We start from the raw sequence: 144,179 nt of genomic DNA on the forward strand, positions 1-144,179 counted from the left end.
GACAGTGCCAAATTCGAATGCCAAGTGTGGCACTGAGAGATAGCAACTAATCTTTTAAAACAGAAAAAAACCTATCACACTTTAAAATCTCCCTGCAGTGCCCCTCATCGAAGATCTTGTTTACTGACTGGGTTTTGATGCTTCCAAAAAAATTTAAAAGCCTTTTTTCTTCAACAACTTGAGTCAAACTAATCTGATAGGAAAGTGATTGGTCACGGGGTAGAGCACACGTGGTCCTATGTGTTGAGTAGTTGATATAAAGGACAGAAAGAGAGAGAGAGAGAAAGAGGACCATTGCATTTGGCGTTTATTATGATGAGGGGGATCATTTTTGCACTGGCCTTCGCTCTTGTGGGTAAGTTTATAATTCTTCATGTATCAGGCCTTGCAGAGAATCTTCATTCAAACAATACCAGGGACTACAGTTACAAGGGCAGAACAGAGGAACTGAGGTTGTTCTGCTTAGATTTAAGGGAAGGTTTAACGGAGGTGTCCAAAATTATGAAGGGGCTTCTGGTCGAGTAATTATGGAGAAACTGTTTCCTCCAATGACCTGGGTTCAATTCCGACCTCAGGTCACTATCTGTGTGGAGTTTGCACAATCTCCCTATGTCTGCGTGGGTTTTCTCCGGGTTCTCCTGTTTCCTTCCACAGTCTAAAGATGTGTAGGTTGGGTGGATTAGCCATGCTAAATTGTCTCTTCACATCAGGGGAATTAGAAGGATAAATATGTGGAGTTATGGGGATAGGACCTGGATGGGATTGTTCTCAATGCAGGCTCGATGGGCTGAATGGCCTCCTTCCATATTGTAAGGATTCTATGATTCTATGTTTTGAAGTTTCAAAGTTTATTTGTTAGCATCTCAAGCAGGCTGACATTAACACTGCAATAAAGTTGCTGTGAAAATCTCCTAGCCACCACACTCTGGCCCCTGTTTGGATACACTGAGGGAGAATTTAGCATGGCCAATGCACCTAACCAGCATGACTTTTGACTGTGAGAAGAAACCGGAGTACCCAAAGGAAACCCACGCAGACACAGAGGAGAATGCAAACTCCACACAGACAATGATCCAAGCTGGGAATTGAACCTGGGACCCTGACACTGTGAGGCAGCAGTGTTAACCTCTGTGCCACCATGCCGCCGTATGATTTTATGATGGGAGGTTTGGCAAGTTGAGGACACAGATTTAATATAATTGACAAAAGAACCAGGTTGCAGATGAGGAGGTTTTTTTTAATACAATGTGTTGTGGGGATCCGGAAAGCACTACTGGAACTGAACATAGAACATAGAACACTACAGCACAAACAGGCCCTTCGGCCCACAAGTTGTGCCGATCACATCCATACGTACCAAGCCAGAGAACTATCTGTAACTCCCACACCCATTAGATCCCATATGCTCATCCAGAAGTCTTTTAAAAGACCCCAGCGAGTTCGCCTCTACCACCACCGACAGCAGCCGATTCCACTCACTCACCACCCTCTGAGTGAAAAACTTACCCCTAACATCTCCTCTGTACTTGCTTCCCAGCACCTTAAACCTGTGTGAAGGTGGAAGTTACTTCAACAGTAACTTTCAAAAGAAATCAAACAAAAATTCGAAAAGGAATGAAAATTGTGGAGCTTTGGAGAAATTGTAGGGTTGTAGAACTAATTGGTTAGCTCTTTCAAAGAGCTAGTATGGGTGTGATGGGCTGAATGTCCTCCTGCTGTGCTGTAGGCTTCTAATTCTATAATCATTTTCAATGTAATTACTTATTCATGCAAGCAAACGAAAAGTAAAATTTTAAAATGACTTTATGAATGATGCACTCTTTTTGATTTTGTGTTCTTTATTTTCCCACAGGGAGCCAGCAATATGGTAAGGATATTTCTCTTCTGGATTTCAAGCAGCTGACAAATGTCATTTTTGGGGTTACTACTGACCATATCCATTCTTAATCTATCACTAACTACCCTTCCTCACAGAGCCGTCTTTCAGTCGCAGCAAGACCTACGTCTACCAGTATGAAGGAATCGTTCTGACCGGCCTACCCGAAACTGGCTTGGCGAAGGGAGGTCTCAAAATAACCAGCAAAGTTCAGATTAGTTTAATCGATCAGAGGAAGCATCTCCTGAAGGTAAGGAATATCTGAACAATGGAAGAATGGTTGGCTGGCATGGCTTAAATTGTACCCACATTTGTACTAAAAGACTAGATTCAGAAAGAATGTTCCCGGTGGTGGGGGAATCCAGAACTAGGGGTCATAGAACATAGAACACTACAGCACAAACAGGCCCTTCGGCCCACAAGCTGCGCTGATCATTTCCATACCTACCAGGCCATATAACTATCTGTAACTCCCAATCCCATTAAATCCAATGGACTCATCTTTTAAAAGACCCCAGCGAGTTCGCCTCTACCACCACCGGTGGCAACCAATTCCACTCACTCACCACCTTCTGAGTGAAAAACGTACCCCTGGCATCTCCTCTGTACTTGCTTCCCAGCACCTTAAGCCTGTGTCCACTCGTAGCGACCATTTCAGCCCTGGGAAATAGCCTCCGAGAATCCACCCTGTCTATTCCTCTCAACATTTTATAAACCTCTATCAGGTCGCCCCTCAACCTTCGTCACTCCAGGGAGAAGAAGCCTAGCTCCCTCAACCTATCTTCTTAAGGCATGCCTCCCAATCCAGGCAACACCCTTGTAAATCTCCTCTGCACCCTCTCAATAGCTTCCACATCCTTCCTATAGTGAGGCGACCAGAATTGCGCACAGTACTCCAAGTGGGGTCTGACAAGGGTCTTATAAAGTTGTAGCGTTACCTCCTAACTCCTAACCTCAATCCCTCAATTAATGAAGGCCAGTACACCACCCGCCTTCTTGACCACATCCTCCACCTGTGATGCCAATTTATGCCGATCAAAGCAGCCAGCATAATTAAGGATCCCACGCACCCCAGACATTCTCTCTTCCACCTTCTTCCATTGGGAAAATGATACAAAAGTCTGAGGTCACATACCAACTTACTCAAGAACAGCTTCTTCCCTGCTGCCACCAGACTTCTGAATGGACCTACCTCGCACTTAGTTGATCTTTCTCTACACCCTAGCTATGACTGTAACACTACATTCTGTACTATCTCCTCACATTCTCTATGAATGGTATCCTTTGTCCTTACAGCATGCAAGAAACAATAGTTGTCACTGTATAACAATCGTAAATAAATAATAAATCAAATCAAATTAAATCAAAAACTCAGTATTTCATAGATGCTGCACATACCCGATGACATCTAATTTATAAGCACCCAAAGTAATACCTCCTAAAAATATAGATTGGTTCCCAAAAGTCATGAATGCTTCTTTTGAAGACTAATTCTGTTCCCTTCCATCCCCAAGATCACCTCACCTCAAATTCAAGAGTACAGCGGGATATGGCCAAATGCTCAATATTTCCCAGCTCGGAAGCTGACTCGGAAGCTGAGTGCACAGCTGAGCAAGCCCGTCGAGTTCGAGTATAGCCGTGGCCGAGTGGGGAACCTATACGCTGAACCAGACCTGTCTGAAAACATCCTCAACATCTACCGAGGCATCCTGAATATGCTGCAGATCAGTATCAAAAAGTCGCAGAATATTTATGAGTTGCAAGAGGTATGTCAATTTTTTTTTTAAATGGCATCCGTGCTTGAGGTGTGGATATCCTATTCTGGGCCTGTATTTACTGCCCTTCCCTTGTCACCCTTAAAAAGATGGGTGTGAGCTTGGAAGGCACGGTGGCACAGCGGTTAGCACTGCTGCCTCACAGCACCAGGGACCTGGGTTCAATTCCCAGCTTGGGTCACTGTCCGTGTGGAGTTTGCATTTTCTCCCCATGTCTGTGTGTGTTTCCTCCGGGAGCTCCGGTTTCTTCCCATAGTCTGAAAGACGTACTAGTTAGGTGGATTGGCCATGCTAAATTCACCCTCAGTGCCACCAAACAGGCACAAGAGTGTGGTGATTAGGGGATTCCACAGTAACCTCATTGCAGTGTTAATCTAAACCTGCTTGTGACTAATAAATAAAAAAAATTAACCTTTAAAACTTCTTGAACCAATACAGTCCATGTGGCCAATTTGCTTTCGCAATGGTACTTGGTGATGGGGTCCAGGATTTTGACCCTGAAACAATGAAGGAATGTCCCCATTTGGGATCAGTGTGGGATTTGTAAGGTAGGATTTTACAGCCTTGCTTGGGCAAGACCAGAAATTCCCGCCCAAGTTCAATGGAGATTTCCGTTGTTGGACCCTCACCCGCGCCAAATCCATGGCGGGCGAGCTGGCAGGTTTCCAGCCAGAGAGTTAGCTGGAGGTGACAGTGCTCCCAGCTATCGTCCTTCTGGATCCTGGAGCTTACAGGATTAGAAGGTGCTGCTGATGAAGCCTTGGCAAGTTGCTGTGGTTCATCCAGTTATTAGTATGCGTTGTAGCCACAGTGTGCCGGTGGTGGAGAGAGTGAATGTGTAATGTATTCTTTGGCTGACAAATAGGCAGCTTGCTGTATCCCAGATGGTAGCAAGTTGCATGAGTGTTGCTGGAGCTGCCTTCATCCAGGCAAGTGGGAAGAATGGCATCACATTTTTGACTTACACCTTGTAGATAGGTACAAAGGCTTTGGGAGTCACGAGGTGAGTTGGCCACTGTGGAATGCCTGACCTTAGCACTTCTCTAGTCACCATTGAGAAGGTAGCAGTAGTGCCTTCTTGCCCTCTGATAGTCTGTGTGGTGTAGATAGTCCCATACTGTTACTAGAAAGGAAGTTCCAGGATTTGGACCCTGCAACAGTGCAGGAGTGGTGATGTGATTCCAAGTTCTGCGGAATTCCCTGCCCAGTGAAGCATTTGAGGCTACCTCGTTGAATATTTTTAAGGCAAGACCGGATAAATTTTTGAACAGTAAAGGAATGAAGGGTTATGGTGAGCGGGCGGGTAAGTGGAGCTGAGCCCATGAAACGATCAGCCATGATCTTATTGAATGGCAGAGGGGCCAGATGTTCTACTCCTGCTCCTAATTCTTACGTTCTTATGAGTTAGGATTGGTGTGGCTTTTGAAGACAAACTTAGAGGTGATGGTGTTCCCAGGTTAACCTTCTCCTTCCAGGGGAGGTTTGCTGATTATGTAATGTGACAGAATGTTTGTGGTATTTTCTTCCATGTTGTACTGTACATGCACTGATCAAGTCTGCACTTATACCTAGAATGGGGTGGAAGGAATCTGCCACACGAGCTATGTAATTCAGGAAAACAAGAAGAGTGGGATTGTTACTGTGACAAAATCCAAGGATCTGAACAAGTGCCAGGAGAAAATCTCAGAGAACAAGGGTTCTGCTTATACTCAGCTATGTGAAACTTGCCAGCTGGTAAATACGCAGATTACATTTCTAGTTGCAAAATATTGGATAAGCCAAGAAATTGGATAAATATTTACAACATTTAAATGATCATTGGTAATAGCTCGATGGGAAACCCCTCTCACCTCCTGAGTCAGGTGGTTGTATATTCAAATCCCATTCCAAAGACTTTTTGTCAATTTATTCAAGGACCATAGTCTTCATTGGATAGACCAGCATTCAATGTCCATCCCACTGGCACAGTGGTTAGCTGTGCTGCTTCACAGTGCCAGGAACCCAGGTTCTAGTTTAATAATATCCTTTCTAAATAGGGTGACCAGAAGTGTACACAGTATTCCAAGTGTGGCCTTACCAATGCCTTGTACAACTTCAACAACATGTCCCAACTCCAGTATTCAATGTTCTGACCAATGAAACCAAGCATGCTGAATGCCTTCTTCACAATTCTGTCCACCTGCGACTCTACTTTCAAGGAGCTATGAACGCATACCCCTAGATCTCTGTTCTGTAACTCTCCCCAGTGCTCTACCATTAACTGAGTAAGTTGTGCCCTGTTTCAATCTACCAAAATGCATCACCTCACATTTATTTAAATTAAACTCCGTCTGCCATTCATCAGCCCACTGGCCCAATTGATCAGGATCCTGTTGCAATGCGATATAGCCTTCTTCACTGTCCACTATGCCACCAATCTTGGTGTCGTCTGCAAACTTACTAACCATGCCTCCTATATTCTCATCCAAATCATTAACATAAATGACAAATAACAGTGGGCCCAGCACCGATTCCTGAGGCACACCACTGGTCACAGGTCTCCAGTTTGAAAAACAACTCTCTACAACCATCCTCTGTCTTCTGTCAGCAAGCCAATTTTATATCCATTTAGTTACCTCACCCTGGATCCTGTGAGATTTAACCTTATGCAACAACTTACCATGTGGTACCTTGCCAAAGGCCTTGCTAAAGTCCATGTAGACAACATCAACTACACTGCCCTCACCTACCTTCTTGGTTACCCCTTCAAAAAACTCAATCAAATTTGTGAGACATGATTTTCCACTCACAAAGCCATGCTGACTGTCCCTAATCAGTCCTCGGGATGGGCAATGAATGCTGGCCAGTCAGCAACTCCCATATCCCACAAATGAATAATGAAACATGGTGGAGGGTGTAATAAAAATGTAGGTTCCCTTGAAACAGGATTTGAAATTCCTCATGTCCCTTAGTCTCCCTTTTCTTCAAAAATCTCCAGCAATTAAACCCATGTTTAGCATCATCTAAACACATATCTCTGTTTGATGTACCTCTCCTCTTAAACAATGTGGCCTCCTGCACTATGAGTACTGATCTCTTTCCCCTTGGTATATAGGAAAATAGTCAAGTATGTCACACCTCTTAGCATGGCTGCTTCACAGTGCCAGGGACCCAGGTTGAACGTTGGCCTCGGGTTTAGTGTGGAGTTTGCACAGTTTCCCGATGTCTGCGTGCATTTCCTCCCAAACTCCAAAGATAGTTTAGATATAGCATCACAGAATCATAGAATCACAGAAACCCTACAATGCAGCAGGAGGGCATTCGGCCCATAGAGCCTGCCAGGAACTATCCCCACAACCCTAAATGTATTTACCCTAATTCCCCTAACACTAAGAGGCAATTCAACATGGCCAGTCAACCTAACCTGCACATCTAAGCTGGATTGACTAAATTGCTCTTTAGTGACAGGAAGATTAGCAGAATAAATATATGGGGTTACGGGGATAGGTCCTGGGTTATCGATGGTGCAGAATCGATGGGCTGAATGGTCTCCTGCACTGTAGGAGTTCTATGATTCTATGCCTAAACACTTTCAATGAACTGGACCTTTCTTCCTGCATTCTCATCACCCTCTGGAATAACAATGAAAGTGATCCTTTCTGCATGAAATTCATTGGTTGGGTTTGATGGTTTAAAACAGGTGATCAGGAATAGGCAGCCCATGTTACTCCCCCGATTTTTTTAACTCACGTTGAAGCCCATGTAAATACACTTTACGGAATCGCATCAAGTCAGAATTTAGTCATGGCCATAGTTTACTTTTTCAAAGGTTTTTCTGTAGTCTTCAGGTTAACTTCGAGTCACTGAGGCAATGGACAATGGAGGCAAATAATTGCTACATGTAAGGGTTTCCAATATGATTTCTACTTCCCAGTTAGACTTGTGTTGATGGAAAGAGACTTAAGAAAAGGCAACAATATTCAGACAGCTTCTGTTTTCTTCTGACGCAGAAAGGTAAGAATCTGCGCAGTTTCTCCACCTACTCGTACGCCATCAAACTTATAGAAAATGAGCCGGTCATTATCGAAGTGGTCAATAAAGAGACTCATCAGTTCACACCGTTCAATGAACTTGATGGTGCAGCCAGCACGGAATCCAGGTTAGTGCTCTTCTCGAATGTGCACCTATCTACATACAGTTCCAAATCTTGCCTGAGTATAATCAATTCTTTCCCTGCAGGTTATGGTTGCCTGGGATGGAGTATTTAAGCTGTAAGGAGAGGTTGGATAGGCTTGGATTGTTTTCTGTAGAGCAGACAAGGCTGGGGGGAGGACATGATTGAGGTCTACAAGATTCTGAGGGGTATGGACATTGGGAATAGGAAGCAGCTGTTCCCCTTAGTCGAGGAGGTCAATCACAAGGGGGCACAGTTTTAGAGTGAGAGGCAGGAGATCCAGAGGGGACCTGAGAAAGAAATTCTCTCAAAGGGTGTTGGGAATCTGGAATGCACTGCCCGGGAAGGTTGGAAACCTTATAACCTTTAAAGAGGCAAATTTCCTGGATTAACCTCATCAAAACAACCAAAAATAAATAATGATCAGGTCATTCAAGTGACTGCCTTTTGTGAGCATTTGCTATTCACCAACTGGCATTTCTGTTTTCCTATTTTATACTTTGTCAACATGACGAAAGGAATCCATTGATGTTAAGACCCGGGTTCGATTCCAGCCTTGGGTCACTGTCTGTGTGGAGTTTGCACGTTCTCTCCGTGTCTGCGTGGGTTTCCTCTGGGTGCCCTGGCTTCCTCCCACAGTCCAAAGATGTGTGGGTTGGGTTGATTGGCCATACTGAATTGGCCCTTGGTGTCAGGGGATTGAGCAGGGTAAATTCATGGGGTTACAGGGGTAGGGGCTAGATGGGATCGTCGTTGGTACAGACTCAATGGGCCAAATGGCCTCTTTTTGCACTGTAAGGATTCTATGATCCATGATGAAGATGCAATGGGGGAAAGGTCTTGATGAAAAGTGCAATAAAAATGTAGACTTCTGTGAAACAGAACCTGAAATTCTTCATGTCCCTTGGTCTCTCAGTGACGACATCAACTCAATGCTTCCTATCTATTTGTGCACATGTTGGACTGTTGAGTTGGCTGATCAGCCATGATAGTGAATGGTGTGGAGTTGCCGTCGTTGGACTGGGGTAGACACAGTAAGTAGTCTCACAACACCAGGTTAAAGCCCAATAGGTTTATTTGGTGTTGTGAGACTACTTACTATGATAGTGAATGGTGGAGCAGGCTCGAAGGGCCAAATGGCCTGCTCCTATTCTCTATGTTTCTAGGTTTAATGGTCTGTGTCTTTTGTTTTGGAAATTAGGCAGCACCTTGTCTTCTTGGAGAGCAAAAGTCAGTCGTCATCGAGTCCAACCGATCGTCTGGATAGGCGGGGAACGCTGAAATACCAGTTTTCCAATGAGCTGCTGCAGATCCCAATGCAACTGATCAAACCTTCAAGTAATGACACTAGTAAGGTACATCAGACTCTCAGCCTTGCGTCAACGTAGGACATTTGTACTTTTATCATAGGTGAGATGGAATCCCTTGTGCGATGTCAGAATCCAAGGACGTTTTCACTCCACACATGTTTGCTGCAGGTTTAGCTGAATTAGTTTCACAAAAACTCTTTTTCATCTGTAAGTCTGCGATCCACATCCCAACAAGCTCCAAGACCCATTGCCTGCTGTGCTTGCTGCACTTCACTCTTCTCTAGTCCCCCAACAGCAACTAGGGATGGGCAATAAATGCTGGCCAGCCCTTGTCCGACAAATTAATTTAAAAAATGCAGCAATGTGTCTCCCTCTTCAGCAATATTCAAGTTCTATATTACTAAGCCATGTCAAAATGAATGAGCAGAAAAAATTCAAAGAATCATTACAATGCAGAGGGAGACCATTCGGCCCTTTATGTCTACACTGGCTCTCCAAATGAGCATCATGACTTAGTGCCATTCCCCTGCCCTTTCGCTGTACCCGTACACATTGTTTCGATTCAAATAATCACCTAACGCCCTCTTGAATGCCTTGATTGAACCTGCCTCCACCATACTTCCAGGCAGCGCGTTCCAGACGCCAACCACTCGCTGTGTGAAAAAGGTGCTTTCTCACATCGCATTTGTTCCTTTTTAAATCACTTTAAATCTATGCCCTCTCGCTCTTGATCCTTTTACAAGTGGGGTAAGTTTCTCTCTGCCTTCTCTGTCAGTCCTTTCATGATTTTGAACACCTGTGTCAAATCTTCTCTTAGCCTTTTTTGCTCCAAGAGTAACAGACCCACCTTCTCCATAGCTGAACTTTTTCTTCCCTGGAACCAATCTTCTGCACTCTCCCCAGTGTGTTCACATCCATCCTATAATATGGTGCCCATGTACATCTATTAATGAAGCCCAGATTACTTTATGCTTGATTAAATGCTCTTTCCAACTGTCCTGCCACTTTCAATGATCTCTGCACATATACACCCAGGTCCCTCTGCTCCTAGACCCACTTTAGAATTTTAACCTTTCTTTTCTATTGTCTCTCTATGTTCATCTCACCAAAATGCATCATCTGACACTTCTCTACATTGAACTTCACATCATGCCACATATGTGCCTCCTCCACCAACTTTACTTAGTCCTTTTGAAGTTTTACACTGTCCTCTTCACAGTTGACAATGAATAAAGAACAAAGAAAATTACAGCACAGGAACAGGCCCTTTTACCCTCCAAGCCTGCACAGACCATGTTGCCCAACTTAACTAAAACCTCCTACCCTTCCAGGGACCATATCCTCTTTTCCCATCCTATTCATGTATTTGTCAAGACACCCCCTTAAAACTCACTATCATATCCACTTCTACTACCTCCCCCAGCAGCAAGTTCCAGGCACACACCACCCTCTGTGTAAAATACTTGTCTCATCCATCTCCTTTAAACCTTACCCTCACATCTTAAACCTATGCCACTTAGTAATTGACTCTTCCATCCTGGGAAAATGCTTCTATCCACTTTGTCTATGTCCTTCCTAACTTTGTAGACTCCTATCAGGACACCTTCTCAACCTCTGTCATTCCAGTGAGAACAAACCAAGTTTCCCCAGCCTCTCCTCAAGCTAATGCCCTCCATAACCAGGCAATATCTTGGTAAATCTTTTCTGTACCCTCTCCAAAGCCTCCAAATCCTTCTGGTAGTGAGGCGGCCAGAATTGAACACTATTTTTGAAGTGCTTCCAAATTCTGTGTAATCTGCAATTCTTGAAATTTCTCCCTGCACATCAAAATCTAGATCATTGATATATAATTTAGTAAAAGATTTAAAGTAGTTGGTAACTTCTTTATCTACACAATGACAACAGCTTGCATTCATGTAGTGTCTTTAATATAGATTAAGGTGTCTGGTAGCTTGCCTATTGTTAGATTATTCCGTTTGATAGATTGAGAGGGGTGATATAACAATGCAAAAGTAGAGGGTAGTCCATCTCTGGATTGTGTTGCCAACTGATGTTACTGGTTCAGAATCGCTGAATCCCTTAAAGAGGGATCTGAAGGTTATAGACCAGGATTTTCCAGCCACACTCGCCCAAAGGCTGGAAAATCCCACCGGAGGTCAACAGACATTTGCATGATCCGTGTCCCGCCTGACGATTCCCATGGTGGACGGGACAGGAAAATTCTGCCCCAGGTCTTTGAACATATCGTATAGAAGACTTTACAGAGATTACAAGGCCCGTCTGATCTCTTGGGCTGCTTTTGACTTTGAGAGGGTGCTCATAGAAACATATCCATACCAGTTGTTGCCTTATCAACTCAGGTTTCTGTTTGCCTGTGGGAACAGTGGACTAAAGATATGGGTTAAGTGTCTGGACATTTATAATTCAGGTATGTGAGTGTGGGGCAGGCTTGATGGAGTCGTTGCTGTTGTTCTAGCTATCGTTCCATCCACCTGTTTGTTCATCTGTCTTGTAAAGAGTCAACAGAAGGATGCAGGCAGGTTAAGTGAGAGGGCAGAAAAATGAGCAGACGGAGTATAATAGAAGTAGGGCAGGCAGCACCGTAGCATAGTGATTAGCGCTGCTGCTTCACAGCTCCAGGGACCTGGGCTCGATTCCCGGCTCCGGTCACTGTCTGTGTGGAGTTTGCACATTCTCCTTGTGTCTGTGTGGGTTTCCTCCGGTTTCCTCCCATGGTCCAAAGATGTGCAGGTTAGGTTGATTGGCCATGCTAAAATTGCCCCTTAATGTCCTGAGATGCTTAGGTTAGAGGGATTAGTGGGTAAAATATGTAAGGATATGGGGGTAGGGCCTGGGTGGGATTGTGCTTGGTGCAGACTCGATAGGCCAGAGGGCCTCTTTCTGCACTGTAGGATTCTATGATGTAAACACTTCTATGATTTATAATGTGGGAAGATATGAACTTCTCCACATTGGCAGGAAGAATAGAAAAGTAGAATATTCTTTAAATGGAGAGGGATTACTGAGCGCAGTGGTACACAGGGATCAGAGTGTCCTAACACATGAACCACTTGCTGCAAATGTGGTAGAAAAGAGGGACTAGGATTAGGAAGACAAGTAGAATGTTGCCATTTATTGCAAGAGGAATGGAATATAAAAGTAGGAATGCTTTGCTGCAGCTGTACAGGACATTGATGTGATTATATCTGTCTATAGTTTTGTTCTCCACATTTGAATAAGGATATAGAATCACAGGATACTACAGTGCAGAAAAAGCCTTTTGGCCCATCGAGCCTGCATCAATGTATGAAAGGCCCTGACCTGCCCACCTAAACACACTCGCCAGCACTTGGCCCATAGTCTTCAGAGTTAAAGCGTGCCATGTCATTGAGTTAGAAGCAGATCAGAAAAGGTCCATTCATCTCCTTGTTGGGATAAAGGGCCTATCTGATCAAGAAAGATTGAATAGGTGGGCTTATTATACCTATTGGAGTTTAGAAGAATGAAAGGTGACCCCATTGAAACATTTAAAATCTTGAGGGGACTCGATAAAGTTCATTTATTAGCGTCACAGTTGACTTACATTAACACTGCAATGAAGTTATTGTGAAAATCCCCTAGTCACCACACTCTGGCACCTGTTTGGGTACACATGAGGGTGAATTTAGCATGGCCAATGCACCTAACCAGCACGTCTTTTGGACTGAGGGAAGAAACCGGAGCACTCAGAAGAAGCCCACGCAGACACGGGGAGAACATGTAGACTCTGCACAGAAAGCCGGGAATCGAACTCAAGTCACTGGCGCTGAGCAGAAGCAGTGCTAAGCATTGTGCCACTGAGCTGCCCATAAGGTGGACCCTGAACTAAGGGACACAGTTTAAGAATGAGAGGTCCTTTTGGCTGAGACAAAGCACTGGATGGAGTGTATGCTTTATTTTATCAGCTTGAATCATGTCTGTCTCTCTTTTGGGGACCTTGAATTGGATTCATTTGAAGTCTAGAGCAAGCAAGGAATGGATCTGTGTTTGCCCTCAGCATTGGCTTTGTAATGTTAAGGATGAAGTAAAAAAAACAATTAAAAAAAAAGTCTCCCCATTAAGGCAGATTGGAGGAGACAAAAGTTGACATCCTCTGACCTTGCCACAGCTGGAATTCTCTGATCCCTTTGCAGTGGATGGAGTTGTGGCTGTGTACAGGGAGAACGTGCAAACCCCTCACCCAAGGCTGGAATCAAACCGGGTCCCTGGCGCTGTGAGGCATCAGTGCAACCACTGTGCCACTGAAGTTCCTACTCATCTCAGCTTTAAATCTACCACCTCGCAACCTATACCTGTGACTTCTTGTTCTAGAGTGCCCCATAAGAACATAAGAACATTAGAAATAGGAGCAGGAGTAGGTCATCTAGCCCTTCGAGCCTGCCCCGCCATTCAATAAGATCATGGCCAATCTGTCGTGGCTCAGTTCCACATTCCCGCCCTCTCCCCATAACCCTTAATCCCCTCTCTTATCAAAAACCTATCTACCCGCGTCTTAACTATATTTAGCGAGGCAGCCTCCACCACTTCAACGGGCAGAGAATTCCAGAGATTCACCACCCTGTGAATGAAGAAGTTCCTCCTCAACTCCGTTCTAAACTGCCCCCCCTTTATCTTGAGGCTGTGCCCCCTAGTCCTACTGTCCTTTCTGAGCGGGAAGAGTCTCTCCACCTCTATCCTATCCATCCCATTCATCATCTTATATGTCTCAATGAGATCTCCCCTCATTCTTCTAAACTCTAATGAGTACAAGCCTAGTTTATTCAGCCTCTCCTCATAGTTCAAACCCCTCAACTCCGGTATCAGCCTAGTAAACCTCCTCTGCACTCCCTTCAAGGCCAAAATATCCTTGCATAAGTGTGGCGACCAAAACTGCACACATTTGGTCTACGTTTACTTTATCAATATCTGTTAAAGTTTTATATACGTCGATCAGATCCCCTCTCATCCCTCTAAACTCCAGCAGGTATAAACCGCTGGAGAGGGAGGCAGGAGGTGGAAGTGCCATCTGAGAAATCCTGCCCGTAAGGATTTATTTGCTACCAAAGTTTTTTTAACTTCAGAAAAGGGTTTCCAAACTCGATTTGATTTGATTTGATTTTGATTTGATTTATTGTTGTCACATGTATTAACATACAGTGAAAAGTATTGTTTCTTGTGCTATACACACAAAACATACAGTTTCATAGGGGAGGAAAGGAGAGAGTGCAGAATGTACTGTTACAGTCACAGCTAAGGTGCAGAAAAAGATAAACTTAGAGCGAGGTAGGTCCATTCAAAAATCTGACAGCAGCAGGGAAGAAGCTGTTCTTGTGTCGGTTGGTATGTGACGTCAGGCTTTTGTATCTTTTTCCCGATGGAGGAAGGCGGAAGAGAGAATGTCCGGGGTGCGTGAGGTCTTTAATTATGCTGGCTGCTTTGCCGAGGCAGCGGGAAGTGTAGATAGAGTCAATGGATGGGAGGGATGGGGAACTCAGCAACTCTGTGAAGGAGGTTTCTGTTCCAAAGGCTGCTGGCAAACTGCAGTCCAGTTAATCTCGCCATGCAAGAGGGAAGCTGGGAACTTTGGCAACAGTAAAGCTTCAGAGATTCCTGCCTCACAGTCTGCCTGAGGCCATGAACAGAAAAGTACAATAACCTCCAAATCCCAAAGGTTTAACATGAATTTGACATGTAATAGTAATGGCCAGAATAAAGGATTGACCACTGAGCAACAAACAACAGGATGACCAATGAGTTTCTGTTCAAAATGTAATTTCTGTATATTACATTACTTGCAGATGGATCAATACCTAAAATGAAAGAAATGATAAATATTGTACCTAAAATTAGTTTTCTAAAGATTGTTGACATGGGGAAATGATTTGTTCGGACTCCACAATTAAACACAGAGGGGGCAGTTTCCAACACATGGCAAATGACATCTTCCGATCCCAAATCCTGCACTTGTCCCATATCCTTGAATGTTAAGATATTTCAAGCACTCGTTCAAATATCTCTGATTAGTCTACATAAAGTTGAGCTTTCTGCGAGGTATCGTATATAGTCCGTTTCTCCCTGCACGCATTTGTTCACCACTGAATATCTGGTGTACCTGCATTTTGCTTCTTCCAGTCTTCAGTTGTCTCATAGATGGTTGTGCAGTCACCTCCAAGTCCCAACTTCCTGCCTGTATCAAAGGATAGTTTGGCAGGTCACAGCAAGAAAGTTTTCAGCTTAATTCCGAGGCACCCGAGCAGCAAATTCCACCGAACGTCTCAGATTATCCTCACACCACCTGCACGCCAAGAACGTGCAAACTCATGTCCTTGATTTGTCTCCACAGATTGTCACAATGTTGGAAAATCTGGTTCAGATGAACCAAATGAGGGCTCATCCTGACGCTCCACAGAAGTTCCTGCAGCTCATTCAGCTCCTACGCTCAGCAACTTTGGAAAACCTTCAAAGCATTTGGAAAACCAGTGCAACCACGTTAGATCACAGGTGATTCCGAAGGGTGGGGGTTGTGGGGAGTTTGCGGGGGAGTGGTTTGGGGCATTGGGAGCACTGGAGATCAATTAAACATCTTAATGCATCTTGGTTATTATTCAACATCCTTGCAGAAGCTTTCTCATGATTGTTTTCTTTCTTATTCCTTCTTGGGGTGTGAGCGTTGCTGACGGGGCCAGTATTTGTTGCCCATCCCTAACTTCCCTTGAACTAAGTGGCTTGCTGGGCCATTTCAGAAGGGCATATTTAATTACCAAGCCTCCACTGCTCTCTGGGGAAGTGAATTGCACAGATCAACAATCATAAGACCATAAGACCATAGGAGCAGAATTAGGCCATTCAGCCCATCAAGTCTGCTCCGCCATACAATCATGGCTGATATTTTTCTCATCCTCATTTTCTTGCCTTTTACCCTTAACCCCTAATCCCTTTATTAATCAAGAACCTATCTATCTCGGTCTTAAAGACATTCAATGACCTGGCCTCCACATCCTTCTGCGGCAAAGAGTTCCACAGATTCACCGTCCCCTGGCTGAAGAAATTCCTCCTCATTTCTGTTTTAAAGGATCGTCTGTTTAGCCTGAGGTTGTGCCCTCTGGTTCTAGTTTTTCCCACTAGTGGAAATATCCTCTCCACATCCATTTTATCCAGACCTCGCAGTATCCTGTAAGTTGCAATAAGATCCCCCCTCATCCTTGTAAACTCCAACGAGTACAGACCCAGACTTCTCAGCCATTCCTCATACGTCAGTCTCTTCATTCCAGGGATCATTCTTGTGAACCTCAGGAAGAAAATGGATATATAATGATCTGAGGGAGGACGCAACACAGATTTACCAGAACTTTAAAAGATGGTTGAATTATGAGGATATAGGAATTATGAGGATTTAGGAGTGGGAGGAAGTCATTCAGCTCTTTGAGCCCATTCTGCCATTTAACGTGATCATGGCTGACCTTATCCTGATCTCAATTCCACTTTCCTGCCTGCTCCTCACAGCCCTTTACCCCATTTTTCATCAGAAACATACCTATCTCTTTCTTGAATCTCTTGATTCATTCTACCTCCACCGGACTCTGGAGCAGTGAGTTCCACAGATTCACAACACTCTGAGAGAAGTAGTTTCTCCTCATCTAGTTTTGAACCTACTCCCTCTATATCAATAATCTCTTGCTCCAGACTATCCCATAAGGGGGAACATCTGCTCAACATCCACCTTATCAATCCCCTTTAGAATTTTACATACCTCAATCAGGTTCTCACTCATTCTTCTGAACTCCAGCGAATGCAAGCCCAAGCTATTCAACCTCTCTTTTACAGCAGCCTTTAAATCCCTGGAATCAATCTGGTGAACCTTCAGTGAACTGTCTCTAATGCCACCACGTCTTTTCTCAAATAAGGAGACCAAAACTGGACCCAGTACTCCAGGTGTGGTCTCACCAACGCATTATACAATTGCAATGGGTTGGACAGGTTGCATAGATCTGGTATGTATTGAAGTATAGAAGATTAAGTGGTGATCTGATTGAGATGTTGGACGTTGAGAGGATGGTTCCACTGGTAGGAAAAACTAGAACCAGAGGGCACAACCTCAGGCTAAAGGGACGATCCTTTAAAAAAAAGATGGGGAGGAATTTCTTCAACCAGAGAGTGATGAACCTGTGGAACTCTTTGCCACAGAAGGCTGTGGAGGCCAGGTCGTTGAGTGTCTTTAAGACAGAGATAGATAGGTTCTTGATTAATAAGGGGATTAAGGGTTAAGGGTAAAAGGCAGGAGAATGGGGATGAGAAAAATATCAGCCATGATTGAATGGCAGAGCAGACTCCTTGGGCCGAGTGGCTTAGAAACATAGAAACATAGAAAAACTACAGCACAAACAGGCCCTTCGGCCCACAAGTTGCGCCAAACATGTCCTTACCTACTAGGCTTACCTATAACCCTCTACCTTACTAAGTTAAGAGGCTTAATTCTGCTCCTATGTCTTATGGTCTTATGTTTAAGATAACTGCACAGTTGATAGGATATGCACGATACACTGGGGAATGGCTGCACAATGTTATCAATTCAGTCAATGGAGTAAGCTACAACTGTGAACTCAATCACCTGATTGATGTATTGTACCTGTTACCTCTGTGAAGACTTGCCCCAAATTTCATTGGCAGAATAATTGATCCTTTCCAACAATTTTCACAGTAGAGAAAAGAAGGATAGAAAATGTTAGAGAGCGAATTAGGATGAAATCAAGGAGAGTGAACAACAGCATAGTGGTGAGCACTGCTGCTTCACAGTGCCAGGGACCCGGGTTCAATTCTGGCCTTGGGGCACTGCCTATGCGGAGTCTGCATATTCTCCCCCCATCTGCGTGGGTTTCCTCCAGATGCTCCTGTTTCCTCCCACAGTCTGAAAGATGTGAAGGTTAGGTGGAATGGTCATGTTGAAGTGCCCCTTACTGTCCCAGGAAGTGTAGGCTAGATGGATTGACCATGGGAAATGTACAAGGTTATGGGGATAGGGCAGAGGGGAGGGCCGAGGCAGGGTGATCTTTCAGAGAGTTGGTGCGGACTCGATGGGCCAAATGGCCTCCTTCTGCACTGTAGGGGTTCTATGATACATAAAGATAAACTATTTCCTCTGGTGGGGAGAATTTAGAAACAGTGCACATAATCTTAAAATGAGGAACAGAAAAATTACGACACAAAAGGATTTAATTTTGTGGTGATCTCTGACACTAAGAATAATGACAATCTGAAATTTTTTCTCCATCCTGAAAAAGAAACGAATTGGAAAATGTAAGACTGAGATTGACCGATTTTGTTCGGCAAGGGTTTTAGAGGATATGAAGAGAATGTAGGTAAATGGACTTACGACATAGTCTAGTCTAGGCGATGGCCTTGTGGTATTATCGCTAGACTTTTAATTCAGGAACTCAGTGAATGTTCTGGGGACCTGAGTTCGAATCCCGCCATGGCAGATGGTGGAATTTGAGTTCAATAAAACCCTGGGATTAAGAATTTACTGATGACCATGAAACCATTGCCGATTGTCGGAAAAACCCACCTGGTTCACTAATGTCCATCCGGGAAGGAAATCTGCCATCCTTACCTACACGTGACTCCAGACTCACAGCAACGTAGTTGACTGTCAACTGCCCTGTGAAATGGCCTAGCAAACTGCTCAGCTCAAGGGTGATGAGGGATGGGCAATAAGTGATGGCCAGCCAGTGACACCCATGTCCTATGAACGAATGAAAAAGAAGTCATAGGGTGGGGTTTTACGGCCATGTTCATCCCAGAAACTATAAAATCCCACCCAGAGTCAACGGACCTTTCCATTGTCCGCCCCTCGTCCAATTCCTGTTGTGGGTGGGGTGGTAAAATTCCAGCCGTAATCTCTGGGAATGGTGGATCAGGCTCAAGGGGCTGAATGGCCTTCTCCTATTGTTACGTTCTCAATGTTTATTCTTTGCTGTGTAACTAGGCGCTGGATATGGGATACCTTACCGACTGCAGCAACCCCAGAAGCAATTCAATTCATCCAGACTAAAATTGAGCAGGGGGCCCTTACACAGCTGGAAGCGGCCACGGCTCTGATATTTGTGCTACATTCCATCAAAGCTGACTGCCATGGTGTGGATAATGCAACGGTACGTCCTCACACCTCCCGGCATATCGCGATGTGCTTAGTAGAGTAAGGTGCCAAAGAGGTATGTGTGCAGTTTACCATCCACAATAGTTAACATGTTCATGTAAAGTTCTCTAGCTTCTCTCTGTACAGCCTCTCTTCATGTCCTGGTCTGCTTCTCAACCACCTGACTAGTTTTTGAAGGGCATTCACTCCTGTTTGCATAGCAAAATGCAGCAGCCAATTCATGCACAGCAAGATCCCAGAAGAAACCACGTCTTCGGGTTTCTAGCTTTGACAATTACTCTCCAGTTTGTGATCCCCTTTACGACACATAGAACATAGAACAGTACAGTACAGTATAGGCCCTTCAGCGTTCAATGTTGTGCCGAGCTTTGTCCGAACCCAAGATCAAGCTATCCCAGTCCCTATCATTCTGGTGTGCTCCATGTGCCTATCCAATAACCGCTTGAAAGTTCCTAAAGTGTCCGACTCCACTATCACAGCAGACAGTGCATTCCACACCCCAACCATTCTCTGAGTGAAGAACCTACCTCGGATCTTCCTCCTATATCTCTCACCGTGAACCTTATAGATATGCCCTCTATTAGCAGCTATATCCACCAGAGGAAATAGTCTCTGAATGTCCACTCTATCTATCCCCCTCATCATCTTATAAACTTCTTTTAAGTCGCCTCTCATCCTCCTCCGCTCTAAAGAGAAAAGCCCCAGCTCAACCTTTCCTCATAACACCAAACCAGGCAGCATCCTGGTAAATCTCCTTTGCACTCTCTCCAATGCTTCCACATCCTTCCTATAGTGAGGTGGCCAGAAGTGCACACAATATTCCAAATGTGATCTCACCAAGGTCCTATATAGTTGCAGCATAACCCCATGACTCTTAAACTCAAACCTCCTGTTAATATATGCTAACACACACCTTCTTCACGGCTCTATCCACTTGAGTGGCAACCTTCAGAGATCTGTGGATATGAACCCCAAGGTCTCTCTGTTCCTTCACGTTCCTCAGAACCCTGCTGTTGACCCTGTAATCCACATTCAAGTTTATCCTACCAAAATGAATCACCTGGCACTTAAAAATGACACGCCGTAAAACGTGTCACATGACGACACGGTGGCACAGTGGGTTAGCACTGCTGCCTCAGAGAGCCAGGGACCCGACTTTGATTCCTGGCTTGGGTCACTGTCTATGTGGAGTTTGTACGTTCTCCTCATGTCTGCGTGGGTTTTCTCCAGATTCTCCAGTTTCCTCCCAGAACCTGAAAGATGTGCTGGTTAGGTGTATTTGGGCCATGCTAAATTCTTGCTCAGTGTACCCAAACAGACACCAGAGAGTGGCGACTAGGCAATTTCCACAGTAAATTCATTGGTGGCACAGTGGTTAGCATTGCTGCCTCACAGCGACAGGGACCTGGGTTCAATTCCCGGCTTGCATCACTGTCTGTGTGGAGTTTGCACATTCTCCCCGTGCCTGCGTGTGTTTCTTCCGGGTGTTCCGGTTTCCTCCCCCAGTCTGAAAGACGTGCAGTTTAGGCGGATTGGTGAAGCTAAATTGCCCTTTAGTGTCAGGGAGACCTGCAGGGTAAATATTGACCCGAACAGGTGCCAGAATGTGGTGACTAGAAAAATTTCAGAATAACTTCATTGTAGTGTTAATGTAAACCTTACTTGTGACTAATAAATAAATCTTACTTTACTTTGTAGTGTTAATGTAAGCCTAGCAGTGACTAATAAATAAACAGGCCTGTTTTCACTACGGTAAAAAGTCTGACAACACCAGGTTTTAGTCCAACCTATTTATTTGATAATATACTCACAAGCTTTCGAGGGGACTGCCTCTTCGTCAGGTGAATGGAGAGTTCTGGCCTCAGACAGATCATATAAAGCACAGACAGTTTACAGATTACTGATTAAAATGCGAATCCTTACACCTAACCTGCTGTTCAAGACCTGAAGTGGCTGATAATGTGAGTGGAAGGAGCACTGGTCACAGTTTAAAGAGATGTGTATTGTCTCCAGACAGTACAGTAAGTGAGGTTTTGCAAACCCAGGCAAGTCACAGGGGTTACAGATAGTGCGACATGAACCCAAGATCCCTGTTGAGACCGTCCCCATGTGTGCGGAACTTGGCTATCAGTCTCTGTTCAGCGACTCTGCGCTGTCGTGTGTCGTGAAGGCCGCCTTGGAGAATGCTTACCCGAAGGTCAGAAGCTGAATGCCCGTGACCACTGAAGTGTTCGCCAACAGGAAGGGAACAGTCTTGCCTGGTGACTGTCGAGCGATGTTCATTCATCCGTTGTCGTAGCGTCTGCATGGTCTCCCCAGTGTACCATGCTTCGGGACATCCTAAAACCTGGCGTTGTCAGACTTTTTACTGTGTTTACGCCAGTCCAACGCCGGCATACCCACATCTTCACTACGGTACTCATGGGCCAGAATTCTCCCGATCTCATGCACCTCGCTGCCAGTGCCAGCAAGGAGAGTTTGACGCTTAGCCAAATCTCTGTCCACATCAGTGGGACTGGATAATCCCAGCTCCTGGAGAGGTCGAAGAATTCCGGCCATCGCGATTTTTAGTTTCTTGTAAAGTGACAGCAAAATATTTGTGCTTCTCCCCAGGTCCTTCTGTCCAGCCCTTACATGCAGAGAGACCCCTCCCTTCGCAGGGTCACATTGCTTGCCTATGGAACGTTGGTCAACAAATATTGCGCGACTCTCCGTGTTTGCCCCGAAGAAGCTCTCCGGGTATGTGAGTATCAGAAGCATGGTCTGACAGCATCTGTGGAGAGAAAGTGGAGCCAACGTTTCGAGTCTAGATGACCCTTCGTCGGACAGCTGACCCTTGGTCACCTAGACTCGAAAAGTTGGCCCTATGCTCCACACAAATGCTGTCAGGCCTGCTGAGATTTTCCAGCATTTTTCTGTTTTTGTTTCAGATTTCAGCCTCCCGAGTGTCATTTTATCAGGAGCATGGTGGTGGATTTTCACCCAGGCGATGACTGAAGGGGGCAGATCGATGGAAGAGATGTGTGCCGGAATTTTTCCGGAATCGGGGTGGGCGAGGCTCGCAGAACGGCATAATCCGTTGGCCTCGGATAGGATCTTACAAACCTCAGGCAGGCGAGGCAGTAAAATTCCAGCAATGGGGCGGGTCCCAATAATCCATCACTCCAACTGTCTTCACGTGCACATAGATTTATAAAGATGACACAAGTTACAAAAAGTATCCTGTACTCAAATGTTCCCAATAAGTGCATGGGTGACATAGTTAGCACTGCTGCCTCACAGCGCCAGAGACCCGGGTTCAATTCCAGCCTTGGGTCGCTTTCTGTGTGGAGGTTACCCTTTCTCTTTGTGTCTTTGTGTGTTTTCTCCAGGTGCTAGTTTCCTCCCAAGATGTGCAGGTTAGGTGGATTGACCATGCTAAATTTACCCCTTAGTGTCTCACGATTTATAGGTTAGGGGGATTAGTGGGGTAAATGGGTAGGGTTACAAGATAGGAGCTGGTGAAGGCTCAATCGGCTGAATTTCCTCCTTCTGCACTGTAGGGATTCCATGAGTCCATGTAAACCAAGAGGCAGAATGTGGTCAGACACATCGCACTCTGAAACCAAGTGACAAATGCCACCCAATTCAACTTCTGGGATGTTCTCATCAAATTCTTGCCCCAGATGTTTGTCACATTGTGAGCCAATTAGTCTGACCGGATGTCTGACTTCCGCATTAGTATTCCCAAACACCACTCCTGAAAAAAACACGCCTTAGACTCATCTCCCAAACAAGACTTTCTCTTTGATGCCTTCACCAAGGATCCAGCTCCAGGATTTCAGTCTCTCCTTTCAGAAATCCTCTGTCTTGGATTGCCATGTGCATTCAAGCTTTCACTCAACCTCTCTTAGGTGCCCAGCCACACCCTCTGCTCCTTCTAAATGATGTGGGATGATATTGTGTGCAACTGACTGCTGTTTACTGAAGCTGTGTACATTGCAACACAGCATTGCTCTTTCATTTATTCAATGGTATCAGTAACATGTATGTTCTAACAACAAAATACTGTAATCATGCTTTCTATTATAAATGGCCATCACGTAAAATGCTCAAATAACATTCACATGAACATGTGCATTGTATGACCAATTGTGTGGCACAGTGGCACAGTGGTTAACAATGCTGCCTCACACTGCCAGAGACCCAGGTTCGATTCCGGCCTCGGGTGACTGTCTGCGTGGAATTTGCATATTCTCCCCGTGTCTGCATGGGTTTCCTCCGGGTGCTCCGATTTCCTCCCAGATGTGTGGGTTAGGTGGATTGGCCATGCTAAATTGACCCTAGTGTCAGAGGGATTAGCAGGGTAAATATGTGGGGTTACGGGAATAGGGCCTGGGTGGGATTGTGATCGGTACAGGCTCGATGGGCCGAATGGCCTCCTTCTGCGTTGGTGGGACTTTATGGTTCTATGAAATATTGTGGGTCCTAAAATTAGAAATTAAGAATGTAGGAATATAAGGGGTAAGTTTTTCACTCAGAGGGTGGTGAGTGAGTGGAATCGGCTGCCGTCAGTGGTGGTGGAGGCGAACTCGCTGGGGTCTTTTAAAAGACTTCTGGATGAGTATATGGGGTTTTATGGGATTGGGGGTTATAGATAGGTGTTGATGTGATCGGCGCAACTCGTGGGCCAAAGGGCCTGTTTGTGCTGTAGTGTTCTATGTTCTATGTTCTATAAGGAGACCTTGCATCCTCTTGAACCTCTTCCATCATTCAGTTGTGGCTGATCTGTATATGAACGCCATTGTTTCCAAACTGATCCAAAGAATCTGTTTTTCACATTTTCCGTCCCTCATTTCCACATCCTCAACAGCTTTTTGGGAGATTGGGTTCCCGCTTTCCCGTGATGAAGTGCTTCCTGACATTATCCCAGATCATCCTGGCTCTAATTCTGAACTTATGCCTCCTTGAGACTCTTCCCTACCAAAGGCAGAGATTTCTGTCTGCCCTGTCAAAGTCCTATACCCCTTAATCCTCTTCGGAGGAGGGGATCACAAGCGTGGCTTGTGCAGTCTGCCCTAAGCAGCCTAGGTGCCACTCTCCATCCTCTGTGCTGACTTTCCGTGCATTGCAGCCGCTCCACGAACTCGTTGTTGAGGCTGGGAGCCAGGGCCACGAAGCCGAAACCATCCTGGGGCTCAAAGCCATCGGCAACGCAGGGCAGCCAGCCAGCCTGAAGCGCATCCAGAAACTCCTGCCGGGATTTGGCACCGTGGCCAGCAGCGTTTCCGGACGAGTCCACAGGGAAGCCGTGATGGCCATGCGTAACATCGCCAAGAAGGAGCCGCGCAAGGTGAGCTGGGATGGCCAACTCGCTCCTGGGGCGCATTCGGAATGGGACCTGAGAGGCGGAACACACGGTAATCGGTAATGCAAGGCAAGTCAGAAAGTAATCGTCAGGTCAATAGAGAGAGAAAACTGGAAATAGTTAGCAAGTCAGGCAGCGGCTATGGACAGAGAAAAACAGATCTAACAGGCGGAATTTTCCCAAACAAATTCTAAGTGTCGAATTCACGTGAAAACTGGAATAATCACGCTTTTATTTAGTGGGAGTTCAGAGAAGAATCCCCCACACTGTACACTGCAGAGGCCTCCTGTGTGAATGTCATCAAATTCCAGGGGGGGCGACGCCTATTCCTGCTGAAGAGGCTGAAATCAGTGCGCTGAGAGAGCCACTGCGCACGCGCTGATTTGTCAGTGGCCACTGCGCACGCGCTGATTTGTCAGTGGCCACTGCGCACGCGCTGATTTGTCAGTGGCCACTGCGCACGCGCTGATTTGTCAGTGGCCACTGCGCACGCGCTGATTTGTCAGCACCAAGATCAGCACATGCGTAATAGTCCCGCACTGCCAAACTCCGGTCACTGGCCAGCCCCACAACACCCGCAATGCCGCATCTCCGCCCACCTCCCCCGACTCGCTCCTTTCCATTGCTCCCCCCATCACCGCCCGTCCTGCTGAGAGAGGCTACTCGAAACCAGTTCCTCGCATCAGTCGAGTTGGTAGAATGGACGCCTGGTTCCTGAGAATACACGTTAGGTCCAAGGGAGCAACACAGTGGCTAGCACTGCTGCTTCACAGCTCCAGGGATTTGGGTTCGATTCCCAGCTTGGGTCACTGCCTGTGCGGAGTCTGCACGTTCTCCCTGCGTCTGCAGGAGTTTCCTCCGAGTGCTCTGGTTTCCTCCCACAGTCCGAAAGATGCGCTGGTTAGATGCATTGGCCGTGCTAAATTCTCCCTCAATGTACCCAAACAGGCACCGGAGTGTGGCGACTAGGGGATTTTCACAATAACTTCATTGCAGTGTTAATGTGAGCCTTACTCGTGACTAATAAATAGACTTTAAAAAAAAGTTCCAACTGCTATCAGCCCTCGAGCCTCCTGCTTCAGGACCATGCTGCCTCTGGGGAAATGGAGTCTCAGTCCATTTCTCCAGGTCTGGAACATAACCCCCCTACCTTAAAATCCAGAATATAGACCCCCTACCTTAAAGTCCAGAATATAACCCCCCTACCTTAAAGAGTGTGAGCCCATGTTTTGGCAATCTTCCTTCAAAGAACTATGTCTGCTGTCACCAGGGTTCATGCTTGTGGTCTTTCTGTACTGAGGGTGTGTGCACTGTCAGATGAGACACTTATGTCCTCTAATGTGGGCAAGGAGGACGCCAATAAACTACTAAAGAAGGGGAATTTTATCCTGTTCCCTGGGCAATATTTATCCCTCAATCTAGTTTAAAAAAACTGGTCACTTTATTGCTGTTTGTGGGATCTTGCTGTGTGTAAACCTGGCTCCCACATTTGCTGCAATAAATATACATCTATAAAGTACTAAATTGGTGGTGGAGGGCTTTGGTCCGTGCTGCTGATGGGAAGATGCCATCTTTTCTTGCCATCCAAAAGTCTGAGATTGGCCACTACGCACGCGCCAATCTCGGCACTGACAGATTGGCGCAATAAGGGTTTTATATCTGTACATCAGAGCTGACTTAGCTGTGATCTCCCGGACAGGTACAAGCCATTACCGTTCAGTTATTCATGAACAAAAGGCTCCCCGCTGAATTACGAATGAAAGCTTTCATCGTCCTGCTGGAAAGCAGGCCATCCTTAGCTCAGATCACAACAGTTGCCAACTCGCTGGTCAGAGAGACCGACTTACAAGTGACCAGTTTTGCGTATTCCTACATGAAGTCTCTGGCAGCATCTTCGGTACCAGAACTCCAGTCGCTGTGAGTATGAAGAAACGATCGCTCTGTAACTTGATCTGTTGAACCGAGTGTTTCCTTGTTAACACGGCAACTTTTCACAGGGCTGCCAGTTGCAACGTTGCCGTCAAACTTTTGGACCAAATGTGCGACACACTCAGTTATTGGTACAGCAAAGGCTTGCATTTCGGAGCATTTAAAGGTGAGAAGCTAAGATCTGTTTTGTTTTATATCTTTTTCCCATTTTGTGAATTGACTCTGTCTACACTTCCTGCTGCCTCAGCAAAGCAGTCAGCATAGTCAAGGACGCCACACACCCCGGACATTCTCTCTTCTATCTTCTTCCATTGGGAAAAAGATACAAAAGTCTGAGGTCACGTACCAACCGGCTCAAGAACAGTTTCTTTCCTGCTGCCATCACGCTAAGTTGATCATTCTCTACACCCTAGCTATGACTGTACATTCTGCAATCTCTCCTTTCCTTCACTATGTATGTTTTGTCTGTATAGCACACAAGAAACAACACTTTTCACTGTCTGCTAATACATGTGACAATAATGAATCAAATCAAAAGGACTTAAAAGGAAAGGAGAGGGAAAATATCATTCAAGCCAACACACCCATTAACACCGCTGAGAGAATGCTGCACTGTCGAAAGTACTGGCCAGAATTCTACTGCCCCACCCACCACGGGAATTGGAATGGACAAAGAATGGACAATATGAAGGACCATTGAGTTTGGGTGGGATTTTCCGGTTTTGGGATGAGCAAAGCTGAAAAATCCTACCCTAGTCTTTGAGATAAGACCTGAAAGGAAAGTGCTGCCCACTCTCTCAGATCACTGAAACATCCCACAGCACTATTTCAAGTCAGGACAGGGGAGTTTTCCCAATGTCCCACTAATATCTTTGAATATCTTTCAGGAATGGGAAACGTGGTGGCACAGGAACCTGAGTTCAATTCCCAGCTTGGGGCACCATCTGTGTGGAATCTGCATGGGTTTCCTCCCCGTGTCTGCGTGGGTTTCCTCTGAGTTCTCCGGTTTCCACCCATGGTCCAAAAGACCTGTTGGTTAGCTGCAACTGGCCATACTAAATTCTCCCTTGGCGTACCCAAATAGGTGCTGGAGTGTGGCAACTCGCGGGTTTTTACAGTAACTTCATTGCAGTGTTAATGTAAGCCTGCTAGTGACACTAATAACTAGACTTCAAACTTCAATATTTATTGCCGAGCCATTATCACAAAAGCTGTTGGTCTGGCCATTATCAAGTAGCTCCTTGTGGGAGTTTGCTGTGTTCAAATTGACTGCCATGTTTCCAATAACGGTTTCCTACACTTCAAAACGTTCCTCATTATAAGAACATAAGAACATAAGAAATAGGAGCAGGAGTAGGCCATCTAGCCCTTCGAGCCTGCCCCGCCATTCAATAAGATCATGGCTGATCTGTTGTGGCTCAGTTCCACTTTCCCGCCCTCTCCCCATAACCCTTAATCCCCTCTCTTATCAAGAACCCATCAACCCGCTTCTTAAAAATATTGAGCGAGGCAGCCTCCACCACTTCAACGGGCAGAGAATTCCAGAGATTCACCACCCTTTGAGTGAAGAAGTTCCTCCTCAACTCCGTTCTAAACCACCTCCCCTTTATCTTGAGGCTGTGCCCCCTAGTCCTACTGTCTTTTTTGAGCGGGAAGAGTCTCTCCACCTCTATCCTATCCATCCCATTCATCATCTTATACGTCTCAATGAGATCTCCCCTCATTCTTCTAAACTCTAACGAGTACAAGCCTAGTTTATTCAGCCTCTCCTCATAGCTCAATCCCCTCAACTCCGGTATCAGCCTAGTAAACCTCCTCTGCACTCCCTCCAGGGCCAAAATATCCTTGCGCAGGTGCGGCGCCCAAAACTGCACACAGTACTCCAGCTGCGGCCTCACCAATGCCCTATACAGCTGCAGCAAGACCTCCCTACTTTTATATTCAATCCCCCTCGCTTATCTGTAAAGCAAAACTCAGGACACAGACCAGCTGCAAAACATTACCAAGCTGACGAGACAATGGGACTATGCCATCTACATGCACACTAAGAACAGGAAATTTGAGAAACTCAGCATCACCACCAGCAGCAACCAAGCCTGCCCCGGTACCACAGTAGAAAACAGCACCACTGCAGGGAAGCCCATTGTCAACTGGTCGGACTACACACCTCAACCAGGCGAAACCAACGTTCTCAGCCTAGGGGTCAATTTCTGCCCCACCACCAAAATAGACCCCATCAGTCTCGCAGGAGACACAGAGGAATTCATCAGCGGATGAAAATCCCCTCACTGTCCCTCACTGTAGTGGACAGTGAGGAAGGTTTTCAAAGCTTGCAGAGGGATTTGGAACAACAAGAAAAATGGGCTGAAAAATGGCAAGTGGAATTTAACACAGACAAGTGTGAGGTATTGCACTTTGGAAGGACAAACCAAAGTAGAACGTATAGGGTAAATGGTAGGACTCTGAAGAGTGCAGTTGAACAGAGGGATCTGGGAATACAGGTACAGAATTCCCTAAAAGTGACGTCACAGGTGGATAGGGTCGTAAAGAGTGCTTTTGGTACATTGGCCTTTATAAATCAGAGTATCGAGTATAAAAGTTGGAGTGTTATGGTAAGGTTATATAAAGCATTGGTGAGGCTGAATTTAGAGTATTGTGTACAGTTTTGGTCACCTAGTTACAGGAAGGATGTAAATAAGGTTGAAAGATTGTAGCAGGCAGGCCATGACCATGCAAAGGTCTGTTGACTTCAGGCAGGATTTCCGACCTTGGGGCAAGCGTATCTGGAAAGTCTTACCCTTTCAGTGGAAAAATTATATTCTGACAGTTTACATTGGGTTTCAGCCATTCTTCTCAAAAGTAACTCCAATTACAGTCTTAAGTTAGAAATAAAATCTTCTTAAGTTTCCAATTATCACTTTTAAGCAATCATCCTCTGCTGCCATGTTACATGAATCTAAACAAGATGGTGAGGTACAAAACAAGAGAAGGCCTCCATGAGGCACTGTGGGCCATTGGCAGCAGTGGAACTGTACGCAACCACCATCTGTAACCTCATGGCTTGGTATATCCCTCACACTATCTCACTCTACTGCTGCCCCTTCCACAAACATCCACTCCCTCCACCGTCGACAAACAGTGCAGCCATGTGTACCAGCTCCAAGATGCACTGCAGGAATTCAGCAAGATTCCTTAGGCAGCACCCTTCCAAACCCATGACCTCTACCACCTAGAAGATGAAGGGAACAGATACCTGGGAACACCACCACCTGACTTGAAAGTATATCGCCATTCCTTCACTGGATCAAAATCCTGGAATTCCCTCTTGCCACTTTTTGTTAAGATAAGAACATAAGAAATAGGAGCAGGAGTAGGCCATCTAGCCCTTCGAGCCTACCCTGCCATTCAATAAGATCATGGCTGATCTGAAGTGGATCAGTTCCACTTTCCCGCTCTCTCCCCATAACCCTTAATTCCCCTGTCTATCAGAAATCTATCCACCCGTGACTTAAATATATTCAACGAGGTAGTCTCCACCACTTCAATGGGTAGAGAATTCCAGATTCCCCCTGAAGCTTTGGTGTAGCATTTCATTCATCATTGTCCCTCTCTCTCTCTCCTGCTCTAATGAGTTAGAGATTTTCAATTGCCTAACAGCCTCAAGATTGTGAGTTAAAATCCAAATGTGACAAGTGGGGAAAATGATTCCCTTAAATCTGGGAATTTGAGGAATGGCACCAGAAAGTAAACACAAAAGCTATTGAATTGACATAACCATTAATAATATCCTGCAGAGAAGGGGTAGCTGACTACCTTGCTCTGCATGTGGTTACAGCCCAACTCTGCAAGGGACAACTACAGATGAGAAATAATAACCTTAAAGTGCATGAGATGCACAGTAGAAATTGATATGGTTTTATTATGAAAAATGGGATCGAGTTTTAATGAGATGTCTAATACTTGTTTATTGAGCTGATAACAGAATAATGAGCGTTGGAACTGTTCCTGCAGATAAATTTCTGGCTGGAATCAGTGCCAATGTTTATCTCATGAAGAAGTCAGAGAGTATTCTACCAACCACTGCCATAGCCAATTTCCATCTTTATGGCCTTGGAATCTCTTCGGATTTCCTGGAGGTAAGTTGATCTTCCAATACTTAGAAAAGAGAGTGGCACCTGCTTATATCTCACCGAATGTTACAGTTCCTAATTACTCTCTTGTTTTTTGAAGATCGGCATCCAGGCAGAGGGACAGTGGAGCAAAGTTCTGTCCTATCTGAGGGGACCGAAGAGTGAACGTCTAATAAGGAAGGTTTGGACAATTCCTTTTATCTTCTCAGACTGTTACCAAAGTCTCTTCCTCTGGTGTCAGTCATCACCTGATAGCTCAGCCCATCGCTCAGGTGTGGCCTCTATGTTATTGGGTTCTGAAGCTTTTCATTTCCAAGGGCCACTGCAGTCACACACAATCCTGCCACAATGCAGTTTCCTCACTCAGACGCTTTCTATGAAAGGATATTACTTGATAAACAATGGCAGGGATCCTCATTTGCGTTGCATAAGCTGAACTCACACATCAAGGGACGTTTGGAGGTTACTCGACAATGATTTAATTTACCTGTTTTTAATTATTCGTGCGACATGGGCACCGCTGGCTGGCCAGTGGTGATTACCCATCCCTAGTTGTCCAAGGACAGTAGAGAGTCAACCACATTGCTGTGGCTCTGGAGTCACATGAAGGCCAGACCAGATAAGACGGCAGATTTCCTTCCCTAAAGAACATTGGTGAACCAGATGGGTTTTTCCGACAATCGACAATGGTTTCATGGCCATCAGTAGATCCTTAATTCCAGGTATTTTTTATTGAATTCAAATTCCACCTCATGCTGTGATGGGATCCAAATCCAGGTCGCCAGAAAATTAGCTGAGATTCTGGCTTAATAGTCTAACAGTAATGCCAGTAGGCCATCGCCTTCCCTGCAATCTGTTTCTCTGATGACATGCTAAACCGAGGCCCTACCTACCCTTCCAGGTCTGCGTAAAAGATCCCATTGTCCAGGCCAGCACCCATTCTTCAACAATATCCCAAAAAATCAGATTAATTGGTCATAAAAACATACACAATATTCCACCTGAGGTCTAACTAGTATCTTGTATAAAGTCAGCATATATTCCTTGCTCTTGTACTCGATGCCCCTCTCAATAAAGCCCAGAACATCAAATGCTTTATTAACTGCTCTCTCCACCTGTCCTGCCGCATTCAATAATCTATACACCCGGTTCCCTCTGTTCCTGCCCCCCAGTAAGCATTTTACCCCCCTATTTTTTATTGCCTCTCCATATTCTTCCTATTTCACACTTCTCTGCATTGAACTTCACCTAGCACCTACCTGCCCATTCCGCCAACTTGTCTGTATTCTTTTGAAATTCCGCATGAAGCCCTCTTCATAGTTTACAATACTTCCAAGTTTTGTGCCATCAGCAAACTTTGGAAGCGTCCCCTGCGTACCTCGATCTGGATTATTCAATAAGCAGCAGTTAGATTCACAGTGCTCCTGTAAGGTGATTCTCAAACCCATGCCTTTTTGAAATTAGGTCAGATGGTGACTTCTCCAACAACACCATTGTTCGTTGATTCCCAGCTGTCCTAAATAAAACCCTTCCCTGGTTGCCCTGAGAGGATAATCATTCTTCAACCACTGTCATCCATGTAGCATTCATATTCCCACAGTGTTGTAAAGGTATTCGATTCTCAGAACCTCAGACCCAGTGACAATTTCCATCACACAAACCAGCCTCCCATCCATTGACACTGTCCGCACTTTCCGCTGCCTCGGGAAAGCAGCAGCATAATTAAGGACCCCAGACATTCTCTCTTCCACCTTATTCTGTCGGGAAAGAGATACAAAAGTCTGAGGTCACGTACCAACCAACTGGAGAACAGCTTCTTCCCTGCTGCTGTCAGGCTTTTGAATGGACTTCCCTTGCATTAAGTTGATCTTTCTCTACACCCTAGCTGTGACTGTAAACACTGCATTCTGCATGGTCTCCTTTCCTTCTCTATGAATGGTATGCTTTGTCTCTATAGCACAAGAAATAATAATTTTCATTCTATGCTAATACATGTGCCAATAATAAATCGAGTCAAAAATCAGATCAAATTAGAGTGGTGAATAACTTGGAAGGGATCTTGGTGGTTCGTGTTTCCATGCATTTGCTGCCATTGTCTAGATTAAAGAGACGCTGTCTAAGACGCTATTGGCAAGTTGCCTGTAGTGTATGCTGCACACAGAACACAGGATAGGGAATGGACCAGTCAATGGGTCAGATATAAACTCTTCCTCAAAGTCCCACCTGAAATATTACCCTTTCATTTCTCTTTGCTGGCCGTGAATCTCTGTCACTCTCCGATTTTGTTTCAGATCTACAGCCTTTATTCATTGATTTCTCTCTTCTGAATTTTGTTGCCCTCCAGGTGTCTGGTTGGAAATCAATACCAATGATTAAGCCCTTCGCAGCCGCCTACATCAAGTTGTTTGGTCAGGAATTATCTTTCGTTGAATTTCGCCAGAGCGATTTACAAGAGGTTGGTCATTTTATTGGCAATTTTTTTAAAAAAAGAAATGAACATTAGTTCACAGAGTCCAAAGTCCACTCGGGTCACTGTCCATATGGATTCTGCACATTCTCCCAGTGTCTGCATGGGTTTCCTCCGGGTGCTCCGGTTTCCTCCCACCATCCAAAGATATGCGGTTTAGGATGATTGGCCATGCTAAATTGACCTTAGTGTCCTGAAATGCATAAATTAGAGGGATTAGTGGGGTAGGAATGTGGAGTTATGGGGATAGGGTCTGGGTAGGATTGCCATACGTGCAGACTTGATGGGCCTCCTTCTGCACCGTAGGGTTTCTTGAATGCTGTCAGCTCAGTACATGATGGTACAAAGTCTTCCAGCAGAGTCAGATTAAATGGACCAGTTGTTCTGTCTGACTAAACCAATTGCTTTGTGACTTGCCAGTTGGATGTTAGAACAGCAAACTATTTGTGAAGCCCCAAGTTGTAATATTACATTGTCCATAAAGCACAGAGTCTTGGGTCATGCGATCTTCCCCCTCATCAATGATTTAAATCAGGGTATGCTTTTCCAGCTTCTGGACTTGGCTTTGTTCTCAGACCTGATAATGTGTCTCAGCCATTAGTCATTGAAAGAGATGCCATCCATATTGAAGACCTGATGTTTGGGAAGCCATTATCATGGCAGACCCATTAGCCAGAGCTCGACTACTTTGCCCACCCAGAGCAGGCGAGGATCCGACAATGGAAACCTCCGCTGACCTCGGGTGGGAATTTCCAGTCTTGCTTGAGCGAGGCTGTAAAACCCCATCCATAGAAACCACCAGTAGTGTTGGCTTATCAAATACAACTGACCTTCTGTAGGCCCTTTGAAATTGGCCTGAACAGTCCGAGGTTGCCTGTTAGTCACTCCCTAGGCAAAACAAGGTTGGACATTCCAAAATGGAAAAAAGAACTCTTTTATCCTGGAGACTGCGGGGGATAACTTCCAGACAGAGTCAATATTCCAAATTGTCTTTGTTCACCAGCAAAATTTGGATTTAAAATTCAAAACAAAGAACAAAGAACAACACAGCACGGGAAACAGGCCCTTCGGCCCAACGAGCCCACGCCGCCATTTCAACATTGTGAGTCCCCTCTTCCACCCATGACGCTCGTCTACGCTTATGGCACTCCACATTAACAATACGGATAAAGATCTTAAAATATTTACCATGGTAGATTTCTTTTCTATGTTGTTGAAAACCAATAATTTGCTCAAGGTTTTTGTTTTAAATATTGTGAATAGAGGTAAGCGATTTCAGTTGGATTGGGGACCAATGCTGAGTGAAGCCTCAATTTAAAATTATTGCTATGAGTGAGGAGAGAGATTTTGTGAAATGGATTTCAAGTGTATTTGAATCAGAGCGCATTGAATCTTTTAAGGAAAATATAAATATTTTAAGCAGAATAACTTACAAAGCAAGGAGCAGAAATCAAATGAGTTCTCCAAGCATAGTGGGCTGGATGGCCTTTTCTTTCATCTATTCATGGAATAGTGGCATTCATAGAACCAATAGAAAACTTACAGCAAAGAAGGAGGTCATTAAGCCCATCTTGTCCATGCCAGCTTGTGTATCCTTGCTGATTCTTTGGGCCAGTTGGCTGACAAATGGAGTTTGGATAAATGCAAGGTGACGCATTTTGGTTGAGGGAACCAGGGCAGGACTCACTCAGTTAATGGTAGGGAGCTGGGGAGAGTTACAGAACAAAGAGATCTAGGGGTACAGATTCATAGCTCCTTGAAAATGGAGTCGCAGATGGACAGAGTGGTGAAGAAAGCATTCGGGATGCTTGGTTTAATTGGTCAGAACATTGAATACAGGGGTTGGAACGTCTTGTTGAAGATCTACAAGACAGTGGTAAGGCCACAATTGGAATACTGTGTACAGTTCTGGTGTCCCTATTGTAGAAATGATATAATCAAACTAGAAAGAGTGCAGGAAAGATTTACTAGGACGCTACCAGAACTTGATGGCTTGAGTTATAAGGAGAGGTTGGATGGACTGGGACTTTTTTCTCTGGAGCAAGGAGGCTTCGAGGTGATCTTATAAAGGTTTATGAGATATTCGGGGGCATAGATCAGCTAGATAGTCAACATCTTTTCCCAAAAGTAGGGGAGTCTAAATCTAGAGGGCATAGGTTTAAGGTGAGAGGGGAGAGATACAAAAAGGTCCAGAGGGGCAATTTTTTCACACAGAGGGTAGTGAGTGTCTGGAACAAGCTGCCAGAGGTAGTAGTAGAGGCGGATACAATTTTGTCTTTTAAAAAGCATTTAGACAGTTGGATGGGTAAGATGGATATAGAGGGATATGAGCCAAATGCGAGCAATTGGGACTAGCTTCGTGTTAAAAAAGAGAGCGGCATGGACAAGTTGGGTCAAAGGGCCTGATTCCATGCTGTAAACCTCCATGACTCTATAACTCTAACCTCACCTTCCTGCACCTGGCCCATAGCTCTGTAGCTTACAGCACTTATGGTGTAGATCCAGGTACTTTTTAAAAGAATTTAGGGTTTCTGTCTCCAACACACTGTAACAACTCACCAAGACGGCATGGTAGCAGAGTTACAGTGCGTTTTATACTTCATACCCACTGCTGCCACAGTTCACCACTCGTGGATGGAGTGTTGTAAACCTCCAAGTTGGCTTTAGAATCATAGAATCACTACAATGCAGAAGGAGGCCATTCGGCCCATCGAGTTTGCACCGACCACAATCCCACCCGGGCCCTATTCCCGTAATCCCACACAGGGAGAATGTGCAGACTCCACACAGACAGTGACTCAGGGCTGGAATTGAACCCAGGTACCTTGTGCTGTGAGGCAGCAGTGCTAACCACTGTGCCGCTGTGCCACTCCATGGTTTTGGATGGTTATAAACCCAAGAATGAACTTGGCATTGTCAGTAAGTGGGCACCATAATTACATAAGGCCACTAGACACCCATGTCACTATGGGTTACTCTCCACAGCCATCTTACCCCAGTTGTCTAAAAAAATCGACAGGCTGTAACCCAACCCCAAAACAACACAATGACCAATCAAAAACTGTAGGAACAAATAGAAAACTCACTTTACCTCATGGTGCGTGTCCAAAGTAAAACCTCTTCCCTCCCTCACCCACAACACATCACTCCCACCCACTCCCACCTAAGGTCGAACTCGGAACCATCATGAGGTGAATCCACATTACCTCACCCAATCATCTGATTTCCAGGAGCTGGAATTTACAGGATTGGGAGATCCCACCAGTTGACGCTGAAGGAGTGACTGAAGGATCCCTTCCATCCAAGGCCAAGTGGGAATTCCCAGAGTTGGAAGGGGGTTAGTGCTGCTGGATCTCAAAGGCAGGATTGCTGGAGAAGATTAACCTTTTTCATGCTGAGTGAAAGAACGGGCTTGAGGGACCAAACGGCCTACTCCTGTCCTCTGTTCTTGTTGGCACCTGGGTTTTGCCAGGCTACCAATACTAAATTGGGAGATTGCTGGAATTTCCAGATAACGTCAGGCCTTGAATTCTAACTGTTTTTCGTGTCTTAATTTTTTTTTCTGTCTTGCATAGCTAAAGAAAGAAAAGATGGCGAGATTCCTGAAGCAATTCACAGACATGCTTCAGACTGGAATGTCAATATACTGGACCAAACCTTGGCTGGCATCCGAGATTCGCCACATTGTGCCAACGTCACTTGGTCTGCCATTGGAGGTGGCGTTTTATTACACCGTCGTTTCAGCAGTACAGGGTAATGATTTCGTGGACAGCTGTGACAGGGAGCTGAGGGGGTTTTACCGCGCGCTTCAGGACCCTGACGTTAAGATGAAGAGCGAGTCCCTAAGCCCGCGCCTGCCAGTGGTGTGGCAATTTTGCTGCAGGCCTCCGAACTGGTCGCCCCCGGGTCCTGCGGTCGAAATGAGGATGGTGGGCGGGCCAACTCCTACTGCCGCTGGCCCAGTCAGAGGGTCGGCCGCTCTGAAGCCTGAGGCAGCCCCAGGTGGAGGCTGCCAGGGCAGGCCAGAAACCTCAAAACGGAGGCGCCGTCTGACAGGAATGCCAAGCAGCGCAGGGAGACCTCCTCCACTCCCACCTCTGTTCTGCACGACCGCCTCCCACCCCAGGCCCCCCGCACAAGGGGGCTGTAAAATTTGCTTCGGCATGTCTGAAATAAATGCCACAAATGCACAGAGGAGAAAGAAATTTGAGAAGAGGCTGACTCGCGTTCATAGAGAATCACAGAATCCCAAGAGTGCAGAAGGAGGCCATTCGGCCTACTGAGGCTACACTGACGGCAATCTCACCCAGGCTCTATCCCCGTAACACTACGTATTTACCTTGCTAATCCCCCCGACACTAAGGGTCGGATTTTACCACTAACGGGCATGAAAATGTGGTAAAGTCGGGTGTGAGGCCATCCGCATCCACGTCCCAGCGGATTGCCACTTTACCGAAACCCGGGAAGGGCCGCGATCCAATTTGCCCCCAAAACGGGCACAACGGCGATTTAAATGCATTTAAGTTGAATTAACGAACTGCCCGTCCAGCTTTGTCAGCATTTCCCCCTTTACCACCGCGTTCGCCAATCCAGAACCGCGCCGTGATGGACCTGCTAAATAAAAGTCTGAATCGGGCGCTCCAGCTGCTGAAGAGCGAGTTCCGAACTTCCGACGGCTCCCTGACTCCGATCTGGGGGGGTGGGGGGGTGGAGGAGAGAGGCAGGTCAGATCATTCTCTGGTGGGGGAGAGGGAGGAGGAGGAGGCGGGTCAGATGTGTCTCTGGTGGGGAGGAGGGGGGGGGGCGTTGCGGAGGGAGGCCCGATCGCTTTCTGGTTGGGGAGGGTACGGAGGGCCGACTGTCGTCTGTTTGGTGGGGGTGGAGGCGGGTCAGACGGACCTCTGTGGTGGTGAGGGAGGGAGTGAGGCCAGACCATTCTTTGGGGGGGGTTGGGAGGGGGGGGGGCGGGGGGGGCAGCGGGAGCAGGGAGTTGGTAAGGTGTATCTCTGGTTGGGGGGGGGGGGTTTGGAGGACCAGATGGACCTCCGGTGGGGGCGACTGGGGTCCGCTGCCGCCCTGCGGGTGATTGGTGAGAGAGAAGCCGCCAGAGGGCAGTGGGTCGCGATTGGTTTGGTTATTGGGGGCCTGGGTAAAGGGGACAGTGATGTCTATGGGGACCATCGCTCCCGCTTTTCACTCCTGGGCTGCGTTCTCCACTTTCTACGGCCCGGGACTGATCTGACACGGGCGCGCTTTTTCAAATTCTTTCTAACTGAGCTTGCGCAGTTGAGAGCTCCGATCGTTTCGGCCGCGCTGAGCCCCGCCCACAGCGCAATTCGGACCCGGGATTGTTTTTTTCAGGTTGAGTGTGTCTGGGGGCGCCTGAAAGCAGATTTCTAAGCCAGATCTGAATTACATAAGAACATAAGAAATAGCAGCAGGAGTAGGCCATCTAGCCCTTCGAGCCTGCCCCGCCATTCAATAAGATCATGGCTGATCTGTCGCTGCTCAGTTCCACATTCCCGCCCTCTCCCCATAACCCTTAATCCCCTCTCTCATCAAAAACCCATCAACCCGCGTCTTAAAAATATTGAGCGAGGCAGCCTCCACCACTTCAACGGGCAGAGATTTCCAGAGATTCACCACCCTTTGAGTGAAGAAGTTCTTCCTCAACTCCGTTCTAAACCGCCCCCCCTTTATCTTGAGGCTGTGCCCCCTAGTCCTACTGTCCTTTCTGAGCGGGAAGAGTCTCTCCACCTCTATCCTATCCATCCCATTCATCATCTTATACGTCTCAATGAGATCTCCCCTCATTCTTCTAAACTCTAACGAGTACAAGCCTAGTTTATTCAGCCTCTCCTCATAGCTCAACCCCCTCAACTCCGGCATCAGCCTAGTAAACCTCCTCTGCACTCCCTCCAAGGCCAAAATATCCTTGCGTTTCAGAGCCTAGAATGAAAATGGTAAAATCGGGTCCTAAGTTAGCCTGGCCAATTAATCTAATCCGCACAGCGTTGGAGTGTGGGAGAAAACCGGAGCACCCAAAGGAAACCCACGCAGGCACTGGGAGAATGTGCAAATTCCACACAGACAGTGACCTGAGGCCAGAATTGAATCCCTGGTGCTGTGAGGCAGCAGTGTCAAAGGGACTTGGTCTAAAGTATTAGCAAACCTTGTCCCAATTTTAACATTGACTGGTATACTGTGCATTATCCGTATTTAGTGCGTAAGAAACAATACTTGTCACTGTATGTTAATACACGTGACAATAATAAATCAAATCAAATCAAATTTATTTCAGAATTCCAACATTTTCAATATTATTTTGTCCTCGATCAGAACAAAGCCAGTTCAGTTAAATTATCATTTTCTTTCCTCAATGAATTTTTCCAACAGGCAAAGTGAAGCTTACTCTCGGCACTTCCAACTTGACAATGGATCAGCTCCTGAACACCAGCATTCAGACTGAAGTTCAGTTCACCTCAAGGTATATATATTTCACACAAATACAATTAAGCTGCCTGAACGAAGTGGGTAAACGTTTCTTAATCAATCGATATCAGTTGACCAAATTTCTTTTCAACTCTTGAACTCTCAGTGTATGCTTTTTTATTTTACTCCAGTTCGGTCAAAGATGTTATTGCCATTATGGGGATAAACAGCCCTCTGATTCAGACAGGAGTTGAAGTGCAGTTGAAGACGAGTACCGTGCTCCCTATAAACTTCACGGCAAAAGCAAACTTGAAGAAGGGGAACATCAAAATTGAAACACTCCCTTGGCAACAGGAAGATCAGCTGTTCTCTGCTCGGTAACTTAAACTCTATCCAAATTATCCGAAAGGTCATTTTTCTTTGACTGCTTCTCCAACCTATGACATCAATGGCAATTTGCATTTTATATATGCCATTAACACTCCTAAAAGTCTCCAGGTACTCTTTTATAAATGTATTAATTCATGGGGTGTGGGCATCCCTGCTGGGCCAGCATTTATTGCCCATCCCTGAGGGCAATGAAGAGTAAACTACATTGCTGTGAATCTGGAGGCCATGGACATGCAGGCCAGGCCAGATAACCATGGAAATGTAGGCCAGATCAGATAAACATGGACATGTAGACAAGATCAGATAATCATGGACATACAGACAGACCAACTAACCATGTACATGTAGGCCAGACTAGGTAACCATGGGCACATAGGCCAGACTAGGTAACTATGGGCACATAGGCCAGACTAGGTAACTATGGACATGTAGGCCAGACCAGGTGACCATGGATATAGAGCCAGATCAGATAACCATGGACATGTAGGCCGGACCAGGTAACCATGGACATGTAGGCCAGACTAGGTAATCATGGGCATGTAGGCCAGATTAAATAACCATGGACATGTGAGTCAGACCAGGTAACCATGGACATGTAGCCAGACTAGGTAACAATGGACATGTATGGCAGACTAGGTAACCATGGACATGTATGCAGACTAGGTAACCATGGACATGTAAGTCAGATCAGGTAAGGACAGCAGATTTCCTTCCCTAAAGGACATTAGTGAATTGCCTGAGCTTTTCCAACAATACACAATGGTTTTATGGGTGTCATTACACTTTTAATTCCATATTTTTATTAAATTCAAATTTCGCCATGTGCCATGGCAAGATTTGAATCCGGGTCCCCAGACCATTACCCTAGGTATCTGGATCACTAGTCCAGTGACAATACCACTACACCACTGCTTCCCCATACTTCACAGAAGCACCATTAGACAGAGCTTGGCAATGAGTTAAAGGGGATGTCAGAAAAAAGTTTGATTAAAGAGCAACAGCAAAATACTACTGATGCTGGAAATCTAAAACAAAAACAGAAAGGTCAGCAGGTCTGGCAGCATCTGTGGAGACAGAAACAGAGTTAACGGTCAGAATTCATGACTCGCACTCACTGCAAGCCAGGACAGAGAAGTTGGCATCCAGTCAAATTTCCATTCACTGCAGCGAGACCAGAGAATCCCGCCATCTTGAACGGCCAAAATATTCCGCTAATTTTTCGAGTCCTTATGACTTGAGGGTGGCACAGTGGCACGGTGGTTAGCACGACTGACTCACAGCGTTGGGGTTCCGGGTTTGAATCCTGGCTTGGGTGACTGTCAGTGTGGAGTTTTGCACATTCTCCCCGTGTCTGCGTGGGTTTCGTCCGGGTGCTCCGGTTTCCCCCCACACTTCAAAGATGTGCAGGTTAGATGAATTAGCCATGTTAAATTGCCCCGTAATGTCAGGGGGACTGGTAGGGTAAATGCGCGAGGTTATGGGGATAGGACCTGGGTGGGATTGTGGTCGGTGCAGACTCGATGGGCCAAATGGCCTCCTTCTGCACTGTAGGGATTCTATGATTCTATGCCTCAAAGATCAGCACATGGGCAGAAGATGGAAAGAAGACACCACTGACCTTTACTTCTGTTTCTATTCACTGTAGGCCACGAGCTTTTGCATTCGTAAGAAATATTGAAGACTTAGCTGCAGAGAAAGTCACTCCACTGCTTTCGAGAGATGAGTTTCGATTAATGAACAGAGAATTGAGTTTAGCAAAGAATTCAACAATGGGTCAAAAGGGAGTGCTGGTAATAAAAAAAAAACCCTTAGTAGCTTTCTCCTTGGTTTGACTGTGGTCTGTTCCTATTTTAAATGATGGTTGTGTTACAGGAGAAAGTGTTACCTCTTGCTATACCGCGGGGATCTGTGTGTTCTGCTGAAGAGGCACCAGATGTACCAAGCCCAAAGATCCAGCAGGCTTGTGCAAGCTCCAACACATTTGGAGTTGAAATTTGTTACATGACCAGTGTGGAAAGCGTCGTCTTCACCACTGACTCCCCACTGTACAAAGTGGTTGGAGATAAGTCAATTGAAGTCACAATCAAACCAGGTAAAGGCAATGACAAAAGAAAATAATCACATTTAAAAGGCTCTTTCACCTTTTCAGGTCATCCCAAAAACTTTAAGACAAATAAATCAAGGGAAGTTTTAGCAGTGAATCTCCTCCCTCCTATGGTACTTGATACTTTGGAGTGATTTTACCAAAGAAACTTCATGAACAGGCAGAAAATGGGAGAGTTTCCATTCTGTTTTTTCAGCAAGGCCAGTAGCCGAATCTTATGCACGCTGTTCAAAAAAAAGCCCTCGATCTGAGTGGGTGCAGCCTAGCTCGCTCAAAAGCCGGCTGATAGAAGAAGAGGGCACAATTGCGCATGCGCAGTCTCTGCTCTGAGAGCGGCAGAGACCTGTCACTGCCTCTGCTGCTCTGGCAAGCCCACCTCCATGGCCTAAACCCATCACCACACCACCCTCCCCCACCAACTACTTTGAGGGCCCTGTGGCCTTAGCAACCCCTCCTTTCCAGAACATTGCTCCCTCCCCCCACCTCTCCCCAAGACCGGTCCGGAAATATACCGTAATGGGCTCGCTAATTCCATTTAAATGATATTTCAATTCAATTTAATTAATCTATTCAGCCTCACGCCGGATATGGCTGATCAGGCCGGATATGTGGTGCTGATATGATCATGAGGGGTGAGAAATCGGGCGCGAACCTGATTCCCTAGCTCTCTCACAATCTTACCAGCTCAACAGTAATATCGCCTCCGTTGAGTGAGCATGGACATCTGAGGACAGATTTTTGTGAGACATGGGCATCGCTGGCTGACCCAGCATTTATTGCCTAACCTTGATTGCCCTCTATTTCAGAGGGCATTTGAGAGTCAACCACATTGCTGTGGCTCTGGAGTCACATGTGGGCCAGACCAGGTAAGGCAGGCAGATTTCCTTCCCTAATGGGCATTAGATGGGTTTTCCCGACAATGAACAATGGTTTCATGGTCAACAGTAGATTCTTAATCCCAATATTTTTGTTGAATGCACATCTCACCATCTGCTGTAGTGGGAATCGAACCCGGATCCCCAGAGCACTGCCCTGAGTCTCCGGATTGCTAGTACAGTGGGAGGCCAAAGCCTCCACTCCAGTCTGCCAACTCCTTCCCCAATCTGCTGGCTGAGGAATAGAGCTGGCATTCGGATCATTCGGATGGCGGGAAAGTGATGTCGCCCGCAGTGTTGAGTGGTTAATTAAGAAGTTCATGAGGACCTCGCCTTCTATCTTCCTGAGATTTTCACAGGGTCCTTTGGGAGCTGTGTATGTTTGAACCTTTCCCTCTATCAGAAACAAGGTCAGCAGCGTTGAGAATGTTTGACGTGATACCTTTGTAAAGTGGCAGCTCTGATACAGATCCATCGCACGGCAATGACATTTCAAGATCAAAAACATTTCCCAATCTATCCTGGGTTCCAGCTTTCCGTCTGCCCTGGCCAACTTGTACATCACAGTACACCCTTCATTCTTATATCACTTAAAATGGGCCCTTTCCAACACAAGTAGCATTAAGTTGGGGGAGGCGATGGCCTAGTGGTATTATCACTAGACTATTAATCCAAGAAACTCAACTGATGTTCTGGGGCCCTGGGTTCGAATCCCGTCCACGACAGGTAGTGGAATTTGAATTTAATAAAAAATATCTGGAATTAAGAATCTACTGATGACCATGAAACCCCCATTGTCAGAAGAACCCCTCTAGATCGCTACTGTCCTTTAGGGAAGGAAATTTGCCCTCCTTACCGGTCTGGCCTACATATGATTCCAGATCCACAGCAGTCTGGTTGACTCTTAACTGCCCTCAGGCAACTAGGGATGGGCAATAAATGCTGGCCCAGCCAACGACATCCAAGTCCAATACATCAATTGAAAAAATTAGAATCAAGTGGCTGGACTTATAATTAATTCCCACCCCATCACCCTATGGTTATCTGTATCCCAATAGCAACTAAAAATGGACCCTGGGATTTTCCAGTTGATGAGGCTTATCTTCTCGCTGGACAGACACACTGGTGCATGAGGGAAAGTCCAATAAGCATTCCGCAATGGAGAACGATCTTAACGTTCAGACACTGGAAGTAAAAATTCTGAATTTAAACTTTTGTCCATCCAGGGAACTTCCAATCTCACTGGGTTGAAGTGTTGACAATTTTTTTTAATGGGATGAATTTTACCCTCAGCTACCATCACCCTCCCCCCACCCTAAACGTCACCAGAGCGCGGCCCCCCTCACCCCCCCCCCCCCCCCAACAGCCCCCTCCCCACCCCACTCTCACAATGGGGTCACAAAAAAATAAAGTGGGTTGAGCCTGCTACCTCTCCGCTTACCCCTGAGGTGTCTGCCTCCCCCTCCCCCTATTACAGGGGCAAGTGAGACATCAGGCAGCCAGCCACCCTGAAGCGTATTGAGGCCCTTAAGTGGGTAATTAACTGTCGATTTGAGTCTCATCCTGTCTCTGCCGCAATTATTCAGTCAGCGGGGGAAGGCAGAAGGAAGGCGACGAGTGTAACAGCTTTCACTGCATCTAGCAGGAGGGACACATTCCTCCTGGTCCCCTGTGCCTAGTGGAGGCGCCTTCCCCGACGTGATACTCCCCACTGCAGAAATACTGGGCATGTAAAAAGTTCAGTTCTTTCCACGATCAGATAAGGGCGTACATATTTAGCACAATAACTGAGATGCTTTTAATATATTTGCAGTTCCCACACCAGTTGCAATCAAGAAGTCACAAGTCGAATTGCAGTGGCTTGGAGGGGAGCAAATCAGTGCAAGAGTTCGTCATTTGGTGAGGAAGAGTAATGTGACGGACTCAGATTTCTCAGACACACCTCACGAAGGCAAATTAGCCCTTCTGAGAATGAAGAAAACCTTTATCGGTCATGGTCGGCATCAGGTAAATATTCTTCTATACTGGGGGCAAAGCCCCCTCCTCTCTCCTTCTGCACATGAGAAGCCCATTGCCCTATTGTTGCACTCTTGCCTATGAAGGTGATTGATTAATTCTCACTCCAAAGGTGTAATCCTCACTTCATTGCAATTGAAATTAGGAGAAGGGACATTGAGCCAATATAACTCATTTGGAACTCTTGTCTAGATTCAAAAGTAATGCCCAAGATTTGAATCCATGGTTAAACAAGATGCTCCAGTGCAGTACTGAGGCAGTGCTGCTTTGTAGGAGTTACTGTCTTTCATAAAACCCCTATAGTGTAGAAGGAAGCCATTCAGCCCATCAAGCCTGTGCCAACAGCAATTCCATCCAAGCCCTATCCCCGTAACTCCATGTATTTATCCTGCTAATCCCTCTGACACTTAGCATGGCCATTCCGCCTAACCCTCACACCTTTGGAGTGTGGGAGGAAGCTGGAGCACCTGGAAGAAACACCCACACAGACACAGGGGGAATGGACAAATTCCACACAGGCGGTGACCCAAAGTCAGAATTGAACCCATGTCCCGGGCTCTCTGAGGCAGCAGTGCTAACAACTGTGACACCGTGCCACAGTCATTATGAGATGCTGTTTGCCTTTCTTCCCCACTCCCTTCTCAACTCTGCAGGAAGTATTAACGTCTTGCATAGGGAGCATTGCCCTCCATTACCTCACAATCTAAATACATAGACCTATCTTGGGGCTAAAGGGATCAAGAGATATAAGAGGGGAGGGGGGAATCAGGATATTGAATTTGATGATCAGCCATGATCATAATGAATGACAGAGCAGGCTTGAAGGACTGAATGGCCTTCTCCTGCTTCTACTGTCTATATTTTTATCTAGTGATGATCTGGAGAATATGTGAAACCCCCCATACAAACTTCCAAAGAGAAGGACTGAGCCCGATCCTATCCTGAGGCCCATTGAACATGGCAGGAATCACTGAGCTGTGTGGCAACCCTGAGAGGTTTTCTCTCCATGAATTGATGGCGGCACAGTGGCACAGTGGTTAGCACTGCTGTCTCACAGCTCCAACGACCCGGATTCGATTCCCGGCTTAGGTCACTTTCCGTGTGGAGTTTGCACATTCTCCTCATGTCTGCATGGGTTTCCTCTGGGTGCTCCGGTTTCCTCCCACAGTCCAAAGATGTGCAGATTAGGCTGATTGGCCATGCAAAATTGCCCCTTAGTCTCCCAGGATGTGTAGGTTAGAGGAATTAGTGGGGTAAATGTGTGCGGTTGTGGGGATAAAGCCTAGGTGGGATTGTTGTCGGTGCAGACTCGATGGGCCTAATGGCTTCTCTCTGCAGTGTAGGATTTCTATGATTCTATGAATCAAGTTGCATGCTGAGCTAGTTATAGTGTTTTACTGAACCCCCAACCAGCACAGCGTAAGATGGAGATGCAAACTGGGATTCTCCAATCCTGTGTGTTGCAGCTGGTAGCCGTAACCAGCTGAAACACTCACAGAGCATTTGGAACCTTGCTGTCCTTCGCCGTTTGATAACGGTATAAATTCACGCTGTTGAGATTAATTTACCAACAGGCAGGCGGCTGTTCTACATGATCACAGTGATAAATAACAACAGTAAACAGTTGTTATATTGCTGAAGCAATGACATTAAATAGTTTTTCTTTTTAGCATCAGACCGAACCTTTCCACCTTTAAGCATTTGTTACCCAATTTAAATGTGAATTGGACAATGGATTTCAGACATACTGGTAACTCATTACATTGTGAGGAAATAAAAATATTTCCATTGAAATTTAATCCATCGTCCTGATCAGGAACGCTGGTCGATAATTCAAGCCCCTTGGCTATAAGCTGCCTTTAGTTACAAGTAATCAGGTGTTACGAACAAGGATGAGAGAAAATTGAAGCCGTGATTCCTTTCCCTTACAGTCCTTAGTCAGTGTGTTTATGGAAGGGAAGATATGTACATTTCTTAATTTGGAGTGGCACAGTGGTTAGCACTGCTGCCTCACAGCGCCAGGGGCCCAGGTTCGATTCCAGCCTTAGGACACTGTCTGTGTGGAGTCTGCACATTCTCCCCGTGTCTTCGTGGGTTTCCTCCGGGTGCTCTGGCTTCCTTCCACAGTCCGAAGGGTGTGCTCATTAGATGCATTGGCCATGCTGAATTCGCCCTCAGTGTACACAAGTGCGACGACTAGGGGATTTTCACAGTAACTTCATTGCACAGTTAATGTAAGCCAACTTGTGACACTAATAAATAAACGTTAAACTCTTGAGTGTGAGATCAATTTGAATAACCTGCAGCATGTTTTGTGGGTTTAAACAAAGAGGATTATTTATTCACACATTCACCCCAAAAAGTCTAATGGTACATCACACAGACATTAACTCTCAATAAAAAGACCATCAATGAAAAAAGTGCACTTTTACTGGTTATAACCCAAAGAAGGTTCATTTGCTTGGTTTGAATCGGGATGAGCATGCATTGCAGGCCAGGTGAGGGAGGCATTTTCACCCCTAAAGAATGGTGTAGGTGGGTGTGATAGCTGGAGTGATAAATCAGGATTATTGCAGGTTGCCCTTGAAGGAATGGATGTTCAGCAGGTCACAATGTTAGTTAGCAAGGGATTGGGTTTCTGGTACTGTTGGGCTTGAAAGGAAGTTTGGAGACCTTACAGTGTCTCTGCCTCCAATTTTAAGCCATTGATGCTTTGTGTTCCCAGGGCTATAATATTAGCACCATGCTACTGCCTTCTGTCCAGATTGAAACTCAGCATTCTGCATCCATTCAAATGGTACGGACAGAGTCCTCAAGACAAAGTTTCACTGGCTAGTTCTCCCTCAGGTGGATCTGTCCACCAGTAAGTGTCAGCACCTAAGACCAGAAGTACTTAATCCACTGCAGTTTTGATAGAGAATTAGTTAGTAAAGCAGAAATATAAACAGGAACTCTAGAAGTACTGAACAGATTATTGAGCATCTGTAGAGAGAGAGATACAAACATAGGAGTAGGCCATTCAGCCCCTCGGGTCTGCTGTGCCATTTAATAAGATCATGGCTGATCTGATAGTAACCTCAAATCTGGATCCCACCCACCCTCGATAACCTATCACCCCCCCCTTACTTACCGAAAATCTATCCACCTCTGCCTTAAAAATATTCAAAGGCTCTGCTTCCCCCACCGTTTTAGGAAGTGAATTCCAAAAACTCACAACCCTCTGACAGAAAAGATTTTGCCTCGCCTCTAATTTAACTGGGCAGTCCCTCATTTTTAAACAATGACCCGTGGTTTTAGGTTCTCCAATAATCCTCTCCACATCCACCCTATAAATACCATTTAGGATCTTCTTTGTGTCAAATGGTAGTTGAACAGAACATTTTTCTTATTCATTTGTGGGACATGGGTGTCATTAGCTGGGTCAGCATTTATTGCCCACCCCAAGTTGTCCTTGGAGGGAAGTTGAGAGTCAACCACATTGCTGTGGCTCCGGAGTCACATGTAGGCCAGACCAGGTAAGGGCGGCAGATTTCCTTCCCTAAAGGACATTAGTGAACCAGATGGGTTTATTACAATAATCGACAATGGTTTCGTGGTCATCAGTAGACTCTTAATTCCAGATATTTTTTATTGAGTTCAAATTCCACAATCTGCCGTGGCGGGATTCGAACCCAGGTCCCCAGAGCATTTACTGAGTTCCTGGATTAATAGTCTAGTGATAATACCACTAGGCCCTCACCTCCCCATTCTTGGTGTGATAAAGGCAAAATGCTGCGGATGCTGGAAACTGAAGCAGAAAGAGAAAATGCTGGAAAATCTCAGGAGGTCCAACAACATCAGTGGAGAGAGAATAGAGCCAACATTTCGAGTCTGGATAATCCTTCATCGGAACTTGGTGTGAATTAGGATATGCGCAGCAGAGTCCTGGATAAGCTCATGTCTATGAAGATTTTTTCTTTTTGCCACTGGGGATTTTTTTTTAAACTTTTCTATCAGAAATACTTTTGACAAATGAGGTACTTTGTCAACAGGAAAGGCCAGAACACAAATATACCACAAGCAGCATGTCATCAAGTTCTGAGGCATTGGGTGGGATGTCAAGAACTGTCACCAAAGAGTCAAACGGAAATAAGAGAGAACACGTGAAGGACAAGCACAGACATTCACCCATACCAGAGACCAGAGACGCTGGGCACAGGACTCATCACAAGACTGGTAAACGCAATAGACAGGATGAACGCAACAAGCACGAACGACCTATGCCGTCATTATCTCCAACTCAGTCAAAGGACGAACACCACAGGCATCCTCAGCGTGGATCATCAAAGCCAATGACTCATCGTTTGAGCTCCTCTAGTTCATCATCATCTCAGTCATGGGAGGAATATGGTTCATATCCTCAGAACAGAAGGTTAAGACCAAAGATTCATCAGCAATCATCACAGTCAAGAAAAGACATTAGTGCACGTTTTCAAGAGAGATCATTAAGGAAATCGAGTAGCAGTCAGTTCTCCAGCAGTTCACCTTTAGCCCCGTCGGAGTACAGGAAAGGAATCGCTCAGCTTTCATATCACTCCAGCACCGAAAAGTGTGAGGATGGCAACTGTAGGCAAAGACCGCTCGGCAAACCTGCCACCAGGCACTCGATCAGAAACGCCTCCTCGTCTTCAACTGCCTCCATTAGCCGATCCAGTTCCGATTCATCCTCAGCCCAGTTGCATGACAAGTACGGTGAAAATGCTAAGCGTGCATCATCATCAAGCTCATCATCTTCGAGTGAGTCAAGCTCTGGTCGCTCATCACTGGAGCAGTCCAAACGTCAACGCAGCAAACACTCTAGGCAACGGCAGACTGGCTCTTCATCAATGGTTGACACCTCCTCTAGTTACGTGTTTTGGAGACACAGGACCGTAAGTAAAGGGCCATCCACAAGGCATCGCACCAGCACAAGAAAATGTAAAAACGGTAAATGTATCCACGAGCATACCAAATCACACTCAACCACCATAGCGAGCCTTGAGACTGACCGCAGCACCTGGATCTTCGACTCAACAGAACAGGTAGAATCTTCCTGTGCCATTTCAAACACATCTTCCTTTAACCACAATACATTGATTGTAACAAAGTATTTCAAACAATACTGTTTTTTTTGTGTGTTATTATAGGCAGGAGTCAATGCAAACATCTTCCAGCTTCAATTCAAGCCATCTGATACTAGCCTGGTATGGAAGATTTGAGGGCCACATTGGCTCAACAATCGCATGTGTATCATATGTGTTTTTTAACATGGGGCAGCATTTAATGTCTTGCGCTGTTTGGAGATAATAATTCGGGCAGTTGCCAACTTTTTTTTTAATGCTTGTCTGGTAGCTTCCCTCTGCATCAGTCTTCCATCGGGAAAAAGGCACAAAAGCCTGAGGTTGAGTTTTTCAATTTGATTTATTCTTGTCACAACTATTTGTACACAGTGAAATGTACAGTTTCTTACAGACAAAAGCATACCATTCATACGGAAGGAAAGGAGAGAGTGCAGAATGTAGTGTTACAGTAATAGCTAGGGTGCAGAGAAAGATCAATTTAATGTGAGGTAAAAATCTGATAGCAGCAGGAAATAAGCTGTTTTTGAGCCGATTGGTACACGTCCTCGGACTTTTGTGTCTTTTCCCCAATAGAAGAAGAGAGAATGCCTGGGGTGCACTGGGTCCTTAATTATGCTGGCTGCTTTTCCGAGGCAGCAGCAAGTGTAGACAGAGTCAATGGGTGGGAGGCTGGTTTGTGTGATGGATTGGACTTCGTCCATGACCTTTTGTAGTTTATTGCGGTCTTGAGCAGAGCAGGAGCCATACTAAGCTGTGATACAGACAGAAAGAATGCTTTCTATGGTGCCTCTGTAAAGGTTGGTGAGAGTTGTAATGGACATGCCAAATTTCCTTAGTCTGTTGAGAAAGCAGAGGCATTGGTGGGCTTTCTTAACTATGGCATCTGCATGGAGGAACCAGGACAGGTTGTTGGTGATCTGGACATCTAAAAACTTGAGCACCAACTGAGTCAAGAACAGCATCCTTCCTGCTGCCAACAAACCTTTGAACAAACCTACCTCATATTAAGTTGATCTTTCGCTACACCCAAGCTATGACTGTAACACTATATTCTGCACTCTCTCCTTTCCTTCTCTATGTACAGTATGCTTTGTACAGAAGCAATACTTTTCACTGTATATTAGTACATGTGGCAATAATCAATCAAATCAAATCAGTGAGTTAAACATTGAGGAATGCTTGGTGAAGTGGGTGTAAAGATCCCAAGACCATTTAAAGCAAAATGTTCCACCAACACATCTTCATCCCACAACAGAACCATCCTAATAGTTCAGCTTATCATTCATTGCTTTCCCTACTTGTGGGTCTTTCCTGTGCACAGAAAGGTTGTTGTATTTGCCTGCGTGACAAAAATTCCTTAAATTGTACTTCTCGGACAGCGAAATGAAAATGTATGTCTTGGGAAATTTCTAGATTTTGTTAATACAAGCTTATCTTCAATTTCAGTCACAACACAGAGGTCAATTCAGCTTTGAGTCATCGTCTGAATCCACTTCGGAATCTGGAATGAGTTTCTCTAGCTCATCTTCATCTTCATCTTCATCCTCATCTTTGTCACAGCAGGTACATCACAGATAAAGGATTAAAAAGGAAAGGTCGATGTTAGATGTTGTGGAGAGCTAGCCAATAACCGATGGGGAATTTAATCAGTCAACGCAGTACTGACAGGGAGTCACAGGCCGGAATCTTCCCATCCCGGACTTTCCCACCCTGCCGTAGTGAACAGAGATTTGGCTGGCAGCCAAATTCTCCGACTTCGCTGCAATGACATGAACAGCCGGTAAGATAGTGCCCATAGAGATTTACAGCACGAAAAGAGGCCCTTCAGCCCATAAACAACTCTGGGCTCTGCTCAAATAATGTGGAGATGCTGGACTTGGACTAAGGTAAGCACAGTAAGAAGTATCACAACACCAGGTTAAAGACCGGGTTTATTTGGCAACAAATGCCACAAGCTTTCAGAGCACTGCCCCTTCATCAGGTGAGTGGGAAATCTGTACACAAACAGGGCATATACAGGCTCAAACTCAATTTGCAAGATAATGGTTGGAATGCGAGTCTTTACAGGTAATCAAGTCTTAAAGGTACAGACAATGTGAGCGGAGAGAGGGTTAAGCACAGGTTAAAGAGATGTGTAACATAAGAACATAAGAACATAAGAACAGTATTGTCTCCAGCCGGGAGTTAGTGAGATTTTGCAAGCCCAGGCAAGTCAAGGGGGTTATAGATAGTGTGACATGAACCCAAGATCCCCGTTGAGACCATTCAGGAGAACAGTGACTACGACACCACACAACCCTGCTCCAGTAACCTCTGCAAGATGTGCCAGATTATCAACATGGATGCCATCATCTCATGTGAGAACACCATCCACAGGAACACAGTACGTACTCTTGCAACTCGGCCAATGTTGTCTACCTGTCACCTTGCAGGAAAGAATGTCCCAAGGCACAGTACACTGGGGAGACCATATAGACACTATGACAAGGGATGAATGAACATCACCCGACAATCACCAGGCAGCAGTGTTCTAAGTTGGGGAACACTTCAGCAGTCACGGGTATTCAGCTTCTGATCTTCGGGTAAGCATTCTCCAAGGCAGCCTTCACAACGCGTGACAGCGCAGTCGCTGAGCAGAAATTGATAGCCAAGTTCTGCACACATGAAGACAGCCTCAACTGGGATCTTGGGTTCATGTCACATGATCTGTAACCCCCACAACTTGCCAGAGCTTACAAAATCTCACAAACTATCCTGGCTGGAGACAATACACGTCTCTTTAACATGTGCTTAACCCTGTCTCCACTCACATTGTCTGTGCCTTTAACACTTGATTACTTGTAAAGACTCGCATTCCAACCATTATCTTGTAAACTGAGTTTGTGCCTGTAAATGCCCTGTTTGTGAACACAAGTCCTCACTCATCTGATGAAAGGGCAGTGCTCCGAAAGCTTGTGGCTTGTGCTACCAAATAAACCTGTTGGACTTTAACCTGGTGTTGTGAGACTTCTTACTGTAAGTAATCCCTGGCAGGTAGCAGTTAACCTCAATGGCACAGTGCTGAAGAGGAGAGAAAGAAACGGAGATTAAATTCTTCCTCCTGCTCATGTAGTTACCCCAGCAGCATGTACCTGGTGTGTTGTTTGAGGCAGGATTGAGTCCGCTTATCTTGAAGCTTACAGTGCAAAAAGAGGCCCTTCGGCCCATCGAGTCTGCACCAACACAATCCTGCCCAGGCCCTACCCCCATACCCCTACATATTATACCCACTAATCCCTCTAACCTCCACTACCCTGGACACTAAGGAGCAATTTCTTAGCATGGCCAATCAACCTAACCCGCACATCTTTGGACTGTGGGAGGAAACCCTTCCAGGTGCACAGGGTGAAACCACATGGGCAAGTTACCAGGTAGCTGACAATTTCTACAATACTGAGCCTCAACAAATGTAGGCACCCTCAGCAAACATTTGCAAACAAGACTTATCCTGAAACATTGAAGGAGAATTTTTTTTTGGTGAACCTCCATTACCAATGCAGAACCTTGTTGCAAGTATGAGTGAGTCACAGTGCAATGGTACAGATATGTGACTCATCTCTGCTGAGACTGAATGCTAGCCAGAGAGCAGCTTCGCTCATGATGAGCACCAAATGACCCCATCCTTGACATGGCTGACGAGGTTATCACTGTAAAAAGTCTGACAACACCAGGTTTAAGTCCAACCGATTTATTTGATAGTAAACTCACTAGCTTTCGAGGTTTCCCTCTTCTTCAGGTGAATGGAGAGTTCTGGCCTCAGACAGAGCATATAAAGCACAGACAGTTTACAGATTACTGATTAGAATGCGAATCTTTACACCTAACCTGCTGTTCAAGTCCTAAAGTGGCCGACAATGTGTGTGGAAGGAGCACTGATCACAGGTTAAAGAGATGTGTATTGTCTCCAGGCAGTACAGTAAGTGAGGTTTTGCAAACCCAGGCAAGTCACGGGGGTCACAGATAGTGCAACATGAACCCAAGATCCCTGTTGAGACCGTCCTCATGTGTGCGGAACTTGGCTATCAGTCTCTGCTCAGCGACTCTGAGCTGTCATGTGTCGTGAAGGCCGCCTTGGAGAAGGATGGTACACTGGGGAGACCATGCAGACGCTACGACAACGGATGAATGAATATCGCTCGACAATCACCAGGCAAGACTGTTCCCTTCCTGTTGGCGAACACTTCAGTGTTCAACCTCTGACCTTCGGGTAAGCATTCTCCAAGGCGGCCTTCACGACACACGACAGCGCAGAGTCGCTGAGCAGAGACTGATAGAACAAGTTCCACACACATGAGGACGGTCTCAACAGGGATCTTGGATTCATGTCTCACTATCTGTAACCCCCGTGACTTGCCTGGGTTTGCAAAACCTCACTTACTGTACTGTCTGGAAACAATACACATCTCTTTAACCTGTGATCAGTGTTCCTTCCACACACATTGTCGGCCACTTTCGGACTTGAATAGCACGTTAGGTGTAAAGATTCGCATTCTAATCAGTAATCTGTAAACTGTCTGTGCTTTATATGCTCTGTCTGAGGCCAGAACTCTCCATTCACCTGAAGAAGAGGGAAACCTCAAAAGCTAGTGAGTTTACTATCAAATAAATCGGTTGGACTGAAACCTGGTGTTGTCAGACTTTTTACTGTGTTTACCCCAGTCCACGCCAGCATATCCACATTAAGGTTATCACTGGACATAGGCATATATAGAATCCAAAAAACAACATTATCCATTCGCATCAGGAAAGGCGATGGCCTTGAGGCATTATCGCTGGACTATTAATCCAGAAACTCAGCTAATGTTCTGGGGACCCAGATTGGAATCCCACCATGGCAACTGTGGAATTTGAATGCAATAACTAACATCTGGAATTAAGTATCCAACGATGGTCATGAAACCGTTGTCAACTGTTGGAAAAACCCATCTGGTTCAGTAATGTCCTTTAGGGAAGGAAATCTTCCATCTTTACTCTACATGTCTGGCCTACATGTGACCCCAGAGCCACAGCAATGTGGCTGATTCTTAATCACCTTCTGTAGTGGTCCAGCAAGCCACTCAGTTCAAGGGCAACTGGAATGGGAAATAAATGCTGGCGATATCTATGAGCCACGAATAAAGAAAAATCAACATCAGTTTCAAAGTTGTTAGTTAAGAGTCTTCATCACACCATTTTCTTGGGGAGAAACAGCTGTGATTACTTGCCAATTTACAAATCATTAAGCTCTACAAAGTACAAGAACAAATACATTTGGCCCGACAGAATGATTATCATAGGATCATAGAACATAGAACCCTACAGTGCAGAAAGAGGCCTTTCCGCTCATCAAGTCTGCACCGAACACAATCCCACCCAGGCCCTACCTCCATATGCCCACATATTATACCCACTAATCCCTCTAACCTATGCATCCCTGGACACTAAGGGGCAATTTCTTAGCATGGCCAATCAACCTAACCTGCACATCTTTGGACTGTGGGAGGAAACCGGAGCACCCGGAGGAAACCCACGCAGACGCAAGGAACATGGGTGTCGCTGGCCAGCCAGCATTTATTGTCCACCCCTGGTTGCCGAGGGCAGTTAAGAAACTGCAGTTAAAATATATTTAAGGCACAGGTAGATGGGTTTTTGATAGACAAGGGAATTAAGGGTTATGAGGAGAAAGCGGGAAAGTGGAACTGATCCACTTCAGATCAGCCATGATCTTATTGAATGGCGGGGCAGGCTCGAAGGGCTAGATGGCCTACTCCTGCTCCTATTTCTTATGTTCTTATGTTCTTGTGTCAACCACATCGCTATGGCTCTGGAGTCATAATGTGGAGATGCCAGCATTGGACTGGAGTAAACACAGTAAGAAGCCTGACAACACCGGGTTTAAGTCCAACTGATTTATTTGATAGTAAACTCACAAGCTTTCAAGGTTCCCCTCTTCACCTGACGAAGAGGGGAACCTTGAAAGCTTGTGAGTCTGGAGACACACGTAGGCCAGACCAGGTAAGGACAGCAGATTTCTTTCCCTAAAAAACATTAATGAACTAGATGGATTTTTAATGACAACCGACAACGGTTTTGTGGTCCCGTTTAGACTTTTAATTCCAGATTTTTATTAAGTTCAAATTTTATCATCTGCCATGGCGGGATTCGAACCTTGGTCCCCAGAGCATTTCCCTGAGTTTGTGAATACTAATCCAATGACAACACGACTGCCTCCCCATTGACAAGTATTGGCAACACACTGTGAAAGGGAGTTTGGGTTCTGGTGTCACTCCAGAACTTGACTCCATGGTCTGTCTCTAAGCTGAAACACCAGCCCTTTACAGAGGGAGGGCTATGGGACATAGGCATCGCTGGCTGGCATTTATTGTAAGAAATCTCACAACACCAAGTTAAAGTCCAACCAGTTTATTTGATAGTAAACCCACAAGCTTACGGGGTTTGCCCCTTCGTCAGGTGAGTGCACTCTGCAATCACCTGATGAAGGGGCAAACCCACGTGCCTCCTCCAGCCATCAATAAACATTCCGTGGTGTGTGGGGCCGGAGGATCCCACCAGAAAATCTTAGAAATACTTGGCAGGCGCTGCAACATCCGTGGAGAGAGAAACAGGATGGGATTTTCTGACCCTACTCGTTGCAGAAGACATCACGGGCTGGGTGGGGAACCTAACAGAGCAGAAAAAGCCCTGCTGAGTGCGGTGGGCAGGACTGAGGTGCCCTACCCAAGGTTTCAGGTCGTGACCTTTCATCAGAGCTCTTTACGTGACCCAAGGCAGAGTTTTCCCATCCCGCTCGCCATGGGAATCGTATTGGGCAGCACGTGGACTATGCAAAGGTCTGTTGACCTCGGGCGGGATTTTCCAGCCTTGGGGCGAGCATGGCTGGAAAATCTTGCACCCAGTGTTTACATTTTGTCTACGGAACACTTTGGGGTGTTTTAGCTGTGTTAAAGGTGCAATATAAATTGTCGCTACAATTACAGTAAAATAGCATTGCATTAGCGTGAACAATTCTGCATTGACATTGCTCAATAATGACCCGTCTTCCTGTTTAATATTTCTACCTCCAGTCCTTTTCCCTCGACGACTCTGTGCCACCAATACTCTCGATGTTAGCCCGAGCCATCACAGTTGATAGCAAAGACAAAGGGTACCAGGCAAAGCTCTACGTGGACAATTCCATGGAGCAGCGGGCTATACAAGTGTTTGTGGATGAGCTTCACAAAGAAGACAGCTGGAGAGCTTGCATTGGTGCCGAGATGCCCAACATGCACAGAGCAATGGTAATGTATGGCAGCAAATAACACATCGGTGTTGTAAAACCTGTGATATGTTTCAGTAAAGCACCCAATGACTGCCGACTAACTAAGTCACAATCCATTTTTATTCTCAATGGCTCCAGGGTCTTCAGTCGTTAAAACTATTAACATAGAAACATCGAAGACAGGAGCAGGTGGAGGCCATTCAGCCCTTTGAGCCTACTATACCATTCATCACAATCATAACTGATCATCCAACTCAATAGCCTAATCCTGCTTTCTCCCCATAATCTTTGATCCCATTCGGCCCAAGTGCTATATCCAGCCGCCTCTTGGATATAGAGGGGTTAAAGAGGTTTAACGTGTTAAAAGGATTAGTTAGGCTAGATAAGGGAAAATGATTTCCTCGAGTGGGAGTATGAAGTGTAAGAATAATAATAACACTATATTCTGCATTCTCTCATTTCCTTCCCTATGAACAGTATGCTTTGTATAGTGTGCAAGAAACAATACTTTTCACTGTGTGTTAATACGTGTGACAATAATAAATCAAATCAAATCAAAATCTAATCTTGATATCAGAGCCAGCTCATTTAGAATAGGAATCCTTTTCCACACAAGCTGGTGTGTGAACATGTGAACAAGGAGCAGGAGTTAGGCCACTCGGCCCCTCAAGCGTGCTCTGCCATTCAATAGATCATGGCTGATTTGATTGTGACCTCAACCCCACTTTCCTGCCTAACCCTCCGATAACCTTTAACCTACCTTTTTAATTAAGAGTCTATCTTAAAAACCAAGATGGCACTGGATGAGGCAAGCTGTGCCCAGGATACCCTCTAACTCTATCTATAGATAGGGGGATATGGGCCAAATGCAGGCAACTGGGACTAGCTTAGTGGTTAAAAAAAGGGCAACATGGGCAACTAGGGCCGAATGGCCTGTTTCCATGCTGTAAAGCTTTATGTCTCTATCTCTTACTCTTCTTTTATGCTTCCAAAACTCTATTCTAACTTTTTTAAACTCTTTAACAATGCTTAAGTTGAGCTTTCTCAACACCCTAGCTCTGACTGTAGCTCTGCATTCTGTACCCTCTCCTTTCCTTCTCTATGATGTGGAGATGCACAATAAGAACTCTCACAACACCAGGTTAAACTCCGACAGGTTTATCTGGCATCACGAGCTTTCAGAGTGCTGCTCCTTCATCAAGTGAGTCTCACCCACTCACCTGGTGAAGGAGCAGTACTCTGAAAGTTCATGATACCAGATAAACTTGTTGGACTTAAATCTGGTGTTGTGAGACCTCTTACTGTTTCCTTCTCTATATATAGTATGCTTTGTCTATTTAGTACCCAAAAAACAATACTTTTCACTGTATACTAATACATGTGACAATAATAAATCAAATCAAATCAAATAAGAATATCTTGAAAATATTCAATGATTCTGCTTCCACTGCCTTTGGAGGAAAATAGTTCAGAGGCTTACAACCCCCGAGAGAAAATAATTCTCCTCATCTCTTTCTTAAATAAGTGACCCCTTATTTTTAAACAAAGACCCCTAGTTCTAGATTCTCCGACTCAAGGAAACATCCTTTGATTTGATTTGATTTATTATTGTCACAAAGGTGGCACGGTAGCACAGTGGTTAGCATTGCTGCTTCACAGCTCTGGGGACCTGGTTTCGAATCCCAGCTCGGGTCACTGTCTGTGTGGGGTTTGTACATTCTCCTTGTGCCTGCATGGGTTTCCTCCAGGCGCCCTGATTTCCTCCACAGTCCAAAGATGTGTGGGCTGGGTTGATTGACCATTCTAAATTGCCCTTAGTGTCCTGGAATGCATAGGTTAGAGGGATTAGTGAGTAAATATGTAGGGATATGGGAATTGGGCCTGGGTAGATTTGTGGTTGGTGCAGACTCAATGGGCTGAGTGGCCTCTTTCTGCACTGTAGGACTCTGTGATTTCTATGTATTAGCATGCACACAAAAGTATTGTTTCTGAGCGCTACACAGACAAAGCACACCACTCACAGAAAAGGAAAAAAGAGGGTACAGAATATAGTGTTACAGCCATAGCTAGGGTGTGGAGAAAGATCAACTTAATGCAACGTTGGCCCATTCAAAAGTCTGATAGCAGCAGGGAAGAAGCTGCTCTTGAATCAGTTGGTAGGTGACCTCAGGCTTTTGCATCTTTGTCCCAACAGGAGAAGGCGGAAGAGAGAATGTATGGAATGCGTGGGGTCCTTAGTTATGCTGGCTGCTTTGCCGAGGCAGCAGGAAATGTCGACAGAGTCAATGGACGGGGTTTGAGTGATGGACTGGTCTACATTCATGACCTTTCGTAGTTTCTTGCAGTCTTGGGCAGAGCAGGAGCCATACCAAGCTGTGATACAACCAGAAAGAATGCTTTCTATGGTGCATCTGTAAAAGTTGTTGAGAGTCGTAGCCGACATGCCAAATTTCCTTAGTCATTTCTTTGAAAGATATTTCTTTGAATAGTTTTGCTTTTTCGGAGGAATGGAAATAACATCTATTAATATTTAAAATTTCAGGTCTTATTGAAATGGGGCAAACATTGCCAAGACTACAAGATCGCGGCAAAGGCAACAGCTGGTCACTTGCAGCATCATCCTGCCGTACTGGTGGAAGCTCAATGGGGCAGGATACCTCAATCCCTGAAAGAAGCTGCAGTAATGTAGGGACCTTTCTAATTTACGGACATCTTTCACTGTATTACTGTGCTTTCAGAGTGCCATGCTGAAAACTAACTCCCTTCACTTCCACTGCAGCCTGGCTGACCGGCTGGTAGAGATTGCCTTCATGTTGGGATTCTCGGAGCGACATCAGAAGAATCGAGCCCATCAGGTTTCAGTGATTGCTGCTGCAACATCTCAACGAACACTTGCTATTGTCATGAAAACTCCAAAGGTATTTCTCATTTCACTTCCATTTTCTCTGCACGTGACAGGCAGTGACTAAGAGCAAAGAAAGAAGAAAGAACAGTACGGCGCAAGAACAGACCCTCCAGGCCACCAAACCTGCATGTTGACCTATTTAAACCAATCTCTCTAGTCCCTGCCTGTTCCTGTGTCTATCCAGAGAAGTCTTAAATGTCTGCCTGTGTGTCTATGTGTCTGCCTCAACCACTTCACTTGGCAGTGTATTCCAGCCCCCCACTATCCTCTGTAAAAAACTTTCCCTGCGCATCTCTACTGTACCTCTCCACCCCCACCCCTTACCTTGAACATGTGCCCCTTATAATTGTCATTTCTGTCCTGGGATAAAGCTTCCAACTGTTCACCCTATCTATACCCCTCATAATCTTGTATCAGGTTGCCCGTCAACCTTCATTATTCCAATGAGAGCAAACCAAGTTTCTCCAACCTCTCCTCATAGCTAATGCCTTCCACACCAGGCAACATCCTGGTAAATCTTTTCTGTACCCTAATTCTGGTTACCACACTAACAGAAGGATGTGTAGGCTTTGGACAGAGTACAGAAAAGGTTTATCAGGATGTTGCCTGGTATGGAGGGTATTAGCTATAGGAGAGATTGAATAAACTGGGATTGTTCTTCCTGGAAAGACAGGGACGGGGGGGGGCGATCTGATAGACATCTGCCAGATTATGAGAGGCATGTACAGAGCGGATAGGCAGAAGCTTTTTCCCAGGGTGGAAGAGTCAATAACTAGGGGGCATAGGTTTAAGGTGTGAAGGACAAGGTTTAAAGGAGATGTACGAGGCAGATTTTTTACAGAGTAGTGGGTGCCTGGAACTCGTTGCCAGGGGGAGATAATGTAAGCGGATACGGTAGTGACTTTGAAGGGGCATCTTGACAAATACATGAATAGGATGGGAATAGAGGGATATAAGAACATAAGAACATAAGAAATAGGACCAGGTCCCCTGAAGGGTAGGGGGTTTCAGTTCAGTCAGGCAGTGCACTTGGTGCAGGCTTGGAAGGCCGAAGGGCCTGTTCCTGTGCTGTAATTGCCTTTGTTCTTTGTTCTAATTGGACTCAGTATGCCAAATGTGGCTGAACCAACATTTTATGTAACTGTAACAAAATTTGTCAACCTTTATACGCGGTGCCCCATCTGATGAAGGCAAGCGTGCCATATGCTTCCTCTCCCTGCCTAGGCTGATCACCCACATCACCCACCCACCCCAAATCAATCGCCAATCCACCCGGACCGATTGCCAACACCCCTCAATTGCTGCGGTCCCCCCCATTTCCCCACCAATCGCTGCTGTGGATCGGGCAGCAGTTTCCTGCCTCACGTCCCACTGATCGCTGCTTAAAGTGGATTTCAATGCATCGTTGCATAAAAGAGCTGAATGCTTTAGATTAAACCTCTCATGATCCTGTTTCTTTTCCATTCAGCATAAATTTATTCACCAGACTCTTCACATCCCAGTACCATTACCTTTTAATGTGAACTCTCCCTCGGTGCAGCAAAGAGGTTTGCTGGTCTTTGCGGATTTACCTGCCATGATTTCTGCAAAATTCACCGGTACGGCATTTTGTTTCCTCTACTTCTTACAGCCGATATTATTAAATCTCTGAATGTGCAAAATGAAGTGTCTCACGGAGCTCTCCGCTGTGTCCAACTCTGAGCACCACTTTAGAAAGGACGTCAAGGCCTTGGAGAGTGTGCTTTGGGGGGGGGGCATGGTGGCAAAGTGGTTAGCACTGCTGCCTCACAGCGCCAGGGACCCAGGTTCAATTCCCAGCTTGGGTCACGGGTCTGTGTATGGTCTGTATGCTCTCCCCGGGTCTGCGTGGGTTTCCCCCAAGTGCTCCGGTTTCCTCCCACAGCCCAAAGATGTGTGGGTTAGATGGATTGGCCATGCTAAATTGACTGTAGTGTCAGGGGGATTAGCAGAGTAAATATGTGGTGTTGCGGGAATAGGGCCTTGATGGAATTGTGGTCAGTGCAGACTTGATGGGCTGAATGGTCTCCTTCTGCACTGTAGGGATTCTATGAAATCAAAGGATTTACTGGAATTATTTTTCTCATTTTTGTTGGCTTGGCCAGCATTTATTGCCCATCCTAATTCCCTTCAGACGGTGATGGTAAACTTCTTTCTGGAACTGTTGCAGACCTGAAGTGTAAACACATCCATAGAGAGGGAGTTCCAGGAATTTGGCCCAGTGACAGTAAAGGAACAGCGATATATTTCCAGATCGGGTGCTGGGTAACTTGGAGGGGAACCTCCAGGTGGAGGTTCAGTTCTCTGATGAGAGACTTCAGTTCTCTGATGAGCTTCAGGAAGCTGGAATTGTTTTCCTTAGAGGAGAAGTTAAGAGAAGATTAAGGGGGCAGGACAGTGGCACGGTGGTTAGTACTGCTGCCTCACAGCGCCAGGAACCCAAGTTCGATTCCCGGCCTCGGGTCACTGTCTGTGCGGAGTTTGCACGTTCTCCCCGTGTCTGCGTGGGTTTCCTTTGGATGCTCTGGTTTCCTCCCACACTCCAAAGATGTGCAGGTTAGGTTGATTGGCCATGCTAAGTTGCTCCCGATAATCAGGAGGACTAGATAAGATAAATACATGGGGTTATGGGGATAGGGCCTGAGGTGGGTCGATGCAGACTCAAAGGGCTGAATGGCCTCCTTCTGCACTGTAGGATGCTATGATTCTAAGATTTAATAGAGTAATTCAAAGTTATAAAGGGTTTTGGGAGAGTAAATGAGGAAATTGGTTTATACTAATAGGGGGCAGGATTCTCCAGCCATTCACACTAGTGGGATTCTCCTGTTCTGCTGCAGTTAATGGAGACTTGGCTGAGTGCCAATTGCTCTGTTCTCTCTGGCAGTGGCGTCCGGAGAGGGGAGAGTGGTGAATGGCCAAGGAATTCTGGCCAGGATGTTTGATTACCAAAGGACACAAATTCGCAAGAGATACTAAAGGAAACAAAAGGGGATGAAGAAAGAATTTTTTAATGCAGCGAATTACTGTGAACTGTATAAAATGGAAGCAAATTCAGTGATAAATGTTGAACAGAAATTGCTTTGAAAGGTAATATCCACATGGGATATCAATCTTTATCAATCGAGGCTTGGATTACAGAAGCAGGGAAGTCCTGTTAGAGTTGTATAGAACTCTGGTGAGGCCGCAGCTCACCAAACTGCACAGCTGTGTGCAGTTCTACATAAGAACATAAGAACATAAGAACATAAGAAATAGGAGCAGGAGTAGGCCATCTGGCCCTTCGAGCCTGCCCCACCATTCAATAAGATCATGGCTGATCTGTCGTGGCTCAGTTCCACTTTCCCGCCCTCTCCCCATAACCCTTAATCCCCTCTCTTATCAAAAACCCATCAACCCGCTTCTTAAAAATATTTAGCGAGGCAGCCTCCACCACTTCAACGGGCAGAGAATTCCAGATATTCACCACCCTTTGAGTGAAGAAGTTCCTCCTCAACTCCGTTCTAAACCGCCCCCCCTTTATCTTGAGGCTGTGCCCCCTAGTCCTACTGTCTTTTTTGAGCGGGAAGAGTCTCTCCACCTCTATCCTATCCATCCCATTCATCATCTTATACGTCTCAATGAGATCTCCCCTCATTCTTCTAAACTCTAACGAGTACAAGCCTAGTTTATTCAGCCTCTCCTCATAGTTCAACCCCCTCAACTCCGGCATCAGCCTAGTAAACCTCCTCTGCACTCCCTCCAAGGCCAAATAATTCTGGTTCTGGTTCTGGTCACCAAATAATGGGAAGGATGTGATTGCACTGGAGGGGGTGCAGAGGAGATTCACCAGGATGCTGCCTGGGATGGAACATTTAAGTTATGAAGAGAGCTTGGATAGGCTTGGGTTGTTTTCATTGGAGCAGAGAAGACTGAGGGGGGGTGCGATCTGATCGAGGTGTATAAAATTGCGAGAGATATGGACAGAGTGGATGGGGAGCAGCCATCCCCCTTCGTTGAAGAGTCAATCATTAGGGGACATTGTTTCAAAGTGAGGGGCAGGAGGTTTAAGTGGAATGTGAGGAAGTGTGGTGATGATCTGGAATGTGCTGCCTGGGAGGGTGGGGAGGTGGGTTGACTCAAATTCTTTAAAAAGTCTCTGGATGAGCACTTGGCACATCATAACATTCAGGGCTATGGGCCACGTGCTGGCAAGTGGGATTAGGTGGGAGTTCAGGTGTTACTAATGTGTCAGTGCAGACCCGATGGGACAAAGAGCCTCTTCTGCACTGTATGAGTCTATGATTGGGATTAACTGGATAATTCTTTCAAAGAGCCAACACGGGAAAGACAGACACAATGGCCTCCATCAGGGTTGTAAGGTTCTATTATTATCTATTTTCTGAAATGCTAAGTTTGTTAATTGTTCAGATCTCACCAGTTCATTATTTGGTCAATAACTCATTCAGGAGATTTGCCAAGCGCTGATTGTCATGATTTTGTTTTACAGTTGAATGCACAGTTGTACAAAACCAGTTCACCCCATTTACCAAGGACAGTTTTGAGTACCAGATGCCTGAAGGCTGTGCTCACGTGTTGGTCCAAGACTGTACACCTGAACTGAAGTTCATCATACTAATAAGTCGCAGCGCAGAATCACTGTTTGTACTGCTGAGTCTGGTTTCGAGGTAAGGGACGGTAACATCGTCAGCACAGAAGAAACATTCAGCAGGGTCAGGCTTTTGATAACGCACTGTCTTTCTCTTTTGGAAAAGTGAAATCGAAATGCAATCGACAACAACAGGAAAAATCCAACTGTTTATCAACGGCACCAGGACGTCAATCACAAGCCTTCCATTTACAGGCCCAAGTACGTAACTTTGCTTCTTTAAGATAAACATTGAAAGTCTTGGTCTCACACAAATCTCATTGAGTCCCTGTTGAAGAGTAAGATTGTGGTTACCATTCCCACAGACAGTTATAATGATTACTGTTGGTTTTTAAGTGGAATTCAGGTTAAGTATAAGAGGAGCAGGAGTAGGCCATCTGGACCCTCAAGCCTGCTCCGCCATTCAATAAGATCATGGTTGATCTTTTTGTGGACTCAGTTCCAAAATGCTTAATTCCCTTATTGTTCAAAAATTTATCTATCTTTGCCTTAAAAACATTCAATGAGGTAGCCTCAACTGCTTCACTGGGCAGGGAATCCCATGGATTCACAACCCTTTGTGTGAAGAAGCTCCTCCTCAACTCAGTCCTAAATCTGCTCCCCCTTATTTTGAGGCTGTGCCCCCTAGTTCTAGTTTCATCTGCCTGTGGAAACAACAAAATATGGGGTCGAGGGATTCTATAATGGCTCCGTTGGTTTAGGTAATGACGCCCCATGCAGAGAAGGGTGGGGAAGGTGGAGAACCCCTTCATGAACCTACTCCTGGGCCTGGCCAAACTTGCCATCAACGGATCCAGGCAGTGGGTGAACAAGGGGGTGGGGGGGGTGGAAATCTGACCTGACTGCCCCTTCACTGCAGCCATTCTCGCAGCTGGGTGACCCTGGAGAGGGAACATGCGGTGTCCGAGGACACTGTCAAGGCTTTCCATGCTCGTTGGGCACTGAGGACTGGAGTGTATTGCTGGCCACTTTAATCACATTTTGGTTTGACGTTTTAGGTTTCATTTATGCTTTGTTTTTGTATGGAGCAGTCCCTCTTTCAGGGGCTGCCCTTCTATTTCTGTCCCTCAGTTTAGTTATTATAGTTTAATTTGTTTAGCCAAAAAGAAAGGTTTCGGCAATGACTCCGTCATCCCTGCTGGTAAGGAAGTTCCCTCGTCTACATTCCTTTGTGAAGATTTGCCAAGACACTTCAGAGCACTTGCATTCCAAGGATTCTTTTTTTCAGTTTTAAACTTAAGCTAAAGTTTACTTATTAATATCACAGTTAGGCTGGCATTAACATTGCAATGAAGTTACTGTGAGAATCACTGAATTGCCACACTCCGATGAGTATACTGAGAGAGAATTTAGCAGGGTCAACGCATCTAACCAGCACATCTTTTGGACTGTGGGGGGAAATCGGAGCACCCGGAGGAAACCCACACAGACATGGGGAGAATGAGCAGACTCCACACAGACAGTGACCCAAGCTGGGAATCGAACCCGGATCCCTGGTGCTGTGAGGCAGCAGTGCTGACCGTTGTGCCACCATATTGCCCTTCGGAAGAATGGGGGTAAAATCAAACCAGCCTTTGACTGCCCTAGGCAAGAGCCATCCCTACAAGGAGATCGGTTTCCTGAATTTGCCAACCACTATCCCATTTTTTAAAGTTCTTCACTGGTGATGCTCAATGGTAGAATATACTTCAAGCTGATGTTACATTAAGCCACAAAGATGTGACCCAATGTTTGAATCATTGAATGTATTTTTTCAACAACTTCTCAATTGGCTTCCAGTTTTGCAATAAGGTGAAGCTTATTTATTAATCACAAGTAGGCTTACATTACCACTCCAATGAGGTTACTGTGAAAATCCCCTAGTCGCCACAGTCCGGTGCCTGTTCGGGTACACTGAGGAAGAATTTAATATGGCCAATGAACCTAATTAGCCTTTTAGACTGTGGGAGAAAACCAGAGCGCCTGAAGGAAACCCACACAGACATGGGGAGAATGTGTAGGTTCCGCACAGTCATTGACCCAAGCCAAGAATTGAACCCAGATCCCTGGCGCTGTGAAGCAGCAGTGCTAAGCACCGTGCCACCGTGCTGCCCATAAAAGCAAAGAAACCTCCATCCCTAACAAGGATCTCAGTTTCTTGATTTTGCCAATCACTGTCCTATTTTTTAAGGTTCTGCACTGGCGATGTTCAATGGTAGAATATACCTCAAGCTGATGTTACATTAAACCACAAAGATTTGACCCAAAGTTTGAATAATTAAATGTATAAGTTGAACAACTTCACAATTGGCTTTCAGTTTTGCAATGCGCTTGTTGTGAATTTCAGTAACTATTGGGCAGATTAGTCATGATTTTATTGAACGACGGAACAGGTTAGAAGTGCTGAATGGCCTATTCCTAATTTGTATGTTCGTATTCAATGCCCACTTTGCACAGCAAAGTATCAAACTTTCACAAATTCAATGCTCCGACTGATTTGTCTCTATCCAGAAGCAGCTTCTCAAAATCTCACATCTTACATAGAACATAGAACACTACAGCACAAACAGGCCCTTCGGCCCACAAGTTGCACTGATTATATCCCTACCTACTATCTATAACTCTCAATCCCATTGAATCCCATGTACTCATCCAGAAGTCTCTTAAAAGACCCCAGCGAGTTCGCCTCCACCACCACCGATTCCACTCACTCACCACCCTCTGAGTGAAAAACTTACCCCTGACATCCCCTCTGTACCTGCTCCCCAGCACCTTAAACCTGTATCCTCTCGTAGCGACCATTTCAGCCCTGGGAAATAGCTTCCGAGAATCCACCCTATCTATACCTCTCAACATCTGATAAACCTCTATCAGGTTGCTTCTCAATGGTCATCTCTCCAGGGGGAAATATTAGCTACGTTTCTGGATTAATAGCCTTGTGACAATACCACTAGGCCAGGGCCTCCCTGACAATCTTCTTCCAGCTCCAACCGGTTTGTGACTGATCCTGTCTAATGGTAATTTTCACTGTTGCAGGATCCCTGGTCATCGAGAGAGATGACAATGGGCTGAAGATAAAAGCACCAGAACTGGGTCTCGAAAATCTCTCCTTCGATGGCAAAGAGATCAAGGTGCTGATCATTTCATGCTGCGTTCTTCCTTTCAGCTCAAGAAAAATATTAGCTTTTCAAAATTTACATTTGAGGTCCATCGGAATCCTACGTTTTTTTAATTCAATCATGGGACCCGGGTGTCGCTGGCTGGGCCAGCATTTATTGCCCCTCCCTAGTTGCCCTTGAGAAGGTGACAGTGAGCTGCCTTCTTGAATCGCTGCAGTCCATGCGCTGGGGGTTGGCCCACAACGCCGTTAGGGAGGGAATCTCAGAATTTTGATCCAGCGACTGTGAAGGAATGGCAAAGGAATGCGGTATTGCTACATAAGCAGACAGTGCATCATCTAGACTAACACATCAGCTCAGTACTGAGGGACTGCTGCACTGTCAGAGGTGCAGCCTTTTGGATAAGGCAATAAACTGCCCTCTCAGATATAAGGTTCTGAAGAAGAGCAAGGGCATTCTCTCCTGACCAATATTCATCCCTCAGTCAGCATTACTATCTACACCCCTGCACATTGGGTCTGGATTTTCCAGTCCCACCAAAGTCAATGGATTTTTGGCTGGCTCGCAACATCCACTGTGAAATCCCAGCCATTGGTTTCAGTGGGATCTTGCTGTGCACAAATTATTATAGAAATCAGTGAATCCCCACAGTGCAGAAGGAGGACACTTGGCTCATCGAGACTGGACCAACGACAATCCCACCCAAGCCTTATCCCCGTAACCTCACATACTTACCCCGCTAATCTGTCCATCTATGCATCCTGGGACACTAAGGGGCAACTTAGCATGGCCAATGCACCTAATTCACACGTCTTTGGGTTTGTGGAAGGAAACCAGAACATCTGGAGGAAACTGACGCAGACACGGGGAGAAAGTGCAAACTCCACACAGACAGTGACCCAAGCCAGGAATCGAACCCGGGTCCCTGGAGCTGTAAGGCAGCAGTGCTAACCACTGTGCCACCTGCATTACTGCATACCCTCCGGCGCAATAGCGACTACACTTCAGGAGTATTTCGTTGACTGCAAAGTAATCTGGGTTGCCCTGAGGTGGCGTCAGACGCTTTATGAATTAAAGTCTTTCTTTTTGTCTGTTTTATTCCCCCTTACCTTCCAGCAGAAACTCCCGCCTGAGTCACGTCAGACACATCAGCCGCTACGGAGCAGAAATGGGGCAGTAAATATGACAGAGTGACCCAAACTCCAACTGGGTGGAGAGACTTAAAATCACCCCTTTCATAACAGCTACACCGGCCTTGAATTATATTGAAGTTTTATCATCATTCCATTGAACGCTTCTTCTCTCTTCATCCCTAACCCAGGTTGCCGTGGTGCCATGGATGGCTGAGAGCACGTGCGGATTGTGTGGGCGAAGCGATTCCCAGCGGAAGAATGAGTATCAGCAACCGAATAAACGCAGCACCACTGACATTCTCAAATTTGCTCACTCGTGGTTACTGCCAGGGGAAAATTGCAAAGATGGTAAAATAAACTATTCCGGTCTCTTTGAGTGAGAACCTCAGCATTCTGGCTTCCTGGAATGAAGGGGTCTGTTTCGTGAGAAAAGCTTGAGCAGGTTGGGACGATACTCATTGGCGTTTAGAAGAATGGGGCAGCACATTGGCACAGTGGTTAGCACTGCTGCCTCACAGCGCCAGGGATTGTAGGCATGGATGGCCATCTGTGTGGAGCCTGCACGTTCTCCTTGGGTCTGCGTGGGTTTCCTCCAGGTGCTCCGGTTTCCTCCCACACCCCAAAGATGTGTAGATTAGGTGGATTGGCCACGTTAAATTGTCCTTTAGTATCGGGGGGCTAGATAAGGTAAATGCATGAGGGTTATGAGGATAGAGACCCAGGGCGGGAATCGAACCCTGCTCCTCGGCATTGTGAGGTAGTACTGTTAACCACTGTGCCACCGTGCCACCCACCATACCATCTAGCCTATTGGGATGTATGATCCCTGGTGGTCAGAGCTGGAAGTGATGGTGGAGCCAAAGGGATAAGAGAGCGAAGCTTAGCTCAGACCTTGAGTAAATTTTACTCAATTACTGCAGGAGCCACTGGATTACAGTCAGGGATTAGGAAGAGTGGTCATTGCTATCTCTTTAACTGAGGTGGGAGAGTGAGGTTGATTTTAGTGATAGCACCTGGTTACTAATTCAGTAAAAATAGAAACTTGGCACAGGATCCCTCTCAGTCTCTTGGGCATACTGACTCACTGGCTGAATCACTTCAGGCACACAGGTTGATATTCAGCCACCCAAGCACTGTGATGATACTGTGCCTTTAAGAAATGTAGTTAGATTATGTTTCTTGTGAGTGGGGTATGTTTAAAATTCAGTTTTGCTGACATGGTGCCGATTTGTCTGTACCGGGCAGCTCCGTGCTGAGAACTAGATAATGGGATGTTTGTTTTAATCTGAGTTGGTGCATTTTTGTTTATTTTTGTTTTTTCCCCTGGGGTTTCAGGGTAGGGCTTTGATTAGATTAATTGAAAGAGACAGAATCATATGAAGGGGAGGAGCTCAGTTTATAGGTAAAGTAGGCAGTTTCTGCTAAAAGAAGCAAGAGGTGTCTCCCACTTTCTCTCTCTCTCTCTGGAGGCTGCTGTTTTAGAAGACAGGGGTCTCTCTAACTCTATCTCCCCTGGAGGTGTTGATAAAGCTCTAGGACTGTTAACCAGTAACATCATGTAAGAGTGGGGCTTTGCTGACTGATTCCGAACAGAAGTTTAAGACTATGAGGAATATTGCTTAAATTGGAACTATTAGTGATAGGTTAAGAATTGTATCTTGTCCTGTTTGAATATTTAAATTGGTAAAAGTTAAGCTAATTCACTTGTTAGAGTTAGACTGTATTGTTAAATGAAGTTTGTTTTAATAAAAGCTTCCTAGTGTATCAATAGAATCACACCTGAAGTGAAACACCTGTGATTCACACAAATCATATAATCCTACAAAGCAGAAGGAGGCCATTTCGGCCCATCGAGCCTGCACTGACCACAATCCCACCCGAGTCCTATCCTCGTAATCCCACACATTTACCCTCGTTAGTCCCTCTGACGCTAAGGGGCAACTTAGCATCTTGCTAGCCAAGATCAGCAAAGTTGAAAATCTGGGACTCACAGATGACAGGAACAGCTTGTTGTCAACCATAATAATCATGTATCGCTGAGGTTAATTATCCAACTCTTGTTTTATTCATCTTTTCAGCTTGTAAACTAACGAAAAGAACTGTGAAACTGGAGAAGGCCGTTCAGATACACGGCCAGGAATCTAAATGCTACACGATTGACCCGGTTTTACGCTGCCAGACTGAATGTTCACCAGTGAAAACAGCTCCGGTTGTTTATGGCTTCCACTGCCTTCCAGCTGGTATGATTGCTAGTTTGCCTACATTATTCTGTTGTGATGAATGAGTTTGGAATCATAGTCATTGCAGAACAGAAACAGGTGGCACAGAAAGAAGCCATTTGGCCCATTGCACCCGTACTATCACTTTGAAAGAACCATCCAATTAGACCGCAACTCATGTTTCTACTTCACAGCCCGACAAATTATGTCTCTTCAAGCATACTTCCTATTCCCTTTCACAAGTTGCTATTAATACATTTTGTTAATGTACCCTGACTTTGTAGCACAGGAAAGAGTTTTCATTTATACAGCCCAGATGGCGAGACCGGAAATTCCAGCCCAAGATCAACGGACATTTCTGCTCACTGGTAGAATTCCAACGCACGTCTAAAATTGTTCAACGATACTCCAAATCAGATCACAACTTCAAAGGTGGGATTCTCTGCCCGCTTCCCCCCCTCGCCCACCCCCCCCCCCCGCCCCCCACAATGGGTTTCTTACCTCAGGAGATGGTGTGCCATTGGCCGATGGCGGGCTGTTCCAGCCCCGCCGCTGCCTGTGGGATTTCCCAGCAACTCCGCCCCCAACCTGCAGCAGGCGACGGTGCAGAGGGACCTCGGGGTCCTTGTGCATGAGTCGCAAAAACCCAGCTTGCAGGTGCAGCAGGTGGTCAGGAAGGCGAATGGGATGCTGGCCTTCATAGCGAGGGGGATTGAATATAAAAGTAGGGAGGTCTTGCTGCGGGTGTATAGGGCATTGGTGAGGCCGCAGCTGGAGTACTGTGTGCAGTTTTGGGCGCCGCACCTGCGCAAGGATATTTTGGCCTTGGAGGGAGTGCAGAGGAGGTTTACTAGGCTGATGCCGGAGTTGAGGGGGTTGAGCTATGAGGAGAGGCTGAATAAATTAGGCTTGTACTCGTTAGAGTTTAGAAGAATGAGGGGAGATCTCATTGAGACATATAAGATGATGAATGGGATGGATAGGATACAGGTGGAGAGACTCTTCCCGCTCAGAAAGGACAGCAGGACTAGGGGGCACAGCCTCAAGATAAAGGGGGTGCGGTTTAGAACAGAGTTGAGGAGGAACTTCTTCACTCAAAGGGCGGTGAATCTCTGGAATTCTCTGTCCGTTGAAGTGGTGGAGGCTACCTCGCTAAATATTTTTAAGACGCGGGTTGATGGGTTTTTGATAAGAGAGGGGATTAAGGGTTATGGGGAGAGGGCGGGAAGGTGGAACTGAGGCACGACAGATCAGCCATGATCTTATTGAATGGCGGGGCAGGCTCGAAGGGCTAGATGGCCTACTCCTGCTCCTATTTCTTATGTTCTTATGTTATGTTCAACCTGCTGGGAAACCCATGAGGTGGAGGGGGGGGGTGCACAATAGGTGCGAACAGAAGATCCCACCAGCATGGGCACTCAGAAAGTTCCAGCCCAAGACTATTTGAAATGATAGTGTGATAACCAGGATTGAATGCAACTCTCTATCTGAGACTTAGCAATGACGAACACATGCTCAGTGTAATTTCCTTCCTTTTATAGCAAAGGATTCCCTACGCTTTAATTACTGGCAACTTTCTCAACAAAAACTGATCTTTATAACTTGATGCACAATGGAAAAGTGAATTGTTAAAGTCAGTAGGAGTTGGGTCTGGTAACTAAAGGATTAACGTGGAACTGAGCACAGAGCTATAGTCAGTCTAGAGATGAGCATTGATGTCCAACGGTCTAGCAATTGGGTCTTTTCCATAACAGTAGCTTTTACTGGAATATTATATAGTTATATCCTGTTATTTAAAAAATGCTCTTCACTGAAACTTGACTATGGAGACTGCTTCACGGTGTCTGGAGCGCGATCCTTCAAGAGAGTTGTTTTCTTTCATTCGTGGAGCATGTGCATCGCTGAATGGCCGGCATTTATTGCCCAAGGGCAGCTGAGAGTCAACCACATTGCTGTGGCTCTGGAGTCACATGTAGGCCAGACCGGGTAAACACAGCAGATTTCCTTCCCTCGAGGACGTGAGTGAACCAGATGGGTTTTACCGACAATCGACTATGGTTTCATGGTCATCAGGAGATTCTTAATTACAGGTTTTTGGTATTGAATTCAAATTCCACCATCTGCCGTGACGGGGTTAGAACCTGGGCCCCCAGAATATCGATAGTGGGGATAGAACATAGAACACTACAGCACAAACAGGCCCTTCAGCCCACAAGTTGCGCCGATCACATCTATACCTACCAAGCCATAGAACTATCTGTAACTTCCAATGCCATTAGATCCCATATACTCATCCAGAAGTCTTTTATAAGACCCCAGCGAGTTCGCCTCTACCACCACTGACGGCAGCCGATTCCACTCACTCACCACCCTCTGAGTGAAAAACTTTCCCCGAACATCTCCTCTGTACTTGCTTCCCAGCACCTTAAACCTGTGTCCTCTCATAACGACCATTTCAGCCCTGGGAAATAGCCTCCGAATCCACCTTATCTACTCCTCTCAACATTTTATAACCCTCTATCAGGTCGCCTCTCAACCTTCATCTCTCCAAGGAGAAGAGACCTCGCTCCCTCAACCTACCTTCATAAGGCATGCCTCCCAATCCAGGCAACATCCTTGTAAATCTCCTCTGCACCCTCTCAATAGCTTCCACATCCTTCCTGTAGTGAGGTGACCAGAACTGCGCACAGTACTCCAAGTAGGGTCTGACAAGGGTCCAATAAAGTAAATATATAGGATTCTTCAATTTTGAGACACTTGACGTCTTTATACCATTCTGTTCCTCAACAGCAGAACTCAACATCCTTCCCCACATTTAGTATCATTAACTTCCACTGAGTGTCTATCAACAAGTTTTGGCTTTCAAAATCTTCCTCCTTGCTTAAAATCCCTCCCGCCTTCCCGTTGGCAACATCCTACAGCTTTGCATTCTACTTTTCCAGTCTACACTCCACCATCCGCCACTCAATACACTCCTGCACTCAATGGGCGAGAGTTTACAGCCTCGCTCGCCCCGAAACCGTGAAGTCCTGTCCAAGGTCAACGCACCTTCCCATTGTCCGCCCCTCGCCTGCTCAGATTCCCGTGGCAGGCGGGCCGGTAAAATTCCAGACAATGGGCAGAATTTTACCACAGGTCCACCTGAGATTTGTACAGTTCCATTCGAGGCCAATGGAGAATGCTGGTTTCTGAGTCTCGCCTGCCCTCGGAATCGAGGCAGGCATGCCAGTAAAATTCCAGACAATAACTCTCTCCCTGAGTCCCGTTACCATGGGACATATTTCCTACTTTTAAAAAGCTCCTGAAAATCCTTTAGCTCATTCCTTCGGTCACTAACCCTACTCTTCTTGTCGGTTCTTTCACACACAACCTGGGACATCATACAACATTGAATACTCTAGACCTGAAATGTTATAGAGATTTTATTGATCTTTAACCATTGACAGGACACCTGGATATACAATGTGACCAGTCCATACTGAATTTCAGAGCTACTGCGCCAGTTCAAATATATTTAGCGTAGTGATTTCATTGAACAGAATCCATCGAATCTGCACCAACCACAACCCCACCCAGGCCCTATTCCCGTAACCCCACTTTTTCACCCTGATAATACACGGCCAATCAACCTAATCAGCGCATCTTTGGACTGTGGGAGAAAACCAGAGCACCCGGCAGAAACCCACGCAGGCACGAGGAGAATGTGCAAACTCCACACAGGCAGTGGGCTCAATCTTACCATTTCCATTCTAAGTGCTTGAATCTGGGCGTAATTCAGATTCAACTTGGAAATTCATTCCCGGGCACCCCCATACACGCTCAGCTTGAAAAAAAATTGCAAGTTGGTGGGGAGGGCTTATCGCACCTGAAACATCGCAGCTCCAATTTCGTTTTTTCCTTTTCATTCACAGGTTTTAAGTCGGTCCGCCTTGTGTCCAACGAGGGGCATACACGCAATGGGTCGTACTGGGGCTGCTCTTGGTTGTTCAAGATTGGCCTAGTGCTTTATGTCGTTAGTGTGTGCCTAAACTGGACCAGATACTGGGCAAGACGACAGCTCAGTGACTATCATTGATTGCTGTGCAGACACATGGATTTGGGCCGGTGTCTGTGGGAGTTTGCGCATTCTCCCCGTGCTTGCGTGGGTTTTCTCCGGGTGCTCCGGTTTCCTCCCACACCCCAAAGATGTGCTGTTAGGCTGATTGGCAGGAATAAATTGTCCCTAAATCAGTTTCCCCCAATCTGGATGGCCATAAAACATTAGACAAGGGACGTGGGTGGAGCGGGGGACTGGTGGTGTTGAGATGGCGGCGCGGGCTCGTTGGGCCGAAGGGCCTGTTTCCCGGGCTGTTTTTGTTCTTTGTTCTTTGTTCCAATCGGAACCTTCAACTGCGCATGTGCAGTGAGAGAAAAAAATTTGAAAAACGCACCCCTGTCACATCGCTCCCGGGTCTCAAAAAAGCAGATAAAGCGGTCCCAAAGTGAAAAGTGGGAGCGATGGCCCCCACAGACATCACACCACCCCCACAACATAACTGTCTCCATTATCCACCCACCAGCCCTGTCTTGTCAATGGGGATTTTCAAACCCAAATGGTTCATTGCCCTTAGTTACTGCTCCACACGCACCTCACTCACAGCCTTGCCCTGTGAAACCCATTCCCTTATCACAAGCGGCACGGTAGCACAGTGGTTAGCGCTGCTGCTTCACGGCTCCAGGGACCCGGGTTCAATTCCTGACTCGGGTCAGTGTCTGTGTGGAGTTTGCACATTCTCTTCGTGTCTGCGTGGGTTTGCTCCAGTTTCCTCCCACAGTCCAAAGATGTGCAGGTTAGGTTGATTGGCCATGCTATAAATTCCCCTTAGTGTCCTGAAATGCATAGATTAGTGGGTAAAATATATAGGGGTAGGGCCTGCGTGGGATTGTGGCCAGTGCAGACTTGATGGGCCGAAGGGCCTCTTTCTGCACTGTAGGATTGTATGAAAACATTGCTTGATTGACAGCTGAGGCTCAATCTCTGTGGCCAGTTGCTCAATGTTTATTTACACAAGGTTAAGTGGTTCCACGAGCTTATGATTTGTCTCATTGTTTACTCTAAAGGGCTTGGATGATTAGAACTTTTATTGTCCTTCACTGAGTCAACTTCTTAAAACTCTTTTCCCCAAAGGAAAGTTATGAATGAATCACTTTTTTTAAAGTTTTATTTTTATGCATAATGCCACCATATGGTTCATTGCTTCTGTAACTGTTGATCAATGAACATGGAAGTGTCATCACTTGGCATGGAAGGAGGAGGGGGGGTTATGAGGGATCTTGGGGGGTGGGTGGAGGGGCATTGATTGCCATTGGGATCATGAGGGGGGAATAGGTGGTGGGGGAATGAGGTGGCATGGGGAGTGCATTGATGGTGAGGGAGAGTGAGGGGCGAGGCTGGAGGGCCTTGGTGTGTTTAGGACAAAGTCCCACAGCAACTTTGAAATAGCCCACTCAAAACCTGGCGTCCCTTGGGATTGCATCTGTCCCATGTTAACTACCCCCACACCAGCCTGCACCCATGCCATTGGAGATCCCATCTTTGCAGACATTTTCTCCTGAGATGCGCAGGCCAGGCTGGGAATTTTTCGGACTCTCCCTTTATGCTGTGAGGGTGACATTTCAGAGTAATGTGTCTGTCTGACAGCAGGCAAGAAGGGAAAGGGAATGGGGTGATCCAAGAGCAAAGTTGGATCTCTGGTGTCCTCACAAAGGCTGCTGAAAATCGGGAGTTGGAGATTGTGTTAAATATTACCTCCCTCACCTAGAACTGAGATCCCAGTTCTTATCCAAGGTAGAATTATGGGTAGGGACTTTCCAGCCATTCCTGCTAGCAGGATCTTCCAGTCCTGCCGATGGCGATAGCCCACCATGGGTTCCCCAGTGGTAGCGGGCATGAGAAACTTGAAAGTTCCTGCTACTTATTAATGGCCCACCTCCGCCACTACGAGTCAGATGTAGGGTGAGCATGGTTACAATACTAAAGAAGACCATTTGGCCCATTGTGGCTGTGTCAGCCCTTACAAGAGCAATGGCTGAGTTCAGTGATAGAATATGCACCTTTATCCATTTGCAAAAAAAACAGCAAAATTCTCCAGCTCCTGACTCCAATTCCTCATTAATCCATTAATTGTACAAAGTGTGTACCATTAATTGTACAAAGTGTGTTCTTCTGGAGAACTGACAACAAGCTATAGAAGATGTAATTTTCTATGGTTCTAAGCATAGAAACTAGAAGCAGGAGAAGGCCACTCAGCCCTTCGAGCCTAGCTCCTCCATTCATTTTGATCATGGCTGATTATCAAATTCAATATCCTGATCCCCTTCCCCCCCAAATCCTTTGATCCCTTTAGCCCCAAGACCTGTATCTAATTTCTTCTTGAAATCGCACAATGTTTTGCCTGCACCTACATTCTGTGTTAGCGAGTTCCACACATTCACCACCCTCTGGGTGAAGAAATTTCTCCTCACCTCAGTTCTAAAAGGGTAACCCCTTTATCCCCGAACTATGACCTCTAGTTCTGGACTCCCCCACCATCAGGAACATTCTTTGTGAATCTACTCTATCTAACCCTGTTAGAATTTCATAAGTTTCTGTGGGATCCCCTCTGCAGTTACTTGTGCACTATCGTCCATATCTTAGTAGCAGCTCTGTTATGTTATAATGGGGTCATTGTAACACACTGGGATCTTCCCCGGGGCAAACTAAACACGGTTTAATATCTTGCAGATTCTCAAGCGAATCCAAGCGACGAGCAGCTGGTATCTGCCAATTTTGGTCAGAAGAGTGAAGACTTGACTGGCACTGTTGAAGCCCACACCACCTGTTCATGCCCTTCTCAATGCAGCTAAGCAGATAACTGGCATTTCTGTCTGTCTGATGCAGAGTCCCGAGGATAAATACCTGCCTTCCTGTTGCAATTAAAGAAATGAAGACATGTGACACGATAGTAACACACTGAATTATTTTTAAAATAAATTTGTTTTAGATGCGCTGAACTGTAACTTGTTTTACTCAATAAATCAGCAAGCAAATTAATTTATCATCTATCACACAGTTTGCATGTTGCCTTAAAGTAAATCTGAGTCTTTAAGTGGTAGCTTTGATTGCCCCTGGCCTGTGGTGTAGTGATCCTCAGGTTGTATCACTACCAGCTCTCTCCCTCAAACTGGTCTTCTGGGACAGTTACTGAGGTACATGGACGCTGAGGTATGCTTGCTCCTCCTAGCTCGCTTGATAGCTCAATTGGAAGTGACCAGACGTGGGACATTAGTTACCTGAGAGGCCTGACAAGCCATACTCACGCAAGATCTTTCAAAAAGGATCTGGTCTGTTCTGTTGTCCGGAGAAAGCAACGATGGATGTTACAACTGATCTTGTTGTTCCTCAGCCAGTGAGTGGAGAGTCTGAAGTCTCACAATAGTCTGGCTCCTGACTGCAATTCTGTGTGTGTGGAATGAGCTGCTGGAGAAAGTGGTCGAGGCAGGTATAATAGCAACACTTAAAAAGCGTTTGGATAAGCACCTAGATGGGAAAGGCTTAGAGGGATATGGACCCATTGCGGGCAGTTGGGACTGGCTGGAGGGCGCCATGGTCGGTACGGACTGGTTGGCCGAAGGGTCTGTTTCCGTGCTGTATTGCTCTGTGACTTGAGGAGCGGAATTGTCCGATAGCGAGACCTGAAAATCCCACCTGAGGTCAATGGACCATTGTACAGACTGTGTCCCCACCTGCTCCAATTCTCATGGCAGGCGGGATGGGAAAATTCAACGGTATGACTCTTTGGCTCTTGCTGGTAGGGCTGTGTGTGTGTGCGTGCGTGTGTGTGTGTATGTGTGTTTGTGTGTGTGTTTGTGCGTGTGTGTGCGCGCGCGTTTGTGTGTGTGTGTACGTGTGTGTGTGCGCGTGTCTGTGTGTGTGCATGTCTGTGTGTGTGTGCATGTGTGTGTGTGCGCGTGTGTGTGTATGCATGTGTATCTGTGTGAATGTGTGTGTATGTATGTTTGTGCATGTGTCTGTGTGTGCGTGCGTGCGTGTCTGTGTATTTGTGTGTGTGTGCGTGTGTGTGTGCGCGTGTCTGTGTGTGTGTGCGTGCACATGTGTGTCTGTGTGTGTGTGTCGTGTGCATGTGTGTTGTGTGTGAAGGGAGAAAACCAGCAGAGAAGCAGCATCATCGCGGTAATTTTTACCACCACACAATTTACAAACAGAATCATCTTGTGACTGAGCTTGCTTTCCACAGGGTGGGATTGTTTGCATTCTAAATTTATCTGCCTTCTATTAAATTCCCGTTGAAGGCAACAAACCAAAGGAACCAAATTTATCAAACGACCCAAAAAAACAGACAATATTTCACTTTCTAAACTTTTACTTTAAGAATCAAATCAAAATCAGCATAAATTATTCATGAATTAATAACTGAATTGCAGTTAGTATAAGTTACGCATTATATAGCAGGTATGACAAGAATAATCTCACAAATTCACTGGTCAGTGCACTGAGAATATATGGCTCTAATCTCAACCTCAAAGCCTTCCAAAGCACTGAACTTTGTCAGAGAGGATTCCAGCTCCTTTTCTTTGAGGATATAGGCTCCGATTCTCAACCACTGGTTTAGTTTGAACTAAAAATGACTCATGTCTGCAAAAACGCCTCAGCTAAGCTCACAGTGGAAGTATTAGTGAGAGGCAACATGGTTTTGGGAAGGGGAGGTTGTGTCTCACTAACTTGATTGAGTTTTTTGAGGTAATGACGAAGATGATTGATGAGGGTAGTGCAGTGGATGTTGTCTACATGGACTTCAGTAAGGCCTTTGACAAGGACCCTCATGGCAGATTGGTGCAGAAGGTGAAGTTGCATGAGATTAGAGATGAGCTGGCAAAGTGGATACAGAACTGGCTCGGTTATAGAGGACAGAGGGTCGCAGTGGAAGGGTGCATTTCTGAATGGATGGCTGTGGAAAATGGTGTTAAAGTCCAACAGATTTAAACCTGTTGGACTTTAACCTGATGTTCTGAGACTTCTTACTGTGTTTACTCCAGTCCAATACCGGCATCTACACATCAAAAATGGTGTTCCTCAGGGATCAATGCTGGGACCTTTGCTGTTTGTAATGATTTGGAGAAAAATGTAACTGGTTTGATTCATAAGTTTGCAGACTACACAAAGGTTGGTGGATTTGCAGTAGTGATGAGGACCATCAGAGGATACAGCAGGATATAGATCAGTTGGAGACTTGGGCATAGAGATGGCAGATGGAGTTTAATCCGGACAAATGTGAGCATTTTGGGATGTCTAACACAAATAGGAAATATACAGTAAATGGCAGAACCCTTAAGAATATTGACAGGCAGACGGATTTGGATGTAGAGGTACTCAGATCACTGAAAGTGGCAAAGCAGGTGGAAAAGATAGTCAAGAAGGCATACAGCATGCTTGCCTTCATCAACTAGGGCACTGAGTTTAAAAACTTGCAAGTTATGTTGCAGCTTAGTTAGGCCGCACTTGGAGTATAGAGTTCAATTGGCTGTAAAGCACTTCTGAATGTCTACTGTTCCTATAAAGTCTTTACTATCCCAGCCACCGAGCTTCAAGCACTAGAGAGAATTAACTCAACAGTTCATCCAAAAGAATTTTGAAAAGCGAAATACTGCATATGTTGGAAATCTGAAATAAAATCAGAAATTGCTGGAAAAGTTCAGCAGGTCCGGCAGCGTCTGTGGAGAGAGAAACAGAGATAACATTTTGCGTCCATTATGACTCTTCTTCAGGATTGAGGAAAGGAAGGAATGCAATGGATTTTATGTTGAAGAAAGGTCGCAGGATGGAGCAAAAAAAGAACAGGGGTAGTTTGGAGGTGAAAAGAATTTAACTCATTACCCTTTGTCTTATACCTGTGACATCTCTGGCATTTAATTCCTCCTGACTTCCAACCCATTCCTGATCTTCCAAACAAGAGTCAGATTGGACTCAAAATGTGAATCCTGTTTCTAAAGTTTATTTATTATGTCACAAGTTGGCTTACATTAACACTGCAATGAAGTTATTGCGAAAATTCCCTAGCCGCCACACTCCGACACCTGTTCAGGTACACCGAGGGAGAATTTAGCACGGCCAATGCATCTAACCCACACATCTTTGGGACTGTGGGAGGAAACCAGAGCACCTGGAGGAAACCCATGTAGAAATGTGCAGACTCCGCACAGACAGTGACCCAAGCCAGGCAGATTTCCTTCCTTAAAGGACATCAATGAACCAGGTAAGTATTTCCGACAATTGACATTGGTTTCATGGTCATCAGTAGATTCTTAATTCCAGATATTTTTTCTTGAGTTCAAATTCCCCCGTCTGCCGTGGCGGGATTCGAACCCAGATCCCCAGAACATTACCTGAATTTCTGGATTTATAGTCTAGCAATAATACCATTAGGCCATCGCACCCCCATTATAATTCACTCCTCAAATCAACAGAAAGCGTGAACACTGAATGTCAGATTTATTAAGAATGCAAATAATTAAAATACATGGGACAATTTAGTTCATTTAGTCAAAAGTTTCAAACATTCAAACATTGTAATGATCATTCTGAGCTCAGTACCTTAAGTTTATTACAATTCCAACACCCATTTCATATCCTTATCTTGTTCCTATTGCTGTTAAAGTCCATACATTTCTGTACTTCATATTACAACACCCATAGCAGAATTCTACTCAGCTTAACCAATTTTACCCATTTATTTTTCAGGAGACAAGGACAACTCCCCAGCAGTTTATTAATAATAGTTTCACTGGTGCAATTGCCATTTTATCAAGCAACTTCTGATTATTAGTATACGTATCATTCCTTCGCAATCACCAGCTTCGAAAAAGGTGGATGTGTCCACAAATGATGACCGGGATACTCCCCGCCTGCTCAAGTTGAGGTGGGGGGGGGTTTGTCGGTAAGTGATTGCTGGGGGGGTGGGGGAGGGGGGAGTTGGGAAACAATCAGGGTGGTCTGGGATCGGGAGGCCAGCGATGTGGGGGATGGGGATTGGGCCAGTGCACATGCACCGATCTGTCAGTGGGGAGGTCGGCACATGCGCAATGGCTCGCTCAGCATGCTGATTCCAGCCTCTCCAGCGGGATAAGGCCCCTCCTCTCCCACTTAGCGACGTCAATCCCTCTGAGACACTCTGTGGTGCACTGAGTGCCAGAGATTCATGAAATTGTGCCCAAAAGTTGTCCCATCTGCCTGCCAGTTGGGCACTTAATCTTTTTTGGGAAGAGTCCCAGCCATTATATCCCTCACAATTCTGTATCATTTTATTCACATTCCCCCTAATTATTCATTGGTAGTGCTGGAATGTCTTTTAATAGGAAACTGAGCATTCCTTTAAGTTCAGTCTTAATTTAACAATTTTGCAGTTGTTACATTTACCAGCAAAATGTACATATTATTGCCCCAATCTAATGATAATGCAACATTAATACATTGCAGGGGAGTCTGATTAAGCCTTTCCTTACACTATCAGTGTCACTCTAAGCTATAATTTGTTTAAACAATGCTTTTCAGCCTGTGAGATCCAAAGCTAGGGGAGTCTAAAACTAGGGGGCATAGGTTTAAGGTGAGAGGGGAGAGATACAAAAGGGTCCAGAGGGGCGACTTTTTCACACAGAGGGTGGTGAGTGTCTGGAACAAGCTGCCAGATGTAATAGTCGAGGCGGGTACAATTTTGTCTTTTAAAAAGCATTTAGATAGTTACATGGGGACGATGGGTATAGAAGGAAATGGGCCAAATGTGGGCAATTGGGATTAGCTTTAGGGTTTTTAAAAATAAAAGGACGGCGTGGACAAGTTGGGCCGAAGGGCTTGTTTCCATGCTGTAAACCTCCACGACTCCATGAGATCACATATATACAAGTGGAAAATGATTGTTAAAATTCTCTGAATTAACTCACAGTGAAGCTATTGAGCTAACGAGACAGAATAGGTCAAAACCAACCTAAACCGCTGGCAAATCCTCATTCAGATTCTCAAAGTAATCATCTGCATAATGCAACATTTGTACCACAGCAGACAGCAGTAAAGTGCTCGAACCAACATCAGGTTCAAATTCTGCACCATAGTTCTTCACAGGGAAGATGCACAAAGCTGGAATATTCAGTTGTTTTCCAATTTCCAGCACCTGGAAAAATAAAGGATACAACTTATTAAGGACACAGCAACACAAGAAGGGCATTTGGATCAAGTCCGTCCTTATCCCCTGGAGTATAGTTGTGGCTTACCTCCACTACCTTCCTCTTCCTGTATCCTTACTTACTGTGATTCCCAAACAAGTACGTGCTCCCTTACAGCTGTAGAGGTTTTCAGCACAACAATAGTTGTGGGCAGAGAAAGAACAGCTGATTTAACAACCAAAATGACAATAGTGGCTTTAAAATGGCTTTTCTGGCTGAGAGTTAAGCATGCTGGGACCTTTTTGGTCAACTTATACATTAAAAGCAGGTGCAGGTCGTAAAGTTGCTTTGGGTACGGCTCTGGCCTGGGAGCTGGTATCTGAACCTCCCTGCATTGGCCAAATAAGGGAAACTGTTTACATTGACCCAGACAGTGGGGCTTTGATTTATATGGGTATTATGTGTGGAGCATGCGGTTTGAATTAAACACAACAATGTCGTTTGCAAGTAATTTCATTGGATGTTCCGGCCATGTGATTGATTTCTGTTACATAGTTGGCTGAATGGCAGAGAATCTTCCAGGAGCGTGTGGAGGATTGTGGGTAAAAGGACATCTGAGTCTTTGTTTGTCAACGATAACTCAAAGAAGACCTGTACCCCGAAGGGTGCTTCAGAGGAGAAGATAGGTTCTACATCGAGGATATCTCTTGGCCAATATTTTTCCTAAATTCAGTAGTACTTATTTTCAATTAAATAGTTAAAGTTGATGTTCAGTTAAAGTTAATTTGCAGCAAAGGGTTAAAGTTTAGTGACAGTTAAAGTTCAGTAAAGAGTTAATGAGTTGCAGCTGAGTTGGCGCCAGAAGTGTCAAATAAAGAAATAATTGAATTACTGTCTTTGTTCGTCTCATTAAACTGGAATGCTTGGAAGGTGTTTAAATTAAAGGCTGAGTAACATAGCGAATCTTGTAGATGGCACACACTACGCAATGGTGATGAAGGGAGTAACTATTTAAGATTATAGGTGGGTTGCTGATCCAACAGGCTGTTTTGTCCTGGTATCAAGTTTCTTGGGGGCTGTCGATTTTCTCCCCTGGAGGATACGAATGAACCAGTTGGCTTTAAACAACAATTCAGCCATTTCATGATCATTAATAATGAGACTAACATTGCTCCAGATGTACTAACTGAAGTTAAACCTCCCAGCTACTGTAATGGGATTTGATCCAAGTATCTGGAAGATTAGTCCAAGCATCTGGATGACGAGAGCAGTAACATGCTCCCTTATGAGTTGCATGATGGCGCAGTAATTGTCCAGATTGGATTTGTCCAGCTTTTTTCTGCTCAGGAATTACCTGGACAGTTTTCCGCACTATTGGGTAGATACGAGTGTTGTATTTGGATTGGAACAGCTTAGTCGGGGGCACTGAAAGTTCTGGAGCTTGAATCTTCATTACCATAGTCAGGATGGCATACTCACTTCCACCTTCTCCCATCGGGAAAAAGGTAGAAAGGTCTGAGATCATGTACCAACTGACTCAAGAACAGCTTCTTCCCAGCTGCCAACAGGCTTCTGAATGGACCCACCTCGTATTAAGCTGATCTTTGCCTACACCTACAATATTCCATTCTGCACTCTCTCCTTTCTTTCCCTATCACCGGTATGCTTTCTCTGTATAGTGCACAAGAAACTTTTCACTGTATACTAATACATGTGACAATAATAAATCAAATCAAAAACGGGGTTCATAGCCTTTGCTGTATCTAATGTTTTCAAACAATTTTTTCTATCTTGTGCAGTACATCAGGTTGGCTGAGGACTGGTGTCTGTGATGCTGAGAATTACAGGGAGGATCATCCAGTCAGTACTTCAGGCTGAAGAAGTCTGCAAGTGCTTTCACAACCATGTCATTTGCACTGTTGTGCTGGGCTTCCCCATCATTGGCCTCCTCCTCCAGTTAGTTGGGATTTTCCACTGCCATCTAAGACAGGATGTAGAGCATAAAATATAGAACATTACAACGCAGTACAGGCCCTTTGACCCTCGATGTTGCGCCGACCTGCGAAACCAATCTAAAGCCCATCTAACTATTCCAATATCATCCATATGTTTGTTTATCCAATGACCATTTAAATGCCCTTAATGTCCACTACTATTGCAGGCAGGGCATTCCACGCCCTTACCACTCTCTGAGTAAAGAACCTACCTCTGACATCTGTCCTATATCTATCACCCCTCAACTTAAAGTTATGTCCCCTTGTGCTAGCCATCATCATCTGAGGAAAAATGCTCTCACTGTCCACCCTATCTAATCCTCTGACCATCTTATATGCCTCTATTAAGTCACCTCTTAACCTTCTTCTCTCTAACGAAAACAGCCTCAAGTCCCTCAGCCTTTCCTCATAAGACCTTCCCACCATACCAGGCAACATCCTGGTAAATCTCCTCCGTACCCTTTCCAATGTTTCCACATCCTTCCTATAATGTGGCGACCAGAACTGTATGCAATACTCAAAGTCAGCCGCACCAGAGTTTTGTACAGCTGCAACACGGCTCCAAAGCTCAATCCCTCTACCAATAAAAGCTAACACACCTTACGCCTTCTTAACAACCCTATCAACCTGGGTGCTAACTTTCAGGGGTCTATGCACATGAACACCGAGATCTCTCTGCTCATCCACACTACCAAGTATCTTACCATTAGCTCAGTACTCTGTATTCCTGTTGCTCCTTCCAAAGTGAATCACCTCTCACTTTTCCACATTAAACTCCATTTGCCACTTCTCAGCCCAGCTCTGCAGCTTATCTATGTCCCTCTGTAACCTGCAACATCCTTCTGCATGGTCCACTGACTTTAGTGTCATCCGCAAAGTTACTAACCCTTCTACGCTCTCATCAGGTCATTTATAAAAATGACAAACAGCAGTGGCCCCAAAACAGATCCCTGCGGTACACCACCAGTAACTGAACTCCACGATGAACATTTCCCATCAACCACCACCCTCTGTCTTTTTACAGCTAGTCAATTTCTGATCCACACTGCTAAATCACCCTCAATCCCATGCCTCTGTATGTTCTGCAATAGCTTACCGTGGGGAACCTTATCAAAGGTGGATAGGGGTAAGGCAGTTGACGTGGTATATATGGATTTTAGTAAGGCGTTTGATAAGGTTCACCATGGTGGGCTTCTGCAGAAAATGCAGATGTATGGGATTGGAGGTAATCTAGGTACTTGGATCAGGAATTGGCTGGCAGATAGGAGACAGAGGGTGGTGGTTGATGGTGAATATTCGTCATGGAGTTTGGTTACGAGCGGTGTGCCTCAGGGATCTGTTTTGGGGCCACTGCTGTTTGTAATTTTTATTAATGATCTGGATGAGGGTATAGTTGGGTGGATTAGTAAGTTTGCTGATGACACCAAAGTCGGTGGTGTGGTAGATTGTGAGGAAGGGTGTCATAGTTTGCAGGGTGACTTAGACAGGTTGCAGAGCTGGGCCGCGAGGTGGCGGATGGAGTTTAATGTGGAGAAGTGTGAGGTAATTCATTTCGGTAGGAGTAACAGATGTGTTCAGTATAGGGCTAACGGGAGGACTTTGAATAGTGTGGAGGAGCAGAGGGATCTAGGTGTATGTGTACATAGATCCCTGAAGGTTGGGAATCAAGTAGATAAGGTAGTTAAGAAGGCATACGGTGTCTTGGCGTTTATTGGTAGGGGGATTGAATTTAGGAGTCGCAGCGTCATGTTGCAACTGTACACAACTCTGGTGCGGCCGCACTTGGAGTACTGTGTGCAGTTCTGGTCCCCACATTACAGGAAGGACGTTGAGGCTTTGGAGACGGTGCAGAGGAGGTTTACCAGGATGTTGCCTGGTATGGAGGGGAGGTCATATGAGGAGAGACTGAGGGATTTGGGGTTGTTTTCGCTGGAAAGAAGGAGGCTAAGAGGAGATCTTATTGAAACATATAAGATGATTAGAGGTTTAGATAGGGTGGATAGTGATAGCCTTTTTCCTCAGATGGAGAATGCTAGCACGAGGGGGCATGGCTTTAAATTAAGGGGTGGTAGTTATAGGACGGATGTCAGGGGTAGGTTCTTTACCCAGAGGGTGGTGAGGGATTGGAATGCCCTGCCTGCTGCGGTTGTAAATGCACCTAGTTTGGGGGCGTTTAAGAGATCTATGGATAGGTTTATGGACGAAAAGGGATTGGTTTAGATTAGTGGGTCAGTGTTCTTTTTAAAAAAACTGGTCGGCGCAACATCGTGGGCCGAAGGGCCTGTTCTGCGCTGTAATGTTCTATGTTCTATGTTCTAAAGGCTTTACTGAAATCCATATACACCACATCAACTGCTTTACCCTCATCCACCTTTTTGGTCACCTTCTCAAAGAATTCAATAAGATTTGTGAGGCATGACCTATTCTTCACAAAACTGTGTTGATTATCCCTAATCAAATTATTTTTTTCGAGATGATTATAAATCTTATAACCCTGCCCACGACAGAAGTAAGGCTCACTGGTTTATAATTACCAGAGTTGTCTCTATTCCCCTTCTCGAAGGGGGCAACATTTGCTATCCTGCAGTCTTCCGGCACTATTCCTGGAAACAATGACGACCTAAAGATCAAAGCCAAAGGCTCTGCAATCTCCTCTCTAGCCTCCCAGAGAATCTTAGGATAAATCTCATCTGGCCCAGGGGACTTATCTATTTTCACACTTTCCAGAATTGCTAACATCTCCTCCTTATCAACCTCAATCCCGTCTAGTCTAATAGCCGGTATCTCAGTATTCTCCTTGACAACATGTCTTTTTTGTGTGTGAATTCTGACGAAAAATATTCATTTAGCATATCTCCTATCTCTTCAGACTCCATGCACATCTTCCCACTACTGTCCTTGACTGGCCCTAATCTTACCTTAGTCATTCTTTTATTCCTGACATACCTATAGACAGCTTTAGGGTTTTCCTTGATCCTAGCTGTCAAAGACTTCTCGTCCTCTCCTGGCTCTTCTTAGTTCTCTCTTTACATCTCTGGCTAACTTGTAACTCTCAAGCACCCTAACTGAGCCTTCACATCTCATCTCGACAAAAGTCTCCTTCTTTCTATTCACAAGCAATTCAACTTCTTTAGTAAACCACGGTTCCCTCACTCGACCACTTCCTCCCTGACTGACAGGTACATACTTGTCAAGACACGCAGTAGCTGTTCCTTGAACAAGCTCCACATTTCAATTGTGCCCATCCTCTGCAGTTTCCTTCCACATCCTACTCATCCTAAATCTCGCCAATCGCATTATAATTTCCTTTCCCCCAGCTATAACTCTTGCCCTGCTGTATATACCTATCCCTTTCCATTGCTAATGTAAACGTAACCAAATTGTGGTCACTATCACCAAAGTGTTCACCTACCTCCAAATCTAACACCTGGTTCATTACGCAGCACCAAATCCAATGTGGCCTTGCCTCTTGTTGGCCTATCTACATACTGTGTCAGGAAACCATCCTGCACACATTGGACAAAAACTGACCCATCTAAAGTACTCGAAATACAGCTTCTCCAGTCAATACCTGTAAAGTTAAAGTCCTCCAAAACCACTATCCTGTTACTTTCGCTCCCATCCAGAATCATCCTTGCAATCCTTTCCTCTACGTCTCTGGAACTTTTCAGAGGCCTATGGAAAACTCCCAACAGGGTGACCTCTCCTTTCCTTTTTCTAACCTCAGCCCATACTACCTCAGTAGACGAGGCAGGATGTGGCAGGGCTGCAGAGCTTAGATCTGATCTGTTGATTGTGGAATTACCTAACCCTGTCAATTACATGCTGCTTCCTGTACTTTAACTTTCACCAGGTTGACAACTCATTTTTAGGTATGCCTGGAGTTGTTACTACAGTGCTCTCCTACACTTTCCATTGAACAAGGATGAGGGATAGACCACGCCACAAGGGTTATAGATTGTGGTTGAAGACAATTCTGCTGCTTTCATGGCCCATATGCCTCATAGGTGCCTATGTTTGAGCTACTAGATCTGTAACCGTATTAGGAGGGCCACACAACAAGATGGGGGTAGTCCTCAGTATGAAGATATGAACTTTGTCTCTACAAGAACTTGTCTTTTCCACCAATACTGCTATTGACCAATGCATCTGCAACAGATAGATTGATGAGGATGAGGTCAAACTTACTTTTTCTTCTTGTTAATTCTTTCACCACTTTCAGCTGTCAAAGTCTTAGTCCATAAGACTATAAGACACAGGGGCAAAATTAGGCCATTCGGGCCATCGAGTTTGCTCTGCCATTCAATCATGGCTATATTACAATCTTACAGTCGATAATGGGACTATCAAGCCACTGCTAATGATGGACATTGGAGGTCCTCAACCACAGTACATTCTGTGTCCTTCCCACCCCTCTACTCAGTGCCTCTTCCAAGTGGTGCTCATTATGGAGGCGTACAGATTCATGGCTTGAGATGTGGAAGGAGAGGAGGTGCTGGAGTGCAGTAGGTGGAAATCAGTGGTATAATTCAGTTCCTATGTTTGACCTGATGTCATGAGACTATGATGATTAATAGTCACTGTTGAGGACTCCCAAGGTTCTCCTGACTATATACTACTGCATATAGGTGTCCCACAAAGTAGTCACCCAGTTTGAGCTCCCTGGTGTAGGGGAGACCACATTGTGAGGAGTGAATATGGCAGTCTAAATTGAAAGAAGTCCACATCTCTTGGAAGGAATATATGAGGCTTAGCCGGTGAGGAGAGAGAAAGTAAAGGATGGATGTTACGTCTCCTGTGCTTGCATGGAAACGTGTGGTTGGAAGAGCGCAAAAGCACTGGGGTGATAGAGGAGGGGGTGAGGATGTCAGAGTGGGATTGGTCTCCTCAGAGTGCTCTGCACTAGGGATGCAGACTCAGGGACCATACCCCCACTAAACCAAATTTCCACACGCTAGTCAAATCTGCATTCAGGCGAAGCTGCTCTGTGCTAACCTTCTTATTATTAATTCAATTACCATGATTTCATTCTTAGCTTAAGTCGATGCCCAAGTTAAAATAGAAATAAAGAGAAATATTCCCCCACCACTTACCTTCATACGACATCATGCTTTCCTTCAAGGAATGTCAAATTCTTACCTTGAACACTAACAAGCCACAGTGTGAATGGAGAGGCTATTTAAACTGGCAATACAGTACAGCTTGTACCTTTTTTTCAATGAGTTTACTCTGATAAGCATTTTCCACATCTTTCATAACCAAAGGACATGCTTCATCCACTTTCGTTAATAAAACCATCTGTGGTATCTCTGCAGTACAAAAGAAATCATTATATTTAGCAGATCCCATGGTACTGCTCACAATAGGCTGAATCCCCTCCCTGCAGAAGACTTTCGGGGGTTGGGGCTCTGTGCCAATTTTGACCCCGATGTGTTCTCCTGGACGGTAACCAGCTCTCAGGGAGAAGTAGCAAGGTGATACGACCGTTCAGTTTGCTGGAGTCAGTGAGTATCTGACAACCCTACTTGGAGAGGTTTAAAGTTTGGTTTAAAGTTTAGTATTCGTATCACAAGTAGGCTGACATTAACACTGCAAAATCCCCGAGTCGCCGGACTCCAGTGCCAGTTTGTGTACACTGAGGGAGAATTTAGCATGGCCAATGCAGCAGCGCATCTTTCGGGCTGTGGCAAGCTGAAAATTGGTTAAGCTACTAAAAGTGGGCTTCGTCAGGACGTCATGGCCTTTCGCCACAGGTGTAGCCCTGTGGCTCCGAGGGAGTGGAATAAAAGAGGTCTTGCTGGCCCCCTGGCCTGCCACTAAGAGGTTTCTGTCCAGGAGCCTGGCAGGCCTGTTGTGATAACCCCAGTGGGGAAGCACTAACTGATCTCCCTGGGGGGACTCAGTCTGGACAGACCCCTCGCCTGTGATCAAGGAAACTCGCATTCAATGAACCCCACAGGGAGACGAATTAGTGACTTCCCCATGGAATTTCCCACGGACTCATTCGTCCACCTTCCTGACAGCATCAACTTATTCCTGAGTGGTCATTTCATTGATGCTAACTAATCACCCACCACAGTCAGAGGGCACCCCAATGCCAGGGAAATCCTGCCTTCCGGCAAGGTTTCTCAGAGGGAGGAATGCATTTGGAAGCTGCTGCCCGACACAAGATATCCTAATTTTGTCCCAAACACGTCTCCAAGGCAGTTAGGAAGATTTCACCCATTAAGTAAGGAGGGCAGTATCATTTCATGTAAGATTTGATTCATTATTTTGCTGTTAAGATGAATCCGTGCATTACCAGATTCCAATCCTTTAACACTGCAAAGATTAATTGCTTATGGTAAGCAAGTCACAATACTTGCTACTGACATGAACATGTCTTCATAGATTTGGAGCAGCTTATAAATACCACCTCTTGCGCAAACTGGCAGCACAGCGGTTATCATTGAAACACAGAATCCCTACAGTGCAGAAGGAGGCCATTTGGCCCATCGAGCCTGCACCAACCACAATCCTATCCAGGCCCTATCTCTGTAACCCCACACATTTCTCCTGAGAATCCCCTGACACTAGGGTCAATTTAACATAGTCATCTTTGAACTGTGGGAGGCAACCAGAGCACCCAAAGGAAACCCACGCAGACATGGGGAGAATGTACAAACTCCACACAGACAGTGATCTGAGGCCGGAATTGAACCTGGGTCCCTGGCACTGTGAGGCAGCAGTGCTAACCACTGTGTCACCGAACCACCTGGCACAGCTGCCTCACAGCACCAGATTTGATTCCCAGCTTGGGTCACTGTCTGTGCGAATTCTGCACGTTCTCCTCGTGTCTGCGTGGGTTTCCTCCAGGTGCTCCGGCTTCTTTCCACAGTCCAAAGATGTGCGGATTAGCTTGATTGGCCATGCTAAATTGCCACTTTGTATCAGGAGGATTAGCAGGGTAAACATGTGGGGTTATGGGAACAGGGCCTGGGTGGTATTATAGTCGGTGCAGACTTGATGGGCCAAATGGCCTCCTTCTGCACTGTAAGGATTCTATGAAGTATGGGAATACAAGCTAGATTGCGTCAGACAAAGCATAGGAAAATTCTAGTGGATAATCAGGATAATAAATCGGTATCGGCACAATTGCTGTGTTTCATTACTGGCTGCAATTTGGACTTAGAATATTCTGAACTATACTCTACACTCACCCAGTTTATTAATCTGTGATCGAATGGCACACATTTTCTTTTCCATTGCAGGGGACAGCATGGTGGGTTTGCTTGCATCAATCACATACGCAACGCAGTGTATCCTCTCAGCAATTGTTGGCGACTTAATGTAGCCGTTTGCATCAGTTTGAATTGGGGAAGCTGTTTTAAACTGCAAGAAAAAGAACCTGATGTTAAAACGGTGCTTTTTATGTCCATTCTCAGGGTTTGGCACTCTTCCTGAACCAGTTGGAGGTGATGGTGTTTCCCTGTACCTTCTAGCTTATGAGGGGGTTAGCTTATGAGGAGAGATTAAATAGACTGGGCCTGCACTCGTTGGAGTTCAGAAGGCTGAGGGGGGATCTTATAGAGACTTATAAGATAATGAAGGGGCTAGATAGGGTAGAGGGAGAGAGATTCTTCCCGCTTAGAAAGGAAACCAGAACTAGAGGGCACAGCCTTAAAATAAGCAGGGTGGGGGCGAGGGGGCGCAGTTTAGAATAGAGTTGAGGAGGAACTTCTTCACTCAAAGGGTGGTGAATCTCTGGAATTCTCTGCCCATTGAAGAGGTGGAGGCTACCTCATTGAATATATTTAAGTCACGGGTGGATAGGTTTCTGATAGACAAGGGAATTGAGGGTTATGGGGAGCAGGCGGGAAAGTGGAACTGATCCACTTCAGATCAACCATGATCATATTGAATGGCGGGGCAGGCTCGAAGGGCTAGATGGCCTACTCCTGCTCCTATTTCTTATGTTCTTATGCTTTTAGCAATGGAGATTGCACATTATAGAGATGTTGCTGAAGAAGATTTGGTGATTTGCTAAATGCATCCTCTACATAGTGCACGCTGCCACCACTGTAGACTGGAGGTTGGAGAGATAGATATCTAACCCAGGCTAGTGTGCTGCTTTGTCCTGGATGGTACTGAGTTTCTTGAGCTTGTTTGCATCTGGACCCATCCAGGCAAGAGGACAGTATTTCACTACACTACGGCATGGTAGCACAGTGGTTAGCACTGCTGCTCCACAGGTCCAGGAATCTGCATTCGATTCCCAGCCCGGGTCACTGTCTGTGTGGAGTTTGCACATTCTCCTCGTGTCTGCATGGGTTTCCTTCAGGTGCCCTGGTTTCCTCCCACAGTCCAAAGATGTGCGGGTTAGGTTGATTGGCCATGCTAAAATTGCCCCTTAGTGTCCTAAGTTGCTTAGATTAGAGAGGTTAGTGGGTAATAATACACGGGGGTAGGGCTTGGATGGGATTGTGGTCGGTGCAGACTCGATGGGCTGAAGGGCCTCTTTCTGCACTGTAGAGTTCTCTGATTCTATTAAATGCACCTGACTTGTGCTTTGTAGATGGTGAGAAGGCTGTGGAAGTCAACCATTCAAAGAATAAAGTACAGCACAAAAACAGGCCCTTTGGCCCTCCAAAGAGGTTTTGAGTATAGGAGCAGGGATGTGTTGCTGCAATTATACAGGGCCTTGGTGAGGCCATACCTGGAATATTGTTTTGGTCTCCTTTTCTGAAGAAGGATGTTCTTGTTTTCGAGGGAGTGCAGTGAAGATTTGTCAGGCTGATTCCGGGGATGGCGGGACTGATGTCCGAAGAGAGATCGACTAAGTTAGGATTGTTTTCGTTGGAGTACAGACGAATGAGGGGGAGATTTCATAGAGACTTAAAATATTCTAACAGGAGTAGAAAGAGTAGAGGCGGGGGGTGTTCCCAATGGTGGGGGGAGTCCAGAACCAGGGGTCACAGTCTGAGGATTCGGGGTGGACCATTTGGAATGGAGGAGAGGAGACATTTCTTCACCCAAAGAGTGGTGAGCCTGTGAAATTTATTACCACAGGAAGTAGTGGATGCCAAAACATTGAATGTATTCAAGAGGCTGCTGGATATAACACTTGGGGTGAATGGGATCAAAGGTTATGGGGAGAAAGCAGGATTAGGCTATTGAGTTGGACGGTCAGCCATGATCGTAATGATGGTGGAGCAGGCTCGAAGGGCCAAATGGCCTCCTCCTGCTCCTATCTTCTATGTTCCCAAGCTTGGAGTCAAGCTAGTCAAGCAATTGTGCCCACTCAAATAACATTAATTCACAGCAGTGCCATTGATCGCTCCTCTACTTGTGCAGAGTGTGCAGATCACAAAATGGAATGAGTGCTCTGCTGCTACAGAACAGAATACCTGATACTTTTTAGGAATGTGTCCTTTGATGATGCTGATAATATCATCAGTGTGTATCCCTGATTCTGTGTCTTCTGCGACTCCCATTGTATCACACAGAATAAGAGGCATAGATGTATCTTCCTTGTCTCCTCTGAAGGAGAATGTGGAGTACTGCAATTAAACAAAGATACCAGGCTGTTAGATTGCACTGTCAACATGAAATCGCCTCAGACAGTAAAACAATAGTGGGAAAATTCACAGAAGTGAATAATCTTACTTCAGTAAAATAATGCATCACACTAGCCTTCCAGCTTCTGGCACAGTGGCTAGCACTGCTGTCTCACTGCACCAGGGACCCAGGTTCGATTCCCGGCTTGGGTCAACTGTCTGTGCGGAGTCTGAACGTTCTCCCTCACGCCTATGTGGGTTTCCTCCGGGTGCTCCGGTTTCCTCCCACACTCAGAAAATGGGTGGGTTAGGCGGATTGGCCGTGATAAATTGCCCCTTAGTGTCAGGGGGACTATGTGAAGTTGTACGAATGAAATAGTGGCAAGATGGAAAAATTGGTCAAGTGTTTGGTACAAAATAAGGAAAACTGACTCCGCATAAGACATGAATAAGACCGGAGAAGGTCAAGTTATGCCTGACCTCTGTAAGGCCTGATAAGGCTGACTCCACATAACTTGTCAGAAATGACAAAGTCATCAGCCTTCTTCTGTTGATGAGACAAAGAGTTTTAGGAGGTCAGCAGGCAGTACCATGATTTATGACATTGCTTATGACGCTTTTATTGATTAAATTTCTGAATAACTGATGATGATTATGTATAAATACTGAACAGATTCTTTATGTTAGCGCGGACTTGAGAGCAGAATTAACAAGTTGTAACGGCTGCTCTCTGAACTCAAGCCTTTGCCAATACTGCATGCAGTCTTTCGGAAATAAAGACAAGTTTTGTTGGAACGAACTTTGTTGGGTGTCTCTACCACAGTCAAGAATCAGGAAAATTTCCACTTCAACAACGAGCTAGGGTAAGTGCATGGAGATGTGGGGATAGACCCTGGGTGGGATTGTGGTCAGTGCGGATGTGATGGGCCAAATGGCCTCCTTCTGCACAGTAGGGATTCTGTGATTTTATGATTCCACCATCCTGGTAAATTAGGACAGCTAATAACCATAGACTGTGAGGGCCCATCGATGTCTCTCTGTTTGGTGAGTCAAGTAATTGTGTTGTTGACTAATCACAACAATCTTTTAGGCAAAAACACAACTACTTGACTTACCAAACAACTGAACACACAAACAGATGAAAGTGACTCTGTTGCCAAAATGCATTACCTCACACTTCTCTGTATTACATTCGATCTGCCTCTGCAGGCAACTGGTACCATCTCCTACACCTCTGCGAGTAGGGTCTTCAGTAAATTGAACTTGGATTCTTATATCTAAGTCAATGGATATCCCACAGCAGATTTCCCACCCTCAAGGAGATTAGTGAAGCTGATAGGCGGGATTTTCCAGCTTCGGGGCAAGCAAGGTCAACAGATCATTCCATGGTCCACCCCTCACCTGCCCCGATTCCCGTGACGGTAAAATTTGCCCCAGTGCGTTTTTATAGCAATTGATGATAGTTTCACGGTCACCACAACTGAGACTAGTTTTATATTCCAGATTTTTAAGGCAAGGAGAGGTAAATCTTTGAACAAAAACGGGATTAAGGATTATGGTAAACGGATGGGTAAATGGAGCTGAGTCCATGAAAGGATTAGCCATGATCTTATTGAATGGCAGAGCAGGCTCAAGGGGCCAGGTGACCTACTCCTATGTTGTTATTTATTAATTTAATTCAAATCCCATCCGGTGTGATTTGAAGCCATGTTCCCTAAGCATTAGCGTGGGTCTCTGGGTTACTATTCAGCGATGTTGCCACTGCATCACCACCTCCACTTTAACTAATATTGGTCAAAAATATGTCACTGGCACAGTGGTTAGCACTGCTGCCTCACAGCTCCACGGACGGGTCACCATCTGTGTGGAGACTGCACATTCTCCCCATGTCTTTGTGGGTTTCCTCCGGCTGCTCCGGTTTCCTCCCACAGTCTGAAAGATGTGCTGGTTAGGTCCATCGGCCATGCTAAATTCTCCCTCAGTGTACCCGAACAGGAGCAGGAGTGTGGCGACTAGGGGATTTTCTCAGTAACTTCATTGCCGTGTCAATGTAAGCCTACTTGTGATATTAATAAGAAAACTTCAGACATTAAAAAAACAAAGAACAGAGAACAGTACAGCACAGGAAACCGGCCCTTCAGCCCTCCAAACCTGCGCCGCTCATTGGTCCAACTAAACCATTTGTTTGTATCCCTCTGTTCCCAATCTGCTCACGTGACTATCCAAATAAATCTTAAACAATCCCAGCATGTCCCCCTCTATCACCTTGCTTGGCAGTGCATTCCAGGCCCCCACCACCCTCTGTGTAAAATACGTCCCTCTGATATCTGAATTAAAGTTCCTAGCCGGGTTCCTAGCACTGAACCTTGGTGTACGCATCATCCTCAAATAACCATTTACTACGACTCTCTGTTTTCTACACTTAAGCAATTTTTCTAAGTCCAAGTTGACATTAACTAGGGAAATAAATCTTTGGCCCAGCTGTTTCCTCTGTTTACCTTATCCCAGCATCAACAAGTACCCCTATCCCCACCCCTCTATTCTTTTCTCCTCAACCACCGCCACCATCTTTACCCTCCCCCCTCACTTCCTCTGGATGCCAGGATTGGGAACTGTCGTCACAATGGGACCAAGCTGTTTATTTATTAGTGTCACGAGTAGGCTTGTGTTAACACTGCAATGAAGTTACTGTGAAAATCCCCGAGTCGCCACACTCCAGCGCCTATTTGGTGACACTGAGGGAGAATTTAGCATGGCCAATCCTCCTAACCAGCACGTCTTTCTGACTAGGGGGGGAAACTGGAGCACCCGGAGGAAACCCTCGCAGACACAGGGAGAACGTGCAGACTCTGCACAGACAGTGACCCAAGCCGGGAATCGAACCCTGGTCCCTGGCGCTGTGAGGCAGCAGAGCTAACCACTATACCACCATCCATGCTACTCAGACTTAGGAAAAGTTCTTGGTTTTTGTACTCCATTCCTGTTTAGAAAGCCTCTGAAAGCTCAAGATTTCAGGATGATACATTTTACAATCATGGCTTCATCAGAGAGTTACAAACATCTTGGTCACTTTCATATTAAGCAACCAGCTCTACCTCTATGAGCCTGGCATATGCAACATGTGGACTGAAAAACCCGAAAGACTTGAACCACAAGCACTGCAAACAATGATCCCATGTACAAATTAGAATATCTTGAACTAACAGTGACATACTCTATTGGCACATGACTCCTCCTTTCTCGCTGGCCCTGGCCCTGAGCTTTCTATCTCACACACCTCAATTTTGTTAGCCAGCTTTTTATATGGCACTTTGCCAAAAATTTTCTTAACATCTATGTAGACAACATCCATTGCACCCCCGTCATCAATCCTCCCTGTAACATCATCAAACAATTCAATTTGATTCATCAAGCAAGATCTGTCTGTTACAAATCCATACTGGCTCTCCTTAATTAACTCAAATCTCTCCAATGCCTGTTAATGTGTCCCTTATTTTTTTCTAAAACCTTATCCACAACTGATGTTAAACACACTGGCCTGTAGTTAATCTGGCCTGTCGGAGTTGTGTCACTTTTGCACCTCCCCCATGCCTAGAGAAGATTGGAAGATTCTGGAAAGCCCTTCCACCATAGAAAGCCACATTGCAGAAGGAGGCCATTCGGCCCATCGAGTCTGCACCGACCACAATCCCACCCAGGCTCTATCCCCATAACGCCGTGCACTTAGGCCAGCTCATCTCCTGACGCTAAGGAGCAACTTAGCGTGGCCAATCCACCTAACCCACACACCTTTGTGCCATCTCCATAAGAAAATTAAAAACAACACCTTACTTCTGGCTGTGTTTCTAGGATTACCTTTTTTGTGGTGCCCATTGCTCCATCTCCAGCCAAAACGCGATTGGTGACATGGCCACGGAAAATCGAATTGACCGAGTTGATAAAGCTGGACTTTCCTGCTCCAATTGGTCCAATTAATAAAATCCTGGCCTTAGGCACAGAACTTAAATATGGTTTAAAGTTCTGGACTGATGTTTTTGTCCTGTTGGAAAGAACATCTGTATTAATGAAGACCAGAATTGTTATGATTCATTCAGCAAATCTCCCTTTGCATCATCCACAGTGAGACATGGGCATCGCTGGCTGGCCAGCATCTATTACTCATCCCTAGTTGCCATTGGAGGACAGTTGAGTCAATCACATTGCTGTGACTCTGGAGTCAAATGTAGGGCAGACCAGGTAAGGATGTTAGGGAACCAGATGGGTTTTTCCGACAATCGACAATGGTTTCATGGTCATCAGTAGATTCTTAATTCCAGATCACTTTTATCGAATTCAAACTCCACCAACTGCCGTGGCAGGATTCGAACCCAGGTCCCCCAGAACATCAGCTGAGTTTCTGGATTAATAGCCTCGCAATAATACCATTAGGCCTCCCCACAACATGATAAATTGAATGGTCTGCTTGCTGATCCTTCCAGGAGCATCTGGATAGAGGCCCAATTTCAACAACTGGTAGCAAACGCTGGGAGTGAAAGCCATTTTGAGGCTGGGGTATCACTTCCGTCGCTCTGGCATTCTGCAAGTAACAAGCCGGCAAGCAGCTGCTTGTGGGAGGGTGGGAAAACAGCCATCTCTCTGGCATGGGTTGGCAATCTGTGTTGGTTGGTGGTCTGGGAGGCGATCTTCAGACGGCTCAGAGTTCCTTTGTGGACCCAAGAATTGCACTCCTGTCCCTGACCTACCCAAAAAACGAAGAGGAGATATCATCGCCTATGACAAATGGGAATGGGTTCAGGTTCCATTCCAAAGATTTTCAACACATTGGGCCCTTTATCACATTCAGCGCTTCCAGCAAAGGAAACAGCCCTGTAAATAAAGAAGCTTTTTCTGGTGCATAGGGTTGTTACTGCAATAAGAGACAGCCTTCATAATCGCTCTTAAATGGGAGGTAGATGCACAATTAAAAAATTAACTTCTTGAAAGGCAATGGGATGACCAAGAAGTTGAGAGTAAACAGGTACGTATTTCAGGAAATATAGTCAGGCAGGCGATATACTGGCTTGTCTTGCAGATAAAGGATGGGCACTTCAGCAAGGTGACTGATCGAGAACTGTTGACACCTTTGGGATTGTGACCTGCGCAAGAGTAAAACTAAAAACTCACAAATAAAGAAAGAACGTAACCGAATTCAACCAAAATATCGATTAGTTTAATGGGTTCAGAGCCTAAGCATTGGAGCCCAAGATGCAAAATAATGAATACTTATGTTTCGAAACACTGGCTGAGGGTTTATCCATTAAATAAGCAGGAATGTCCATGAAGGAACTTACCCACGATTTATCTTTCTCCAGGGAGTGTTTAACACTGGAAAAGACAGGTAAATCGAAAATCAAGCTTAGTGCCAAAAAATCCTTCCACAAACATATTTTGTAATACGAGAGAGTTCTTCTTACCTTCCACGCGGTAAACCTCACATTCTAAGAGCTCTACATCACCGCCAAACAGGTCATTTTTATTAAAACTGTAGGAGGGACCAGGTTTGCATTTGATCGTCTTGCCACCAGCCAAAAACACAAGGCTGTTTCCGAAATTGGGGCCGTGCTCCAGACTATTACAAACCGCCAAAGTACCTGCTTTCACTGCAAACTTCAGTGGCCTTTCCCCCAACTCGTTGCTGGTTAGTCGAAAGAGAAAAGCATCGCTGTCGTACTTATTTCCATCGGTGACAAAATCTTCACTGGTGTAACCTCCGAACGTGTAGCCATTGTTGTACCCAACAGTTAATGTTGGCCCTTGCCCGTCACATTTAGCATGGAAAGCCTTCGCACTGAATCCATGGACACTCGCTTTGTAGAGTAAATGCAAGTTTACTTTCCCAAGAAACTGGAACAATTGTTTCTGATCTTCTGTTGTGAGCCGTGACGTTACCCTAGACATGCTGAAACCTGGAAACATTTGAGCAAAATCAGTTTCATTCAAGTTAACAGGTGGATTTTAGCCTGCCTATTACATAATATTTAATGGAAGGAAACTATTGCGGCTTCTGTAAGGGCCATAAGAACATAAGAAATAGGAGCAGGAGTCGGCCATCTAGCCCTTCGAGCCTGCCCCGCCATTCAATAAGATCATGGCTGATCTGAAGTGGATCAGTTCCACTTTCCCGCCCTCTCCCCATAACCCTTAATCCCCTTGCCTACCAAAAATCTATCCACCCGCGTCTTAAATATATTTAGTGAGGCAGCCTCCACCACTTCAACGGGCAGAGAATTCCAGAGATTCACCACCCTTTGAGTGAAGAAGTTCCACCTCAACTCCGTTCTAAACTGCCCCCCTTATCTTGAGGCTGTCTCCTCTAGTTCTGTTGTCCTTCCTGAGCGGGCCATGCAATTCTTCCTGGAAGACATTCCTTGCTTAGAGCTGGATTTTCCCAGTTAGAATCATAGAATCTCTACAATGCAGAAGAGGCCATTCAGCCCATCGCGCATACACCGACCACAATCCCACCCAGACCCTATCCACATAACCCCATGCATTTCCCCCTGACATTAGGGTCAATTTAGCATGGCCAATCCACCTAATCCGCACATCATGCAGGTGGAGGATGTGGTCGAGAAGGCGCATGGTATGCTAGCCTTCATTAATCGAGGGATTGAGTTTCGGAGTCGGGAGATAATGCTGCAACTTTATAAGACCCTTGTCAGACCTCACCTGGAGTACTGTGCGCAGTTCTGGTTGCCTCACTACAAGAAGGATGTGGAAGCTATTGAAAGGGTGCAGAGGAGATTTACAAGGATGTTGCCTGGATTGGGAGGCATGCCTTATAAGGATAGGTTGAAGGAGCTAGGCCTCTTCTCCCTGGAGAGACAAAGGATGAGAGGCGACCTGATAGAGGTTTATAAAATGTTGAGAGGAATAGATAGGGTGGATTCTCTGAGGCTATTTCCCAGGGCTGAAACAGTCGCTACGAGAGGACACAGGTTTAAGGTGCTGGGGAGCAGGTACTGAGGAGATGTCAGGCGTAAGTTTTTCACTCAGAGGGTGGTGAGTGAGTGGCATCGGCTGCCGTCAGTGGTGGTGGAGGCGAACTCATTGGGGTCTTTTAGGAGACTTCTGGATGAGTACATGGGATTTAATGGGACTGAGGGTAACAGATAGGCCTGGTAGGTAGGGATATGATCGGCGCAACTTGTGGGCCGAAGGGCCTGTTTGTGCTGTAGTGTTCTATGTTCTATCTTTGGACTGTGGGGGGTAACCAGCGCCCCCAGAGGAAACCCACGCAGATACAGGGAGAATGTGCAGACTCCACCCAGACAGTGATCTAAACCAGGAATCAAACCTGGTTCCCTGGCGCTGTGAGGCAGCAGTGCTAACCACTGTGCCACCCTGCCTCACACTGGGGCACGATTCCGATGTCAGCTACAATTCTCAGTCGGGAGTCCAGCAGTGGCTTTGGAGGTGGCCAATTTGGAAGCCACCTCAGATGCCTCATCCAATGAAGCTCAGTGGGTGGACCAGGGAAGTGGGAGGCCAACACAAAGAGGCTGGCGGTGTTGTGCAGCTCACCCCGAAAGGTGAGACAGTCAGGAAGGAGGGGATCTGCAAGGTGACATCTCTGTGCACAGACTTGCCTCTCAATGGAAGAAGCTACACAAAGTCATGTCAACATCCAAACGACTTGAACTTCAATCTAAGACAGGGCTTCCCAAACTGGTTATGAGCTGATGGTGTGAGGTTCTGACTGAGTGTTTATGACTTCAAGGCCTGTGGTCAAGTGGCCTGCCATGACTTAACTTTTAATACGCTGAAGGATCTTCAATCAAGCAAACCTGATCTTTGGCCAATTTTTTTTTAAGTATGCTGGGATTTTCTGTGGCCAGACTGGCGTGGAATGTAGAAAAGGACACAAGGGGGTTGTGATCTTACCGTTATACCCAGCCGGCTAATGGGCGGGGCGAGCTGCTAAGATCATGGGCCAGCTGAGAAATCGGGTTCATGTCCGATGTCTCACCTCTCATTATCTTAACAGCTCCGGATATCTGGATGTTCAGATTTAGAGTCGTAGAGGTTTACAGCATGGAAACAAGCCCTTCGGTCTAACTTGTCCATGCGCCTTTTTTTTAACCACTAAGCTAGTCCCAATTTCCTGCGTTTGTCCCATGTCCCTCTGTGCTCACCTTACCCATGTAATTGTCTTGTAATTGTCACCTTACCCTTGTAATTGTCTAAATGCTTTTTAAAAGACAAAATTGTACCCGCCTCTTTAAAATAAAGCTCATTTATGAGGCAGAAGTAAGGCTTATATTACATTGCAATTAAGTCTCCTATGACCGAGCCAGTTCTTTATCCACCTTGCTGGCTCACCTCTAATCCCGTGCGACTTCACCTTCTGCACCAGTCTGCCATGAGGGACCTTGTCAAAGGCCTTACTGAGGTCCATGTAGACAACATCCACTGCCCTACTCTCATCAATCATCTTCGTCACTTCCTCGCAAAACTCGATCAAGTTCATGAGACACGGCTTTCCCTTCACAAAACCATCTTGCCTCTCGCTAATACGTTCACTTATCATTTTCATGCTAAGTGGGCGTAATGCAAATCCGGCTTGGAAATCTGCTTTCAGGCGCCCCCATACACGGTCAGCCTGCAAAAAAACGTGGGTCCCATTCACGCTCTGGGCGGAGCTTAGCGCGGCCAAAATGATCGGAGCTCTGAATTGCACATGCGCAGTTAGAAAAAAATTTGAAAAAACATGTCTGTGTCAGACGGCCTGTGTCAGAAAGCAGCCTGGGGGTGAAAAGCAACAGCGGTGGTGCACACACACATCACCCCCACCCCTACAACATCACTGTCCCCCTTATCCACCCCCCCCACTACCCACACACATCACTGTCCCCCTTATCCACCCCCCCCACTACCCACACACATCGCTGTCCCCCTTATCCACCCCCCCCACTACCCACACACATCACTGTCCCCCTTATCCACCCCCCCACTACCCACAGACATCACTGTCCCCCTTATCCACCCCCCCCACTACCCACACACATCACTGTCCCCCTTATCCACCCCCCCCACTACCCACACACATCACTGTCCCCCTTATCCACCCCCCCACTACCCACACACATCACTGTCCCCCTTATCCACCCCCCCCACTACCCACACACATCACTGTCCCCCTTATCCACCTCCCCCCCACTACCCACACACATCACTGTCCCCCTTATCCACCCCCCCACTACCCACACACATCACTGTCCCCCTTATCCACCCCCCCACTACCCACACACATCACTGTTCCCCTTATCCACCCCCCCAACTACCTACACACATCGCTGTCCCCCTTATCCACCCCCCCCACTACCCACACACATCACTGTCCCCCTTATCCACCCCCCCACTACCCACACACATCACTGTCCCCCTTATCCACCCCCCCCACTACCCACACACATCGCTGTCCCCCTTATCCACCCCCCCCACTACACACACACATCGCTGTCCCCCTTATCCGTGCTCCCCCGCTAACCAGACCGATCGCCGCCCCTGCCCCCTCCCCCCCCCCCACCGATCGCCCATGGAGTGACAGCAGATCCCCCCGACCCAGCCAGAGATCCATCTGTGCCCCCCCCCCCCCAACCACCACCAGTGAGCGATCGGACTCCCCACCTTCCCGCTCGCCCACCAGAGATACCCTCCCCCCTTCTCCCCCCTCCCCTCGGACAACAATCTGGCCCCACTCACCTCCTCCCCACCGCCCCGACTTCCAGACAACGATCTGGCCTCACTCCCCTCCCACCCTCCCCAAACAGAGAATGACCTCACTCCTCCACCTCTCCCCCCCCACCGATCTGAGTCAGGGAGCCGTCGGAAGCTCGGAACTCGCTCTTCAGCAGCTGGGGCGCCCGATTCAGACTTTTATTTAGCAGGTCCATCACGGCGCGGTTCTGGATTGGCGAACGCGGTGGTAAAGGGGAAAGTGTTGATAAAGTTGGGCGGGCAGTTTTACGCCCATTTCAGGCGCAAATCTGATCACCGTCATTCCTGGGTTACAGTAAAGTGGCAATCTGCGCGGACACAGGCGCGGATCGCGTTAATGGCCTCACACCCGACTTCACCACGTTTTCACACTCAAAAACGGGCGCGATGCAATGGTAAAATCAGGCCCATAGAGTGAGTTTAACATGGTCAATCAATCAAACACGCACATCTTTTGAACTGTGGGAGGAAACCGGAGCACCCGGGGTAAAGTGGCAATCTGTGCGGATGCGGGCGCGGATCACATTACTGGCTTCACACCTAACTTTACATTTCTCATGCCCGCAATGGTAAAATCAGGCCCCAAATGGGAATAAATCCTGAAGAATCCTCTCCATAATTTCCCTACCATTGATGTAAGGCTCACCAGCCTGTATTTACCTGGATTATTCGGGTTACCCTTCTTAAACAAAGGAACAGCTTTGGCTATTCCCCAATCCTCTGAGACCTTCTCTGTAGCCGGTGAGGATACAAAGATTTCTCACAAGGCCCCAGCAATTTCCTCCCTTGCCTCTCTCAGTATTCTGGGGTATATCCCATCGGGCCCTGGGGACTTGTCTACCTTAATGTATCTCAAGACCCCCAATATCTCCTCCTTTTTGAGCTCAACATGACTCAGACTATCTACACATCCTTTCCCAGACTCCAACAAGTCCTTCTCTTTGGTGAATACTGACGCAAAGTCCTCATTTAATACCTCACCCATTTCCTCTGGCTTCAGGCATAGATTCCCTCCCTAGTCCTTGAGTGGGCCAACCCTCTCCCTGGCTACCCTCTTGCTCTTTACATATGTATAAAACGTCTTGAGATTTTCCTTAATCCTGCTGGCCAATGCTTTTTTGTGAACCCTTTTCGCCCTCCTTACTCCTTGCTTAAGTTTCTTTCTGTTACTTTCCTGAATTCCACACTTGCTTTGTGTGTTCCCAGAACTGGAAGCCACTGAGACTCCTTGGTGAGGTTGGGGGCAAGGCAGTGTGCCATCTGGGCATTGTCAACCTGGAAACCTGGCAAAACCCACCAGGCACTCTGGCGCTGCCAAGCAGGCACCAAGCAGTCCCAAGGGGTCAGGGCCAGGCCGGTCAGAGGTGGTGATTGGCGGGGGGGGTCGCAGAGGACCTGCTATGCTGTCTGTATAAGGGATCGGTGGGGGACGGAGAGGGATGATCAGGGCTGGCTGGCAATCACAGGGAGTAAGGCCGCAAACGCAGGGGAATGTCGGGCAGCCAATGACTGGGGTTTCAGGCCGCTGTTCGCGGGGTTGGGTCAGGCCACCGGTCACCGGGATCCATCCAGGTGGGATGGGATTGCAGGCTCGGTCAGTCGGGACGGGTCACAAGAGGCCATGGGCCCCTGCATGGCTGGAGGGGGACGGGGAGTGCTTTGTGGAGGCCAAGGAGGGATGCTGAGTGAGAGCAGCAGGGGCTGAGTGACAGGTTTCTGCTGCTAGAGAGACCTGCACGCACGCAACTGCGCCTCTGATGTTCTCAGCCAGCGTTCGGACGATGTAAGCCCCATCCCCTTCCTCTACAGGTGAGAAACCACTGCTGTTGTTTTTTCATGCACTGAGTGCCTGAGATCGTAGATTTGAACTCACACAATAAAATGGATCTGAAATTCACCCATTTTAACACCCATTCTGGACTTGGAATTTTTTTGGTGAGATCGCCGCCCCAAGGTATGTAACAGCTTGTCCCCAGCAGAGGGAGCTGTTTAAGACTTTTGGAGCCACTGTTCCTTATATGGGCGCTGGAATGTCAGCTATATGCACTTAAAGCCTGGTCATGATGAGGTCTGAGAAGGTCTGAGCCTCAGTATTGGGTCTATCTGATTGGCTTATTTGGATTTCTGACCAATTCATTGGCCAGTTGCCAAGGAACATTTGGGGTATAGAACAAAGAACACTGCAGCACAGGAACAGGCCCTTTGGCCCACTAAGTCTGTGCCAACACAGATGCCTCTCTAATCTAATACTTTCCTGCCTTTACGTGGTCCGTATCTCTCTCTTCCCAGTCTATTCATCTATCTATCCAGATGCCTCTTGAACGTTGTTATAGAATCTGCTTCCACCACCTCCTCTGGCAATACATTCCAGGCATTCACCACCCTCTGTGTGAAAAACTTTACCCCTTACATCTCTTTTAAACTTTCCCCCTCTTATTTTCAACCTATGACCCCGAGTAATTGCCCTTTCCTTTCCATCCTGCGAAAAAGACGCTGATTTTATCCATTCTATCCAAGCCTGTCATAATCTTGTAAACCTCTGTCAGGTCCCCCTCATCTTTCAACTCTCCAATGAAAACAATCCAAGTTTGTTCAACCTTTCTTCATAGTCCACATCCTCCAAGCCAGGCAACATCCTGGAAAATCTCTCCTGCACCCTTTCCAAAGCATCAACATCCTTCCAGTCGTGTGGTAACCAGAATTGTACACAATACTCCAAATGCGGCCGAACCAAAGTCATGATTTTCCAATTCCTATCCTCAATGTCCTGACCAATGAAGGCCAGCATGTCATACGCCTTCTTGATCATCTTGTCCACTTGAGTTGCCACCTTCAGGTGAAGGAGGGAAAAGGTGAATGCATTTTGCACCTGAAGGTAAAGGGTTAATGGATTTTGTATCTAGAATATGTCACAAACATAACCCTTCCTCGTGGCTGATCTCCTTTAGCTTATACTGTTCCTGGCATTAATATAAGTTATTTGTTCATATCTTACATGCTTTAACTCTCATTTGTATAAAGGCAGAGTTTAATGTGACTGTTAGTTTGTAGGCTTTGCCAATCTTACCTATTTGTGTTAGTAGTCATCAATACACAGATGGCAGATCACAATACCGGCTTTTAGCAGGAAGAATCCCGCTGGGACATCCGCAATCGCGCAAGTAACTTCAAAGACAGGGATGCCGGTGCTGCTGCAGAAAGGTTTTGAATCGTGACCATGTGTCATGACTGCAGCTGCCAGCTGGACTGTAATTCCTGATTAACTCTGGAGCTACATCACGACCAAGGAAGGAAGACCCGGAGTTCTGGCCGGAATGGGAAACTTGGAATCGTGATTGATACTAAGACTCATAATGTATAAATGCCCACTTGTGTTTGTGTTCTATGACAAGTCTGTAGTCCTACTTCTCCCAAAGCCCTTGAATAAACGCAGGAGCTTTGAAATAAAAACCACTGCATTTTGACTCACTAACAGCCTTCGGTACTATTTTACCTACAACAGGAGGAACTGTGGATCTGCATGCCTAGATCCCTCTGTATGCTAATATTTCTAAGGGCTGTATCATTTACTGTATACTTTCCTTCTGCAGTAGACCTTCCATATCGCACCACCTCACATTTGTCCTGATAATTTCCATCTGCCACCTTTCGGCCCAGGTCTCTAGCTGATTCATATCCTGCTGTGTACTCTTCCTCACAATCCACTACGCCCCCAATTTTTGTATCATCTGCAAATTTACTAATCAGACCACCTACGTTTTTTCCAAACCATTTATATATATTACAAACAGAGGCCCCAGCACTGATCCTTGTGGAACACTGCCTGCCAAGACCTCCAGTTAGAAAAGTACCCTTCCACTGTTACTCTCTGCTTTCTATGCCCAAGCCAGTTTTGTCTCCATCTCACCAGCTCACCTCAGATCCCAAATTACTTCACCTTCTGTCATGAGGAACCTTCTTGAAAGCTGCATTAAAGTCCATGTACACAACATCCACAGCTGTGACCTGGTCAATTTTGTGAACTGTTTTGGGCCCCATATCTAAGGAAGGATGTGTTGTCCTTGGAGAGGATCCAGAGGAGGTTCGTGAGAATGATCCCGGAAATGAAAGACTTGGTTTTATGAGGAGCATTTGAGGACTCTGGGTCTGTGCTCGATGGAGTTTAGAAGGATGAGGGGGGGACTGCAGTAGGGAAAAGGTGAATGCATTTTGTACCTGAAGGGAAAGGGTTAATGGATTTTGTATCTAGAGTATGTCACAAACATAATCTTTTCATCATGACTGATCTTCTCAAGCTTATACTGCTCCTGGCAGTAATATAAGTTATTTGTTCATGTCTTACATGCTTTAACTCTCATTTTCATAAAGATAGATAGTTTAATGTGGCTGTTATTTTGGAGACTTTGCCATTCTTATCTATTTGTGTTAGTAGTCATCGTTACACAGATGGTAGTTTACGATACCGGCTTTTAACAGGAACAGCCGCGATCGCACAGGTAACTTCAAAGGCAGGGACACCAGTACTGCTGCAGAAGGGAATTTCCTGTCTCCTGACTGCAGGTCTGTAATTCCTGATTAACTCTGGGGCTGTATCACGACCCAGGAAGGAAGAACTGGAGGTCTGGCAGGAATTGGAACTTTGAATCGCGATTCCTGCTGGAGCTCATAATGTATAAATACCCACTTGTGTTTGTGTTCTATGAGAAGTCTAGTAATCCGGGCTGGAACCAGTTTCTCCCAAAGCTTTGCAATAAAAACCACTGTATTTTGATTCACTAACAGTCTTTGAGGTATTATTTTACCTACAATAGGGATCTCATTGAAAGTTGCAGAATACTCAAAGGCCTGGATAGAGTGGACGTGGGGAAGATGTTTCCATTAGTAGGAGAAATTAGAACCCAAGGGCACAGCCTCAGTATAAAGGGACGACCCTTTAGAACTAAGGGGGCACTTCTCCAGCCAGAGAGTGGTGAATTTGTGGAATTCATTGCCACAGAAGGCTTTGGAGGCATTTAAGATGGAGATACATAGATTCTTGATTGGTAAGGGGGTCACAGGTTATGGGGAAAAGGCAGGAGAGAGTGGCTGAGAAGCTTGGCAAAGCAGACTCCATGAGCCATTTGGCCTTATGGTCTTATGAGCGAAACAGTATTTTTGGGGTTATGGGTATGCGGCCTGGAGAAGATGCTCTGTGGGACTTGGATCAAATTTCCTCCTTCTGCACTGTCGGGATTCTTCTATGATTCAGTTCCTTGCTAGCTCCAAAGACCAAATTCAATTTGGAAATGGGGATTTTCCGGCCACGCTCGCCCCAAAAGGGGGAAATCCTGCCTGAGGTCAACGGACCTTTGCAGGGTCCGCTCCCGACACTGCGACGATTCCCAAGGTGGGCGGGACTGGAAAATTCCCTGCCTGAATCCAATTCATGGTCCCCCAGGAACGAGACAAACCAGACCCAAGCTGCCAAGATAAGACATTGCATCCCATCTTGGGCTGGATCTGAGAAATAAAAATGCTTCCTCTTGGCACTCCTCTTGGCGAGAGATATTCAGGAGGTTCACCCCGGGAGTTGCTTCAATCGGGAAATAGACCGCGGCCAAAGTGGCTGCTAACAAAACGAAGAGTTCTCCCCACCAATAACCCCACATAGCGGGGAGAGAAAACTGCTGGAGAAATAAGTCCCCATCCATAACCCAACAAAAAACTCACCAGACTATCATCAGAGCGATCCTCAGCTGGTTCTGACTTCAAGAACTGTCTGTTGATTCAGGAGACCAGGAAAACGAAACTGACGTGGAAGGAGGAAACTCAGCCAGACGCGACTTAACCCAGCTCCCGAAACTGCAACAAGAAATGTTCTGCTTAGCCCCGCCTTCCATTCCCTCACGTAAAACAACACACCGAAAAACGAGAAGTCATTCATTCAATGATTTAGTATTAACACCGACTCCAGACAAAAAAAAGCCCTCTTCCAATCTCTCCAACAGGGACAAAATCACGTTAAAGGTTCACATACTCCCTGTAAACATTAACACACCCCACACCCCCTGTAAATATTAACACACCCCACACTCCCTGTAAATATTAACACACTCCACACTCACTGTAAATATTAACACACCCCACACCCCCTGTAAATATTAACACACCCCACACTCCCTGTAAATATTAACACACTCCACACTCACTGTAAATATTAACACACTCCACACTCCCTGTAAATATTAACACACTCCACACTCACTGTAAATATTAACACACTCCACACTCCCTGTAAATATTAACACACTCCACACCCCCTGTAAATATTAACGCACTCCACACTCACTGTAAATATTAACACTCTCCACACTCACTGTAAATATTAACACACCCCACACCCCCTGTAAATATTAACACACTCAACACTCACTGTAAATATTAACAGACCCCACACTCACTGTAAATATTAACACACTCCACACTCACTGTAAATATTAACACACCCCACACTCACTGTAAATATTAACACACCCCACACTCACTGTAAATATTAACACACTCCACACTCACTGTAAATATTAACACACTCCACACTCACTGTAAATATTAACACACTCCACACTCACTGTAAATATTAACACACTCCACACTCACTGTAAATATTAACACACTCCACACACACTGTAAATATTAACACTCTCCACACTCACTGTAAATATTAACACACCCCACACTCACTGTAAATATTAACACACTCCACACTCACTGTAAATATTAACACACTCCACACTCACTGTAAATATTAACACACTCCACACACACTGTAAATATTAACACACTCCACACTCACTGTAAATATTAACACACCCCACACTCACTGTAAATATTAACACACCCCACACTCACTGTAAATATTAACACACTCCACACTCACTGTAAATATTAACACACTCCACACTCACTGTAAATATTAACACACTCCACACACACTGTAAATATTAACACACTCCACACTCACTGTAAATATTAACACACCCCACACTCACTGTAAATATTAACACACCCCACACTCACTGTAAATATTAACACACTCCACACTCACTGTAAATATTAACACACTCCACACTCACTGTAAATATTAACACACTCCACACACACTGTAAATATTAACACTCTCCACACTCACTGTAAATATTAACACACCCCACACTCACTGTAAATATTAACACACTCCACACTCACTGTAAATATTAACACACTCCACACTCATTGTAAATATTAACACACTCCACACTCACTGTAAATATTAACACACTCCACACTCCGAGTAAATATTAACACACTCCACATCCCCTGTAAATATTAACACACTCCACACTCACTGTAAATATTAACACACTCCACACTCACTGTAAATATTAACACACTCCACACACACTGTAAATATTAACACACTCCACACTCACTGTAAATATTAACACACCCCACACTCACTGTAAATATTAACACACCCCACACTCACTGTAAATATTAACACACTCCACACTCACTGTAAATATTAACACACTCCACACCCCCTGTAAATATTAACACACTCCACACTCACTGTAAATATTAACACACTCCACACCCCCTGTAAATATTAACATACTCCACACTCACTGTAAATATTAACACACTCCACACTCACTGTAAATATTAACACACTCCACACCCCCTGTAAATATTAACACACTCCACTATCACTATAATTATTAATGTACTCCACAGCGCTTTTGAAGCCCCCAGGGAGGTTGAGTGCAATGAGGCTTCCCCTTGGGTCGTGCCAGTCTGGCACTTTGAACTGCCCGCTGCACATCTTTGCCCTTCCTACCATATAGTGCCAGGCGGCAAGGCCAGAAAGTCTCAAAAGGACTATGGAGGGGCGAGGTAGTATGGAGTGGGGCAAGAGAGTGAGGGCCCCGGCTGCCAAGGCCCTGAAGTAGGGGGCCCACTGCAAACTTGTGGAGATCATGGGAGGAGGAGGGACACTCTGCAGCTGTAATCGGTGGTGGGCGGTGGGGGCTTCATTTTCGGGTTACGCGGGGCTTGCAATTTGTCATGGGCCCTCAGGGACTGAGTTGAGGTTGGCTCCAATACAGAGGCCTGCCAGATCTCTCTTTCTCTGTCAGGTCTCTGCTGTTGGAATTGTGCATGTGCAATCGAACAGGTCTGCACATGTGTAATAGCTCTCTCTGCTACCTGATCAAACTGATGAATTGAGCCCTGCCCTCTGCCACTCGTACTAGAAGCAGTCTAGCCCATTTTTTCATGCACTAAGAGCAGAAGATTGGGAATAAAAATTCACCCAAAACGGATCTGCAACTCTCCAACTTACACACTAGCTGGACACTTCGAATGTTTCTCATAAGGTTCTGCTCATGTTCTCCTGCACTCTTCATGGAACTAGGGTTGGTCCCCTGACTTGGTGGTAGTGGTAGTGTAGGGGATATGCCGGGCCAATGCTGTTACAGATTGTAGTTGAGTATAATTCTGCTACTGCTGATGGCCTCATTGTTGCTAGACCTGTTTGAAATCTATCCTGTTTAACACGATGATAGTGCCACACAATGTGATGTAGAGTCTTCTCAATGTGAAGACAGGCCTTTGTCTCCACAGTGACTTTGCAGTGGTCACTCCTACCGACATGGTCATGGATATAGGCATCTGCAGCAAGCAGATTAGTGGCGATAAGGTTAGGTGTGTTTTTCTTTCTCATTTGTCCCCTCACTACCTGCCGCAGTCTCAGTCTAGCAGTCATCCCCTTTCAGACCTGGTTAGCTCAGTCTGTGATGGTATGACCGAACCACTCTTGGGGTGATGGACATTGAAGTCCCCCACCCAGAGTACATTCTGCACCCTCTCCACCCTCATTGGTTCCTCCAAGTGATGTTCAACGTGTAGTAATGATTCATTGGCAGAGTGGGGGCAATGGGCCCGATTTTACCCTTTTGATTCTAAGTGCTGAGTCTGGGCGTAGTCTCGATCCGACTCAGGAATCCGCTTTCAGGAGCCCCCATACGCTTTCAGCCATCTCCAGTCTCAATCGCTCTGTGGGCAGAGCTTAGCACGGCTGGAACGATCAGAGCTCTGAACTGCACGTGCGCAGTTGGAAAAAAAATTGGAAAAAGCCTGTGTCAGATTGCTCCTGAGCCACAGAAAGCAGAGAAAGCAGCCCGGGAGCAAAAAGCAAGAGCGAGGACGTATCTCGGGGTGGGGGAGGTAAGTAAGATGTATCTCTGGTGAGGGGGGTGCAGGGGAGTCGGCTGCCACTCTGTGGGAGATTGGTGGGGGGGGGGTGGTGGTGGTGGAAGGGGCAGGGTTGGCGATCGGTCTGGGTAGTGGAGGGGTGGATAAGGAGGGCAGTGATGTGAGTGGGTAGTGGGGGGGGGTGCTGGATAAGGGGGACACACACATCACTGCTCCCCTTATCCAGCCCTCCCCCCCTCCCACCAATCTTCCGCAGAGTGGCAGCTGACCCCCTGCTGCCCCCACCAGAGTTCCATTTGCCTCCCCACCAGAGATTCATCTGCCTCCCCCACCAGAGATCCACCTGCCCCCCCCACCAGAGATCCACCTGACTGCCTCTCTCCTCCTCCCTCCCCACCAGAGATCCATTTGACCTCACTCCCCTCCTCCCCCCCCGCAACCAGAGAATGATCTGACTCACTTCCACTCCCACCCCCACCATTGATCTGAGTCAGAGAGTTGTTGGAAAGAATAAAGACCCTCTTCAGAGACAGGAGCACCCCACTTATTTAGCAGGTCCATAATGGTGCAGTCCCATATCGGTGAACACAGTGGTAAAGGGGGAAATACTGATATAGTTGGGCAGGCAGTTCATTAATTTAAATGCATTTAAATCATCATTGCGACCAAATTGGGCACGGAACGGATCTGCGCCACTCGCGGGTCTCGCTAAAGTCGCGAAAGTCGCCTGAAAACCGGGGCAAATTGTTGGTAAAATCGGGCCCAAAATGTGCTAATGAGCAGGAGGTTTCCTTGCCTCACAGCCCCAGGGTCCCGGGTTCGATTCCTGGCTTGGATCACTCTGTCCGGAGTCTGCACGTTCTCCCCGTGTTTGCGTAGGTTTCCTCCGGGTGCTCTGGTTCCCCCCCAAACAGTCTGAAAGATGTGCTGGTTAGGTGCTTTGGCTATGCTGAATTCGCCGTCAGTGTAACCTGAACAGGCGCCAGAGTGTGGCGCCTAGGGGATTTTCACAGTAACTTCATGCAGTGTTAATGTAAGTCTACTTGTGACACTGATAAATAAACTTTAAACCTTCTGAATCTCTTCAACGTTTTCTGTTTTTATTTCAGATTTTGCACCTCTCTCATTATTTAAATTTTCTTTTATTTGGCTTAAAGCAGCTTAATTTTAAGATTCTTACAAATTCTCCCGGACTCCTTCCTCTGCAAAGGGAATGATTTGCATCCAACTGGTCAACAGGTCTGATGTGTTCTCATTCATTATCACTCATTCCCCAAATCAACTGAACTCATGGACACTGTGTCAGAGCTTGCAGATTTATTAAGAATACATTAATAAACATACATCAAAAAGTGGGACATACGGCAACATATTGCCAATTTAGTCAAAGGAGTGAAATAAAGGCATTACCATTCTCAGCACTGTAGCTAGGTCTTTGAAGTTTCAACACCCATTTTTCTATCTTTGTCTTCCCTCTTTCTACAAAGAAATCCACATGTTTCAGCATTTCTTAATACAAATCCATTTGTTGACTTCTGGTAAGCTTATCAAGGTGGCACAATAGTTAGCACTGCTACCTACAGCCGCAGAGATCCGGGTTCAGTTCCCAGCTTAGGTCATTGTCTGTGCAGAGTCTGCACGTTCTCCCTCCACCTGCTGGGTGTTTACTCCCACAGTCCAAAGATTTGCAGGTTGAGCGGACTGGCCAAAGGGTTACGGGAATAGGGCAGAGGAGAGAGCCTAAGCGGGATGCTCCTTTGGAGAGTTTGTGCAGACCTGATGGGCCAAATGGCCTGTTTCTGCACAGTAAGGTTTCAATAATTCTCTGGTTAAAAACTGGCCTTACTCATTTATTCTTCCAGAGATAAGAACAACTGCCTGACACTGACACATAGAACATAGAACATAACAGCGCAGTACAGGCCCTTTGGCCCTCGATGGTTCCACTGGTCAGCGCAACAATCTAATGACCCTCTAACCTAAACTACTCCACTGTTATCCATATGCCTATCCACTGACCATTTGAACGCCCTTAAAGTTGGCGAGTCCACAACTGCTGCAGGCAGGGCATTCCATGCCCTTACTACCCTGTTTCACTGGCATGCTTGCTATTCCACCAAATGATAAAACTTCCAATTATAAATCTGTACCAATCACCTACTTCTAAAAGGAAGAATAATTGCCTTCTGTAAAATTTTTGACCAACTGATCAATAATCTCTGAATCTCATCAGTATTTTAACTGATCGTTGCTTTAAGCTCAGTCGTAACGCAGCAATTCAACGGTCAATGCATCATAATTGACTTGTACCTCTTTATTTGAGCAGCAGATGCTAAATGAATACTACAAAGCAAAAATGATTCAAAAGTAGTTAAACATTGGGAAATTTCAGAGCAATTTGACTAACCCTATCCTTACATTACTGACACCAGTATGCTTCTAAACTACATTGTTTTTATGCTATTCTACTTAGGGCTGTGAGTTCACAGCAAAGCAAGAAGGGGAATGGTCATTCCCTCGGACTGCGGGTGAAACGATTCTGGAAGTGTCACCCATAAAAGAAGGAGCTGGAATTGCTGGAAAGCAATCCAACGCACTGACAGTTAGTCATCCAGATTCTCTAAATAATCATCCACATAGCGCAATATCTGCAGCAATGCAGAGAGTATTAAAATATCTGTCAGATGATCACACACAATATCGATCCAATAATTTTTCACAGGGAATACGCATGAAGATATCATATTGAGTTTTCTTTGAACTTCGCGTGCCTAGAGGAGAAAACAAAGGTATAAACATAAGGGACATAAGAACAACAGTAGGACATTTGAATCATCATAACAGCTCAGTATCTGCTCAAGTTGACTTGCCAAAAACCGAGCAAATGTGAGATAATGCATTTCGGGAGGTCTAATACTGACAGAAATATACAGCAAATGGCAGAACCCTTAAGAGTACTGACAGGCAGAAAGATCTGGGTGTACAAGTACATAGGTCACAAAGTGGCAATGCAGGTGGAGAAGGCAGTCAAGAAGGCATACGGCATGCTTGCTTTCATCAGTCGGAGTACTGAATTTAAAAACTGGCAAGTCATGTTGCAACTTTATAGATCCTTAGTTAAAATGGACTTGGAATATAGTGTTCCATTCTGGTCGCCACACTACCAGAAGGATGTGGAGGCTTTGGAGAGGGTACAGAAAAGATATACCAGGATGTTGCCTGGTATGGGGGGGGGGGGCATTAGCTATGAGGAGAGGTTGGAGAAACTCGGTTTGTTTTCATTGGAATGACAGAGGTTGAGGGGCGACCTGATAGGAGTCTACAAGATTATGAAGGGCATGGCCAGAGAGGAAGTGTGAATTAGGGGCATATTAGGTTTAAGTTGCGAGGGGCAAGGTGTAAAGAAGATGTATGAGACAAGTTTTTTTACTAAGTGGGTGGTGGGTGCCTGGAACTCGCTGCCGGGGGAGGTAGTGGAAGCGGATACGATAGTGACTTTTATGGAGCAACTTGACAAGTACATGATTAGGATGGGAATAGAGGGATATGGTCCCTGGAAGGGTAAGAGGTTTTAGTTCGGTCAGGCAGCATGGTTAGTGGGGGGCCAAAGGGCCTGTTCTTGTGCTGTAATTTTCTTTGTTCTTTGTTTCTATCCCTTAAGAACCACAGGACGCAATTCTCCCAAAACAAAAATTCTAAGTGCCGAACTCATTCCCGCCATTTGGCCCATCGAGTCTGCATCAACCACAATTCTACCCAGGCACAATCCCCACGTATTTACTCTGCCAACCTCCTGACACTAAGGAGCAATTTAGCAGGGCTAGTAATGGCAATTTAAATATTGAAACACGCTCCGTGCTAATTCCCAGCTGATTACTCCAAAAAAGTTGGAACCAGAAATGCACGGAGACTGTGGCACTCAGTGGGGAGCCGGTTAAACAGCCTCCACTCATACCTCCCAGCCCTGGAGCAGTGCAGCGGCTGGGAGAATCGCCCCCTATATTTCCCAATCAAGAATTACACAGAATGTACGGAACACTGAATGTGACCATGGGGTCGACCAGTTTGTGTTCCCTTTAACATCCACTTCAACCTGCTCCCATTCCCCTTCACCTAACTCCGCCAGTGTATGTATTCTGCCATAGCCCAGTATCAAGCAAACCCATTCCACTGCTCCTTCCGGGGACCATATCCCTCGATTCCCACCCTCTTTATGTATTTGTCAAGACGCCCCTTAAAAGTCACTATCGTATCTGCTTCCACTATCTCCCCTGACAGTGAGTTCTAGCACCCACCACTGTCTGTGTGAAAAAACTTACCTCATACACCTCCTTTAAATCTTGCCCCTCCCATCTTAAACCTATGCACCACCGCGCCCCCCCCCACATTACTCTTCCACTTTGACCATGCCCTTCATAATCTTGTAGACTTCTCTATCAGATCGTTCCAGTGAGAACAAACCAAGTTTCTCCAACCTCTCCTCAAAGCTAATGCCCTCCATACCAAGCAGCATCCTGGTAAATCTTTTCTGTACCCTCTCCAAAGCCTCCACATCCTTCTCATAGTATGCTCATAAACCCTCATCCATCTCGGCTGCTGCTGAGTGGTCCCATTCTGGAAAGTGCAGTTTAGAAACCCTTCATTCTTCCTAATACTATAGAATACAACCTATTGCAGCTCAAGCAAAGGGATTCTCAAGTCAATCCATATTGCATCAAACTCTCAAAGAAAACAGGCCTGTCACTTATTTACCGCCCATAATGATTCATTTAATTTATTCTCAGCATCTGAGTAAGGCCACAGTGAGTGCCCTCCAGATAGGCAAAGCTAAATATATTCACCTTCCCGAAATCTATGTTCAACCATTCGGAACGACCAATTTCTAATGCTAGTGTGCAAACTATTGGATTTATTTAATTTAATATGGAGATATTGGTGATGGACTGGGGTGGGCACAGTAACTAGTCTCACAACACCAAGTTAAAGTCCAACAGGCTTATTTGGAATCACGAGCTTTCGGAGCACTGCTCCTTCATCAGATGAGTGGAGAGCTGGGTTCACAAACACGGCATATATAGACAAAGACTCAATTGCAAGATAATGGTTAGAATGTGAATCTTTGCAAGTACAGACGGTGCAAGTGGAGAGAGGGATAATCACAGGTTAAAGAGGTGTGAATTGTCTCAAGCCAGGACAGTTAGTAGGATTTTGAAAGCCCAGGCCAAATGGTGGGGGTTACAAGTAGTGTGACATGAACCCAAGATCCCGGATGAGGCTGTCCCCATGAGTGTAGAACTTGGCTATTAGTTTCTGCTCTGCAATTCTGCATTGTCATGTGTCTTGAAGGCCGCCTTGGAGAACACTTAAGACTTGCATTCCAACCATTATCTTGCAATTGCGTTTCCGTCTATATATGCTATATAAATGTATAAAACACAGGTTAGGTTCACAAACATTCATTGCTGAATAGACTGGGGCTTTTTTCTCTGGAGCGTAGGAAGCTGAGGGGCAACCTTATAGAGGTCTATAAAATAATGAGGTGCATAGACAAGGTAGATAGTCAATAACTTTTCCCAAAGGTAGGGGAGTCTAAAACTAGAGGTTTAAGGTGAGATGGGAGAGATACAAAAGTGTCCAGAGTAGCAAACTTTTAAAACAGAAGGTGGTGAGTGCCTGGAACAAGTTGCCAGAGGTAGTAATAGAGGCAGGTACAATTTTATCTTTTAAAAAGCATTTAGGTAGTTACATGGGTACAATGGGTATAGAGGGATATGGGCCAAATGTGGGCAATTGGGATTAGGTTAGGGTTTGAAAAAAATAAAGGCAGCATAGACAAGTTGGGCCGAAGGGCCTGTTTCCATGCTGTAAACCTCTGTGACTCTATAACTCTCTACTCACCTGATGAAGAAGCAGTGCTCCGAAAGCTCGTGATTCCAAATAAACCTGTGGAACTTTAATCTGGTGTTAAGTAGTTTAGATCTGGGGCTTGCAAAGTCTTTCATAACTTTCAGTAGGTGTGTTTCCTAACCTAATACTACAGCCACTGCATTACTGAACCCATGCTCCACACTCTTGGGACCGACTTACATTCTCAATATTTTATGTGAATATCTTTCGAACCAATCTAGTTCCATTCTCAGCCACTGAATGATATCAGCTTTATAGTGTTTGTATCCTCTGTCCCCAATCCCTATCCACTTCTTCAATTACTATTTATTTCATTTTACCAACCCAACCAGATCACGCATTGATATCCCCAACTTCAAGAAAAGTAAAATCTTACATCCATTCTCCAACAATAATTAAATTCTGTTGGAATAAGCCTCCAGGGTAGCAAAATTAAATCTTCACTGCCAGAGAGGTTGTTTGTCATTGATCATTTGTTGGTGGGAGAGGTGGAAATGAAGGCCAGATCATTCTCTGGTGGGAGGGGTGGAGAGGGGGCAGGAGTAGGGGGCTCTGCTGCCATTCCATGAGCGATCGGTAAGGGTGGGGGGGGCCATGATCAGTCTGAGTAGCGGGGGTGGGTGGATAAGGGGGACAGTTATGTTGTGGGGTTGGGGCGATGTCAGTGGGGGCCATCATTCCCGGGCCGCTTTATCCGCTTTTTGTGATGCGACAGGGGTGTGTTTTTCAGATTTTTTTTTCACCACGCATGCACAGTTCAAAGCTCCAATCGGAGCTGCAGCGTTTCGGGATAAGTCCTGCCCACAGCGCGATTCAGGCTTGCGCTCTTGTGTGCGAATGGGGACGCCTGGGAACAGATTTCCAAGTCGGATCTGAATTATGACGGTGCAGAGGGTCCTCGGGGTCCTTGTGCATGAGTCGCAAAAACCCAGCCTGCAGGTGCAGCAGGTGGTCAGGAAGGCTAATGGGATGCTGGCCTTCATAGCGAGGGGGATTCAATATATAAGTAGGGAGGTCTTGCTGCGGCTGTATAGGGCATTGGTGAGGCCGCAGCTGGAGTACTGTGTGCAGTTTTGGGCGCCGTACTTACGCAAGGATATTTTGGCTTTGGAGGGAGTGCAGAGGAGGTTTACTAGGCTGATGCCGGAGTTGAGGGGGTTGAGCTATGAGGAGAGGCTGAATAAACTAGGCTTGTACTCCTTAGAGTTTAGAAGAATGATGGGAGATCTCATTGAGACGTATAAGATGATGAATGGGATGGATAGGATAGAGGTGGAGAGACTCTTCCCACTCAGAAAGGACAGTAGGACTAGGGGGCACAGCCTCAAGATAAAGGGGGGGTGGTTTAGAACGGAGTTGAGGAGGAACTTCTTCACTCAAAGGGTGGTGAATCTCTGGAATTCTCTGCCCATTGAAGTGGTGGAGGCTGCCTCGCTAAATATTTTTAAGACGCGGGTTGATGGGTTTTTGATAAGAGAGGGGATTAAGGGTTATGGGGAGAGGGCGGGAATGTGGAACTGAGCCACGACAGATCAGCCATGATCTTATTGAATGGTGGGGCAGGCTCGAAGGGCTAGATGGCCTACTCCTGCTCCTATTTCTTATGTTCTTATTCAGCACTTAGAATCAAAATGGTAAAATAGCTCCCCATAGACTGCAGCAGTTCAAGAAGTCAGCACAATACCACCTTCTCAGGGGAAATTAAGAATGGGCAATAAATCAACAACTATCGGGCAGAGATTCATAACAATTGGCAAAAAGGGTACAAGTGATGTGAAAAAGAAAACAAAAAAAATCACTCAGTATGGTTGGAGTCTGGAACAAACTTCCTGAGGGAAGGGTAGAGGCAGGTTAGATCAAGGTACTGGAAAGGAATTGGATCGCTATCTGAAAAGAAAGAATGTGCAAGGTGATGGGGATAAGGCATTAGGCAGAATGCTCTTTCAGAGAGCCAGTGCAGATTTGATGGGCCTAATGGCCTCCTTCTGCACTGTAACGATTCTGAATAACTGAGGAAATTATGTGATTTAGAAATAATGTAGGAAGGTGGAGTTGAGGTTGAGGGTTGAGGCCATGATTTTATTGCTATGGAGATGCTGTCGCCGGACTGGGGTGCACATAGCAAGAAGTCTCACAACACCAGGTTGGACTTGTTGGACTTTAACCTGGTGTTATGACATTTTTTAACCATGATTTTATAGAGTGCAGAACAGGCTCGAAGTATAGAATGGCCTCATCCCCAATCCTGTTTTTTTTACATTCTTCTGATCCTATGACAGCCTCACAAATCTTCCTATTGCAAAATTTCAATCAGTGTGAGTGATTAAACTCTGAAAATTGGTGAGAAGAGAACTTGTACCTTTTGTTCAATGTGCTCACTCCAGTAAGTATTTTCCAGATCTTTCCCGACCAAAGGACAAGCTTCATCCACTTTGGTTAATAAAACAACTTGGGGTATCTCTATAGATGAAAGAAATGATTTATTTATGAGCAGATCTCCCGTGGCATTGCTCACAACAAGACACAGGGCATATTTAGGAATAACGCAAAGAATTAAAGGATAAATATTAACCTGTCCTTTCAAACTGGTTCACTGCATATTTCATAACCCCATTTCGTTTTCAGGTGCATAAGATTTCATATCTTATCTAAAATAATGCCACTTCTTACAATACACAAATTGTAAAACCTGACACCTTTGTTTAAAATAAATGGAAATACTTGACTTAACACTGAAAGATTGGAAATATTAATCAGAATTTTGGACGGATTATTCTCCATGTAAAAGGCACCAAGTAGATTACTGGTTGGATAAAATGCCATGATCTCTGTCCACCCCACAGTCATTTAACATTGGCTTGAAGCAGGACTTTCACTCATCAATAACACAAAAAGGGTGATTCTCCCAAAACAAAACTCAGTGCTCAATGGCCAGGAAAATGAAAGGATTTCCTGCTCTTTTTTTGTGCGTACTCAGTTGAGTGAATCCCACATCACAGAGTGCCACATGAGGATTTATGCAGATAAGGAGGGGATGGAGGGAGTGGGGTGGGTGGGTCTCTCCCACTGTCGAGGCCGACATCAGCATGCTGTCAGTGGAGAGATCGGTGTGCACACACTGGCCCCTCCCCCCCCATCACCGACTTTCCAACTGCTTCCCAAGCATTCCCTTCCCTCTGGCTTCCCTGGCTCCATTAATCCCTTCTTGATCGCTGGCGTTCCAGAAACCACCCCACCCATGCCCCAACTGCCAGCCCATCATGACCAGTCTTGACCTTCACTCTCCCCCATGTACAGCCCCAACCCCTTCCCCCCCCCCTCATATGCAGCCCCAGTCAGGCCCATTCCAGCCCTTCTCCCCCCCTCTGGCCCCACCCCCTTGGACTGCCCCATGGGCAGTGCCAGGGTGCCCAGTGGGAAGTGCCAGGGTGCAATGCATTTCAGACACCCACCACCCTCTATGTAAAAAAATTCTTCCTCATTTTCCCTTTACACCCACTGCCAATTATCCTGAATCTAAGTCCCCTAGTTCTAGAATTCTCCACCAACAGAAACAATTTTATCCTGTCCTCTCTTCCCCTCATAATTTTGTACATTTCCGTTAAGTCATCTCTTAGCCTTCTTGTTCCAACAAAAATAATCCCGATCTATCCAATCTTTCCTCATAACTACACTTTTCTAGCCCTGGCAACATTCTTATAAATCCTCTCTGCACTTTCTCCAGAGCAATTCTGCCCTTCCTGTGATATGGTGACCAGAACTACTTGCAATGCTCCAACTGTGGCCTCACACAACTTACGCAATACCAACATTGTATCCTTACTTTTATATTCTACACCTCTGCCAATGAAGGAGAGCATTGCATATACTTTCTTTACAACCTTGTCTATTTGAACTGTTGCCTTTAGGGACCTGTGCACTTGCTAACATCCATGTACACAACATCCACTGCGCTACCTTTCTTGTCACATCCTCAAAGAACCCAATCAAGTTTGTGAGGCAAGACCTTCTTTTAACAAATTCAATCTGGTCACGTCCATGCCTTTCTACATGACGACTAACCCTACAGCTCAGGATTGATTCTCCTAATTTGCCCATCACTGACAAGATGAAATATCCTTTCCATGTCCACCTTGTTAAGAATCTTACATACTTTAATCAGTCTTCTAAGCTCCTGCGGGAACAGGCCCAGCCTGTCTAACCTTTCCGCATATGACAACCCACTCATTCCAGGGATCAATCTAGTAAACCTCCTCTGAACCGCTTTCAACAAACACATTTATATCCTCCCTAAATAAGGAGACTAAAACTGCGCACAGTATTCAAAATGTGGTGTCACCAAAAGCCTGTACAACTGAAGCATAAAATCCTTTCTTCTATGTTCAATTCCTTTCATAATAAAGGATAGCTTTCCATCAGCCTTCTTAATTACTTGTTGCTCCTGCACACTCTTTAATGATCGATTCCAGCATCTTTCCCATGACGGACGTCACGCTAACTGGCCGATAGTTTCCTGTTGTCTGCCTCCCTCCCTTCCTTCTTGAGTAAAAGGGCTATACTGTTACATTTTAGTCTGATGGGACTTTTCCAGAATCTTGTGAATTTTGGAAAATTAACACCAACACATCTTCCAGCTCATTAGCCACCTCTTTTGGGACTCTAGATGAAGTCCTTCAGGACCCAGAGCTTTGTCCACCATCAATTTATTCAGTACATCTTGCCTAGTAAAGTCCCTCTCTCCCTCCCACCTCCTGATTTATTGCTATTACTGGAATGTTTCTGCATCTGCTCCAGTGAAGTCAGAAACAAAATTTTTGTTCATTTTGTCCACCATTTCCTTATTCTCGAATATTAAGCCCCCATTCTCATTCTCGAGAAAACCAACACTCAATTTTCTTCCTCTTTTCCTGTTTAAATACCTGGAGAATTTCACAGTCACAAGGCCATGAAATGTGCTGGGATCATGAAAGGTGCGGTATAAATGAACACCTTCCAGTGAACCTGGAAAAATTCCGGTGAATAGTTAGAATAATAAAGAGATAACAGCGTGATTGGTGGTCCTGATCACAGACTGCACTTGGTCAATGTACCACTTCTTACACTATTAGAACCATAGAACTTCTACAGTAAGACACCATCCAGCCCATTGAGTCTGCACCGACTTTCTGAAAGAGCGTCCCACCCAGGCTCTCCCCCCTCTGTCCTGTCCCCGTATCACCACACACTTCCCATGGCTAATCCCCCTAACCTATACATCCCGGGACACTAAGTGGCAATTTAGCATGACCAATGCACCTAACATCTTTGGAGTGTGGGAGGAAACTGGAGCACCCAAAGGAAACCCACATAGACACGTAAACTCCACACAGTTATCCATGGCCAGAATTGAACCTGGGCCTCTGGCGCTGTGAAGCAACAGTGCTAACCACTGTGCCATCATTCTGAACTACACTCACCCAGTTCAGCAATCTGTGATTGAATGGTGCGTATTTTCTGTTCCATTGCAGGGGAGAGGATGGTGGGTTTGCTTGCATCAATCACAAATACAACGCAGTGTATCCTCTCAGCAATTGTTGGCGACTTAATGTAGCCTTTTGTATCAGCTTGAATTGGGGAAGCTGTATTAAACTGCAAGTAAAAGAACCTAACGTTAAAATGATACATTTCTTATTCGTTCATTCTTAGGTTTTACGTATCAGTGGCTGAAATATAGGCCGGAATTTCACCGGCATGCCAGACGTGATAGTTTCCTAAAAGGCACCAGAAATGATGAGGGGAAATAAAGGGTTAAATTTATTTAACAACTGGGAGCTTACTTGGGAGGACAGCAAAAGCCCAGTTAGAAAATGTGAGACATGGATTAAAGGCACAGTGGCGGGCAACCTGCAGCCTGGGGGGTCACATACGGCCCATCTGGGTTCTGAGTGTGGTCCACAGTACATTTTGTTGACTGTGGCCCACGTGCTGGGTTGCCACATTCTGCTGATTTCTATCTGTGTACTTGTCTTCCTATCGGATAGACTGAAGTGATTCGCACGCAAAGCAGGGGCAAGTGAAGCGAGGTTCACGCTAATTGCATTCAATATTGACTGAGAGCCGTGCGCTCCATCCATGTCCAAAGCGTGAGCATTTCTTTCGTTTTCATCATTCGAAGTTGATGGAAGCTCTATTAATATAGAAATGATTAAGCATTTTCTAAAACTCATTATGAAATATTCAGCATGCATTAACATAAGAATAAAGAACATGGGAACTCAACCCTGTGGCATTCCACTCGTTACAGCTTGCTAACCAGTAAAAGACCCATGTATGTCAACTCTCTGCCTCTTGTCAGTTAGCTAGTCTTCTATCCAAGCCAGTAAATTATCCATAATGCCATGTAATCTTACCCTGTCTATTAAACTTTTGTGCAGCACCTTGTCAAATGCCTTCCTGAAGTCCAGATATACCACATCTACAGAACCCCCATTATTCACATGGCTTGCTACATCTTTGAAGAACTCTAGCAAATTAGTCAAATGTGATTTACCCTTCATAAAACCATGCTGACTCTGATGGACTGCATTTTGACTTTCCAGATGTCCTGTTACTAGAACCATTTAATCCCTAGAGTGTAAAAGGAGATGATTCGATCCATCAAGTCTGCAATGACTCTCCGACAGAGCATTTTACCCAGGCCCAATCCCCTAATGCAAAGCCGCGCAAACACGGAGAGAACATGTAAACTCCGCATAGACAGTCATCCAAGGCAGGAATTGAACCTGAGTCCCTGGCACTGGGAGGCAGCAGTGCTAACCACTGTGCCACCCCACTGTTACCATACTGCCCACCAATACTTTCTTAATAGGGGATTCTAGCAATTTCCCAACAACAGACATTAAGCTAACTGGTCTACAGTTTCTTACTTTCTGCCTTCCTCCCTTTTGAATAAGAGTGTTACATCAACATTTTCCAATCTACTGGAACCTTTCCAGCATCCAGGGAATTTTGCAATATTATAATCAATAGATCCACTGTCATTTCTGTTAATACCCTAAGATGACGACCGTCAGACTCTAGTGACTTGTTGGCGTTCAATCCCTATTGAGGATGATTGTTCTAAGTTCCTCCCTTTCTATTTCCTTTGCATTACCTGTTACTACTGGAATGTTACTCATGTCCTCCACTGTGAAAACTGTATTTAATCTTATTTGTCGGGTCATAATTAGTGAACAAGCCGAATTTCAACCTTTTGACCCATTGAGATAAAGGAGGGCCATTCATATGGCCTACTCACAAGCCTAGGTTGCCCATCACTGTTACAGATCAACGGGGGAGGGAACCTCTGGATGGAACCAGAGGAAATGGGTGAGGTATTAAATGAGTACTTTGCGTCAGTATTCACCAAAGAGAAGGACTTGGAGGTTGATGAATCTGGGAAAGGATGTGTCGATAGTTTGAGTCATTTTGAGATTAAAAAGGAGGTGATATTGTGGTTCTTGAGAAACATTAAAGTAGACAAGTCCCCAGGGCCTGATGGGATATACTCCAGAATACTGAGAGAGGCAAGGGAGGAAATTGCTGGGGCCTCGAGAGAAATCTTTGTATCCTCACTGGCTACAGAAGAGGTCCTAGAGGACTGGAGAATAGCCAATGAGGTTCCTTTGTTTAAGAAGGGTAGCAAGAATAGTCCAGGTAATTACAGACCGGTGAGCCTTACGTCAGTGGTAGGGAAATTACTAGAAAGGATTCTATAAGACAGGATTTACTCCCACTTGGAAATAAATGGACGTACTAATGAGAGGCAACATGACTTTGTGAAGGGGAGGTCATATCTCACTAACATGATTAAGTTTTTTTGAGGAAGTGACGAAGATGATTGATGAGGGTAGGGCAATGGATGTTGTCTACATGACTTCAGTAAGGCCTTTGTCAAGGTCCCTCATGGCAGACTAGTGCAGAAGATAAAGTTGTGTGGGATCAAAGGTGAGCTGGCAAGGTGGATACAGAACTGACTCGGTCATAGAAGATGGTGGTAGCAGTGGAGGGTTGTGTTTCTGAATGGATGGTTGTGACAAGTGGCATTCCTCAGGGATCAGTGCTGGGACCATCGCTGTTTGTAATATATATAAATGATTTGGAGGAAAGTGGTTTGATTAGTAAGTTTGTGGATGACACAAAGATTGGTGGATTTGTGGATAGCGATGAGGGCCATCAGATGATACATCAGGATCTAGATCGGGTGGAGACTTGGGCAGAGAGATGGAAGATGGAGTTCAATCCGGACAAATGTGACGTAATGCATTTTGGAAGGTCTAATACAGATAGGGAATATACAGTAAAAGGCAGAACCCTCCAGAGTATTGACAGGCAAAGGGATCTGGGTGTACAGGTACACAGATCACAAGAAGTTGCAATGCAGCTGGAGAAGGTTGTCAGGTTACTGTGAAATTCCCCTAGTCACCACACTCCAGCGCCTGTTTGGGTCAATGCACCTAACCTGCACGTCTTTCAGACTGTGGGAGGGAACTGCAGCACCCGGGGGCAACCCACACAGACACAGAGAGAACGTGCAGATTCTGCACAGTGACCCCAGCCGGGAATCAAAGCCGGGCCCCGAGCACTGTGAAGCAGCAGTGCCAACCACTCTGTCACCGTGCCACCCACCTGAGATCAGGCCCTTTAATCATTTAGCTAGTGATGGTGTACGGGAAAGAAAATAGCAGATCAAATATGCTAAAATGTAAAGCAGGTTACCTGATATTTTTTAGGAACATGTCCTTTGACTATGTTGATAACATCATCAATGTGCATTCCTGATTCGGTACCTTCTGCAAGCCCCATTGTATCACACAGAATAAGAGGGGGAGATGCTCCATGTCTTTGTCTGATGGAGTACGTTGAGTACTGCAAGTAATAAAAAACAGCGTTTGCAAAGTGCAGTCAAAATGAAACCAGTTCCAATACAGTGATCATTGAATAAATGATATGGAAAAATCTGCAAAACCGGGGCACGGAAATTGCTTTTACAAGAAAGAAAACAACAGCCGGGATTTTTTCAAACCACGCCCCCCCCCCACCCCCCACCCGCTGCTGGCCAATGGGTTTTCTCAGCAGTGAAGGTGGCTCATCGCTGGCCCGTTGGAGAGATTTTCCAGTCCCACTGGAGGCAGTGACCATTTGCATTGCTCGCCAGTGCTGGAAAATCCCAGCCAAGGTCCCTGTTGTTAATCTTCCACTGTGCTGAAGCGATTGACAAATCATGGCAATTATTCTCTGCCAAATTACACTGCAACATAGGCACACACACACACACACACACACACACACACACACACACACACACACACACACACACTCTTACGGAAATGACAGGCGGGGCAGGCCTGCTGCTATGGTCAGCCTGCCCCAAACTCATGATGGCTGGTGCTTCTTGACCAGACACTTGCTGTCACCCTGGCTCCCACCCAACCTCCCAGTAACATCCCCCCCACCCCCCCCCACCACCAACCCCACCACCCCCCCACCCCAACCCCCACCGACCCCCACCCCCCGACCCCCACCGACCCCCAACCCCCCAAACCCCACCTCCACCCCACTCACCCACCACCCCCCCAAACCCCACCGACCCCCACCTCCACCCCACCCACCCACCACCCCCACCGACCCCCCCACCCCCCACCCACCCACCACCCCCACCGACCCCCCCACCCCCCACACCCACCTCACACCCACCCCCCCCACCCCACCCCACCCCCCTCACACCCCCCATCACCACCACCCCACCCCCCCGCCCCGCCCCACCCCCCCACCCCACCCCCCAGCCCACCCCCCCACCCCACCCCCCCACCCCCCTCACACCCCCCCGCCCCGCCCCACCACCCCACCCCCCAGCCCACCCCCCAGCCCACCCCCCCAGCCCACCCCCCACCCCACCCCCCCCACCCCACCCCCCTCACACCCCCCACCCCACCCCCCTCACACCCCCCACCACCACCACCCCACCCCCCCGCCCCGCCCCACCACCCCAACCCACCCCCCCCACCACCCCACCCCACCCCACCCCCCCCACCACCACCACTCCGCCCCCCCGTCCCACCCCCCCACCCCCCTCACACCCCCCACCACCCCGCCCCCCCCCACCCCCCCCGCCCCCCCCACCACCGCATCACCCCCCTGCCCCCCCCACCCCCACCGCCCCCCCCACCCCCCCACCACCACATCACCCCCCTGCCCCCCCGCCACCCCCCAACCACCCCCCCACCACCACCCCCACCCCCCCCGCCCACCCCCCCACCACCACCCCACCCCCCCCACCCACCCCCACCACCACCCCACCCCCCCCGCCCACCCCCACCACCACCCCACCCCCCCACCACCACCACCCCACCCCCCTCACCCCCCCACACCCCCACCACCACCACCCCACCCCCCTCACCCCCCCACCACCACCACCCCACCCCCCTCACCCCCCCACCACCACCCCACCCCCCTCACTCCCCCACCACCGCACCACCCCCCTCACCCCCCCACCACCGCACCACCCCCCCTCACCCCCCCACCACCGCACCACCCCCCCTCACCACCGCACCACCCCCCCTCACCACCACACCACCCCCCCTCACCACCACCCCATCCCCCTCACCACCACCCCACCCCCCCACCCCCCTCACCACCACACCACCACCCTACCCCCCTCACCACCACACCACCACCCCACCCCCCCTACCCCACCCCCCCCTCCCCCCACCCCCACCTCACTTGGACATTCCTCTTCAAACTTCTCAGTTCAGGAAACCACATGGACAACGTGCTATTTATAAAACCACTTATTTTCTACATTTTCCAGAATTGCTCCAGCTTCACTTGAAGGGTGCAGGCAGTTGTCACTCAGCACCCGGTTCAGTACACAAGTGTATGTATGAGCAGATATATGGACCTATAAAGCCACAGGCTAAAGGGGTGGGAGGGCTGGCAAAATGGTGAAAGTGTTAGGTGGGAAACTGACATATTGCCAATGGTGGGAAAGTTGGCGGCACAGCCAACCACTGGGTGGGTCAATTGTGTTATTTAAGTGGCCACTTCCTGCTTCAAGAGGGTCCTGTACGACACAGGTAGACTATTAATTGAAAGCTAGCAGTCTCCAGTGAGATCCAGAGGGATTCTGGTGATAATGACCATCCTTCAATGACTTCTCCGTTGAACCTCACCATCACCAGAGCCTGCCAGGCTGGTCCCAGCATCTCTCAAACCACTGTTAATTGTATAAAGTGAGATTAGCTATATAAAGGGCGGCCCGGTAGCACAGTGGTTAGCACTGCTGCTTCACAGCTCCAGGGACCTGGGTTTGATTCCTGGCTTGGGTCACTGTCTGTGTGGAGTTTGTACATTCTCCTCTTGTCTGTATGGGTTTCCTCTGGGTGCCCCGGTTTTCTCCCACAGTCCAAAGATGTCCGGGTTAAGTTGATGGGCCATGCTAAAATTGCCCCTTAGTGTCCTGAGATGTGTAGATTAGAGGGATTAGCAGGTAAATATATAAAGATATAGGGGGTAGAGCCTGGGTGAGATTGTGGTCAGTGCAGACTTGATGGGCCAAATGACCTCTTTCTGCAATGTAGGGTTTCTATGATTTTTATGAGGTGGAGGGCATTAATTTCATTATTACTTGAGCACCTGTAAACTGGCACTTACAGAGAGTAGAGTGGTATCAGGAGAAAATTTCAATCTCAGCTTTATGCTACAGGCAGTCAGTATGTTTGGAAGGAACACAGCTCAGATGTTGGGACAGAAGAATAATTACTCACTTCAACCTTGTAAGTGGTTATCCTAAAAGAGAATTAATGGACTTTTGTTTGCTTAGGTTCCCCAAGTATTTTGGATTAGAATGATTAACAGGGTCATGTGATGATGTGGTTTATGTACTGTCCTGGATCTGGAGCAGAAAAATGAACGCGTTTTTCTGGAAAGTAGTTGGAGTTTGGCTATTCTGGTTGAAGTTAGGAGAATTTTGCAGGCTTCAGAAAGCTCTATAATCTCTCTGAAAACTCCAAGGCTGTCTACTCTAATTATAGCAAGTATATATCTGATTGTCAACTATACTGAAAGTGGCATTTATGTCTGTAAGAAAACTGTTGCTTTGTTGGAACTGAAACATTGAAAAGTTAGAAATTGGAGTTGTTTCCTTTCATTTATTAAATATTGTTCAATTGCTAATGGCAAGCTGCTTTATTTGTTGGAGTTATATTTAAACTGTGTTATGAATAAAGCTTGTTTTGATAAAAGATCCTTAATTTGTCAATGGAATAATTCCTGGAAGGAATTCTTTCCTCATATTTATGCCAAAATTGAAAAATTGCTGGTGTCTGGTCTAGCTTCATAAAATATCTTGGAGGTTCTGGTCCAGGACCCTAACTAGACTCAAAGATGACTGGCCACTGTGACTCTATATCTGCTATCTAGAGGACACAGCCTCAAGATAAAGGGGGGGTGGGGAGGCAGTTTAGATCAGAGTTGAGGAGGAACTTCTTCACTCAAAGGGTGGTGAATCTCTGGAATTCTCAGCCTGTTGAAGTGGTGGAGGCTACCTCGCTAAATATATTTAAGACACGGGTAGATAGGTTTTTGACAGACAAGGGAATTAAGGGTTATGGGGAGAGAGCGGGAATGTGGAACTGAGCCACGACAGATCAGCCATGATCTTATTGAATGGCGGGGCAGGCTCGAAGGGCTAGATGGCCTACTCCTGCTCCTATTTCTTATGTTCTATCTCAACAATGGCCACGAGTGGTGGTGCTATTGAGCTGCCGGCACACTGGCTCGGCAGCTCTTGGGTTGGACCACTGTCCTTAATTGGATAGCAGCCCAAGCAGCTGCTGGTAACATGTCAAACAGGGTCCTAACACTGGTTGAAACTTTTACTTTTGACAAGAAAATTCAACAAGGATTCTATCACCGGAATTTTACCGGCCTGCCCGCCACAGGAATCGGATCGAGTGATTGGGTGGACAATGGGGAGGTCCGTTGACCTCAGACGGAATCTTACAGTTTCAGGATGAGCGAGACTATAAAAATCCCACCCTATGTCTTCAGAGGAGATGGGGTAGCAGGAAATATTCACACGAAAATAACAAACAACACTGCTTTTGTCTGCACTCCTAGGGTTACCATTTTGGCGCCGGTTATGGCTTCGCCTCCAACCAAAGCCCGATTGGTGACAACATCACGGAAAACCGAATTGACCGAGTTAATGAAGCTGGATTTTCCTCCTCCAGTTGGTCCAACGAGTAAAACCCTTCCCTTAGCCACAGTGTTTCTATACAACTTGTAGCTTTGGATGGATTTGATCAGGTTGCTTCTACTTCTGTTGGTAAGAACATTGGGCAATAAAAATTCTGATCTTGAGTCGGATGATACATTGAACAAAAACAAATAAAATTACAGCACAGGAACAGGCCCTTCGGCCCTCCAAGCCTGCACTGACCATGCTGTCTGTTTGAACTAAAATCCCCTACCCTTCTGGGGACCATATCCCTCTATTCCCATCCTATTCATGTATTTGTCAAGACGACCCTTAAAGATCACTATCGTATCCACTTCCACTGCCTCCCCCGGCAGCGAGTTCTAGGAACCCATCACCCTCTGCATAAAAAAAAAACTTGCCTCGTACATCTCCTTTAAACCTTGCCCCTCGCACCTTAAACCTGTGCCCCCTAATAAGTGACTTCCCCATCCTGGGAAAAAGCTTCTGAGTGTCCACTCTGTCCATGCCCCTCGTAATATTGTAGTCTCCCCTCAACCTTGTCATTCCACTGCCATTGGCTGATCGTTGCAGGAGCATTATAACATAAGGTTGCTTTCAACCACCAGAGCTACGGGGATTGGCACAGAGTACAACACCAACCCAAACCTCCTCCCCCTCTGGTCCCCTCCATCACTCATCCACCCCACTCAGCCCCCGGCTCACCTATTCTTGCTGCTAGAGGTATGACCCAACTTGAGGCATGACCCAACTTGAGGCATCCCTCATTCAATACTACCATTGAGCTACCGGTACCAAGTGAACACATGCCTGCTGCAGCTCTTTGGCTCTGGAAGGGTGACAAATCAGTCACTCTCCCATCCTCATGCTGACCAAGGGGACAAGGCGTTTGATAAGGTGCCGCATAAGAGGTTGTTACAGAAGGTTAGGGGGCATGGAGTTGGGGGTACGGTGTTAGCGTGGAAAGGGGATTGGCTGTCAAATAGGAGGCAGAGAGTGGGGGTCAATGGGTGCTATTCAGATTGGCGGATGGTGACTAGTGGAGTGCCCCAGGGGTCGGTGCTGGGGCCTCAGCTATTTACCATTTATATAGATGATCTGGAGGAGGGAACCGAGTGTAAGGTGCCGAAATTTGCTGATGACACAAAGATTGGTGGAACGGCAAATTGCGCGGAGGGTGTGGAAAGTCTGCAGAGGGATCTAGATAGGCTGAGCGAGTGGGCGAGGACCTGGCAGATGGAATACAATGTTGGCAAGTGTGAGGTTATCCACTTTGGTAGGAATAATGGTAGGAAGGACTACTACTTACATGGCGAAAAGCTGCAGCATGCTACGGTGCAGAGGGACCTCGGGGTCCTTGTGCATGAGTCGCAAAAACCCAGTCTGCAGGTGGTCAGGAAGGCAAATGGGATGCTGGCCTTCATAGCGAGGGGGATTGAATATAAAAGTAGGGAGGTCTTGCTGCAACTGTATAGGGCACTGGTGAGGCCGCAGCTGGAGTACTGTGTGCAGTTTTGGGCGCCGCACTTGCATAAGGATATTTTGGCCTTGGAGGGAGTGCAGAGGAGGTTCACTAGGCTGATACCGGAATTGAGGGGGTTGAGCTATGAGGAGAGGCTGAATAAACTGGGCTTGTACTCGTTAGAGTTTAGAAGGATGAGGGGAGATCTCATTGAGACGTACAAGATGATGAAAGGGATGGATAGGGTAGAGGTGGAGAGGTTTTTCCTGCTCAGAAAGGACAGCAGGTCTAGAGGCACAGCCTCAAGATAAGGGGGGGCAGTTTAGAACGGAGTTGAGGAGGAACTTCTTCACTCAAAGGGTGGTGAATCTCTGGAATTCTCTGCCCGTTGAAGTGGTTGAGGCTTCCTTGCTAAATATATTTAAGACGCGGGTAGATAGGTTTTTGGTAGGCAAGGGGATTAAGGGTTATGGGGAGAAGGCGGGAAAGTGGAACTGATCCACTTCAGAGCAGCCATGATCTTATTGAATGGCGGGGCAGGCTCGAAGGGCTAGATGGCCTACTCCTGCTCCTATTTCTTATGTTCTTATCTGCTGACCCATATGTCATTTATAGTTTGTAGCAACCTTAATTTGCATGTTAATTTATATTTAATTTTTGAGGATTCTCATTCAGGTTAAAATAAAAGCCCTCAAAAGTAGAATCTTCTCAGTAATCTCTTCACTTGGGGGGTTATTCAGTAAATTTGGTTATTTTGATTTATGGTTCTACCATGGGGATTTTACATAGCTCAGTTTTTAAAAATTAATTTTTTCACCCAATAATTAAGCAGAAATAAAGCATGAAAGAACTTGCCTATTTTTCCAGTTTACTTTTCTCCAGGGAGCTTTTAACTCTGAAAAACACAGTTGAATATAAAACAGACTTGGGTAAAAGCAAAATACTGCGGATGCTGCAATCTGAAACCAAATGAGCAAATACTAGAAAATCTCAGCAGGTCTGGCAGCATTTGTAAGGAGAGAAAAGAGTTGACGTTTCAAGCCCGGATGACCCTTTGTCAAAGCCAAAAGCCCAAGCAAAGTAGTACAATTTTTCTTTGTCCACCTTATGAAAATCTGTTATAATCCTATATACCTCATTCAAGATCATTTGCTCCAAAGAAAATAATCCCAGCTTCCCCAACGTAACTTTGTGGCTAAAATCTCTCAGCTTCGACAAAGGATCACCTGGACTTGAAACATCAGCTCTTTTCTCTCCTTACAGATGTTGGCAGACCTGCTGAGATTTTCCAACATTTTCTCTTTTGGTAAAACAGTCTTGGTATCAGCACCACATTTGATGAACATTCTTAGTAAAATGAAAGGGTCCTTACCTTCCACACGGTAAACTTCACACTCTTCAAGACATACACTATTTTTAAACGAGACATGGTCATCTAAACAATAGGACTGGTCAGGAGAGGATGTGATCCATCTGCCACTGGCCAAAAACACAAGACTGCTTCCAAAACTGGGGCCGTGATACGGAGAATTATGAACAGCCACAGTGCCTGGTCGAACAGCAAACTTTCTCCTATAGTCCAGTTGAAATAGAAAAGCCTTATCATCCACTTTATTTTCATCAGTGCCAAAATCTTCACTTGTGTAACCTCCAAAAATGTGATAAGAATCTCTGTATCCAACAGTTAATGTTGGTCCTTGTCCATCACATTTAGCATGGAAAACCTCCGCACTGAATCCATGGACACTCGCTTTATAAAGTAAATGCAAGTTTACTTTCCCGAGAAATTCAGATAACTCTTCCCGAGCTTCCGCTGTGAGCCGCGATGTTATCGCAGACATGCTGAAATCTAGAAAACATTTTATTAAATTAGATTTTATTAAAACAAATTAATTTTGTCTTATAAATATATTTAAGCAAGTACTCTTGTCCAAAACTGTGTCCTCTAAATCTGTGTCCCCTATCCCACGTACCATCAGCAAACGAGAACAACTTTTCTTTGTCCACCTTATCAAAATCTATTATAATCCTGTGTACCTCAATCAAATCTCCCTCAAGGTCATTTGCTCCAAAGAAAATAGCCCCAGCTTCTTCAACATAACTTTGTGGCTAAAATCACTCATCCCTGGAATCATTCTGGTAAATCTCCACACCCTCTTAGGTAGCCTTCCTAAGTTGCACTTACCAGAACTTGTGACCAAATTGCAGCTTTATAAAAGTCAACATAACTTCCCTACTTTACTCAATACCTTTATTTATGAAGCTCGCTTGCTAACTACCCTCTTGATATGTCCTGCCACCTTCAAGGTTGTGTGCAAATAAACCTGATGTGGGTATGCCGGCGTTGGACTGGCGTAAACACAGTAAAAAGTCTGACAACACCAGGTTTTAGTCCAACCAATTTATTTGATAATAGACTCACAAGCTGTGAGGCAGCAGTGCTAACCACTGGGCCACTGTGCCACCCTCTCTCCACCTGAGCAGGAGAGGCCAAGGAGCTATCAAAGTGCTGATTGTCTGCCAACCTCAGATGAAAACCTGGCTGCATACTTAGAGGGGCCTTCAGTGCCTGAGACAATATATTTTGGCTTTAATGAACAACCCATGATGTGCCCGTTCATTGGCAGGGCACATGCAGCTGGGCAGGAGTCAGACGTATCGCTGAGGATGTGACCCCGTCCACAGCCCAGCATTCTTCCTCCTTCTTCTTGGCATCATCAGGACAACCATCCTCCTCATCCCAGGACAGCAAGCATCCTGCCATCTCCTCCAAGTCTAGATGGTTCCTCTGTGCAGCGCTGGGTTGTGGTGAGCACAGCAAACAGCAGTAATGCAGGAGACCCTCTGAAGTTTGCAATGGTAGGGCACCCGCGCCCGTCCCCCAACCTTGCCACACCCTGCCATCCCCCACTCCCCGGCCATTCCAAGCACCGGAACCTACAACAGTCCAATCGCCTGCTCCACCAACACATGGGTTGAAGAGTGAGCCTCGCTGTGACCAGTCTCCACTGGTGCTTGTGGCATCCACACATGGAGTAATCAGCCAACTCCTGGGTGGGTACCCCTTTTCCTCAGGTAGCCATCCCTCCAGCCTCCGCTCTCCCTCAAAGACAGCTGGGAATTGCCAGCAGCCCAAGATGTAACTGTCATGGTCACTTCCTGGTAAACAGGCACACAGCTGCACGATAGATGTGGTGCAGTGGCAGGGATTTGGTTGTTGAGGCAGTGGAATCTCTTATGGTTCCTGAATGGCAGCTCAGGGTGCCTCAGGAGCGACGTGGGTGCAGTCGATCAGACTTGCACCTGAGGAATCCTCCCCCCACCCCCGCAGCGCCCCCCGTGCCGCCCCCCATACCCCCGCACCCCCCGTCCCGTCCCGCCCCCCCCCGCCCCATCCCCCCACACCCCGTCCCATCCCCCAATCTCCACAATGCCACCACTAACCCCCTCAACACCACTCCAACCCTAATCCTCCCACCCCACCCCAACACCACTTCCACCCCACCCCAACACCAATACCACTTCCATTCCCAAACCCCACCACTAACCCCCCAACACCTCTCACACCCTCCAAAACCCCACACCCCAACCCAACCCTACCCTACCCTCCAAAACCATCCCCACACCCCCCAAACCCCAATCTCACCCCCAAACCACACTCCAACCCCCACAAACACCACCCCACCTCAACCCCTCCAACACCACCCACATCCAAAACCCCCACCCCCCAAAACCACAACATTGGTAAAAACACTCAGAATCAGAGGGTGGCCAGCCCCAGGTGCTGAAATTATCACAGAATACTCACTGCTTAAACACTTCTGCGAGACCTCGGAGCAAGTGTCCTTCCCGTGTCCAAACAGACAAACCACGGGCTCCGAAACTGCTCGGAACAACGCAGGACACAGACGACGATAAAAGTTAACCGGTTAAAGCGGACCAGTCAAAGCTTCAATCTGAAACCCCAGCGACCCGGAAAAAGCAGAAATTTGTGTTGCAACATTTCTGGATTATAGGATTGGTTCCCTCTTCGACAGAAACGAAACTGAAATTCAGACTGTCGAAGATGTGAATTCCTCCTGCAATATATTGAAAATTGCTGCAGCAATAAAACAATATTATAATACTAATTACGCTTCAGAGATCTTTCTTTGTTCCAATTAGGCGGCAGCACCACATTGCAAAGCTAAACCTGCTAATGCAGTGTGCAAAAACCGAAATTTAGAGTTCTTAAATTAGCAGCACTTCAAGACATAACACTCCAAACCCACTGTAAATATTAACACACTCCACACTCCCTGTAAATAATAACACACTTCACACCCCCCGTAAATAGTAACACACTCCACACTCACTGTAAATATTAACACACTCCACACCCCCTGTAAATATTAACACACTCCACACTCACTGTAAATATTACCACACTCCACACTCACTGTAAATATTAACACACTCGACACCCCCTGTAAATATTAACACACTCCACACTCACTGTAAATATTAACACACTCGACACCCCCTGTAAATATTAACACACTCCACACTCACTGTAAATATTAACACACTCCACACTCACTGTAAATATTAACACACTCCACACTCACTGTAAATATTAACACACTCCACACCCACTGTAAATATTAACACACTGCACACTCACTGTAAATATTAACACACTCCACACTCACTGTAAATATTAACACACTCCACACCCCCTGTAAATATTACCACACTCCACACTCACTGTAAATATTAACACACTCCACACTCACTGTAAATATTAACACACTCCACACTCACTGTAAATATTAACACACTCCACACCCCCTGTAAATATTAACACACTCCACACTCACTGTAAATATTAACACACTCCACACTCACTGTAAATATTAACACACTCGACACCCCCTGTAAATATTAACACACTCCACACTCACTGTAAATATTAACACACTCGACACCCCCTGTAAATATTAACACACTCCACACTCACTGTAAATATTAACACACTCCACACTCACTGTAAATATTAACACATTCCACACTCCCAGTAAATATTAACACACTCCACACTCACTGTAAATATTAACACACTCGACACCCCCTGTAAATATTAACACACTCCACACTCACTGTAAATATTAACACACTCCACACTCACTGTAAATATTAACACACTCCACACCCCCTGTAAATATTACCACACTCCACACTCACTGTAAATATTAACACACTCCACACTCACTGTAAATATTAACACACTCCACACTCGCAGTAAATATTAACACACTCCACACCCCCTGTAAATATTAAGAACTCCACACTCACTGTAAATATTAACACACTCCACACCCCCTGTAAATATTAACACACTCCACACTCACTGTAAATATTAACACACTCGACACCCCCTGTAAATATTAACACACTCGACACTCCCTGTAAATATTAACACACTCCACACTCACTGTAAATATTAACACACTCGACACTCACTGTAAATATTAACACACTCCACACTCACTGTAAATATTAACACACTCCACACTCACTGTAAATATTAACACACTCCACACCCCCTGTAAATATTAACACACTCGACACTCCCTGTAAATATTAACACACTCGACACTCACTGTAAATATTAACACACTCCACACTCACTGTAAATATTAACACACTCCACACTCACTGTAAATATTAACACACTCCACACTCACTGTAAACATTAACACACTCCACACCCCCTGTAAATATTAACACACTCCACACTCACTGTAAATATTAACACACTCCACACCCCCTGTAAATATTAACACACTCCACACTCACTGTAAATATTAACAAACTCGACACCCCCTGTAAATATTAACAAACTCGACACCCCCTGTAAATATTAACACACTCCACACTCACTGTAAACATTAACACACTCCACACCCCCTGTAAATATTAACACACTCCACACTCACTGTAAATATTAACACACTCGACACCCCCTGTAAATATTAACACACTCGACACCCCCTGTAAATATTAACACACTCCACACTCACTGTAAACATTAACACACTCCACACCCCCTGTAAATATTAACACACTCCACACTCACTGTAAATATTAACACACTCCACACTCACTGTAAATATTAACACACTCCACACTCACTGCAAATATTAACACACTCCACACTTACTGTAAATATTACCACACTCCACACTCACTGTAAATATTAACACACTCCACACTCACTGTAAATATTAACACACTCCACACCCCCTGTAAGTATTAACACACTCCACACTCACTGTAAATATTACCACACTCCACACTCACTGTAAATATTAACACACTCCACACTCACAGTAAATATTAACACACTCCACACCCCCTGTAAATATTAACACACTCCACACTCACTGTAAATATTAACACACTCCACACTCACTGTAAGTATTAACACACTCCACACTCACTGTAAATATTAACACACTCCACACCCCCTGTAAATATTAACACACTCCACACTCACTGTAAATATTAACACACTCCACACCCCCTGTAAATATTAACACACTCCACACTCACTGTAAATATTAACACACTCCACACTCACTGTAAATATTAACACACTCCACACCCCCTGTAAATATTAACACACTCCACACTCACTGTAAATATTAACACACTCCACACTCACTGTAAATATTAACACACTCCACACCCCCTGTAAATATTAACACACTCCACACTCACTGTAAATATTAACACACTCCACACTCACTGTAAATATTAACACACTCCACACCCCCTGTAAATATTAACACACTCCACACTCACTGTAAATATTAACACACTCCACACTAACTGTAAATATTAACACACTCCACACCCCTGTAAATATTAACACACTCCACACTCACTGTAAATATTAACACACTCCACACCCCCTGTAAATATTAACACACTCCACACCCCCTGTAAATATTAACACACTCCACACTCACTGTAAATATTAACACACTCCACACTCACTGTAAATATTAACACACTCCACACCCCCTGTAAATATTAACACACTCCACACTCACTGTAAATATTAACACACTCCACACTCACTGTAAATATTAACACACTCCACACCCCCTGTAAATATTAACACACTCCACACCCCCTGTAAATATTAACACACTCCACACTCACTGTAAATATTAACACACTCCACACTCACTGTAAATATTAACACACTCCACACCCCCTGTAAATATTAACACACTCCACACTCACTGTAAGTATTAACACACTCGACACCCCCTGTAAATATTAACACACTCCACACTCACTGTAAATATTAACACACTCGACACCCCCTGTAAATATTAACACACTCCACACTCACTGTAAATATTAACACACTCCACACTCACTGTAAATATTAACACACTCCACACCCCCTGTAAATATTAACACACTCCACACTCACTGTAAATATTAACACACTCGACACCCCCTGTAAATATTAACACACTCGACACTCACTGTAAATATTAACACACTCCACACTTACTGTAAATATTACCACACTCCACACTCACTGTAAATATTAACACACTCCACACTCACTGTAAATATTAACACACTCCACACCCCCTGTAAATATTAACACACTCGACACCCCCTGTAAATATTAACACACTCCACACTCACTGTAAATATTAACACACTCGACACCCCCTGTAAATATTAACACACTCCACACTCACCGTAAATATTAACACACTCCACACTCACTGTAAATATTAACACTCTCCACACTCACTGTAAATATTAACACACTCCACACTCACTGTAAATATTAACACTCTCCACACTCACTGTAAATATTAACACACTCCACACTCACTGTAAATATTAACACTCTCCACACTCACTGTAAATATTAACACACTCCGCACTTACTGTAAATATTACCACACTCCACAATCACTGTAAATATTAACACACTCCACACTCACTGTAAATATTAACACACTCCACACTTACTGTAAATATTACCACACTCCACACTCACTGTAAATATTAACACACTCCACACTCACTGTAAAAATTAACACACTCCACACCCCCTGTAAACATTACCACGCTCCACACTCACTGTAAATATTAACACGCTCCACACCCCCTGTAAATATTAACACACTCCACACCCCCTGTAAATATTAACACACTCTACACCTACTGTAAATATTAACACACTCCACACTCACTGTAAATATTAACACGCTCCACACTCACTGTAAATATTAACACACTCCACATCCCCTGTAAACATTAACACGCTCCACACTCACTGTAAATATTAACACACTCCACACTCACTGTAAATATTAACACGTTCCACACTCACTGTAAATATTAACACGCTCCACACCCCCTGTAAAAATTAACACACTCTACACCTACTGTAAATATTAACACGCTCCACACTCACTGTAAATATTAACACACTCCACACTCACTGTAAATATTAACACACTCCACACTCACTGTAAATATTAACACACTCCACACCCCCTGTAAACATTAACACACTCCACACTCCCTGTAAACATTACCACACTCCACACTCACTGTAAATATTAACACACTCCACACCCCCTGTAAATATTAACACATTCCACACTCCCAGTAAATATTAACACACTCCACACTCACTGTAAATATTAACACACTCCACACCCCCTGTAAATATTAACACACTCCACACTCCCTGTAAATATTAACACGCTCCACACTCACTGTAAATATTAACACACTCCACACTCACTGTAAATATTACCACACTCCACACTCACTGTAAATATTAACACACTCCACACCCCCTGTAAACATTAACACACTCCACACTCACTGTAAATATTAACACACTCCACACCCCCTGTAAATATTAACACACTCCACACTCACTGTAAATATTAACACACTCCACACTCACTGTAAATATTACACACCCCACACTCACTGTAAATATTAACACACTCCACACCCCCTGTAAATATTAACACACTCCACATCCCCTGTAAATATTAACACACTCCACATCCCCTGTAAATATTAACACACTCCACACTCACTGTAAATATTAACACACTCCACACTCACTGTAAATATTAACACACTCCACATCCCCTGTAAATATTAACACACTCCACACTCCCTGTAAATATTAACACACTCCACATCCCCTGTAAATATTAACACACTCCACACTCACTGTAAATATTAACACACTCCACACTCACTGTAAATATTAACACACTCCACACTCACTGTAAATATTAACACACTCCACATCCCCTGTAAATATTAACACACTCCACACTCCCTGTAAATATTAACACACTCCACACTCACTGTAAATATTAACACACTCGACACTCACTGTAAATATTAACACACTCCACAC

The 144,179-nt window shown here is 45.8% G+C and overlaps 3 protein-coding genes across 3 annotated transcripts; 1 reads left to right on the forward strand and 2 right to left on the reverse strand.

The window, feature by feature from the left end:
• The first annotated feature begins 315 nt into the window (after nt 1-315).
• Nucleotides 316-78,274, forward strand: LOC145348292 (vitellogenin-like). The gene is made up of 35 exons (XM_080196495.1): nt 316-355; nt 1,853-1,867; nt 1,975-2,126; nt 3,391-3,642; nt 5,224-5,385; nt 7,641-7,789; nt 9,006-9,159; nt 15,476-15,633; nt 19,115-19,280; nt 21,899-22,024; nt 24,399-24,617; nt 26,332-26,549; nt 26,630-26,727; nt 30,573-30,697; nt 30,792-30,872; nt 33,036-33,146; nt 36,734-36,911; nt 39,555-39,645; nt 39,782-39,967; nt 41,626-41,770; nt 41,853-42,072; nt 44,773-44,966; nt 49,007-50,035; nt 50,141-50,197; nt 51,521-51,637; nt 57,178-57,390; nt 59,914-60,056; nt 60,151-60,289; nt 61,745-61,874; nt 64,781-64,958; nt 65,046-65,140; nt 67,955-68,049; nt 69,359-69,518; nt 71,249-71,410; nt 78,153-78,274. The coding sequence occupies exons 1-35, from the start codon at nt 316-318 to the stop codon at nt 78,272-78,274; spliced, it is 5,880 nt and encodes a 1,959-aa protein (XP_080052621.1).
• Nucleotides 78,275-80,034: 1,760 nt separating this feature from the next.
• LOC145348257 (interferon-induced protein 44-like) lies at nt 80,035-101,048 on the reverse strand. The gene is made up of 9 exons (XM_080196459.1): nt 100,565-101,048; nt 100,133-100,246; nt 99,670-99,849; nt 98,967-99,166; nt 94,962-95,114; nt 92,775-92,946; nt 90,784-90,884; nt 83,407-83,589; nt 80,035-81,139 (listed from the first exon to the last, which is right to left on the reverse strand). Exons 1-8 carry the CDS (start codon nt 101,046-101,048, stop codon nt 83,407-83,409), a joined length of 1,587 nt encoding a protein of 528 aa, XP_080052585.1. The 3' UTR covers nt 80,035-81,139.
• Nucleotides 101,049-115,403: 14,355 nt separating this feature from the next.
• On the reverse strand, nt 115,404-138,668 carry LOC145348293 (interferon-induced protein 44-like). Its single transcript, XM_080196496.1, has 8 exons — nt 138,516-138,668; nt 136,080-136,556; nt 135,563-135,602; nt 133,152-133,338; nt 128,745-128,894; nt 125,465-125,636; nt 122,368-122,468; nt 115,404-116,872 (listed from the first exon to the last, which is right to left on the reverse strand). The coding sequence occupies exons 2-8, from the start codon at nt 136,546-136,548 to the stop codon at nt 116,705-116,707; spliced, it is 1,287 nt and encodes a 428-aa protein (XP_080052622.1). The 5' UTR covers nt 136,549-136,556; nt 138,516-138,668; the 3' UTR covers nt 115,404-116,704.
• Between the last annotated feature and the right edge of the window lie 5,511 nt (nt 138,669-144,179).

The sequence above is a fragment of the Carcharhinus amblyrhynchos genome, chromosome 9, assembly GCF_965287045.1.
Source record: "Carcharhinus amblyrhynchos chromosome 9, sCarAmb.v2.hapA, whole genome shotgun sequence".
In the NCBI taxonomy this organism is placed as follows: Eukaryota; Metazoa; Chordata; class Chondrichthyes; order Carcharhiniformes; family Carcharhinidae; genus Carcharhinus; species Carcharhinus amblyrhynchos.

What these genes read in the sequence shown, in the direction of transcription:
- LOC145348292 (XM_080196495.1), top strand. Translation starts at nt 316, where the DNA reads ATGAGGGGGATCATTTTTGCACTGGCCTTCGCTCTTGTGG. An exon ending in TATGTGAAACTTGCCAGCTG is followed by an intron (nt 5,386 to 7,640) that starts GTAAATACGCAG and finishes CTTCTGACGCAG; the next exon opens with AAAGGTAAGAATCTGCGCAG. An exon ending in CGTCGTTTCAGCAGTACAGG is followed by an intron (nt 36,912 to 39,554) that starts GTAATGATTTCG and finishes TTTTTCCAACAG; the next exon opens with GCAAAGTGAAGCTTACTCTC.
- LOC145348257 (XM_080196459.1), bottom strand. Translation starts at nt 101,048, where the DNA reads ATGTCTAGGGTAACGTCACGGCTCACAACAGAAGATCAGAAACAATTG. An exon ending in AGAATGCCAGAGCGACGGAA is followed by an intron (nt 99,167 to 99,669) that starts GTGATACCCCAG and finishes TCATTAATACAG; the next exon opens with ATGTTCTTTCCAACAGGACA. An exon ending in CAATGGGCACCACAAAAAAG is followed by an intron (nt 95,115 to 98,966) that starts GTAATCCTAGAA and finishes GTTTAATTGCAG; the next exon opens with TACTCCACATTCTCCTTCAG.
- LOC145348293 (XM_080196496.1), bottom strand. Translation starts at nt 136,548, where the DNA reads ATGTCTGCGATAACATCGCGGCTCACAGCGGAAGCTCGGGAAGAGTTA. An exon ending in TGAAGTTTACCGTGTGGAAG is followed by an intron (nt 135,603 to 136,079) that starts GTAAGGACCCTT and finishes TGTGTTTTTCAG; the next exon opens with AGTTAAAAGCTCCCTGGAGA. An exon ending in CCATAACCGGCGCCAAAATG is followed by an intron (nt 128,895 to 133,151) that starts GTAACCCTAGGA and finishes TATTACTTGCAG; the next exon opens with TACTCAACGTACTCCATCAG.